Source organism: Hypomesus transpacificus, chromosome 22, assembly GCF_021917145.1.
Source record: "Hypomesus transpacificus isolate Combined female chromosome 22, fHypTra1, whole genome shotgun sequence".
NCBI lineage: Eukaryota > Metazoa > Chordata > Actinopteri > Osmeriformes > Osmeridae > Hypomesus > Hypomesus transpacificus.
In genome coordinates, this window is record NC_061081.1 from 5,547,636 (window position 1) to 5,669,531 (window position 121,896).

At 41.5% G+C, this 121,896-nt stretch overlaps 2 protein-coding genes across 4 annotated transcripts; both read right to left on the reverse strand.

The window, feature by feature from the left end:
• Nucleotides 1–2,026: 2,026 nt before the first annotated feature.
• Nucleotides 2,027–5,024, reverse strand: LOC124484345. The gene is made up of 5 exons (XM_047045231.1): nt 3,531–5,024; nt 3,317–3,391; nt 3,056–3,193; nt 2,599–2,912; nt 2,027–2,502 (listed from the first exon to the last, which is right to left on the reverse strand). Exons 1-5 carry the CDS (start codon nt 3,702–3,704, stop codon nt 2,400–2,402), a joined length of 804 nt encoding a protein of 267 aa, XP_046901187.1. The 5' UTR covers nt 3,705–5,024; the 3' UTR covers nt 2,027–2,399.
• A 28,918-nt stretch (nt 5,025–33,942) lies between these two features.
• LOC124483975 (3'-5' RNA helicase YTHDC2) lies at nt 33,943–117,424 on the reverse strand. 3 transcript variants are annotated; one of them, XM_047044600.1, is made up of 31 exons: nt 117,348–117,423; nt 116,718–116,886; nt 116,540–116,630; nt 116,079–116,275; nt 115,750–115,952; nt 115,181–115,347; nt 113,869–113,971; nt 113,517–113,673; nt 113,240–113,347; nt 90,503–90,654; nt 90,114–90,249; nt 89,638–89,764; nt 89,481–89,546; nt 89,052–89,230; nt 88,142–88,238; nt 86,150–86,237; nt 85,945–86,025; nt 84,555–84,637; nt 82,414–82,519; nt 82,164–82,283; nt 70,799–71,071; nt 70,521–70,647; nt 61,796–62,001; nt 50,739–50,934; nt 50,354–50,460; nt 49,798–49,917; nt 48,797–48,993; nt 38,698–38,875; nt 38,387–38,593; nt 37,257–37,439; nt 33,943–35,388 (listed from the first exon to the last, which is right to left on the reverse strand). In XM_047044600.1, exons 2-31 carry the CDS (start codon nt 116,878–116,880, stop codon nt 35,254–35,256), a joined length of 4,353 nt encoding a protein of 1,450 aa, XP_046900556.1. In that variant the 5' UTR covers nt 116,881–116,886; nt 117,348–117,423; the 3' UTR covers nt 33,943–35,253. The 3 variants fall into 3 exon arrangements, with proteins under 3 accessions (XP_046900556.1, XP_046900555.1, XP_046900554.1); XM_047044599.1 differs by having other exon boundaries at nt 33,944–35,388; nt 90,503–90,657; nt 116,718–116,898; nt 117,348–117,424; XM_047044598.1 differs by having other exon boundaries at nt 33,944–35,388; nt 90,503–90,657.
• Between the last annotated feature and the right edge of the window lie 4,472 nt (nt 117,425–121,896).

The window sequence follows — 121,896 nt, forward strand, 5'->3', positions numbered from 1 at the left end:
CTTTTTGCTGCTCGAATACTCTTGTAGACTTGCCATATTTGGTTACAAAGAGTAGTGATTGGGAAATAAAGACGGACTGACCAACAAATAGTTGATAAATAGAAACATTTATCAACAAGTGCAAAAATAGAAAAATGAACAACAACAACAAATTAAAACTATATATACAGGACAATGATATGCTTAATTACAATATTTACACAATGAAAACTATATAAACATGAAAAATATAAGCATTTCCTATATCTAAACAATGAAAACTATATACAAAGGCCCAAATAATTAACATTTCTTTTGCTCCTCCAGCCAATACTCTCTGGAAAGAGTCTCTGCTGAGGGGCAGTAAACAGTCCCCTTGTACTGGCTGTGGCCAGTCCGTGCCGTTCTGTTCTGGACACATTTAAGTTTTAAGTTTAAATATGCTGCCTTCTATTCTCATGCTTTTATTTCAATTTCGAGTGTAAACTAGCGACAGTGTGTTATCTATAACTAGTGACAGCTGGGAATGGATTGAAGATAACTAGCTAGCGCTAGCTCGCTAGCCAGAGATAATCTTACACGTTTGCAAAAATAACAGCAGCCTAACTCAACTCACTCACAAATCCTCAATGTCGACACATTCTTACACATTAAATTGAGTGTGAAGATAACTTTATGATCTTATCATTTCAATGATCCTTTCAAGTATCACCAACTTACTCACCTGTTAGTTCCAGTGGTTAGCTGCTACTGCGCTGTAAGAATGTAGGCACGTTGGTTTGTGTGTTGCGCAGTTGATGGGGGCTGCCGCGAGGCAACAGCCCCGGTGGATGTAGGTGGTATTGCATTCTCAAATCTGGCTCATACTACTAGCTTTTTCATTGAATAATTTTTCTAAAACGAAAAATTATTCAAATTTTGAATTTTGCTCAATTTGAAACCAATTCCAAATGGGTAAACTAGAAACCCAATTATGTGCTTCGTCAAAAAAAAGTCGCCTGGAAACGTGCTCGCCAATACGAACAGGGGACGAGCACAAAAGGGAACATAAGCAAATCGCTGATTTAGCCTACCTCAGCAGAATGAGAACAAGGAGAAAGGGCTTAATAATCTACAGTTGCCTGCTTTATTGTAGCAAGTTTTACAAATGGTTGCACACACACGACGGTTGTTTGTAGCGTTTATTTCCGTTATTTTAAAGCAGATTTAACCATTTTGTAATGATTGTTATTATGCTCATGGCATGACAAACGTAATTATAGCCTAATATAATTTGTTATAATATCTGGCGATATTAAAAAGACGAACATGAGGTAGATGAGGAAGATGTGGTTATCAATATTGTCTGATCACAATATTGTTATGGTCGTTATGTTGTTACAACTTTCGCTTGCCTTACTGCGCTGCAACTGAGCACTTTTCATAGAAATGAATGGGGACGCCATCTTGTAAGACAAAAGTAGCCGTGTCTACTAATATATAAGTCTATGTTGTAGCGTGACAAAAGTGACAAATGACAATATAAGACGACTTGATAAAAAAATACTAATGCATTTATTTAAGTTTTATTCTGTTTCTGTTCAGGAGGGTGTTTCTTTTTTGTATTTATTATTATTTTGCCGTGAGGTTGGGGGGGGCCGGCAGGGTGGCCATTCTCTGGCCAGGGGGGGCCCTGGCCCCCACGTGGCCACGCCCCTGTTAAGGAGAAATGTACCCTTAAGTGTCATAATTAAGGAAAAGACTTAAGGTGTTTTGTGCAACCGGCCCCATATGTCCAGCCTTATCTTTAGGTCTGGCTACCCACAAAACCTGGCCAAAAACTTAGTTTCCTCCCCTCCTCCGAGCAGCAGCCACAGTCCACATAGAGCAGGACCGGGGAGCTGCACCTGCCTGGGTGTACCTCCCAATGAAACCTGAGACCATCAGGTCCAGCCCCTGTCCCCCCTGGGCAGTCAGGACACTGACGAGGACCTGGCCAATCTCATTCACCACCGAGGTCACCCAGAATGCCATGCCATGTCGTCATCTGAAATTACAACAAAAAACTTAATGACAGCTTTCAAAAGAAAGTCTGTAAACTAAACACAGAAGTGTATTTATTACTGCAGTCTTAATCAAAGGCATGGGTGTGTGTGTATGCATGCTTCCAAGAATACAAGTCAGTGAGGATTCATGTTTTCATTGTGTTTCGTATTACATTCTTGGTGGAGTCAATCTTTAAAATGGACCCAAAGGTTGACGTGATGGACGTCTTTATATGGTCCATCCGTCTGATGATGTCCCTTCCATACACTGACAGCACCCACCGGCTGGTTGGGACATCGACTGGCTGTGGAGGCTCCTGGCAGGTCACTGGGAAGAAGCTGGGCTTGGCAACAAAGACCGCACAAGGCCAAGTAGTCGGCCAGGAGGTCCAACCACTATTCCCCAGGGTTCTCCCGCAGCTGGTTCACCAAGCACGCCCGGCTGTTGCCAAGGGTCTGTTCCCACAACATGTGGATCAACCGTATGTCGCAAGCATATCTTTGAAGAAAAGAGAGATTTGTTTCAAGAACTTGTTCAATCATGTTTGGACCTGCAGCAGGTATTATCAGATAATGATTGTAGACTTCAACTCACAAGCGTGTCAGGATCATCCTGAACTTCCTCCTGTGAGGCAGGTCCAGCTGGTCCAGGACAGCCTGACTGGTTGCCAGATGGGTCAGGCAACACACAGTGCACCTTAGTGTCTCCGTCACCATCAGGTAGTAGCGGTCCACGTCCAGGACCTTCCGCACCCTATTGTGCACACCATACCCCGTCAGCTGCTTCCCACAGGTTTGGCAGAATACCCTCACTTTCCACAAGTGATAGGGTATCCATACCAAGAGCCTGTGGGCAAAAAAGCGGTCCGGTGTTGGAGCCTGATGGTATATCAGGGCAGAGCCTGGTGGCTGATACCAGAGCTTAAAGTTCAAACACAGCTTGCCAGACAAACAAATATGCAGCATTTACAAAAACAAACAGAGTACCCCAATCATATGAGAACATCCTCATCTTATAAAACAAAAAACAGTTCAAAGAACACAACACTTACAGCAGCAATTGCAGGACCGGTGCTGGCCTCGGAGACAACAGTGCTGAGGCTTGAAGCTGTGCTGGGCCTCACAGAGGCAATAGATGAGCTGGCATTGGCCTGGGTGTCTCCTGATATGGTGGGAGGACTGGACAGAGGCTGGGAGAAGGGGGGGGGGAAGCATTTGTAAAAAGTAGAGCTCGATGGAATCAAATCAAGCTCTTAAGGTTAGGTTTGCTCATGTTAACCTATAAATATATATTTACATATAATCATATTTACCTTCGCTTTCCTAACCACATTCACATTGGGCTTTGCAGCAGCGCCATGTGAGCTTCCAAATCGTGGTTTAGAAAACTGTGGTGACAATTAGAGCATTTATCAAAGGAATACATTGTAAACCTGCAATGCGCTTCCATTTTGCCATCATCATGTGTAATCAGTGGTTGTCCATAATTTATGGCTTGTATGACAATAATAATATGGAAATAGTAACCATGGACAAATTCAGTGTGGGCCGTGCAGGTACTGGGACAGCGGCCGAGACAGAGGCAGAGGCCATTCCCAGTGGAGGAGGGGCATAGGTAGAAGTCTGTGCCTCCGTTTGTCCAGTGGTTGGCCGGATTAGGGACAGAGAGATCCATGTCAGACATCCCATGACTGAGCACATCACAAAGTGATTATTTTAGTGTTTTGGTGTCAAAAAGTCTCATGCACATTACCTTTGAGTTGTGAAAGCCACAAGTACACTGCTGTGTCCCACCAAACAGCATTTAAAACAATTAAAACATATTTTTTACAGAAAACAATCCAATAGAAATGGAACGTTTTGACATAATCTTTTATTGGTGACTAAACATGACACTGAAGTTGCTGTTCATTATCCTTATTAAGGTCCCATACTGTGACTGGTATTTCTGGCAATTCATCATCTTTCATAGGCCATCAGAATACATAAATGTTTTTCAGTGATGTTTGGTCATTTTACATACCTTTTGAAAGAGGTTGTACCACCTCTTCTGTCTTGGGGATGGCCTGTCGCCTGCATTAGCAGGCCAAACCCCAGAGCTGGCAAACTTCTTCAAACAGGACATCCATTCCCCATCCCCCATACCTTTGTGGCTTTTTAAACTCGACATTTAAAGGTAAAAGGAGCAATGTTTCACACTAATAAAATAACATGTATTTATTGTTACAGCTAGTTACTTAACAGATAATATTTATAAAGTAATATTTTTCAATAAATGTTCTTTATTTTCATTCTTTATTACCACAAATTAAAAAGTTTGTTTTTTAATTTTATTTGGACCCCAGTGATATCGATAATATATAGCAGGATAAATATTGCGGTTGCTAGTCCGAATAACATCTGTTGCTACAGTAGCCCACTAGTAATTCCTTTAATAAGTAAATGCCAGCTACTACTGTAGCTAATTAATGCAGTCTACAGTACTTACTCTAGATACGGTACCTGAGGAAATCTAGCTACATGACAAACTCTAAAATGTGTGATATTACTTGTCATTTACCTAATGAATGATAACATGTATTGAAATGTCAACCAGATTCTTTTTTAACTAGCTATGTATGTATTTCGTTGTACGGTACTGCAAACCGCTGGAAATTGTGTATTCTGCAATGACTCGCAAAGACGATACTAACTGACGCGACTTTCTGTCACTTCACATCTTCGGAGGTCTCTGGGGTTGTAAACGCCGTTGCTATGGCTCAGTGCCGTGTGACGTAATTGGAGATGGACCTGTGCCGATTGGCTAAACCGGCCTAGGGTGTGACGCAATTATGGACAGGGTGAGATCCGATTGGACACAGTAGAAGATTTCGCGACTACTGATTGTCTCTCGAACCTCAAACCGAGGTGAGTGATTGGTCGCGATAGCCAGTCAAATGTGCCTCAGGTGCCACTATTCTCAGTGTTGAGAATTAGTGCGGTCAGTTACTATAAAAAAAAACGTAAGCTGTTTCTCCTGTGGCAAGCATTGTTTTTTTTGTTTTTTTTCTAAATGTGTTTATTGGATTTTTCTTTTCTTTTTTTTTTCCTTTCAGGGAAGAACAAGTTACAAATACAGTAAACATAAGAAACAAGCTATCTAACAAACAAAAAAATAATAATAATACAAATAAAATAAATTATATACAATGGCACACTCAAAACCAGATGGCACATTCATTGGTACATTGGCAAGAGGTATTTAGACAGTGGGTTGCCCATCGATTTTACAGGCGTAATGTCTGTATGGTCACTTTATAGCCCTAAGAAATTGAGGGCCCATAACAAAGTCCAAGAAGGAAGTCCACATTTCTTCAAACTGTGCATATTTTCCTTTCAGTGAATATGTTATTTTTTCCATGGCTATAACTTGTACAATGTCCTCTAGCCAGCCTTTGGTAGTCAGCCCCTGTAAAGATTTCCAACATTTTGCAATAGTCCGTCTGGCTTGTAGTAGGCTTAGGTTAACCATCTTTCTGTTAGCTCTGTTGAGATCAATGTCCTTTGGTATGAGTCCCAAAACGCACATTCTTGGGCACATAGGAAGAGTCGTCCCTGATGTATTTGAGAGTGTCTCAACAACCTCCCTCCAAAATTCTTGTACTTTTGAACAGGACCATAAGCAATGGAAAAGCGTCCCTTTATGCGTTTCACATTTAATACATACATCATGAATATTCTCATTGAAACGATTCAAAAGCTCAGGAGTGATATACTAGCCTGGCTGCCAGCCCAACTTCTCCCCGCCCAAAAAGAAATTTGGTCGGGAAGTTGGGTCTGGAGGGTCTCGTATTGGGGACCAACTACAGAAAACCAGAATCTGGGCGAACCAATTAAATTGCCGGGCGGGCTTTATAGGATGATGGACAGATGATCAACAGTAACGTAATCACCCACGTCACAAAAGAGCGTTTAAGTTGAATTCGTTTTGAACAAACATGGCTACCGCTGGAGATCTGGGATGTTATGATTCTGCCATCGAGTCTGTTTTAGAAGACATCGACAGCGCATTAATTTTGAAAGAGGAACAGAGAGACGCAATCAAGGCATTTGTCAATGGAAAATATGTTTTTGCCGTCCTTCCTGCGGGATTCGGTAAAAGTTTAATTTATCAGCTGGCCCCGATGGAGTTGTAATCCTAAACGGAGAACTTGTTCGTATATCAGTGCCCTTTATTGTTTCGCTCAAAAAGGTTGACCGTGTGAACAAGTACTCTCCCTACCCTTAAATTAATTTTACAACACCGGCAAAAATCGTTTGTATTCATTCTTCAAGCATACTTCAAGTCTGCTTGTAGTTTAGTTCTGTTGACAACAACTATGCGGTGCTTAACATACGTCACATACTCTGTTGCTCTGATTGGTTGTAGATCTATCCAATTGAGCGAAGAGGCATTTGTTTTCCAGGCTCGTTTGAAACACGCCCTGTAGTCAAAGCCCAACGGAGAGTTCTCAGACTCATATTCTGACTAGAATTATGAGTATGACAACGTCAGGCTAGTGATATACAGCCTCATGGACGTTTATACTGCAACAGTCTGAAACCTGAATTTGATGATTGTGTTTGTGACAGGGTACAAATATTTTTGCCATTCAGACCCAGTTATCTCCTCCCCTAAGTCAGCGCACCAAGCAAGTCTCTTGTCCTCTGATGTCTCTTGTGACCCAGATGACAAAATCTTATAAAAGATGGAAATAGGTCTTCTCTGAAGAGGGCTTTTTACAATTTTTTCTACTGCTGAGAGGTCAGGTATCGAGAGCTTTTTTGGGGTCTTATAGATGAAGTCTCTGACTTGTAGGTATTTGAAGAAATGTTTAGCGGGTATGTCAAATTGATTTCTGATATCTTCAAATTGCATTAGAACATCTTCCTGAAAGAGATCAGCTATTTGGCCAACACCTTTGTCTGCCCATAGTTTAAAACCCTTGTCTTTCGCCCCTGGAAGAAAATTGTTGTTTCCCCAAATGGGTGTGAACTGTGATAGCTTAAGGGGAACCTTTAGGTAGCTATGAACGTCATGTCAAACACGAATGGAGTTGGAAACAAACGGGTTACCTGTGAATTTCTTTAGTTTATCCGGTTTATCTGAGTATAGATACATATGAAGAGGTATATTGGCTGAAGTCTCTTTTACCATGGCCACCCACGAGAGGGATGGACTGGGTCTGAACCAGAAGGAGGTTGTCCAAAGCTGGCATGCCCAGTAGTACCAATTGAGGTTGGGGAGTTTCAACCCTCCCCTGTCATATGGCAGATATAGCAGAGAGAGGCGTAATCTTGCTCGTCTGTTACTCCATATGACATTTCTGAAGACTTTAGTCATATTTGAGCACCTCTCCTCAAATCAGATCCATGAACCTCTCCAGTCTGGATTTCGTCTTCACCACAGCACTGAAACTGCATTAGCCAAGGTAGTCAATGATCTATTATTAGCCTCTGACGCGGGCTTTAGCTCTGTCCTGGTTCTTCTAGACTTAAGTGCAGCTTTTGACACTGTGGATCATGAGATTCACCTGGAACATATGGAGAACTATGTTGGGATTTCTGGTACTTCACTTCAGTGGTTTAGATCGTATCTATCTGATAGATCACAATATGTCCACTATGATGGTTGCTCATCCAGGAGCTTCACTGTAAAATACGGAGTACCACAGGGTTCAGTTCTAGGCCCTCTGTTATTTTCACTGTATATGTTGCCTTTAGGAAACATAATTAGAAGTTTTGGGGTAAATTTTCACTGTTATGCAGATGATACTCAGCTATAAATGTCTTAAAGCCTGGAGAATTTCCACATGCTATGGAAAAATGTGTTTCCGGGTTGAAAACTTGGATGACAGCAAATTTCCTTCTTCTTAATTCGGATAAAACCGAGGTTCAAATTTTTGGCCCAAAAAAACACAGAAAGAATTTATCCAACCTGACATTAGACTTAGACAGCGTCAATGTATCTCAAAGCCAGCTGGTAAAAAAATCTAGGAGTCACATTGGACCCAGACCTTTTGTTTGAGTACCATATTAATTAATCACCAGAACCGCATTTTTCCATCTACGTAATATTGCCAAAATACGAAAATTCCTCTCAAAGGATGATGCTGAAAAACTAATACATGCTTTTGTTACGTCCCGATTGGACTACTGCAATGTGTTGTTCTCTGGCCTCCCAATTACCTACCTAAAAAATTTACAGCGGGTGCAAAATGCTGCTGCTAGACTATTGACTAAAACAAGAAAGTTTGATCATATAACATCTACTCTTATCTCTTTACACTGGCTCCCTATCCAAGCCAGAGCTGATTTCAAAGTTTTACTACTAACTTACAAATCTCTGCATGGATTGGCACCACTGTACCTCTCCGGTCTCCTTGCACCCTATTGCCCCGCTAGGACTCGAAGATCTCAAGATGCCGGCTATCTGGTAATACCCAAAGTTAAGAAAAAAACTGCTGGAGGTAGGGCGTTCTCATATAGAGCACCTCTCCTCTGGAACAAATTACCCATCTCAATTAAGGAGGCTGATACTGTTTCGACATTTAAAACTTGATTAAAAACGTTCTTGTTTAGTCAATTCTATGACTGTTAAAAGGAAGTATGTGTGTACTTTATATGTAAACCTGGGGTGTGTGCTTGCCTATGTGTGTATCACATGTCACTTTTAAATTGTAATTATAGCTTATGTTCACATTGCCCATATAGATGTTACAAATAAAGTAAACCTGTTACTGTATCTTGTTACTATAATAGTTTTTATTACTAGTTGGAGACAACGGGGGACTGGTTGTTTTCATCCTTATTCGTATAAGTATAACCTATTTTAGAGTTCTTTCCCCTGGAACAGATTTCATGTTCCAACCGAGGGGGGCTGTCGCTGTTTTGGTGTGTGGGGCTGCATCAAATACCCTTTTTAGCTCTGTTAAATTGCTGCACTAGTCCACACTTGACCGGTGGGGATCTCATTCTATTATGACTGTAACTCTTAGCTGCTCCTGGCATTCTCTAATCCCTGCTCTCCTCTCTCTGTCCCCCCCCACACATTCCCTGTGGTGTGGGGGGTTTGAGCTGTCAGGACCTGCTTGGTCGTCGGTCTGCCAACGTTGGACCAGGTCGTCACCCGGAATCCAGTCTCCATGACGGCCAACAGCGAGTTTCCCGGTCCCATCCAACGTCTATAAAGGCGAACAATGGTTTTTGGTGTTTCAAAACCCATTGACACTGTATGACTATGTTTAGCTTGTGTTCTGCTCCTCTCTCCTACCAACCGTCTCTGGAGGAGGGGATCCCTCTCTGAATTGCTCCTCCCAAGGTTTCTTCAATTTTTTCTCCCGTTGGGAGTTTTTCTGGGAGTTTTTCCTCGTCTTCCTTGAGGGTTTAGGTTGGTTGAGGGGCAGTTCTATGGGCGCATGTGAAGCCCTCTGTGACATGCTTGCGTGTAAAAAGGGCTATACAAATACATTTGATTTGATTTGAGAAGAAGTTTGTTGGAGGTGGAAGTGGTATGCATTAGAATAAGTAAAGAAATTTTGGTAGGACATTTTGAGGATATTAATCCTGCCAATCATTGAAATTGGCATTGTTGTCCATCTGTTAATCAGGTTAGTCACTCCTGATATCACTGGGCTATAGTTAGTGGATACAAGGTCCTCTGTTGAATGAGTAATTTTGATCCCCAAATAAGTAAAACTAGAAGTATTCTTAAATGTGGTTTGTATTGGGGGACAACTTCTCTCTGATTGTTTAAGAAAGCGGATGTTTGACTTGGATTCATTCAGTTAATATCCTGAAATTGATCCAAACGTATTTATTAATCCAAGGAGATTTGGGATAGAGCACTTTAGCTGGGTCAGGAACAAGACTATGTCGTCTGCGAATAATCCTGTTTTATTCTCCACAGTCCCTATTGTGATTCCTGTTATACTGCTGTTTTGTCTAATTGCGATTGCAAGTGGCTCGATTGCTAATGCAAACAGAAGGGGCGAGAGGGGGCACCCCTGTCTGGTCCCTCGTTGGAGTGTGAAGCGTTGGGAGGTTAGAACATTTGTCATGACTGACGCGCTTGGGGAGTGATATAACATTTTCACGCACTTACAGACGTATTCCCCAAACCCAAACCGCTGAAGCACTTCAAAAAGATAATTGTGTTCCACCCTGTCAAATGCTTTTTCAGCGTCCAGGGAGACTATTGCTGTGTCTGGGCTTTCCTTCCTCACATCTATAATGTTTAGTAGTCTTCGAATATTATGGAAATCTTGACGACCCTTTATGAAACCGTTTTGGTCAGAGGTGATCAGAGAGGGAAGATGGTTTTCAAGACGCCTCGCAAACACCTTTGCTATAATCTTAGCATCTGAGTTTATTAGTGAAATAGGACGATATGACCCACATTTTATGTGGGGTTTATCTGGCTTTAGAATCAGTGTTATTAAGGCCTCTGATAAGGAGGGAGGTAAATATTCTGCTTCAATTGATTTGACTAACATATCAAAGAGGGGTGGCACAAGAATCTCCTTAAAGCATTTGTTGTAGATGTCAATGGGTATAGGGATGTAGGGAGTCAGATGGCTAAGCGGTTAGGGAATCGGACTAGTAATCTGAAGGTTGCCAGATTGATTCCCGGCCGTGGCAAATGACGTTGTGTCCTTGGGCAAGGCACTTCACCCTACTTGCCTCGGGGTGAATGTCCCTGTACTTACTGTAAGTCGCTCTGGATAAGAGCGTCTGCTAAATGACTACATGTAAATGTATAACAGAAGGACCTGAAGCTTTCCCTCCGTTTATATGGGACAGCGCTTCCAACGAGATAGTCTGGGACAGTCTCCCATTACAAACAGTCCTTTGTAATCAAGTCAATCAAGCTCCTCTTTAACCCTTTCCTCTAAAGTTGGAATGGTAAGATGATCCAAAAAGGGGTGTAGGTCATTAGTATCCAGGGACTCTGACGTATAAAGGTTCATATAATATTTTTGAAAAGCTCTGTTAATTTCTGCCGGATTAGTTGTTGTCCCACTTTCAGTTTCAATCTCAGTGATAGCCCTTTCATTTTGCAGTGTTTTAATCCTCCAAGCTAGTAATTTACCCGCTGATTCTCCCTGATCATAATACGTCTGCTTTAACCGAGTGATACTGTTTAAGGCCTTACTTGCTGTGACATTATTATATTTAGCCCTTAATTCTGAGAGCCTCTGTAGATTCTCCGGTGTATTATTCACTGAGAGCTCCCTTTCTAGGTCTTTAATACCTTGCTCAAGTTCAGTCATGAGGAGATGGGTCTTATTTGTATTGCTACTAGTATAAGAAATCATTACACCCCTAATATAAGCTTTAAAGGCTTCCCATCTAATAGATGCTGAGGTTTCATCTGTATTTGTAGCAAAGAAAAACTCAATATTTGTTTTCACAAAGTATAGAAAATTCTGATCATGTAGCCATCTTGGGCTAAACCTCCACACTGTTTGGCCCCTGGCATGTGAAGTGAGGCGGTAATGCAAAAACAATAGGGCATGATCTGAAATAACTATTCCTTTGTGCCCACAGTCCTGTACATTGGCCGCAAGAGTCACAGAGATTTAAAAATAATATATGCGGGATTGTGTTTGGTGTGTGTTTGAGTGGCATGAATATCCTAGTGTGGTGGGATTTCTAATTCTCCAGATGTCGCAAAGATGCAGCTCTGACATGAAGTGGCCTATCACCCTTCGGGTATTTGTGTGGGAGGAGTCATTTCTCGATGAACGGTCTAGAAGAGGGTTAGGAGCACAATTAAAATCTCCACGCATAATTATTTCACCTCGAAAAGAGGAAATGGTCATAAAGAAATTCCTAAAGAATGTGACATCGTCATTGTTGGGCCCATAAACATTTACAAGAATAATTTATTGATTCAAAAGAGTTCCCCCAACCACCACAAATCTACCCGCAGGATCCTGAAGAAGTTTGTGAACCCTAAAGGGGACTGATTTATGGATAAGGATTGCTACTCCTCTTGCCTGTGAAGAGCAGCAGGAAGCTAGAATTTGCCCAGGCCATCTCTTCCTTATGCGCACAATCTCATCTGGCAATAAATAGTTTCTTGGAGAAATATGACTTTTGCTTGGAGGTGTTTAAGTCTGGACAGTATTTGTTGAATTTTAACTAATTTTCTCATACCCCTGACATTCCATGAAGTAATATTGAGATAAGGGGCATTACTCATAACCCAGCCTTAGTAGTATTATCATTATAATTTCAACTCCTCTAAAGGAGACCAGTGTGCCATCAAAACATGAAAAAGAAAGAAAAGAAAAAATAGTAACAAACGCCCCCTCTCTAGAACGGAGACGGAGCTCTCCTAAATTCCTGCGCCCCCTATTTGCACAGACCCCACTCACACTCTTGCAATACACTGAAATTCCGGACAACTTGCATTGATCCTTAACTAAGGAGCAAATGCAGAACATTAAACAAATTTGGGTGGAAACCACGTCCGGCCGAATGAATTATGTATAAAAAACTAAAAGTATACCCAAGTATGTGTGATTACTGACCCATGACATTATGTACAATAAAACCAAACGTATTAATACAATCAAACTGAGGGCCAGCTATAATACAGCCAATGTGATACACAATACTCTTATCCAATAAAACTTAGTCGAAGTCGTTCATTATTTTGGATCCAGGCATGCTCGCAAAGTCTAGCTAGACTCACTCACATAATTGTTCCGTTCAGTCTGAGACCATTCTGTCTCAATCTTTTGGATGAAGGCCTCTACATCTAATGGAGTAAGAAACGTGAGCGGTTTACCCTTGTGATAGATTCTCATCTTTGCTGGGAACTGTAATCCAAACTCAATATCCAGATTATGCAGTCGGGTTTTTACGCCATCGAACATTCTCCTCTGCTGCTGGATCTCCGCTGAAAGGTCTGGAAAAAACATCAAGCGATTCTCTTCGAACTGTAGCAATTTCATCACTCGGTCTCTGTCGGCCAGCCAGCGGAATTTCACGAGGATCGCCCGAGGATAAGGTTTTCGGTTTGGCTTGCTAGCCTTAGAAGTTGCTGCCCCTGGAAGCCTGAATGCTTCGTCGATGGAAAGCAGAATCGGGACATTTTCTTGACCAAGGAGGTCGGGTAGCCACATGTTAAGGAAGGACACCAGGTCACCTTTCTCTGTGCCCTCTGGCAAGCCCACCAGTCTCAAATTCAGGCGGCGCTGGCGGTTCTCCATGGCCTCCACCGATCTGGTGAGTGCTAGCATCTTTCTTTGAGTGGTTGCAGAAACGTCAGCTAGGTTGTTCAATTGGTCCTCAGCGGAACTTATACGGGTTTCTGCTCCATTTAGTCTTGCGGAGAAGGAGTCTAAGGCTTCTTTGATCTCGTGGTTTGAGGTGATAACTTCTTTGAGCTGGGCAGAGAAGTCTTTCCGAAGAGCGTTAATAGCTGCTAAAATTCCATCATCCCAGCTTGGATTTCTGGGGCGTCAGCTAGCCCATGAGGTAACTCCGAATCGCCATCACTCTTCTTCTCTTTAACCGGGTTTACTCGACTTCATTTTGGATCCTACTGATATCTTGCACTTATACTACTCGACTACGACTTTTTACAACATCAAACAAGCAGGTTTACTTTTATATATGATATATTTCACCCGAGCACATGGGTTCTGCGACTTCTCACGTCCACGTCATGACCGGAAGTGGCAAGCATTGTTAGATGTAATTCAATCATGTTTTGACATATCAAGGTAAAATTGCGTATTGTACTTCAGAATGTCATCCTGCTTAACTAAACAGATAATAAAAATGATGACAGGTCCAGAGACTGTGGCTGGATTTGAACTTAAGACCTTGCACTTTGGATGACACTCACTGCGTTTACATGATGGTGTCAGTTCGAATCTAGCTTTATTCGGATAATGCTAATTTTTGGGGCAACTGCTATTATCCGAATATATATGGCAGTGAATAAACCGAATCATTGGCCGAATCATGTCATATCCCAGTACGACACGTGGCGCTGTTTTCATTACAACTAGTGGTGATACAGTCCTTTCCGCTTGACCTCTTCACCACTACCAACAACAACAACAACATCAACATTTAGAGAGAGACATCGAACGGAGAGCAAGGTGAAGCTACGTCCCTCTACATTTCGGGCATGATGACAATAGGAGTACTGCGAATGCAAACGGTGCTATTGGCTCGCGTTGTTTGTTTGTTTCTGCCGGGCTGGCTCCCGGCAGCGACAACTTATTAGGGCTGTCACGATAACTACTTTTTCTTGGGCGATATATTGTACCAAAATTAATTGCGATAAACGATATTATTGCACACATGTCAATTGTAATTTTCAGTCACAATTGTATGCCACTGATTACATAATGACCCCCCCCCCCAAAAGGCGAATTTTCACGGCTGTTCGCTCGTCTATGTCGCTTCAATCCATCATCCCTTACAACGTTAACAGGGCTGCTTGGTTGGCGTTGCCTTTTCCGCTTGAGATATACAAGGTGTGGCGTGAGAGCATGTGAAATGGTTGAAATGCGTGTCTCACGGCCAATGCGTGAGAGTTGACAGCCCTGTGTTAGTCAAAAGTTTGCAGCATATTTGTAAATGCTAGTTTTTCGACCATGTTTAATGGCTGCATCTCTTTGGCTAAATAGCGAGTTACGCCATTTCGCGCTGTCACGTTTATATTTGCACTGTCGGGAAAAGGTATCTGTAACAGAACAGACATTAGTTAGTTGCCTCTTTTCGTTTCCACTGTTTTTAAACAAAGTTGACATACCGGCTCGTTTACGTTAATTGGCTCTCATCTCATTCGGCTTAAAGACAAAATGTTCCTACACTGGAGCTGAAGATTGCGGCTTTGAAACTAAGTCCATTTTTACATGTTCTTCCTAACTAGCTGTAGATGTCATGAAACAGAACACTTTATAACAGTGTTCACGCCTTCTCTTCACCTGTCGGTGTCCGCTCTGTGTGTGTGGAGACGCTAGTCCCGCCTACGCTTTCGACACAGAGAGCAGACAAGATGACTGAGGCAGTGGGATCGACTAAAATGTTGGTGACATTCGTTCTTATGTAAAAATTAATTTAATCATTATTTTTATTATAAAAATGATCAGTTGCAATATATCAAAAATTGCAAATATTATTGCGCTCATTTCCATATACCGTGCGATAAGTCAATATATTGACTATCGCGACAGGCCTACAACTTATCGTCTTTTTCGACTTCTAGGTCACGACCTGGGAGGGAGGGCGGTGGGATCTCAAGTATGCGCAAAGACGCAGAGTCCAGTTCATAGTCCAATTCACCGTTTACAAGCATGCAATGTCCAAATTATCAACCAACTCGGATCGAGTTATCTCGGGGTGTCGATCGGATCGTAGTCGGACCGCAATTATTCGAACAAAGGTGTTTACAAGAAACGGATAATTCTATTTCAGTCCAAATAAGACAGTAATTCGAATCCATGTAAATGCAGTGACTGTCTCAACCCATTGAGCTAATCTCAGTGTTGGCAATTCCTTTGTTCAGTTGGGGTACAAAAAAAGTAAGCTGTTTCTCCTAAGGCAAGTGTTGTTAGATTCGGTCAAAGTTTAAACAGTTAAAATTCAATCACATTTTTACACAGCAAGGCAAAATTGTTTATGGTACTTCAGAGTGATGTCATCTTGAACACTTTTAGGTTGAAAATCATCAGTAAAAATTATATTTTATTTATTGACACAAAGATATGGAGGCAATGTGGACATTTACATAAATACACCCCTTTCAGCCATTTTGCATTGCATTTCTTAATCCATTTCATCCTTTATAAAGATATGTATTATACACATCTGTAACAACTTTCAATTTGATTGGATCTATGGTTCATGAGGAAAATTGTTTTGAAGGTTGTACCGAATTTGGACAGTACAGCTAAATATATCATGGTTGACATTATGGGTCATTGAGGCTTTTTTGTTCCCCATGAGAAATAAGGCATTTATAAAAATTTTCAGGCATTTTGGAGAAATGGGGCACAGGGGAAACGTAGACTTTGGGAGTGACGTATAGAGCCACCTATGGGCGTAAGTGAACCAATAGCCGTCTGGGAGCAGTGAGTGACCTGTTGTATCATTGGGCCAAATTTGAAAAAATCAGGTCGAGGACTTTGAGATATTGAGTCATTTCATGGAAAAGAGGAAAAATAATCAATATAACTGCAAGCTGCAATGGCGGATTCCTCCAAAACATTGCAAAACATTAAAAAAAATTATTCTTAAAGAATTGTCACTGTATAGAAAAACCCATGCTTCAGACATTATGGGTTGTATATACTTTTTTGTTCTCCATGAGTAATAAGGCATGCCTACCAACGTTCAGACATTTTGGACTTGTGGGGTGGAAATGCCACCACTTAAAAAATTGACAATGTTTGCGTGGCCTGTAGCGCCATCTAGGGCAATGGTCTGCCATTTTTGGTGTTACTTGTGGCCTGTAGTTTCAGTGTGCCAAAATGTGGACAACTTTGGGGCTAGGGGTGGGGGTTAGGTCAGCCCACCCTTTTCAGAAAGCCTCGGATGTGTGTGTGTCTCCCCAAGCTTGTGTGTGTCCAAGTCCTGGATGAGTCAGTGAAGATTTGGTGCCCGCACGCGTAAGGCAGACTTTAATTGGCAGATGCCATAGCATTTTGCCAAGCATGCATATATCAAACATTCACAATAAATCTACGTTTCATCTTAAATTCAACAATTTCGCAGATTTTTGTTACATTGTCAAGTCTTCATATCAACTAGTGATTGAATCAGGGTAGCGGTTTTTGACTGGGGGATGTGCAAAGCATTATTTTTGCGTTAGCGATAAATCAATTTCCATGAGAGCAATAAGGCATGCATACCAACTTCCAGACATTTTGGACTGATGGGGTCAAAATTCCATCCCTTTGAAATGGACAATTTTGAGGTGTGGTTTATAGAGCCATCTATTCTCTGATCAGGCCCATGCTTTCTCATAAGTGTAAGTCTTTAGTTTCACTATGCCAAAGAAAGGGAACAGGACCAAGCTGTGTTTGGTTAATTAAACTTGACCGGCGGATGTTTAAAAGGCAAAAAGTGATGTTTGGATTGTTAGCGATTAGAAGGTGTATTATCAGGGTGGTTTCATCCCTGTCAATTTGATTCCATTGAGTTTCAGAGGGTCACAGACAACTTTGACATCTAAACGTGCAGTGTTTGATGTATCCAGTGGCTGATGTGTTGATAAAGCTGTGCTAAATTGATTGGGATATTGGCCTGTGTGGAAACATTAAGAGGGAAAACATTACATAAAAATATGTACAAATGTACGCTTCGTACAAGTATTGTGTGCAGTAAAAGGTGTAATAGGTGAACTATGCTTAGCACTAATCTGGGGTGTTTCATGAAGAAAATGCATTGTACAATGCCATAAGAAATGTTCTGTAAAGGATGATTACCGATGATTACCCCCCAGAATGAGCACTTTGTGTTTGTAAATCGGAGTATAAACCGCACTGGAATATAAGCCGCACTTTGAAACAACGTTACCGTTGCACCGGCTAACGTTGAGCGGACCAATGCTCACGATTGATTACTTGCCCAGACACACTGTCGCAGCGGACGGAAATTAGCTGCACTGTCTGTAAAGATCTTGAGACGAAGCCACTTTTTTTGTTCTAAAACTGGACTATAAGCCGCTTCGAAATATAAGCCGCACAAGCACAAGAAAACTTTAAAAACGGAGTACAAGTCGCGGCTTATTTTCCAAAAATTGCGGTATCTTGCTTCCAACTCTTTTTTTAGACAACCCATTCATTTATAGCAGATACACATATAAAACATGCAAGCTAGAAGACCCTACAATTTGGATTGAGGGAGGTTGATGAAGAGGGAGTATAACTTAGTTGACAAAGTTGAATGAGTTTTTCATTTGTTTGATGTGCAAGACAACTAAACACCTCTCTATGGGAAAATGTTTAAGTAAAAACAAACATTATGGAGATCCATAATTACTGAAGAGCTCTGGCAGGAGTGCGATGATTTGAAAATGGTTAACTACATCAGAACTTGATGACTTACTCGTTGTATTAATTAGATTGGAAAAAAAAAAAGAAACGACAAACGGCGAAAGCAAGTTAGCAATGGATAGTAGCTTACCTGTGCTTTCCAATCATTTTCTAGTTTGGATTGCCGTTATCAAGCATCAAACTCTAGACTGCTGTTTTAATTCCTTGGTTATATGAGAAGCCTTTTAAAAACCTGTGAGTCACATTCCCTGTTGACCATTCTCCTTAGAAATTGAGGTAAACTGACTATCCACATTCTCCAACACCTGAATGGCATCCATGGGCTCATAACTGCTTATCTGTAAATGTAACTGTGTTTCCTCCGTATACCACACTGACAATAAGACCTACATTTGTCTAGCATTACTCTTACAATAACTTTGATCAGTGCATTAAGACAAGCATCTTATTGATAGTGTGGAAAATACCGTTTACATGTACACAGGGTGTAATGTATTGTGCTATAACATGTATACTACATAATGATGTAATTGGTATGTGGATACAAGAAAGGATGTATGTGGTATGTAATAAGATGGGTCAATAAAATAAGTCAAGTTCTGTGACCATCCTTGTCGTCTGGCTCATAGAAACAACAAGAAGACAGGCGATTGCATGGGAGTTGAAGAGCAGGAGGGTGTAGGAGACGTCAATCAAATTTGTCCAAGTAAATCACAAGGTCGCCGGCTCGATTCCCACTTCTAGGTTTTTGTATTGAACTTCATAAGGTTGAATTTGATCATCTAGCAAAGTATCATCACAATGGCCAGTAAACACATCCTCTATCGGTCCACCAAAAAGGGACTGAGTGACGCGACCCTGCACTGGGTGACGAAGTCAATGCAGGCTAACGTGACACTCACTTGGCAAACAAATTACTTTTGAGTTTGACAGCAACCTAGATTAAAATATGACAATCTGGCTGTCTTCACCATCCTCATATACGTTTAGCGTTTTCAGCGTTTTTTTTCTTTTTCATATGTCCGTTTTAGCCTACATCCACGGACTACATAGGATAAATAGGTTAATCTCAGGCATTCCATTGAACACAGGATTCATTTGTGTTTGTTTGACCTGGTAAACCGTGAATAGGCTACATCTTTCAGGCTGTTTTTGGAAGATGTGATTTGCACCAATAACTTAACACATAACTTTAAAAGTTTAAAAGCTTACAATCTGCACTTACACAATCTGTAAAAACGGAGGAATGACTTTGCCGACAACGTCCCCTTTTGACTGGACCGTGTCACAATTGTAGGCCACATAATCATTTGCATGAATGTACCATTCGCAATTTGCTCCAAAATCTTTAATTTGTTTTTAATGGTGTGCATAAGTGACAAGATGAAGTGGATGTTGAACAAGTAATTTTTTGAATTTCAATTGTGAGACCAGCTGTATCATGGGCACAGCACCAGAAATGTACATATAGCAGACGCTCTTATCCAGAGCGACTTACAGTAAGTACAGGGACATTCCCCCCGAGGCAAGTAGGGTGCCCAAGGACACAATGTCATTTCGCACGGCCAGGAATCGAACCGGCAACCTTCTGATTACTAGCCCAATTCCCTAACCGCTCAGCCACCTGACCCCTAGTTAAGTGATGACTGAATCAACTAACCAACATATCGTGATTACCAGCTGTATCACGGGCACAAGCATTGTACTAGAACTATTTATATAATTGGGTTAGGATTTGCTTGTTGGTACAGATTCATTGATTTCATTAGCACTGATGAAGTGCAGTGTAGAGTAATTGACATTATTACAAATCAGAATTGACCTAGGTCTAAAGAATATCCTGATGCTTTCCTGGGTTTTATACTGACCCCTTTTTTGCTTTTAACATTCCCAGTCCTACATATTTTAGATGTTCAAATGAAAGAATTTAATAATTGACCAGGCAGTTTGTGTCTCCAGAATATGTAGGATTCTCCACTCCTATAGGCTACTGTATTTGTAATGTAAAGATCATGTACTTAACATAAATATGGTCTGTTAATTTTACATAGGCTACAAGAAAATATTTGTTTTATGTAAGGAATCCATGACTCACTTCCAAATCGTCATAATTTACTGAATACTGAATTTACTGAATTGGTTGTCTGACATCAATTTAGATTCTTTTCTTTTGGGTGGCTTTTCATGACCTGCAATGTTTTGCAACCTTTGTTTGCGGCCTAGCATTTGAGTAGCTGATTTAGTGTAAGATTCATAAATATTCAGACAGATTAGTGTTGGGAGCAGAGGTGTAAAGAAGGGACATCAGTTCCAGCTTCCGTTCACAGGGCCTGCTTGATTGAAACACAATTTTGTATTTTTATGCAGCCCCTAACTCTGAACATAATCTTCCCACCCCCTTCACGTATTTGTTGCTTTATTTTAGATTTCTTTTCTTTTGCCAGACATTATCCAAATGTTGTCCAGTAAGCAGGGGCGGACTAGGGGAAAAAAGTGGCCCAGGAGTTATACTATCAGAACGGTCCACTCAGTAAACGGCGTGCGGCCCACTCAATGCATCGCACTTATCGACCAGTCATTGGCTTACTTGGAAAAATACCCATACACTTAACATTGTTTTGGATGATTACAAAGAAATGACAATCATTTATGCTTCATTTCTTACGTAGAAATGTTCAAGTCCGTAAGAACACATTTTAGACATTTTCGAAAAATAGGCACCATGAGAATCATTGGCGATTTCTTTAAGACTGCAAGGGAAGCTCAGCTTCCCCTATCATTTAAAAAAAATCATAGTCAAATATATTGTGTTCATATTTTAAATGCGTTACAACACGTTCATATCGAAGACGAGTTCGTTCAGAATCAACTACATATATTAGCAGGTCGACTGACTGATTTCCTTCTCATACATTCCCGTAGCGCCACAGTGCATTTCCCTGTTGAAGCTAAGCTTCCATGGACTTCAATGGGGCTGCTTTGAACAGTTTTTTTCAGTGCTTCGAAACTATACGGTCATTGGATAAATGCTGCGATTATGTCCCGCCCTGGACGCTCAACGTCTCTGGGGGTGAATGGAGGAGTGGAATGGTCTGGACGCTGGGCTTATGCATGATGATTGGAGGGTCTGTCGAAAGACTGCATCTCCTTTTGATTGACAGTAATTTTGTACTATAAAAAGTCATCAAAGCTATTCAAAGCTTAGTCCCATCGTGGATTTTGCAACTGTGGTTGAAAGACAAACTGCAGCAACCTTTTTCTTGGTATTTGCTCGGCGAAATTGCTAACCAATTTTCATCATACATTTCATGCATGATGAAAAATTTCATCATTCAGTTTTTCAGTTTAACCTAATTTACAAATGTCCTCCTTCGAGATTAATATTGTTTAGTTAGATCGTTCGTTCATTCATTAATTCATTCAGTAGGTTAGGCTAGTGTCGTATGGAGTATTATAAGGGCCAAAACTAAATAAATAACTACTTGGATAAATAAAAAACACAAAGTTTAAATAAATGACTAATTATATAATGAAATGCCCAATTGACATACAAAATATATAAATTACAAATTAAATGAGACACAAATACATGTTACATGTATTTGTGTGTATATATATATATATTTACGTTTTAACGTGTTCACATTTATTTATTTATACTTACATGTATTTATTTATACTTACATTTATTTAACTTGCTGCAGCAAAATAAATCCGTTGTCCGCCGTCACCAAGTCAGGGGGCGGGTTAAAGCCTCTGATTGGTGGTTCAACTTGAATCGACTGCTTTTGACTCATTCAAGATGGCAGCACCTGGTGCGGATTCATGAATGAAATATTGCATGCAACAGTGGTCGAAATTTTTTAGTAGCTGAATCTGAAGAGATGGAGGCAACTGCCAATTCATTTTTGTTTTACATCATATTGAGAGCTTCGCTGAAATTATAGCAATGATATTGGCCCTGACTGACACAGACATCAATGAAAATGTGTTCACGATCCTCGGCGAGATGGTACAGCATAGGGGTGGGCGAATCTATCTCACTAGTATCGATACGAACATTGGTATTAGTAGCTTATTGATCAGTGGGGAACCGTCAGGGCCCTCTAGGCCCTCAGAGAGGGCCTAATATATTCAAAAAATATATATTTTAAAAGTAATCTGATTTTATTTTATCAATTCATAATTTGACAATCTAAAAACAATGTTTCTGAAATAAACCCTTCAATTCTGCCTATTCAGTTTGTGTTGGAATGTGAAGAGTTAAATGAAAAAATCCAGTATTGTCACCCTATCAGAATTTTGCTGCCTCCGTTGTTGGGAGGAAAATGCAGCTCTGTGATTGGTGGTCCCGCTATGAATTTTACAGAGGGCCATTAAATATTGGCAGACGTATTGGCAAACTTATTTAAAAACGTTTCGGTTGCCGTGCCAACTGATTTTATTCAGGCTGCAGGTGCCACTGTTTTGTAGCCCTAGCCTAGATGTTATAGTGTTGTGCCGAATGACCGGTCAATCTGTAGGCTAAATGTACCAACGCAACGTCATTACCGTAAATAGTGCCGCAACGGCTGGCTCAAATAGTGCGTAATGACCAGCCAATTTAATGTAGGCCTATATGCTGTGTGCGCAGTAGGACATAGGCTGCTGTGTGCGCGCTGTATCTTGTTTTTTTCTGACGAGTAATCGGGGTCAGAGGGCCAAAGTTTAAGAGTCACGGTTCGCTACTGCTATTGATAGATACTGACGTGATAAGATGATCGATACTCAAGTTTAAATTTCTGTTCTCTACATTCAGTACACAATTCCCTTTACATCATAGTGGTTGTAACTTGTGCAAACACCGTCTAACTTCGCTCAAGCTCACTTTGCCTCTCCCATGCTATGCTGTGAGTTGTTGCCGGCGTGTACGTGCAGTAACACGACTTAGCAGCACACACTAACCGTGTTTTTATTATGATCATAATCATGAACAAGTAATTAAAGGAAAAATCATTAAATGATCATGACAATTACAATTTTCATATTGATGTTGCATTCACTTCATAAATTATGAGGCATTGCGCCCTCGACGCGAAAGTGGATAAACTGCTTTTCTAAGTAAAAAGTAATATTGAAAATCAGCAATAGTGGTATTGGCAGGGGCGCCATATGGCCCTGTACTCCTTGGTATCGGATCGATACCACAGTATCGCACACCCCTAGCAGCTGCAGATCAGAAGAGATCGAAGAGAGCTTGATCGACTGATTGAGCCTGATTGAGTGTAATACTGTTCATTCACCAGGCTTAAACCCGCCCCCTGACTTGGTGACGGCAGACGACGGATTTATTTTGCTGCAGCAAGTTACACCGTGGATAAATGTAAGGATAAATAAATAAATGTAAGTATAAATAAATAAGTATAAATAAATAAATGTGAACACATTAAAACGTAATTATATATATATATATATATATATATATATATACATATATACACACACAAATACATGTAACATTTATATAATTAATGTCTCATTTAATTTTGTATTTATATATTGTATGTCAATTAGGCATTTCATTATATAATTTGTCATTTATTTAAGAATAAATAAATACTTTATCCAAGTATTTATTTATTTCGTTTTGGCCCCTATAATCCTCCATAGTGTCGTAGGGGTGAACTAGCCAGTGAACTAACCACATTTTAGGATGTAGGACAAAAATGTGCTTCCCCTCTTTGAAAGACTAGCAGGTGTGAATACAGATCGCGAGGAGGAGTATAAATCTCAGTCAGTGATTGGAGCCTACTAAAGGTCTTACAGCAATTTATAAGTTGTCAAGTTGTGTAATATGGAATAGTATGAGATGCTAGCGATGTCAGAGGGAAGGTTGGTGATGGGAGCGGGCCGATATTTTGGACCATCCCAACCCCGTCAGCGAAAAGTAGCCTCAACTCTCTTAGACCTTTAGTTACGCCACTAATGGTGAAGGCTCGCTGATATAGCTGTCGGTCTTACTAGAACGGTGTAGGTATGCATCGTTGCTAACGTGTGCTGACGTAGTGGCTGTGTGCGTACGTGAGAAAGACCCGTGAGTGCAGCTGAACGAATACTCTGCGTGTTTTAACCTAAATATTGTAAAAATAAAAATAAAAGAAATATTACGAAACGGAATATGTGGCGGCCGGTGTTGATTCTATGGCGCACCGCCACAAATTAGTCTATGTGTGGGAAACACTGGATGAGGACTACAATAGTCAAATTGTCCCGTTTCAGATGTTACAGTCTGTATTCCCACATGTTTTATTTTGCATCAGAGTTAACTTACCGCAATGACTGTTTAAGTCAAACAGTCATTTGACTCCCGAAAGAGGGAACGCAACGCCCCACTGCGCACAAGAACCCTCGGACCGGATGGCTGAGATATGGAGTTGTGGTGCAAAGTGAGGGAAGCAAGGCCAACTCTGTCTTCAAACAGTTTATTAACTAAACAGTCTATTAACTGAACAAAAGCAAAAGGTGTTAACGATGGCGAACAGCAATGAACAATGTTCAACAATGTTCCACAATGTTCAACACAGACCAACACAGACCCCCACACACACACAAAAACCACAAACAAATAGACATACGGACACAGAACCACTGGGGACGTAACACGCCCACCCTAAAAAGAGAAAACCAGGGGTTTTCGACCTGGAAAAAGGATGGGCACAGAAGACACAACAACCAACAACAACGAGTTATTGTTGGATCAATAATGGTTGAACAACGATGACACTGAACAGTCTGTGCGGGTCACACACCCACACAGCACTGTGTAGGGAAGCAAAGCCACTGCTCTACCTCCATAAAGGACAGGGCGTCAGCTACCAGGTTGTTAGCCCTTTCGTGCCCGATAACACAGTTGTGCCCCTGAACGAACAGCGCCCAGCGGATAAGGCGCTGGTTGCTGAAGTACACACAAACTGAGGTTCTTACCGCCACACAAAGAACAGGGCGTCAGCAACCAGGTTATCAGCCCTTTCGTGCCCGATAACCCAGTTGTGCCCCTGAACGAACAGCGCCCAGCGGATAAGGCGCTGGTTGCTGAAGTACACACGAATTGAGGTTCTTACCTCCACACAAAGGACAGGGCGTCAGCAACAGGGTTAACAGCACCTCACACAGCACCCGATATCCAAGTTGTACCCCTGAACAAACAGCGCCCAGCGCATAAAGCACTGGTTGCTGCTACACACACAAATTTAAGGAAGGCCCACCAAGCCTCCCAACCCATAGGCACGGAGGACGGTAGTCCTCACGCAGTCCTACTGCAAACCGTCCTGCAATGGTAGGGCCGACATCTCTAGAGCTTCCAAACCCGACCTCTGGCTAGACAGAGTATCAAACCAGGGCAGCGGAATGGGGTTTCCCCTCGCCCTCACTTCCTGGTGGACCACCAGGGTTGTCTGCGCTATCCGGGCAGCTAGGAGACGCTAAACCGGACACGGCCGAGATAGCCATTCCACACACAAAGCTGCAGAGCTAACAACAAAACTGCCAAAACCCCCAAGCTCACAACCACGTCAAACACACCCCAATCACCAGAACCCCCAGGAACTCAGCGCAGCAGGGCTGTGGATCGCTTGGATCCCGGACGAGCCCCCAAACTGTTACGTACGCCTCCCGAAAGAGGGAATGCAACGCCCCACTGCGCACAAGAACCCTCGGACCGGATGGCTGAGATATGGAGTTGGGGTGCAAAGTGAGGGAAGCAAGGCCAACTCTGTCTTCAAACTGTTTATTAACTGCTAAATAAACGAACAGGTGAAAAAGGGGCTGGGCCCGACCAAAACAAAGAAAGCAAAACAGAAGTCTCTATCCCTACCTTGTCACAGCACTTTCCCTAACTAGCACCGTAGCTCTGGCGCTCTACCCAAAAAACAGGGGTTGGTCGGCCCAGGTCTTACCTAGTGTATATAGACAAGGTTATCCTGCGGGTGGTGTAAGCCCCGGGGCCTCTTGCCTAAAGCACGTGGCTTTCCCCTTTCCCCCTGGGAACAAAAGCAAAAGGTGTTAACGATGGCAAACAGCAATGAACAATGTTCAACAATGTTCAACAATGTTCAACAATGTTCAACACAGACCAACACAGACCAACACAGACCAACACAGACCAACACAGACAGCCAAGCTCCCACGCTGGTCAACCACTCGGGCTTAAATGAGGCACATCACAGCTGCAGCCACTGACGAGGGGGGGCGGAGCGGAGTCCTGATCAGGGACTTTGACCAATCAGCCACTGCAACTGACGCCATCCTACCCAGGATGACAAACCTAAAGGAAAATAGACACCCACACACACACAAAAACCACAAACAAATAGACATACGGACACAGAACCACTGGGGACGTAACAGAGCGCTACCATTACAATCGCCGGATCAGGAAGTCGCGCCCATAATTCAGGAAATGGATCATGGGAGCTAGGAATAAGGTGGATACAGAGCCTGTTTAAAGGCCAATATGGCTGGTTAACCACCACTGTCGATTAATGGGTACATAAAGAACTCAAGATACGTAGATTATACAAGAAATCTCCAAATGGTGTCTGAAAATTGTGTTTAAGACCAGTTTTTGTCATTTTTTGTGTTAGCATTAGCATATTGGCGCAATTCGACGATGACGTCACGTTGGGTGGAGCAGAGTAGCCTCAGGCTGTTTATCAATCCACGTTTGTTTCCGTTCTTGTGTTCTTGCGAACTCGTTTGACGTCATCTTTTATTGCCCAAGTACGGTTCAAATCCAAGGAACACAAGTCACCAAGAACGCCAAAAATACCCGGAAATGTTCCTGATCCGCCCCTTTTATCGAGGATGCATCGGATGGTGTCTTGACCAGCAAGAACGCGTCTGATTTCCCAGAAGTCATTGCAAGATGTCAAGCGAGGCGGACAAACCTCACAACTGTAATTTTTTACTTTTCATATTTCAGCTAAACGGTTTGTGTAAATCAGCATCTGAATTAATATGTGACGAGATATAGGCAGTTCAGTCGCTGAAAATGTTCTTATTTAATTGATGAAACGGCTAATTTGTAAATTTGCTCCCGACTTGTCGATAACCTAGCTATAGCATCTCAGTTAGTGATGTGTCGTTCGTGAACGATTCGTTCATTTTGAACGAATCCTTATAAGGACTCGGGAGTAACGAGTCCTCTCAACGAGTGATTCGTTCATTTCCCGACTCGGTCTTTCTACGAGTCTTTGGATCATTTTTCACGTGACCTGCATAGGCTCTGTAGCTAGAGGAAACGAACGATTCGTTCCTTTCCCGACTCGGTCTTTCTACGAGTCTTTGGATCATTTTTCACGTGACCTGCATAGGCTCTGTAGCTAGAGGAAACGAATGATTAGATCCTTCCCCGACTCGGTCTTTCTACGAGTCTTTGGATCCTTTTTTCACGTGACCCGCATTGTATTTTTTAGTAGAGGAAACAGTTTCCTTATTCCCTTTCGCGTGGCCGCTGTTTTAGTAAGACGTGAATGAATGATATTCGCTCAAGTCATCATACTGACTGGTTTTGTTATTTTCACTTTACATTTACACGTTTAGTTTAGTGCAGTGTAATTGTTTGACGTGATAATTAAATGCTAGTGTGATAATACATGACCAAATCATACAAACTCATGATACATTATTTTAATGCAGGAATTTATTTTGAAATAGTATTTGCTGGTGCACATGTCATGCACTAACCTACAGTGGACGTATAGGGGCTATACGTCCTTTGCAGTGGACGTATAGCCCCCAACCCCCCCCCCCCCCCTGAAATGAACAAATGACTCGAAAAAAGATTCGTTCATTTTACTGAACGAGATTCAAAGAACCGAATCAGTAAAAAGAACCGAACTTCCCATCACTAATCTCAGTGCAGTGCAGACACTAGTTAACAGGTACTGTAAGTTAGCAAGAGCGACAGAAAACGTAAAATTACAGGTTGACGGACCATTTTTCAGCTTTGTTATCTAGTTTTTGTAATTAGTCAGTGTTATAATAATGCTGCGAGTCCAGGAAAACCCTAACCATCTCAATTCATTCTCCATCCTTGCATCCTTACAAGTCCATTCTCGCAAGGAGGCTTGCCAGAACGTTCTTCAAAAGAATGTACTTGCGTTCTCAGCGTTCTTCGGATTGATAAACAGCCAATGTCTAGTAGCCTACTACAACTATGGCGACTGACCGGGATGAAGAAGAGGTGACAAGAACACCTAATATGTATATGATGGCCCACAGCCGGCTGTCAAAGCCAAATAAATGATTCATATTTCATTTATTAAATGATTCATTTATTAAACGGTTCATTGTACCGAGGAGAATGAGTGGAGCCTGGGTTGATGAAGTGTCTTCCTGGTGAGTTGCTATCATTTAGCAACGCAGCAACAACCTCTGGAGCTCGTCTACGAACAGCAGTGCACATATACAATTTATTTTTACTGTCAGTGAATAGCATCGAGTGGAAGTCAACGTTTTCTTTATATCTAAATCATTCAGTGCCTGACATTACTTTTTGAGGCACTACACTAGCCAACATTTACATTCACTTTTCCATGCACAAAAGTCACGTCCGGGTAAACATTGTGCCTTTGACCAACGAAGATGAGCTGTAATATTATACAAATGATAACAATTGAGGTGTTATAAAAAACGGTATTTGTTACATTAAACATGTACACAATTTCTGCAGAATGAAACACTTTCTGTTATGCAGAAAGTATTGCAAGGTATTGCAGCTTCATCCCATTATCTATACAGACCGTGCAGCTAATTTGACTTGAACGGGGGCTTATTACTTGAAAGAGGAATCATTTACTGAGTCTTCTCAGTTACATTATCAGGGCTTGGAAATACTGTGACTTGATGAAGTAGGCAAATGGCTAGTAGTCGAACATAACATTTGATAATAATTGCAGTCAATCAAACAGCTGCAAGACCCAGTGAAATGTTATATACAGCTAGCAAACTAACGTTGGCTAGCATCGCTAACGACATTGGCAAACGACTTAAAAAACTTCGGTAGGCTATCCTCAGTATTTGCAAGCTCGCCAGTGCAAGTAACATGCCATTTTATTTTGTTTGAGTTTAAACTTGTCCAGTGGGGCAAGTACATTCTCTTCCACTTGCCCTACAAATCCACTTGTCCTGGACAATCATGACGTTGTAGTTCAGATAGACTACCGGGTAAACCTAGCTTTATCTAGATCTAGAAGACATCATGCTAGCTATGGGTGAATTTGCTAGTCCCACCTGTAAAATCCCCCCAAGATCATCCCAATTAAATATTTTCCCGTCAATGTAAAAACCTTTCCAATCAGATGTCCCACGTTTTGATGGTAGCCTACTAGCAGAGGGGCAATTCCATGCAAAGGTCACCCTTACCATAGAAAAGTTGTGCCCACACAAATATAACTGTTGTTAAAATGTTCACTTAGGTATATATTTTGTTGCATGCAACCACTCTGATCTAAATTTATAGACAATTGCACTCTTTTACACAATATACAAGTTGTGCACTCATGCAAAAAAACATTTGTCAAATGGCCGTTGTGTACCATTTCAAGAACGGGGTAAATGGACTCCAGTTTTCAATAAAATGTTACAATTTAGCATTTTCCTGATTGACAAGGGAATGATAGAGCATTGTGTATGCTCAGCTTGAGTTAAAAGCACAACTCCTTAAATGCATTAAAACTCTTAGTCAGTGAGTTCCATGGTCAAGTCACGTCCATAACGTTTTGTAAAATAAGTTCATGCCTATCAAACAGTGCCGACGCTACAACATCCAAAGTTTCTGTGCAAAGTTTATTTATACCAATGGTTAGTTTAATAAAAAAATCTTGCCCCTTTGTTACTTTTAAAAACTTTAATGATGCGTTATGGACGTGACGTTACGGACGCTACACAATGTAAATCTTCACAATACACTGTTCACAACACAATGAAAATGTTCTCAAATGAAACGGCAAAGCTAACAATCATGTTTTCGGCTGTTATAACCCCTTTCACCGACGTGTTTCAGTGAAACAGACATTCCAGTCATGATTATAGTCGGAATCATGGGTAACATGATATAGCCTAAACATCTTCAACAATCGACATCTTCTCCAGTGATACTGAAATTTCTAGTAGCCTAATTGTCTTGCCGTAACTGTCTTTGCTATAACCTCGATTCCCGCTCCATGTTTGTAATATTTACTTCCTACTAGAGAGGTAACTCGAAAGTGCTCGAGGGACTCGATTGGTTAAGGCATTTAAGGCGGCGCTCTGTAATTTGCTTGCGCTACCTGTCGGATCAAGCTGAGGTAGAGTTGACAGCTTCGATCAAAGATGTCTTAAAGGGGTCATTGACTGTGTTTTGGGGGTATTTCACACAGTTTATTTGTAACTCAATGTTTTAATTTCAGTGCTTAATCAATAGTTTAATGTTGAAAATCACTATTTATGTAGGGGTTTCATGTAATTTGCAAAAGACTGGTCCAGCGAGTCACATCCATGACGTTCAAACGTCATATCCGAAATGCTGGTTTCCCAAAAAAGCCAAATATAAAAAAAAAAAAACTTTTTTTGTGTTCATTACTCAAAATAATTTGTAAGACTGTGTGAGAGTATTCACAGCTAAAGATGATTGTGACCATTCTGAACTTTTATAATAGTAATTTGACAACAACTCTAGATAAGGGGTCCTTTTTTTGTACCCAGCGCAATTGACTTTGTACACTGACGCAAGTATCATTCCTATTTTGCACTCAACGGAAAGCAGACTTTTCCCTTCACAGACGCACGTCGGTAAATTAGGGAAGGAACTTGCGCTCCCAGGGCAGTTCAGCGAAAAGAGGGGGCGTTCCTTGGCGTTATTTTGCAGTTTGCATAAAACAATTCCGCCACAGACCAGAAAAAAGTTAGTCTAAAGTCAATGGCGCATGATTCAGATGCTATTTTAAGGGTGCATGCTTGGCCCGTGCGCACTACTGGAGAGGCCAGGCTCCTTTTCCTGCAAGCTACGTTACATTTCTTCCATGTCAATGATTGAAAAGAGTTTCATGAGTCTCTGTATGTGAACTTGATTTTTAACAATTGTGGCAAATTCCATTATAATAGCAATCCGCAAGATAACAAGCGCGCCTGCTCTTATAGGAAATGTGAGATGTTGCTCTGATTGGTTTATTGCACGTTACGCCCAAACCATACCTATGAGTAATGTACCTACTTCAGCCCAACCCATTTTAGATTTGCGCCAGGCGCAGAGTCATTTATCCCGCCGGTATAATAGCAACAACGCCGGAGTCCCGCCCACAAAGTCACTTGAGTTTCAGATTGTTAAAATAGGCCCCAAAATGTCATTATCAATGCTATTTTGGTGGCCATCTTGAAAATCTCCAGTGACATTTCAGATGGTTTTCTTAATGTTAAAACTATTTCACAAGTTATTTTAGATGTTGAGAAAAGCGCTGTGAAAGTTTGATTCTTGATTTCCCAACAGATTCTGTGTGTATTTCAGACACGTCACATCCATAACAGAATAATGTCACATCCATAACGCAGGTTTTTCCTCATAAAATTCTGCATAAAAGACTACATGTTTTAAAAATTGCTATTTTTATGTTCACCTAAAACTCCATGATCATGTCAATATCAAACTTTCTACATTAGACTTAAGGGTTCACAGAGTTACAGAAAAAAGTACAGTCTCCAGAAAATGACTGTCGTTTCTCGTCACATCCATAACGCAGGTGTTTTTGTAATAATTTTGTGTCTGAAAAATAATTTTTGCAAAAAATAGTTTTCCTCTTCTATTCTACCCATTGAGTACTTTCAGAATATGCATGACTAATTTAAATATTGTAAGAACCTTTGTTTTACTGATAAATTCTTATTGTCATTTTGAGTACAAATGTCACATCCATAACGCTGGAATTGCCCAGAGCCCATATTAGACATTCTCTGGGACTAGCCTAGTGTTTTTTCTAATCGATTTCAATGGTCTCAAAGCAGACTTTTGTCTGTTGTCTCCCCAACGTAACGTCATGCAATGCATTGTGGGGGAAAGAAAAATCATTGCAAAAAGTAGCTACTTTTTCGTATTATATTGCGTTTTGTGACACCCAACAACATCAAATACAATGGATAACAGTTTAAATGTTTATTACCAACAAGCAAATTGCGCAAATTCATTTGAAAAATTAAGCTGCCATATGGACTTTAAGTAAGGGATAATGCCCGACGAGGTGTCCAATATCACCTGATAATGGACGATGCGGAGGCGTGAACACTCCGACGCGCAGGTGATATTGGACACCTCGAAGGGCATTATCCCGCTTATATCATGGTCACTTGCCAACTATTTTTTTTACAAACATTAATTTATGTTTTAAGGCGTTTTGCAATAGAAATCTAACGTTTTTCAACGTTAGCCAACTCTGATATTTCTAGTCAACTCAGAACCAACACCGGCTTTCCTTTGGCTGAGCTATTAGCCCAAAAGCTAACGTTATGCTAGCAGGATTCAAAGGCAATAACATTGTGTACGGTTGACAAACAGTAAATATTATTTTACAGTATGTTTGACAAGGAGATTTGCTAGCTAACCAGCCATGTAACTGTCCCAAAATCAATAAAGATTTTCACGAAAGTATCGTCTGTATACTGTATAGGCTACAGTACGACTGGAGCCTGTGGAGCGAGTTGAATTGCAAATGGATGTGAGATGACCGCATCAAAGTTGACATATTCTCCAAACAGTAATTATAATTTGACAGTATGTTTAACTACATGACTAGCCAGCTATCGAGCCATGTCATTGTCCCCAAATAAAATCTCGATTTTTTTAAACAAAATAATCGGCCATGTGTAGAGTTGGCCGCAGCCTGTCTGAAGTAGATTGACTAGTGTGGAGAATAGCGAATGGGATGTGAGATGAGCGGTTACGTGAAACTGACACAGTACATTCAGAAAGGTAACATTTTCAAATAGGTTAAAATAAATATTGAAGTCACTCATTGTTGTAAATTACAAGTTAGCTTCTTGTTAAAGCCTTTCAAAGTTGAAAATGGAGGCTTTGACTCTGTCACTGTTGTTATGGTTACTTATTTCAAACACTTTGTACAAGCTCATATACTATGTTGCCAGCGGAATAATTTAGAACGGTGAAAAGACAGTTTTGCTGCAATGACGCAGTAGGTGTCCGTTATCAGAGGGAGGGAGTCAGATGGCTGAGCGGTGAGGGAGTCGGTCTAGTAATCCGAAGGTTGCCGGATCGATTCCCCGCCGTGCCAAATGACGCTGTGTCCTTGGGCAAGGCACTTCACCCTACTTGCCTCGGGGGAATGTCCCTGTACTTACTGTAAGTCGCTCTGGATAAGAGCGACCCAGACCATGGTATAAGGATATATATCAGACATTCTCTGGTGGATATGCGCTGCGTCATCTATAATAAACGTAGCCTACTGCGCAGATTTTGATGATGTAAAGCATCGGCAATACAGGTAATACAGCAATGGTTGATAGCCACTCAACTTATAAACATGGGGAAATTAAAGTTAAATTACAAATGGTTTGAAAAGAAAGAGTATCCTTGGTTAAAGTTGGTGCCTGGAAATGCTTATAAAGCAAACTGCGTGTCGGAAGAATTTCAAACTTGGGACATGGGGATCAGAGCAATGGAATCGCACGTTCACAGAAACAGCACAGAGACTACGTAAAGGCACGCCAGCAGCCTGCAATTGCTAGTTTCTGCTCCACCATTTCCACCGCTAGTAATGATGTCAACGCTACAACGCTAGTTACGATAGGAAATCCAGAGCCAACAATGCCATCTGACCTCTGAGCAATTACACACATTTAGTCAATGTTCTTAAACTCAACTGATTATTGTCATTTTACTATACTGTTCATTTTGAACAGACATCAGTGTGTTTATTTAGAAAGATTACTGTATATTTCCACTTTTGATTTGTATTTCCATTGTAAGTTTGGTCTTAAATTTAATTTGGAAGTGGTAATAAAAGGTCTTAAAAAGTCTTAAATTTAACTTGTTTATACCTTTAGACACCCTATAAATGTGTTATTCTCAGACGGCTGTGTGCTGGACCCAGACTGTCTCGATGAAAGCAAACGTCTTCCGGTCAGCGAGCAGAACGTGACACTGATGGGTAGCCCCGCAGACTTGCTACTGCTGGCACCTGCCGGCACCAGCAGGCGGCAAACTTAGTAACAGACATGTAATCCCAAGCCATATTTGTCAACACAAGTACTGCAAAATTAAATGTACTCTTAACCCTATCACAAGACTGCAAAAGAGAGCTTGCTACATGAAGTGAAATGAGCCCTACATTGTTTACTTTTTCGCAGTTTTAATATGTAATTTATAATGCTTCAATTCAAATATGCATTGTACAACCCAGACGTGGAAGTAAAATAGAAATTAAGCAATCAAATGTTTTCTAGTTAAGGTGTGTATCATTTGGCTTTCCAAGTTACCAAATGAGTTTTTAATGATAAGCCAGCACAAAGCCATTGATTCCAGAATTAAAAGAAAATAATTTCTTTAACAATACAACCTTGAAACTGGCTATGAAAAACAGATTTAAGTCAATCAGGTAAAATAGAATTTCTCCTTCAGTGAAGATAAACAAAATGCATGTATGATTGGTAAAACAACAAAACCACCCTAAAGCAAAACATCTCATGTAGTGACAGATTATGTAGTCATTCTCACTGACATGCTTGAACATGAACATCAGATTCTACACAATAACCAAACGCACATTCTTTTTTTCCCCTCAAAATGAAGGGTTGTGGACAAAAAGAAGATTGGCTGCTATTAGTACATTCTGAAACAAATCTGACCCTCAAACTGTTACTTATATTTTGCATTGACATATTGTGAATTTGCCATTTTGGATTGACAACCACATTTTAAATAGTTCAGCCTTTCTTCTGGTGTAATGCTAAATAGACATGTTAAGTTAGGAGATCCTCAATGTCTCGGTCGGGCATGTTATAGTTAAAGAAAGAGGATACGTGGACTTACTACACAACCCACTATTCCTAGTCAAAGCATTGCTTGTACAAATCAATCAATAGCAAAGTGTAAGTGAACATTAACGTTTTGGTTCTGTAAAACAAATGTGGTTAATCACTTTCTCTCTCAGGAGGGAAACACCACTACACGAGTAAGGGACTCAGTTTAGGTGTAATGCCGTCATGTCTGGTGATGAGGCCTGTAGTTGTACCTCGTGTTGCAGATACTGTTGTGGTTTCCCTGAGAGTCTCTCCCATAGGTGCAGTAGCTGGCCACCGGACTGGGGCTCCAACTCCTGCAAAATAGAGTTTGAATAGAGACAGAGGAGCAGAAAAAGCCATTAGATTTGCCATATGGCAAATAGTATGAGTATACTTGTCAGTATATGGACTAGTGTTTTAGCAAAAATGGTACTCAATAAGTACTCAAGGTACTCAAAAAGTCGGTACTCAAACCCAAACATTTTTACAATACCTAAATATTAGAAGTTAAGGTAGTACCAAGTACAGCCGGTACCCATGCAGAGTCAGGAACCAAAAAGATCTCACCACAAGTCGCTAGTGGCTTTCTGAAATATTGGGTTAGGGTTAGGGTTACTATATACTTGACTAAGTCACTATATACTTGTCGCTAGTCATTAGATTATATTTTTTGTCACTAAGGAAGGCAAAAAGTCAATAAATCTGGCAGCTTTTGCGAGGGCTCCACTAAAACCTGTCGACAAGAGAAGTGGAAAGAGCCAAGTATGTAAATACTTCGGCAGATGACAATGGGAATATCATGGATCACAAAAAAACAATATGCAAACATCACCGTTCATGTACTTTATGGTTTGCAGCAAACTGCAAATGAAATACCTAATTCTGGGGCATACGAAAGGAGAGGACACAGTAGGATTAACACATTTTTACAGAAGCTTTTAGATAATATGGTTTGCCGAAATATCTGTGTTAGGATTTGGGATGTATATTTACATTTAAATGCGTTTTGCCATTCAAATTTTTTGCCAAAACCCATTGACACTGTATGACTATGTTTAGCTTGTGTTCTGCTCTTCTCTCCTACCAACCGTCTCTGGAGGAGGGGATCCCTCTCTGAATTGCTCCTCCCAAGGTTTCTTCCATTTTTTCTCCCGTTGGGAGTTTTTCCTTGTCTTCCTTGAGGGTTTAGGTTGGTTGAGGGGCAGTTCTATGGGCGCATGTGAAGCCCTCTGTGACATGCTTGCGTGTAAAAAGGGCTATACAACTACATTTGATTTTATTTGATTCTTTAGGACTCTCTAGAGCCCCATAAAGCGAGTTTTCTTAATGTCAACACATAGTCCACACACACATTTTTTTACTTTAGGCCTACATGCATTGTGATTGTATTAATGTTCTTTTGTTGTCATAAGTACAGCCATAGATATTGTAGGTGACTGTTAATGGCCGGGTTTCCCAGATTCGTTAAGAAGCTCTTAACGCTATGAGCTTCTTAAGAGCGTTCTAAGAACGCTCTAGAACGCTCTTAGAACGCTCTTAACGTTAAGAGCTTCTTAACGAATCTGGGAAACCCGGCCAATGTCAACAAATAAGTATTGTTCAGGATCAGTTACATTTTTTAGCTTTGGTATTGAAAATGGTATTGAGTACCGTGAAATTTCACTGGTATTGGTACCAACTACAGAAATGTTGGTAGCGTGACAACCCTAATACGGACATCTGCTTGTTAAAACCTCTCATTCTAAATTCATGGGTGTGGAGTTAGTTGATTAGACCTGGCTTGCGATGGCATTGATCCCAAAAATGTTAGATGGTATTTAGGTCAGTGATCTGTGCAGGCCAGTCAAGTTTTTCTAGACCAAACTTGCCAACAGATTTGTGTATGGAGCCAACTTTGTGCATGGGGACATTTTCATACAGAATTTTTTTGTCATGTTTGGTGTGGAAAAACATAAATTCCCACATTGATTCCGTTGGTTTTGGAATGAGACGCTCAACAGGTGTCTGTATACTGAGCGATGTGCACATACTGACCGATGTTCACATACTATTGGCCATTTAATGTAGGCACGGTTTCCAGCACACATATAGATATTAACATACCTATGACTATCTTTGCGTGTATTTCATCTGTTGTGTGTACTTTATCAAGGTTGTTACAACTTGTTGGTGACTCTTTTACCTGTCCGTCCCTGCTGATCTGGACCTTCTTGTTGTCATTCCAGGGGTTGAGGATCTGGTGGGCACACTGGAATGGCAGGCTCTCCTTGCAGATCCACTCCACACTAAAGACCCCACCAAGCCCTGTAGACCCCCAGTCCTGACAGCACTCCTGGCCTATGACCGATGTCATCCGTGCATAACCCTGATAAAAGTAAAAATGTTAAGACAGCAAAAGAGAGTTGTCCATACCCATGTCAACTTCTGAAACGTACATGCGTACATATTCAGACAACGGAAATCTCATGACCAATTTCGATTACATTTTGTAAAACAATATTGTGTCTTTATTTGCCTTGTGTACAACTAATAGCTCCAGTGTTTCCCACACATGGACTAATTCGTGGCGGTGCGCCACAGAATCAACACCAACCGCCACATATTGCGTTTCGTATTTTTTTTTAAATCACTGTTTAGGCTAAAACACAAAGCGTATTCGTTCAGCTGCATTTCCTGTCCTTACTCTCCCTCCGTCTCTCTGTCACTCATGCGTCTCTCTCACATACACACACAGTCACAACGTCAGCACACATTAGCAACAATGCATACATACGCCGTTCTAGTAAGACAGACAGCTATATCAGAGAGCCTTCAGCATTAGTACCGTAGCTAAAGGTCTAGGAAAGTTGAGGCTACTTTTCGCTAGGTACCTACGGACATGTCTTAATCTGCTAGACAAGTGGGTTCCCCTTCGTTCTTTTGGTGAGCAGTCTCAGGAGCTGTAGCTACTTACCCGGCGTTATGGAGCCGACCAGTTAAATAGTTATTTAGCACTAGCATTGCTACCTGCATATCCCCCCCGCCACAAATTGCTTTCTAATGTGGGAAACACTGAGCTCTTTTGCTTTTGGAATAAATACTGTAAAAACAGTGCAACAAACCTCTAAATAATGATTATAAAACGAAAGCTACAGTCCCAACTTTAGCAATAAAAAATCCCCCTGGACTTTGCACCCCTAGTCAGGACCCACTGGTTAACCAACATATCAAAATACTTCTTGATCATAAAATGTATTTGCTTCCATTTTTACTGTTTTCATTTCTGATACAGAAAAGCAGTAACTGTGACTATATATGTATTAACTATTCTACCTGGAAGTGTCCTGAGCCCTGGACAGAGAAGATGAGGAAGACCTGACTAGAGTCCATGAAGGCTTTGTTGAGTTTCAGCTCATTGCTCGGTGTGGTGGACCAGATGCCTCTCTGCTGGGAGATCTCAATGTTGCGAAGATTGCTGCTCTTCATTATAAAGTAGTGCAGCGACGCACTGCCTGGCCGTGGAGAGGGGGACTTGGAACACTGAGGGGAAAAGGGAAAGAGTGAGAGTCAATGGTGCCTTAGTCCGGCAGCAAAATAAATAAAACTAATGCTGAGCTTTAAAAAAGAACAATCCTTGTGGGTACCTTTCCTGATGATGTAGACGAGGGGCTGTTGCAGGGGCTGGGGGGGCTTATGGAGTCAGTAGACTTAGTGGAGGAGTGGTCCTCTGAGGAGCGTTTGGAATATAGGGAGGGGCCCTTTTCTCTGGTGTGGGGCTTGGTCTGAAGGAGGACAGGGGCAGGGGATAACCTGGATGAAGACCTGAAAGATGGTTGGTGTCAAAAGTGAGCTTACATGTGTTAATATACTATTCTTATAGTTGAGTTTGTTCATTGTCACATAAACTGGCATGCATGGCAAACACAGAACAATTATAGTATAAGTATTTAAGTATTCCTTGCAAGTAGGCTCTCAATGTAAAAATCTACCATAAATAGATACACATTATATAAAGTTATAATACTTCTGATAAAACAAAGATAACATAATAAAACAAGTATTGTTTTCCATTTCATCTAATACAGAAAAAATACAACAGAATAGCTTGATGATGTCCATAGATACAGTTAAGGTCCCAATTATTACCCCCCTTTATATATAATTCTTTTGTTATTTTTTAAACGTAGCTTTTTACTTCCAAAAGAACAAAGGCAAAATCTCTACTAATGATGTGGACACACCAAAAGATCCTAGATTTAGCCGTTTTGCTCCTACAGTGTGGTCACTCTTAACACACCTCACACCAAGGGAACATCTGATCAAATCTGCGGAACCATCAAGATAATCGGGACATATGTTACCTAGGATTGTCAGAAGGGCCGAAATCGGCCCGATTATCCTGTGGTGTGTCCCCAGCATAAGATTGATAAGATATTTTACTGATGCATTGGGTTGAAACAAGAAAACACGAAATGACAAGGACAAAACGATTAACCCTCTGACAATAAATAGTCAATAGTTTAACCTTTCTGACTCACAACTAAAAGTAACTTCTTACTGTAGGTCCTAACTAGGTTGGTATGTCTCTGAAGGGATCTTGGCCCATTCCTTTTTGGCAAATTGTTCCAGCTCATCCACATTACATGGTTTTCGCGCATGGACCTTAACACTAGAAGTGCAGAGCAGTAAAGTGAAGAGAAAGAAAATTGTACTTTGTACTCAAATTTCAGAACCCTGCTTTCTTGACTTTTCCTATATGTATTTTATCACCCAGTGATTTTACATTTACTAAATCACACCAGGAAAAGCTAATTTATGGCTATTTTGCTAATGTTTTGGTTTGGTAGGGCTGTATTGACAGAGACCTGAATAATACAGTCCCTTTGTCACTGGTCACCCAGACACTCGTCTGGGACAGTCGTTGATGTGCATGAATGCTAAAATGACAATCACACTTTAATGACACACCTCTGGAAAGGTGGTCTCAACAGTTGAAGAGGAAGGTGGACCAAGGAAGACTGAAATTATCATGAAAAGTTGTAGTTCTTAACAGCTTTTAATGTCATGTTTGATATGATTTTGTTTCTTATTTTATGTTTTACATTCTAGTAATACTTTTAATGTTGGAACATGTATATTTACAGGGTTTACAGAGATTGTGCACGCAGTGGTCCAACACGTTAAAGGAGACATGAAATGCTGTTTTTGGATGCTTTTATATAGGCCTTAGTGGTCCCCTAATACTGTATCTGAAGTCCGAGGCAAGTAGGGTGAAGTGCCTTGCCCAAGGACACAACGTCATTTGGCACGGCGGGGAATCTATCCAGCAACCTTCTGATTACTGGCTCCCTCACCGCTCAGCCATCTGACTCCCCAGATGGCTGAGCCATATAACAAGACGTAGGAAAATCCCAAATCAAACAAGACGAATCTGGAGCAGACGCCATGTTGTTAACATCTCCAAGGCAACCGCTTGCTAGGTCCATAAATCGTTTGCGGACCTCTCCAAAGGTCTTGCGGATTTATTACAACGTTTCTGGACATATAAGAACAGCGTTTTGGTCCAATTATAATACTAATATATAAGAAACCTTTTTAACCACCTGAAGCAAAATCACTCGTTGGAACACGCAGCAATTGTGAGTTTGCGCAAAAGGTATTGATAAGTAGGCTATTGATAAAAAGCAAGGTTTTAAAAAGCTTAAGTTACTTGACCCCAGGTACGTGCTCCCTGGCCGCAAACATTTCTCTCACACCGCTCTGCCTAAACCTTATGCCGAGTGTAGGAAAAAAGTTGAGGAGGAAACTTATTTGGCTACTACTACAGATCTGTGGTCTATCGTTTAATTATAGTTATCGAATGTAAATATAAATATCTATATCGATAATTTTTTACCCATATCGCCCAGCCTTAGCTTCCGGCCACTTCCCCTTTTAGTCACATGACACAATCTTTGGAGGACATCCTCAGGATAAAGTTCCGAGGCAACGTACCAAATTTAGTTTCACCGCCTCAAACAGCTGAGATATGAATTCACTTCCTGTTGGCTTTTCTGCTGATTTCTGCTGTTATGGACAAACGGTTTTGGGGATCAAAATGCTCTACCATAAATTTTGTGCGGCTTGGTCTGAAGAGCATATCTGGTAATTTTGAAGAAGATTTGACAAAGATTGTAGGAGGAGTAGGCTTTCAAAGGTTTTTGATAAAACCGGAAATAGCGAGAATCTATATAACCGGAAATTTACCCCATATGTTGTGTTGAACTCGGCTTTATCCAGGGAATCCAATGGTACCTCATTTAAAAAAATGGGTCATACGGTTCAAAAGTTGTGTGTGTAAACACAAGTCCAACTTGGACCCACTGGTGGCGCTAGAGTGCCCAAGTATGGGACATGAAACTTTGTGAATTGGACCAGGGGTCTGTCCCCAATGAGTCTGCCAAATGTCACAACTTTCGACCAAGCGCTTCTAGGGCCTGGCCTAGGACCCCATGGCGGAATAATAATAATAATAAATAAAGCTGCAAGCAGCAATGCGGGTTCCTCCGCAAAATGGCAAAATATTATAAAAATGTACATTGTAGAAGGTCAAGAGTTGGATAACAAGAGAGCAAAACTACTTGGGCCAACTACAATAAGCTGAATGGGGATTTGAACTCATGAGCATAAGGTTACAAGGCAGCCTCTCTATCCTTTCTACTACACACCAACTGTTGAAAATGTATGAGTAAAAAGGTCAGAGTATTAGCTTTGGTCAGCTTTTGGACAAAGACTAAGAAGCGGTTGACATTTCAAAGTGGAATTGCGTGAAATTGCGCATGGTATTTCATAATGATGTCATCCTGTTTAACTAAACAGATATTCCAATTTAAGACAGGCTAAAAGACTGTGGCTGGATTCAAACCTAGCGTCATCTTGAACCCAATAAGGTTTGAAAACCATCAGTCAAAATGATATTTGATTTATTAACACAAAGATATTGAGGTAATGTGGACATTTACATAAATACACCCCTTTCAGACATTTTGTATTACATTTCTCATTCCATTTCACCCTATATAAAAATATACCTGCCCGCACACTATCCCCCAATCCATGCCGTTTACCTCCCTCCCAGCACAAGTCAAGCCAAAGCAGAAATGCTGTAGCGGACGCATGAAGTTTAGACGTCGACCAAAAATTGCCTCCCACAATCAAAACACATTGCTTGCAACACTGTTTCCAGAATTTCTCAAAGATGGCTTGAAGACCGCTTTCCAAAACCACAGTCATCTTACAATCAAGAAGAGCCTCATTGAGATGGGTATGGCTGCAGCCTGCAGCCTCCCGTCTCATGCCCTCCCGTCTCATGCCCAAGCTGTCCAACGGTAAATGCAGAGGGTCAAAAATACCAAATCGCAAATTATTGTATGGATGGAGTTAAAGGTAAATTCGTGAGCACGTTTGTTGCAATAAATTGAAAAACTTAAAATTTAACTGTTTTTATCCATATAGTTTGCTGATTTCTGGATGTTTTCCCTGATGTCAACGTATATTTAATGAAACCTGCCATGACTGCATCAGCGTTTTATGCTGACATTTGTTAGCGAATATTAGCTAACGTTACTTAGAGCAATTTAAGGTTGCAGACTTTGATGGTTTCTTTTTGTGATTTTCCTTAAGGTACATATGAGTGTCTTTAAAAAAAAGAACACACCGCAGATGACAAAATGCACGGCGTGCTGTACCGACCATCATTGTCCCCCAACCGTCGTGGTTGTGCCTAACCTTAACCTCGACCTCTGCTACGACTCCTGGCCTTAAACTAATCCTAACCTCAACCGGCGTTGTGACGTCTAAACTCAACCGGGCCTCCCAGGCTGCTAGAATGGATTTTTAGTTTGTAGTTTAGCTAAAAAAAAACACGTACACAAAAGTAGAAAGGAGAAATAGCGGACCAGACAAGCTTTTATTTTGAAAAGTAGAAGCATGAGACGGTAGGGCATGAGGCGGGAGGCTGCAGCCATACACTCTTGGCCTCATTGGCAAAAGGTCTATAGCACAGCCCATGATTAGCTCCTTCCCAACATAAATGAATAAAGGCCGACTCTCACTTCCGATTAAACCACACAACATGCACTCTCAGGGTGACCAACAAGATTATTTTAACTAACAAACAACAATATTACAAACATCTAACTGAACGAACGCAACAACTGAAATCCCTTGCATCGCTGTTGTAACCTAACTATTTTCCACAAGTCTTGGCGTTTTTTGACATGCCGCACTGCATGCTGGGTACCCAAGAGCGCTGACGCTGATGATCTAGCTGTGCTCCGACTGCGTGATATGACGAGATGCTAGTGGCGCGCTAAGGTCTCGGCGTCTCCTGAAATGTAACGCGTCTTTCTGCCTTGAAGCTGCCTGCGCATCATCATCAAGACCCCGTGTGTATGTCAAGATAACATCGAAGCTAACAATTTAGCCAAATCTGACTGCAGCTTTGTATACCATATGTACTGTGATATGGTTGTTTGAGTTAAACAACTTGCTTAATGAATTCAATGGCTGATAAATGTCAAATCCAACTATAAATTTATAAAAGAGAGAGTTCCAATCAAATCTGAATTATTTTTAAACCTAGAGGTTTAAAAGACAACATTTGCCTAAACTGACATGCACCAACTCAGAGAACTGAGTTTCAACATCCATTTACACATTTAGTCTCTATTTTTTACCCTTCTCTTAAGGCATAACTATGTTTAACTTAATGTCTGCGCCTCTTTGTCACCAACTGTCTCTGGAGTGGGGGGTGGGGGCTTCACACGGTTTCTACAGGTGTAAACAAGTTAATTTTAAGACTTTAAGACCTTTTAATACCCCTACTAAATTTACGGTGGAAATACAGATCAAAAGTGGAAATATACAGTAATCTTCCCAAACACTTATGTCTGTTCAATATGAACAGTATGGTAAAATGACAACGATCGGTTGAGTTTAAGTACATTGACTAAATGCGAAAGGATAACACAAAAATGGAATTGCTGTCCTAAATTATATTTTTTATGACACAATGGTGGAGCAGAAACTAGCAATTCCATGAATCCCATGGAAACAAAGGCAAATATGTGATATGTACTGATGTAAAGCACAAATCATCCAAGAAGCAGTACTTCTCGAGTGGTTTTTATTCAGATGACTAATCATTGGATTCAGGTCAAAAGTCTATAACTTGAACTGGTTTCATTACTTAAGACACAAAGTCAGCAGCTTGGCATGCTGGGACATGGAAAGGATTACAAATTTAGAATTTCATCAAAGTAAAAAATGCTGGTTTGTCCTTTTTCATCAATATCCTCAAAAAAGCAGTCTGCAGAGCTACTGTGTCTGTGGGGTGACTTTCTGTCTCTGGAGGGGCAAGCAGGGCCTGCAGGCATGGGCAAGCAGGGCCTGCAGGCAGGGGCAAGCAGGGCCTGCAGGCAGGGGCAAGCAGGGCCTGCAGGCAGGGGCAAGCAGGGCCTGCAGGCAGGTGCAAGCAGGGCCTGCAGGCAGGGGCAAGCAGGGCCTGCAGGCAGGGGCAAGCAGGGCCTGCAGGCAGGGGCAAGCAGGGCCTGCAGGCAGGGGCAAGCAGGGCCTGCAGGCAGGCAGGCAGGGCAGGCCAGCTGGATGAAGGTGTCCTGGGGTCAGGGCTGAAGAGAAGCTGTCCTGATTCTGATTCTGTCCAGCTAGAGGGGGGTAGTCCAGCAAGGGATCAGTTTTTCTCACAGCATCCTCTGTTGAGCAGGCCTCTGCATGACCCTCCAGACCTGTAAAAGTGAAAAAAGGATCCATGTTAGTTGTGAAAAATGAAGCTTTTTACATCTACACTTGACATAAACTACAGTTTTGACTGTGAAATGCAGTGGCATTACTTGAGCTTGAATCCAAATGTGTTGAACTGATGGAGACCCGGCCATGCAAAGTCACTCAAAACATTTGGCTCGATTCCAGGCTCTGGCAAGAGTATTTAGCTCTAAACTGGTCAATATACACATCTGACCAAAAAACCAGCTCGAACTTTGCCTGTAAACAGTGATTCTGACTGTCAGAGACCTTTCAATAGGCTGACCGAGTGAAACTAGCCTGGCTAACGTAGGTTGCTTTCTCAGGAAATGACAAATGAAATAGGCTTGTTTTGAAATATACTATATACTGGCTATCTTCAGTAGACTCTTGTCTACAAAAAGCAGCCCTCCCTGACATTTTAAGACTAGAATTTAGTGAATTACGATATCGTTTACACACTGCCAGTGAGTGAGCGAGCCGAGTCTGTCACTGAGGCTTTGTCAAAACAATGTACCCCCGGGACGCAATCTCACTCCACTTGCAAGTTTTCCACAAATCACAAGAATAATCGGAGCATCTGGCTACAGGCACAATTCCTACATCTCCTAAATGCTTCCCTCCTCAAGGTTTGGTAACAAACACATTTTTGGTGTCAACCGAACTGTAAAATGGTGAACTTATGAACATGACGCGACCAAAACATGACTGCCGCCTAAGCCTATGCGGTCTCCCTGGCGCATAGGCTAATTACAAAGACTTTCTCGACCCAAATCTAAATTCTGAGCCGACAGGTCTGTGGGGAATTGCTTGTCCTCCTAAAAGCTGCCCTCCTCTAGATTTTTTGATGAATTCGCCGAGATGCTACATGATTCAGTAATTACACAGAGGGAAAAAGCTAGCTACTTTTTGAGTTCGGTTTTCCGTCACTTCAAACTCACAATCTAAAGGTCTCAAAGTGCTCAAACCTTCACCATAATTCAAGAGTAGTGTACTTTCACAAACCCAATCATTGATTCTAGCTTAATATGTGTAAAAATAGGACTTACCGAACGTGGCTGCCTCCGATACATCTTTCATCCAGTTGAAAACAACAATGGCCGCCAAAAAATAATTTATATTCCTAACGGCGAGCTGCGATTGGAAGCGAAATGAGGGTGAGGGTGGGGCTTGGTCAGCACACCATTTCCAGAAAGGATGTGTGTGCGTCTCGCCAAGCTCGCGCGTGTCAGTAGGTTGACCACCTGTTCCTCTTTGCGCTGTATAGCACAGCATTTTCAATATGCGACGTGCGGAACAAGGGGTGAAAATGCGGTGCGACACAACGCAAAGCGGGACAGGTGGTCACCCTAGTGTCAAGGGGCAGGATGAGTCTGAGAATTTGGAGCGCGCGCACTGTGGAGCAATTCAATTGAATTCAATCATATATTGACAGACCAAGGTGAAATTGTTTATGTTACTAGAGATTGATGTCGTCTTGAACCCTATTAGGTTTGAAAAACAATCAGTCAAAATTATATTTGATTTATTAACAAAAAAAGTATTGAGGCAATTTGGACATTTACATAAATACACTTCTTTCAGCCATTTTGTATTGCATTTCTTATTCCATGTCACCCTATGTAAAGACATGTATTCTACACATCTGTAACTAATTTCAAGTTGATTGGGTCTATGGTTTATGAGTAGAAGGGTTTTGAAGGTTGTACCAAATTTGGACAGTACAAGAAAATTCATAAGTCTGACAATATGGGTCCTTGAGGCTTTTTTGTTCCCCATGAGAAATAGGGTATTTATACCAATTTTCAGGCATTTTGGAGTAATGGGGCGCTGGGGAAATCACGTAGACTTTGGGCGTGTTTTATAGAGCAACCTATGGACGCACATGGGCCACTAGCCGTCTGGGAAAAATGAGTGACCTGTTGAATCATTGGGCCAAATTGGAAAAAATCGGATCCAGGACTTTTTGAGCTATTGGGCCATTTAGCTGAGAAATATAATAATAAGAATACTAACAAAAACAATAGGTTTTCACCTACCGGAGGAACCCTAATAGAACTAACAATAACAATAGGTGCCTCACAGCATCGCTACTTGGCCCCTAACAATAATAAAACTAACAATAACAAAAGGGTGCCTCGCAGCTTCGCTGCTTGGCCCCTAATAATAATAATAATACATATAGCTGCAAGCAGCAATGAAGGGGCCAAGTATCATTCGATATGGAAATTCAGTAGCTAAAGAAGCAAAGCAAAACTTTTCATTAAACACATTCATGTCATTTTGAGACAAAATGTGCTGGCTAGATGTAGCAGCGTTATATCTACAAAGGGATCTATCTAACTATCTAACTATCTAAGCTAGCTATCTAACAACAACCTTCTTGATAGCTACTTACTCTCTGGGTGGTGATATGTCTCTTATTTTTGCGTGGCATTTTCCTAACTATAAAGCACACAAGGGTCAAAAATATCAATGCTGAGACCAAATGAAATACTAATATGAGGCTTTATTACTTCCTGGCGTACTGCCAGCTCTCTTTCTGCAAGTCACGATTCACTAAGTGTTTCTGACTCTGCCTGCCACTTCAGCCAATTAAATGACATAATCTTGTCTCGCAGGCTCGAGGGCGCAGTGCTTAAGTTGGACATTTATTTTTCACTTTTCTGGGTGACGAATATAGTAAAGATAATAATCTAAATGAGTTTTGCAAATATATTTAGCAAAATATATTTTTTGAAAATTAACAAAATATTTGTTGGGACTTTCCCAAACTTTGGTTGTGACTAATCCCTATGGACCCTATACAAACCTACGCCCTTGGCCTGTAAAGGTAACGTTTCTGATTTTCATTGCCAGTCAAAGCTTGAGCAAAGCGCCAGGGTTGTTGTCTTGTTAAAAGCTTGTGTGTAGTCTAGAGTGACATTGAAATGTATGAAGTGGTCTTAGCCGCATTTTGCCGATCAACTAAACATTTATTGGTTTTATAAAATAATTGTATAAAAGGTTTTAGTTTTATAAAAAATAATAATACAGATTTTATTTTGTGTGCGGTCTGGAAAATCTAGTGCGCGGGTCCTTCAACTGGTCTGCGCGGTCGTGCAGGCGCGCAGCTTAGAGGGAACATTGGTCTTAAGGTATTTATGATCTGAGGGGAAGTTCTACAAAAGGTCAATGAAGCTGCTGCTTTGAACTTTTGGCTATAGAAATCTTGTCCTGTTTCATAGTTTTTAATGTAATTAATTCTTGTTTGAAGATGATCACACAAAGGACAGTTGACCATTTGAATGGCCAACTGCTGTAGCTTTAGTGGGGAGAAATGTAACCATCAAAGAAGCTTGGGACACTAGGTCCTGAAACGGTTGCTGTAACTGACACTGTATTGTGTTGATTGTATTATTTAAGGGACTGAGCCAATCACAAAGACTAGCTACATTAATTGATTGATGTATAGAATATAAGTTTATATAAGGCCGTATGTATATGATGTTCATCACCACTGTCTCGAACAACTATTGTAGTTGTCCTTCGTTATGACATGGTCACAGAGTGTTCTGTTTGGTAATGTACTGTACTAACTAAATAAATTGTATTAATACGGCATCTTGACTATTGAAATTACACAGTACCATCAGAAATTTCCTTCACAAGAGTTCAGTGCTGCTTGATTAGTTGAGTCATTCAAGTCAGATGGGGTTCAGGTGTAGTTTGAAAGCTAAAAATTTAAATTAGCTAAATTTTCGATATACAGCAATCTTAAAAAGAAAAATATATATGCACCAAATAAGGGTCTTTTAATTGACATGTTTTATTCTGTAAAGTTTTTTTGTCCAATTTTGTGTCTGTCCAATGTTAACAGTTACAATTTTAAGAAAATATTCCATATCTCCTTAGGGGCTAATAATTTAGACCTTAACTGTAGCAAGATGGTCCCCTCTGCACCTGTCATTGCTAGCGTGTGGGGGGAGATGGAGGTCGTTGAGGAGGTTAGGGTTGTCCCCTGCTGCAAGGTTCCTCCTGCTGTTGAGGTTTTTCCAGGAGGGGATCTGGGGTGGCTCATCTGAGGACATGGGCCGGGGCCTCTGGCCGATACCTGTGGGCTGCTGCAGGCCTGCAGACTGCTCCTCCGAGCTAAGCACCTAAAATAAGAAGGTACGATTAGTCAATAAATAAAGAAAACGTGCCATTCAAAGTCTAGTAATTAAGTTACCGATTCTAGGTACTGTGAATCTGTGTGTGGACTAGGGGTGCACCGATCCGATACTAAGATCGGATATCGGCCCCGATATTGACAAAATAGCTGGATCGGGGATCAGAAAGTGTAACCGATCCACTGGCCGATCCATCCTTTTTTTTCACAGCACATTCTATGTCATTTTTCAGCAGCATGAGTTAACCGAACCTTTAGATGCGTGAGTTCTAAACATTTCCGACGGTGCCCACAGCAAGCATTATACTCGAAGCAATGCTACTAGCATGCTAGTGTTACCTGTTAGCCTTCTCATTAGTACATATTGAAGCCATACAGCGTTTGTCGCATAGTTTTTGTCTATCAGAAAATATTCAGTTGGAATTTTCGAAATTGTATATGCAAGCTGTGAGACCCGCATTCGAACGATCACATATGTTACACGCTACTCGTTCTACACTGTAGATTCTACAGTATAGTAGAGTCGTTGAGCTGCAGGAATTCGGCGTGCTCCTAGCATTGTGCTTTTGGATGTGCTTGATTAAATTGGTACTATTGTACTACCACCACCCCTCAAAACATTTACTTTGCAGACATTGCAAACAGCCGACGAATTAGTTGGCGTTGCAAGCGTAAAATATCTCCACACAGCCAACTCTTTGGCTCGCTCCATGTTGCTTTTAAGTTACTGTTACTGGTTGGACACGAGCTGTATATCTTTGGCCAATATTTAACCCCTACAGTATGAACCCACCGACACCAGGGCTCGTATGGTCGCCTCATCCAGCTGGGACCATGGTTTGGAGGGGGAGCGGATTCTCCTGAGGAACAGCCCATGCCACTTCTGTCTCAGCTGGAACACCAGGCCTGCTGCCTGAGGGAGAGAGGGGAGTAAGTGTAATACCTAGTGTTATTTCTAGGTGTTCTTAAAAAGATGTGAATATTGGATGGCCGATTTTTGTTTTGCTCCAATGTAAATTGAATAATTACTTATTTTCATTTCCAACAAAAGAAATGGTGCATGATTTGAAAATACACAGCCATGACTGTATAATTATTTCTAGGTGTTCTTAAAAATATGTGAATATTGCATGGCCGATTATTGTTTTGCTCCAATATAAATTGAAGAATTACTTATATTCATTTCCAACAAAAGAAATGGTGCATGATTTGAAAATACACAGCCATGACTGTATAAATGAGGCTACTAAAGAAGATCAAACTTCAAAAAGACAAATCAAGAAAAGCCTGATCAAGCAAGACAGTTACACAGTGTCACAGCTGACAAGCCTATGGCCTAACGTCCCTACCTCTTGGTCCAGTTTAAAGTTCAGCCACTCGTCAATCTTCATTTGGGCCAGGTAGGTGATAGAGTGGTCTTCCATCTCACTATCACTGCTCTCATTCACAACTTCATCTACAGCAAGCAGATGAGATAATTAATTCTCATCAACCACACTTGCTACCACACAATACAAAGAGTAGAGATATTTGAGTCGTTACAGAAGCTGAGGCAACAGCAAAATACACACAAAATTGTGTAGGCTTCAGAAACCCTTTTTAACGTAAACAGTGTTAAAATATAAAATAAAGAGCACCACACTTTACAATTTTTTAAGAAAGGCCAATGAATATAAACAAGGGACCCTTTCACCTGAAAGCATAATCTTACTGTAAAAAATTGCTAAAGCTTACCTTTTTGTTCAGTGGGCCCTTGCAAGGCGGTGCTGGGTAGCTTGGCGCAGCCTCCAAAAATGGATACTGTGACAGCTGACACTACAGAACAGCAGCGGATACTGGCGATCCTGTGCGCTCTTGTCATCTCGTCAAAAATGAGCCAATCAGTGGGGAGTGCCTGGATGGCGGCCACCTGACCATTGGCCGGGGGGATCTGGATAGACCAAAATAAATATTTAAGAACTTTATAATGCGCTTTTAAGTAGGGGTGCTCCGATCAGGATTTTTGGGGCCGATCACTAGGAGCAGTATCAGTTTCAACTTTCATGGCGATTAAACCCCTTTCTGATTCTGACTAAGGGGTCTATTTGAAGCCTTCTATTTATCATGTAGCATTAACTGCTCTGTGTACTTCCACGGGAATTACAAAGAATAACGTTTGTACGTTTTTCAAGGATATTGAAAATGGACCACGGTCATAAATGCAGTGTTCCAGACTGTACATGGAATGCTGACACTTTTCATAGTCTCCCCAAGGAACCAAACACTCGACGGGCATGGCTGATGTTTGTCTATACCGTAGAAGATCCATGTGCAGTTTGACCCCCAATAACACATTTGCTCGAACAATTTCAAGGATTTGCTAAGCTGCTGTTGCTGAAAAGAGGTGCTGTTCTGATCGTACGCTCATCACAACCGCAAGCTGTAAGTATGATTTTGTTGCTAACAGTTATTAGCAATGCTAACGTATCCTGTATCTAGCATAGGCAGAAGGTGTGATGATTTAGTTTATAGGCAATGGGGTATTGTCATGTAAATCTACAATTCACGATGCATGTTTGGCTATGTTGCGTCTTTGCTCCACAGCTTCGCTTGTTGTAAACCAACCAATCAGCGTGCAGCTCATCTAAATATTCATGAGCATACCATAAAAAGGAGAAAACGTCTTGTTTTATTCCAGGGCTATTTCACAGGGTTGCATTAGGGCACATAGAACAGCACCCGGGCAATTTTCATACCAACCAATGTTACATACCCTAGAGATCTCGATGCACTGCCAACGATCCGATACATTAAAGATACATTAAAGCAACTACTAATACGATACGATTCACCCCTATTGCGATGCAGCGCGATTTGACACGATGCGATTCAATGAGATGTAATTCAAAGGGAATATTATGCTATGCAATTTAATATTGTTCATAATGATTTATGCTATGATTTATTTCTTTGTCAAACTGCAAATCATCAATTAACTAAACAAGTGAAAGTTTTATTTTACATATTAAAGTCTCTGACAAAATAAGATAAAATAACATCAGGCCTGGACCTTGCCTTAAACCAGTTCTTCTTTCCTGTTGTATGTGTTCTCTGGATGTGAAAATGGGTAAACTATTACTGGCAGTCACAAGCTGCTGTAAACACTGTCATTTAACACCACATGATTGGACTCATACGTCATACTTTTCCTACTCATACGTCCTACTTAAGATTTTTCTCAATGACTCAGCTATCTCTCGTCTTACTTTGTCGTACACAACAGGGATTTGTTTTGTCGGAGAATAGCTTCCTATTCTTGCTAAGGGTACCGGTGGAGCTAGCCACTGACTGTAGCCATAGCTGAATCCGAGGGGGAGGCAGACGTCTCCACACAAACACCATGTAGCCTCTTCAGGTGACAACCTAAATTAGCCGTGCTGCCTGTGTACTTTATAGCAGTACGATATATCTTGCCAATTGCATGTGTCTTGTCAAATTGCCTATCTTTCTTGTAAAATCCGAAGTGTTGCCAAACCTTGGATATATTGCAATTTGTAGTAACGTGTAACCCTTCCTCAGCCATAACACTAACACTCGCCCGAACACGCCTCCAACTCGCGCGAAACTTTGTCGAGAGACTTCGCGAGAATCGGCCACTGACAGCAGTGGAGATAAGTGCGTGCCCAAGAAACTATCTAAATATAAAATTATTGGTCACAAATCATTGGTCAAATTTCTAAATACTAAAGGTGTGCGCATACACATAATTCTATATAAATACATCGGATTATACCGATGCAAAGATGTTAGAAACGATGCATCGCGATTTCATCCCACATTGTATCCGGTGCACACTTTTTGATCCAGGCCATCGCATCGTGAGCTTTTATGCCGATGCACCGATGCGAATCTGTGAATCTTCCCATCCCTACTAGAGATCTTAAGGAACAGTGTGAAATACCCTATAAAATCAGTCAATGACCCCTTTAAAATTCTAAAGGGTGCAAAATCTTTATAACCGGAAATTGACGCCATAGAATGCGTTGAACTCGTTTTGATCCAGGGAATCCAACGGTACCACATATTTTCAAAACCACCATACAAAAGTGGTTCAAAAGTGTAGTAACCCCTAACTCATGTGTAAACACACCTCCAAATTTGACCCATTGGTGGAGCTAGAGTGCTCTAATAGGAGACATGAAACTTTGTGAAAATGATGAGGGGCTTGTCCCAAAGGAGTGTGCCAAATTTCTCAACCTTTTACCATGCGCTTCTTGGGGCTGCCATAGACTCCAATGGGAGAAGATGACGCATTATAATCATAAATATAGCTGCAGTCAGCAATGGTGGGTTCCTCCTCAACATTGCAAACTAGGGCTGGGTGATATGGGTAAAAAACTATCGATATAGACAAACCCTTTTTATCAATATTCTTCATTGGAAGTTGCTCCCTCGCCATGGCTATCGCTGCCACTGTTTTCGGCAATAAAACTAATTTTCCGCGATTACCTACTCCAGTCGAGGTGCTCAGTATATTTTAGTGAGCGTAGGCTAACATTTCTCCGCCACTTCCTGCTGCATCACAGAAATTAAATGGACTGCTGTTCCTAATTATTCTCTATCGACATTATCGATATTATTGAAAATGAATAATATTACAATATCTTTATCGAGGGGAAGTCTTTACTTCGATAGTTTTTTTTATCGATTCATCAGCCCTACTGCAAACTATATCAAAATTGACATGATACAGACATGTATTTCATACATGTACAAAACGTTTCAAGACGATTGGAGCAATGGCTGATTTTAGGTAATTTTTTGAAATTCTTTACAAATTGTTACTGTAGAGAAATATCCATGCAGCAGACATTATGGGTATTGAGACTTTTTTGTTGCCCATGAGCAATAAGGCACCGAGTGCTCAAAACCAGCCCAAAATGCCTGAAAACCAGCCCAATATTTTTGGTGTTTACAAGGGAGGAGTTACCACAACAGATGCCTCCATCGTTGTAAATGTAAAAAGGACTGGTGTTTTTCTGCTATTCTCACGTTTCATTGGTTCATTACAACAAATTATTTAATCATGCCGCTTCCTATCACCACCGAACAGAGACACAGAGCAACAATTACTTAATGAAAGTAAGGAGACACATAACCAAAGGAAGTGTGTGTAGGTTGTGAACTCTTACTGCTTGCTCTCCCCACACACTTTCTCCATCCATGCTGTTTCAGAAATGCGGCGGCTGCATGAGGTTTAGAAGCAGGCCAAAAACCTGCCACCCGTGACACTGTTTTCTAGGGCTGTCCCCACTCAGTCGACTAGTCGGCGATTCTGGTCGATATTGCTGTTGGTCGACTAAGAATTTTTTAGTCAAGTTGCCGTATGGCAGTGTGAGATCTGATTCCCGCTTGTGTCACCATTGCAGAATTAAAGAAATGTTCTACAGAAATTGTAGATCAGGGGCGACAACAGGTGGCCCGCGGGCCAATTGTGGCCCGCCAGCGATTTTATTTGGCCCGTCAAAATATTTTCGTTTTTTTTTGTATAGTTGTTTTCCCCGTCGACTTTTATTTTGAAACCGGAACCTGGGTATGGTGTCATTAGATGTTGTCGACTTTATGCAGCGCCGGCGTCGTCTGCAGCCGCCTGCAGCCCGGCTGACTTGAAGTAACCAATGACATTCTCAGCTTCAAGGCAGCCGGCTGTCGGCGCCGCCGTCGCTGCATGAAGTCGAACACACTTATTGACTTTTCTGAAGTATTTTTTCGCTATGTCATCGCTACCATATGATCGCTACACCTCACGGCTGAGATCACCAGAGGAGAAAGCACAGTTATGGCTAGTAATCGTGGGCAGCGCTCTCTATGGCGGCACTAGGGAGGACCAAAGCACCCCGATAGCACCCCCCACGACATTGCTTATTAATTATTGGTTTTCAGGCCCGGAGTGGCCATCGGGAGAATAGGGAGAATTCACGGTGGGCCGCTTTGCCCGCTTATAAATTGGGCCAGAAGATCGCCTGCTTTCTCTTTGTTTTTTCACACACAAATATGGATATGCCTTAAGTTTGTTAAGTTACTGTGTGACTGATAAGTAATCTAATAGGCTACATTATATTTTAATCTAATAAAGCGCATGATCAGACCGTGCATTAAAAAGCGTGCATATTTTCAGTTGTCGCGCATGTTCTCTTTCTCAAACACAAGTACGTGTACCAAGATGTTGCTATGGAGACAACTGTAAACCATCATTTATTGTTGTGGAGGAAGTTAGCTAGCTAGATTAAGCTGATGCGAAAATAATAAAATGGAAGGGAAAAAGATCCCAGGAGGAACTGAAAAAGCCAGGTAAAAAAAGAAATTAATGCCAAAATGTTTGCTCTCGCGCTGTGCGCGCTCGCATTTATGTGAAGTTCCGATTTCACCTCACATCAAAACCTTGACTAGGTCCTAGTAATCCTATTCTCACTTGATGAGACAGTATTTATGTGCACCAACGATGACGACCCACCACGTTGGGATGACAGTGACGACCATGTTGATAGAGTTCGTTAAAATAATGAAATTATTCAAACAGACCACCAATGGGCTCACATGGTTTATTATCATTAGGTATTTGTAGTAGACCTACCCATTCTCCACGTAGGCCTAGTTGTTGCGAGTGCACGTATCGCAAGGGCACCTATCGCAGCGTCTAAATAGGCAGTAACCCAGACTCTGGCCCGCCGTCTAGTGGCGAGGAAAAATACTGGCCCGCGGCCCAAGTTACTTGCCGACCCCTGTTGTAGATGATATTATCTAAAACAAAGATAGCAACTAAAAAATATATATGGTTAAAAGAAAATATGTTGTTTTCCCTTTCGTTAATCTGTGCTTTTTGTTTGTTTTTTGCACACGGCACAAGCACAATTGGCTGCCGAACTACAAACTCCATCATAGCCTACTTTGTCGGTGTTATTAGGCAAAATGGCAAATAAATCTGTGGTATGGCAGTATTTAATTTACAGTACATTTACAAAGTACCGGGTGACTCAAATGTTGAATGCAAACTCTGCCAACAACAGTTTATTTTTTATAGTTCGACGTTGAATATGATGTAGCCTACCACCTGAAAACCATAAGTTGTCCTACTTCGCTCATGCTAACACGCGCTGGGTTGAAAAATGAATATGCCTATTACAAGAATCACATCCAAATCAAATGACATTATCTTCTCCAGCCAAGACAACAATCTTTCTCTGTTGCACCGTTCCCCACTCGGCTTCTACGCAAGTTCGCATGCTGCACTTTTTCAGGCAGTAAATGGCGCGCTGATTTGAATGTTAAACAAACAATATTTTTAATTTGTAGTACATTGTAAGAGATACTAAATACCATCGGCATTCGGTTACAACAGGACTGGTGATACGAGTCTTATTATTAGTAGGCTATTAGCGGCTGAATCTGCAATGTCCAGCAGCCATTGAGTCAGATCGGGATGCCATCTAATCTTTTCTGCCCATTCTACACAATTTTGGGGGGCTTTCCACACCAGCACCTTTTGCCCAGTTCCTCTACTCTGCCCTAATAATTTTTTTCAACACCAGTTACAATCAACCCTGGGTTATAGCCAGGCCCAAATGGAATACATGGGCGCAGAATTCCGTCGAAAACCCGCAGATTTTCAAGTAGAACACATTGGTCTGAGACAAACTGTAAATACACTTTTCAACTCATATTACGTCTCTATTATTAAAACGTTAGCCAACAATGCTAAGAATTGAAAAGGAAACATTTATCGACCCAAATTACAGCAAGAGACAGGGCCAGGGAGTTTTCAACCGATCTTTAAGAGGATGGATAAATACTTTTAAGGCTTGTAAGACTTGTAAGGCTAGCGGAATTCCGCAGATTTCCGCAGATTTTCAGTGAATTGTGAACTGAATAATTGCAGAAAATTTTAAAAAAATCTGCGTATTCCGTTTGGGCCTGGTTGTAGCCCTTTACCATTGCATGGTGCCATTTTTTCTTCACAGATTACACCCATTAAGTCAAAGTGAATAGTCATCACACTTGTCAAAGCCTCCCCACACAAGTCCAAAGACTTTATAACTTTCGTGTAGGACCATACTATTGCAGTTTGCAGACATACAACACAGATGAGACTCAGGAGAGTGAATTAGAGATAATGGTTGTGGGAGGGTGTTGCACTTTTGTGCTTCTCTTTTTCGCCCCAGAAACATTTCTGGGGCGCCACTGCTTTTGGCTGTTAGAGCCTTCAATGCTGGGAAGAAAACTACATGACAACAATAATGTTACATGTAACTGGCCTTTCTAACAGTACAACTGTCAGGTGGCTGAGCGGTGAGGGAATCGGGCTAGTAATCAGAAGGTTGCCAGTTCGATTCCTGGCTGTGCCAAAGGACGTTGTGTCCTTGGGCAAAGCAAGTTCAAGTTCAAGTCTTTTATTTGTCAGGTGCACAGAACAACACAAGCTTAGGCTGGGCACTGAAATTCTTAAGACAAGACAACGCAAGCACCTGGCATAACATAACATATAAGTACACAGAACAAATTTACATCTATGCTGAGCTTAGATAAGTGAACTTCCTAAATATACAGATAGCAATAAATAAACGACTGTACTAACCCTAACACTAAAACTTCCCAAATTACAGAACAACCTAGAGCTTAATGCTCTTAAGACAGTGGAGATGGTTGTGGACTTCAGGAAGAACACAGCCCCACTCACCCCCATCACCCTGTGTGACTCCCCAGTCAACACTGTGGAGTCCTTCCGCTTCCTGGGCACTATCCTCTCCCAGGACCTCAAGTGGGAACTGAACATCGGCTCCCTCATCAAGAAAGCACAACAGAGGATGTACTTCCTGCGGCAACTGAAGAAATTCAACCTGCCAAAGACAATGATGGTGCACTTCTACTCTGCCATCATTGAGTCCATCCCCACCTCCTCCATCACCGTCTGGTACGCTGCTGCCACTGCCAAGGACAAGAGATGGCTGCAGCGTATCATCCGCACTGCTGAGAAGGTGATTGGCTGCAATCTGCCTTCTCTCGAGGACCTGCACACCTCGAGGACCCTGAGGCGAGTGAGGAAAATTGTGGCCGACTCCTCCCACCCTGGCCACTCCCTGTTTCAGTCACTCCCCTCCGGCAGAAGGCTGCGGTCCATCAGGACCAATACTTCACGCCACAAAAACAGTTTATTCCCTTCCGCTGTTGGCTTCTTCAACAAGGCCATGGGTCCACACTGACTCTAAATGACTTCCTGCTAAAAACACATTACATCTATACATATTCTACCTTGTACATTTGTTTCTTTTGTAATATTTGTATTTTTTGTATTTTCATATTGTAATTTAGCAACTTATATTTTATTTCTGGCAACTTATATTTTATGTTATTGTAAATTGTAGTTTATTCTAATTCCACTTAGTACTGCTAGTTTATGTACCCTTAGTATAGATAGCCCACATATTTGAATTTTAGGTTCCTATATGTTTATTGTATGCACCTTCCTGCCAAAGTAAATTCCTTGTCTGTGCAAACTTTCATGGCGAATAAATCCCTTTCTGATTCTGAATGTGAATACTTTTGACACCTCTGGGAGTGAAATACAACATTGTGCACACTGCCAGTGAGCGAGTCTGACTGAGGCAAAAGTCAAAACTGTGTAATGGAGACGCAGTCTCACTCAGATTGCCAGTTTAAACAAATCAGAAAAATAATCGGACCAGCTGGTTAAAAGCAGAATTCCCATATCTCTTGAAAGCTGCACTGCTCGACTTATTAGACGTACAATTGACTGTTAAACTGTAAAATTATGAACTTAGTGACATGACGTGCGTGAAGACATGGTTGCCGCTCGACTATGCGGTCTGTACCGGGCGACATTCTCACTCAAATTTCAAGACTTTTGTGACCCAAATCAAAATTCTGATGCGAGAAATCAATGGATACTCGCTTTCTCTCTTAAAGGCTGTCCTCTTCGGCCTTTTTGGTCTTTTTAAATCAACTTTTTGCATTATCCGTGTGGTCCTTTTGCCATTTTAAATGCTATCTTTTCCCGGTTTTCTGCAACCACGTTGCGCACGCATCCCGAATGTTTACAAACATAATTGGTCTATAGCTGTGGCATTGAAGACAGTACTGTAGCCTACTACTACACACTGCCACACTGTGGGCGAGCCGAGTCTGTGACTCTGAGGCTAACGTCAAAACAAGACACGGTCTCACTCAAATTCCAGGTTTTACACAAATCACAAAAATATGCTGACCCGCTGGCTGTCTTTGCAATTGCCATATCTTTAAAACACTGCTCTCCATTTTGATGTAGAATTGACCCTGGTACGAAATTAAGAAAATACTCAACAGACGCACAACAGCTGCCTTAATCGTCCATGAGGGCTGACGGGGCTCTCGCGTAGCTAACAAATCAAAGTTTTTACAGCAACCCACATTAAAATCTCACCTCCTGGCTGTCTTCACAATAGTCATATTGTCACAACATTTCCCTCTTTCTGGGTTTTCGTGTAAAATTGAACTATAAAATTAAGAAAATACTACTATGACGCTTTCTAGCATGGCTGCCGCCTTAAAGACTAGCCGGTCTCACGGGCGACCCACACTCGCTCAAATTACAAAGATTTTCACGACCTAAATCAAAAATCTGAGACTACAGTTCCACTCGAAATCGCTTTCTCAACTAAGTCCAGTGGTTGTGAATTTTTTGGGGGTGGTATTTTTCATTCATAATCCAAGCTCCAACTTGCGTGATATAACGTCTCTATCACCTTGTATCCATGCATTGTAGCTAACGTGTGCTGACGTAGTGACGTAGGCCAGGTTTTTTCCTGGGTCAAAATGGGTCTTCGGTGCTCCAAAGAAATATATACATATGTATATATATTCTTTTTTTTCTTTTTTCTAATCAATGTATTTATTCCCAAGTGTTTTGCACCCCCCCCCCCCCCCCCCCCCCCCCACACACACACACACACATATTTTCGTCCTATTTCCCCTAAAGCAATAAAGTTATAAAGTATGTTTTAAATGTCATAAATGCTGCCAATTAATAATTGACGTAACAACTTATTGTAAATGGTCAGTAGCCTAGCCTATCGATTAAGGTAGGCCACTCTGAAGCATGTACACTGCCTGCTTCATTTGATCTTGATAGGCTAAGCATTCTGTGGCAAATATTAACAATATACCCACTTTTTTTTTTATTAAAACTACTTCAGCATAATAATGCACCTAAAATACAAACCTGAGAAAGGGCAGCAATCGCTATCAAATCAACAGACATGTGCAATTTAGCTAGCAGGGGAAGAATACAAACAACGAAAATCACCAGTTAACTTGATTTAAATTTGCAAGAACTATAGACTTATACATTAACGATCTTAAGAACTGACAACATAAGTTATACGTTCTCAAGGACGCACACGCGCAATCTCAACTGCGGTGTGAAGCGCGTGTCTGTGCTTTTCTCCGACATGCACTCACTGCTGATATACGGACTTAACTTTTGTACAGCCTGATTTCTAATACCGTGACTGCAGAAATGTAGCCATAGAGGAAACACTGCACTATATGTTATCATTCCAGGTTAAGAATACCAATGGAGGCTACGTTTGAAAACGTAAATCAAACTTTTGTCAGCATTTTGAGTGGAAATGTAATTAACATTTGTAGGCTACAGGTGTACTATTCGTGCACGTCGGGCTGGCCCTCGCAGTGGATCGACAGTTTAGTGGCCGCTCTGTCCATTCGCGCACCTCACAGTTGCGTATTGATCAGACAAGAACACACGCTTATCAACTTGATTATTATTGATCAAAACAGAACGAGGGTTCGGCTTCTGCAGGATACAATCTGCGGGAATCAAAACACACAAGCCCGGTCTTTGAGGTATCTCGAGCCTTAGTCTTTGGAGTATCTCAAGCCACAGTCTTTGTGGTTTCCCAATATAATTAAAACATAACTCAACAAAATAAAGAAAATGTAACACATAAGCAGTAGTGCAAGTCAAAACACAAGCCGCAATCTTTGCGGTAATCCAAAGCAAATCTATAAAAACAATAATATAACTACAAAAAGTTGTAAAACCCTTCAGAGATAAAATTTGTTAAATGCTCTGGTAAAAAGGTAGGTTTTAATATGTCTTTAAAAAAAATCTTTTTGCTAAGTTTGCAGAGAGCCTCGTACCTGGAGCTGGGTACTGCTTGTAACCAACAGCGGAAATCGCTGTGATCTAGCCATCTCTTGTTGAAAGTACACTGTCTCATTTTCCACACGTGGCCGAACAAACTAAGGAGACACAGATGTATTTCGCGGGCAGGTATTGCATTTATCACAGGATTTGTAGTTTTGTCACCGCGTACGTACCAACACCAAAATCCCCCAGAAAGAACTACAACACACCGAACCAACGTTCTGAGCGCAACGTTCTGCTGGTTTTGTTTGTAGCAACAACTCTAGAGCTCCGCTTTGTAGGCTACGACTCAATACTTTTTTGCTGCTTTGTAATAACTTTCTGCGGCCAGCATTTCTGGAAATGAACAAGGGTAAAATCTTTTTTAGACCTGAAATTAAATTTCTGACCTCGGATGAAAATCTGGCTGTTTTTAAGAGGTTATAAGGCGAGAAGCGAGTTGCAGTACTCCAACTCGGAGAGGACAAGTGCTTGGACTAGCAGCTGGGTGGAATGCTGTATGTGGGTAATATGTGGCTTTGCAGCTTTTCTGCTTGGCCCCCAACTAGTTAGGAAGTAACTAACACAGTAAATACAAAGTTCCACCCCTTACCTTCTTGTACTGTGGTTGGCTGAGAACAGAGGTTGGGTGGAAGCGGACTTTCTTTTCCTTAACCCCAGAGATGGAGCAGGTATCCCGGTCCACGTGGATCACATTGGGGTACATCCCAGCCACCAGGGCCGCCTTTACCACTGCCCAGTTTTCAGAGTTCAGATTTACATCCCGGATGTCTCCGCCACCACGCGCTCGCACAAACCCTGGGAACCAATGTAATGTATTTGCTTTACTATCCCGTAGGGATGTATCAACATAACGAGGTACAATATATTATGATGCAAACATTTTACAATACAGTGCTGCTTTAAAGTTTGTGAACCCTCCATACATACATGTATACATACAGTAAGTAAGTAAGTAAATTGGATTTTTAAAGCACAATAACACAACAAGGCTGACCGAGGTGCCGAAGCACAACAGAGGATGTACTTCCTTCAGCAGCTGAAGAAATTCAACCTGCCAAAGACAATGATGGTGCACTTCTACTCTGCCATCATTGAATCCATCCTCACTTCCTCCATCCCCATCTGGTACGCTGCTGCCACTGCCAAGGACAAGAGAAGGCTGCAGCGTATCATCCGCACTGCTGAGAAGGTGATCGGCTGCAATCTGCCTACCCTCGAGGACCTGCACACCTCGAGGATCCTGAGGCATGCGAGGAAGATTGTGGCCGACTCCTCCCACCTTGGACACTCCCTGTTCAAGTCACTCCCCTCCGGCAGAAGGCTGCGGTCCATCAGGACCAATACCTCACGCCACAAAAACAGTTTCTTTCCTTCCGCTGTTGGCCTCCTTAACAAGGCCAAAGGACCACACTGACTTTAAGGACTTCCTGCTTAAAACACATTTTATTTTGCACTGCACTACAAGTGCAGTACAATTGTATCCTGTACATTTGTATTTTTTGTAATATTTGTATTTTTTTTATTTTATATTGTAAATTACAGGCAACTTATGTTTTATTTTATGTTATTGTATATTTTATTTTAATTCAAATTCCACTTAGTAATGCTAGTTTATGTACCCTTAGCATAGATAGTCCACATATTTAAATATAAGGCTCCTATATATTTATTGTATCCACCTTCCTGCAAAGCAAATTCCTTGACTGTGCCAACTTTCATGGCGAATAAATCCCGTTCTGATTCTGATTAAAAGCACAGAAAGGACATCATAATCGCTAGTGCATATAAGAGCGTTGTACGTTTGGATTTAAAAAGAGACAATGAAGGAGCCTGCCTGATAGAAAGGGGAAGTTGAATCCACAGCATAGGACCTGCAACTGCAAAGGCTTGTCCATTAAGAGCTTAAAAAACAAACAATAAAATTTTAAAACGTATTCTATACTGGACATGAAGCCAGTGCAGAGGCCAAAACTGGGGAAATGTGATCAAACCTCCTAGTGGATGATACAATTCTGGTAGCAGCATTCTGCACCATCTGAAGACAGGAGTGAGGACTGGGGGAGACCTAGCTTGGCTCTGCCCTCCTACGTACTTCCGCTCAATTTGGATTTTGCTTCTGTACTAGGTCTGGGAGTTTGACTTTGAAGTCGGTTTTCAGAAACACATTTTTTGTAGGTCCAATCAGCAAACAGAGGGAGTGGCTGAGAACGATGAAGTTAATGTTGTGCACTAGTTTGAGTAGTTCAGTAATGGTGGCGGAGAAAGATGCAAGCGAAGCTATTCTGCGGTTGTGGCAACGCTGCCAAATATCCATATGTTAAAGCCGGAGCAAGAACATTCCTTGCTGAGTTTTGTTGGTGGCCATGATGTTATGGCCCTCCTACCCACGGGGTTCGGGAAAAGTTCGATTTTCCAGCTACGGCAGCTAGCTCCGTTACAGTAGTGGTGAAGGAGTTGGCTAAGGCGAACGCTTGCGATTGGTTATGGCAGATCAGAGTGGCTCTGGGCAGATCAAATCGTTTTAAACTTCAACAGAGGACCCGCCTTAAAGGAAGTTAACGCTTGTCAATGGAGCGATCCCAGACCCTCTGTGCAAATGAAATGTACGAGGGTCTGGTTAGGACCAGGCTAGGGGAGACCATCATAAAGGGACTTGCAATAATCTAAACGTGTGGTGATAAAAGCATGAATAACAGTTTCAAGGTCTTGAAAAGAGAATGAAGATTTAAACTTAAAAATCAGTCATAACTGATGAAGTGTTTCAGTGTCGCAACCTATGAAACCGAGTCTATGATGAAACCGAGTCTATGATGAAACCGAGATACTTAACATGAGTACTGACATTACTCATGGTAAGACATGGTCATTGTATTTGTACAAAAATGTAAAATAGCCTTATTAAATTTACATCCAAACACCAATTTGTACAGCAGACTTTCCAAATGATGGACACAAACAAAGACAAATGGTGTATTTTCATTATTTATTCAACAAAAGTGGTTTCTTACAAAAATTTGCAAAAATATGTTAACAATTTTTGTTAGTAGCTTGTGGCACCTTCTTTTGCAGCCATTACTTCAACCAAACATCTTCTGTAACCACTGACCAGTCTCTCGCATCTGATGTTTGGGATTTTTGCCCACTCCTCCTTGCAGAACTCAGCCAGTTGAGAGGTTGGAGGGATATCTGGCATGTACGGCCCGCTTCAAGTCTAGCCACAACATTTCTATTGGATTGAGCCACAACATTTCTATTGGATTGAGCTCCGGATTTTGACTAGGTCAATCCAGAGTACAAATCTTCTTTTAAGAAATTCCTTGGTAGTTTTAGTAGGGTTAGGGTTAGCTTTGGGTCGTTGTCTTGTTGCAGAACCCGTTTTCGGCTTAGCTTCAACTCCCTGACTGATGGCCGGAGATTCAGATCAAGTATTTGTGGATAGGCCTGAGATTAAATGTTTCCCTGGATAATAAGGAGTCTTCCAGGTCCAGAAGCAGAAAAGCAGCCCCAGACCGTCACATTTCCACCACCATGCTTCACTGTTGGGAGGAGGTTCTTTACTTGGTATGCAGTGTTGGCTTTTCTCTGAACAAAGCGGTTTTGATTGGGACCAAATAATGACTCTTATCTTGGACTCATCTGTCCGGAAAATTGACTTCCAGAAGGCCTCCTTCTAGCAACCCTCCTGAAGGGATGGATCTGTCAGCAGGCAGGCCAGAAAGAGTCACGACAATTACAAATAGGGTTGACTTGGTTTTATGAGATCGATGTCGGATCAGGCCACCAATCCACAACAGAGTGGCTAGCATGAATGAAAATCTCTCTCAAGAGTGCTTAAATACAGTACTGGACAGTATGTTCAAACTGCAATGTTCAAATGTGCAAATAGAATGCACATAATCGCTTCCTTGACGGGTCTTCAGTGGTCAGTACACTGATACACTAGAACGTACAAGACAGGTGAAGTGGTCGTTAATCACATAAGCCCTATTTGTACATGATTAGCCTTACTGTCTCCTAACTGTGTGGACCGTGTGCTTTCTGTCTATATTCTACTCAGAGTGGGGCCTCGGTGTATGACCTCTTGCCTTCACAGACTCAATCTTCTATGTACACAGAAAATCTGCATGTCAATTCCTTCCTATATTTGTTAATTGATTTGCAACATGTGAAATCTCTATACATTTACATTTATTCATTTAGCAGACGCTTTTATCCAAAGCGACTTCCAAGAGAGAGCTTTACAAAGTGCATAGGTCACTGATAATAACAACAAGATAGCCCCAAAGCATTGCAGGTAGCCAAAAACAGAAGTACACATTGTGAACAACCAAAAATAAGTGCTAAAGGGAAGAAAACATAAGAGCGTGTAGTTAAGCAAATTACAATTACACAACATGAATCTCTAAGTGCAAGTGTACCTGTAGGAAAGCAATAAAAATAGGATTAAATATAATACAACAGTTTAAATCAGCTACCACTAACCAACAAGAGCAACCGTCTAAGCAAGAGTCAATGTGATCCTTGAGGAAACTAGCGTTGGGTTCAACAAACCATTCCTAAGTACCGTTGTACTCCCGGAACAAGTGCGTCTTGAGCCTTCTCTTGAAGGTGGAGAGACAGTCTGTGTCTCTGATGGAGGTGGGGAGGTGATTCCACCACTGGGGGGCCAGGCAGGAGAAGAGCTTGTGTTGGGACCGGGCGGTCTTGAGCGGTGGGACCACCAGGCGGTTATCTGAAGAAGACCGTAGGTGGCGGGTGGGGGTGTAAGGCTGCAGGAGAGACTTGATGTAGTCGGGTGCAGTCCCGTTCACTGCTCGGAAGGTCAGTACCAGGGTCTTGAATCTGATGCGGGCCGTTATGGGTAGCCAGTGGAGGGAGATGAGGAGCGGGGTAACGTGGGAGCATCTGGGTAGATTGTAGACCAGGCGGGCCGCTGCGTTCTGAATCCTCTGAAGAGGGCGGGTTGCGCATGCTGGGAGACCGGCGAGCAGCGAGTTGCAGTAGTCCAACTTGGAGAGGACCATTGCTTGGACAAGCAGCTGGGTGGAGTGCTCAGACAGGTATCTCCTGATCTTCCGGATGTTGTAGAGGGTGAATCTACACGACCGGGAGACCACAGCAATGTGGGCCGTGAGGGAGAGCTCGTCATCCATGGTAACCCCAAGGTTCCTGGCAGAGGATGAGGGGGTCACCGTCGCAGATCCCAGGGTGATTGAGAGGTCGTGTGAGATGGAGGGTTTGGCCCGGGATGATGAGAAGTTCCTTTTTGGCAAGGTTCAGCTGGAGGTGGTGCTCGGTCATCCTGGCGGAGATGTCTGCGAGGCAGGCCTCAATCCTAGCTGAGATCCCCGGATCGGTCGGGGGGAACGACAGGTACAGCTGCATGTCGTCAGCATATCAGTGGTAGGAGAAGCCATGGGAGGTGATGATATACAAATGTCTAATAAGCCTGCACCCTCTGAATCAATCTGGAATCAAGGTGAATTCCCATCACAATTATCAATGGTGCATGAGTTATCAGCCACTTGTAACTAGGGGTGGAACGGTACATGTATTCGTACCGAACCGTACGGTACGGGCGTCACGGTTCGGCTCGTGAAATTGCACGGAGAATACACGGTATAAAGATTAATGAAACTCGTGTGCAAATTAATTAATGTAATGCAGAACTACTGTAAGATATTCGTGTTCTTTAGGGACAATCTGTAGCCCCGCCTTAGCTCTGAAACTGATTGGCGCCGCCACCTGTGTAGCCGAGCTGTGCCTGAGTGAGTCAGAGATAGCTAGCAGCAGCACTAATTAGTAGCCTATGCAACGCTAGTGCTAAATATGAATGTTCGTAGTGTAAGTATAGCGAAAAATAGCCTAAACTTTCCTAGACTTTTAGCTGCGGTACTAATGCTGAGGACTCGCTGATATTGCTGTCTTACTAGAATGTGCATTTAGTAGCAGACGCCTTTATCCAGAGCGTAGTATCTATGAGTTGTTGCTAACGTGTGCTGATGTTGTACACACCCAATAAATTCCAAATTTCCAGGCCTCTCTAGTTTCTACTCTGCCACGACCTTCTGTAGCTTCTCAGCTAGGTGAGTGCTTGTGTGCTGCTCATACAGGGGCCGTGTCTGTAGAATTGACGCTTTCATTTCCCACTCAGTCAATAAAATGAGCAGTCACCGTGAGGTAGCTTTCGGTAGCACGAGAAGTCCAACCATCAGTCGTTAGTGAAACGGAGGGTGCAGCTGACAACTCGCGCTCCATCAACGTCCGTGTTTTGTTGTATATGTAAGAGACCAGGGCCGGCGTTGCTGCTACTGTATCCCTGCCTGTGTTTGCGCTGTTGCTCAGCTAGTAGCCTGTCGTGGTGTAGGAGGACTGATCGACAAGCGCATCATACATTTAGCTAAGACTTGCATGTACAGTAGTTAGTCTGGAGCCCGCCACGGTAAAATTTCTGCCGCCACGGTATCAGAATTAGAGCTGTACAAAATTTTAGGCCGTCTATCAGCCGTGATTGTTAGAGCGCATGTCGGAGAATAGCACGGATGCGCTTCACAGCGGAGTTGAGATTGCGCGTGTGCATCCTTGAGAACTGAAAGTCGTATAACTTATGTTGTCAGTTAATTTAAGCATGTTATTGTATTTGTCTATAGTTCTTGCAAATTTAAATTAAGTTAACTGGTGATTTTCGTTGTTTGTATTCTTCCCCTGCTAGCGAAATTGCACGTCTGTTGATTCGATAGCGATTGCTGCCCTTGCTCACGTTTGTATTTTAGGTGCATTATTATGCTTAAGTAGCCTAGTTTTAATGAATAATTAGTGGGTATATTGTTATTATTTGCTACAGAATGCTAAGCCTATCAAGATCAAATGAAGCAGATAGTGTACATGCTTCTGAGTGGCCTACCTTAATCTGTAGGCTAGGCCACTGCATTTACAATAACTTGTTACGTCAATTATTAATTGACAGCATTCATGCCATTTAGAACATACTGTAAGGTGTCTTTAAGTATGCTAATTTTAATTATTTGGGGGAAATAGGACGAAAATATGTGCAATATTACATTAGCTATTAGACTACTACATTAAGGTGCTCCGAAATATAGGGTTAGCACTTTGTTTTGGCCAGGGGGGGGGGGTCGACCTGACCTGCCCCCACTGCTAAAAAAATCCTAGGGGAAACACTGTACTTGTAACCTATACTCGCATAACCAAAATTCTCACTCCACAATTGACAAAGAATGAGTTAAAGATCATGCGACTTATCTACTCTACACTTCACACTTAGACAATGACTTGGTCAAAACTCCTTTCCGGGTAAGGATAAAATCCCAAGTGTCATCTTTTAGTGTGACAAAACTAAATTGACAACACTCACATGCTAAATATACATAACTCTATGAATGTCATGTCTATGAACATTTTTGTCTGATTGTAGACGCATGTGTTACATTAACCCCAGATGCTGCCAGAGAGGTCTGCAACTCTTTGGTGCTTCTTGGTGAGTCTTGATGGGCGTCCACCTCTAATCAAATCAAATGTATTTGTATAGCCCTTTTTACACGCAAGCATGTCACAGAGGGCTTCTCTAGGCAGTTGCAGTCATGTTGAATGCCCTCCATTTGTAAATGATTTGTCTTACAGTGGATGGAGACAGCACTCAAGCAGCACTGTATGTCTCGTAGAATTATGGCAATTTTTGCATTTTCCTATTGATTGATAGCCTGGCTGTCAGCCCAACTTAGCCCCGCCCGACACATTTGGTCAGGAAGTTGTGTCTGGGGAAGCTCTGATGGGGAAAAAGTATGTCCGAACAGGAGCTGTTCGGACGGAGCTGTTCGGACCAATCAAATTGTCAGGGCGGGCTTTATACGATGATGGACAGATGATCAACAGTAACGTTATCAACCACGTCACCAAAGAGCGCTTGGGTTGAATTTGTTTTCAACAAACAACATACTACATTGCTCTGATTGGTTGTAAGTATATCCAATTGAGCGAAGAGGCTTTTTTAGGGTTAGGGTTACCCTAACCCTAACCCCTTCGGTTGAAACACGCCCCATACTCACAGCCCAACGGAGCGGTTTCAGACTCATATTCTGACTAGAATTATGAGTATGACAACATCAGGCTAATTGGTTGAGCTACCAACATGCAACCTACGTATAGGTCAGTGGCGGCTGCTGGTCTTTCAAATAGGGGAAGCTCATTTTCGGCCTACATCATATACATTTTCCATGTATTTTGCTAGTTCTGTCAGGGTTGTGATCCTTTGTTGGCCACCAGAGGCCCTCGCTGTGTTCTTGTTTTTGGTTCTGTTAATCTGTTCTCATTACGACATATTGTTTTTACCTGTGCCTTGTTTGTTTTGTGCTTTTTAAGTGGCTTGGATTTTTAGTTCTGTGCTTAGTTTTTCTCTGACCTGCCACAGAGTGAGTCATGCTTTTTGATTTTCTGCTTCCAATAAAAGGAGGAAAGACACATCTTTTGGAGTCTGCTTTTGGGTCCACGCTTACATTCCTGACAAGTTCACTGGCTATTTCACCCCTACGACACTAGCCTAGACTACTGAATGAATGAATGAACGATTTAACTAAACAATATTTAACTTGAAGGAAATATGAGAATTAAGTTAAACTGAAACAAGGAATGTGGTGTATAATTGTATGAAATGTATGATGAAAATTGGCTAGCAAATTTCACCAAGCAAATACCAAGAAATAGGTTGCAGCAGTTTCGACTAGACTTGCAAAATCCGCGATGGGACTGAGTTCGAATAGCTTCTGCGACTTTTTATAGTACAAAATCGCTGTCAATCAAAATGAGATACAGTCTTTCGACAGACCCTCCAATAATCACGCCGAAGCCCAGCGTCCAGGCCAGCCCACTCCTCCATTCATCCCCAGAGAAGCTGAGCGTCCGTGGGCAGGACATAATCTCAGCATAGGGTTAAGGTTAGCTGAGCTTCCCTTGCAGTCTTAAAGAAATCGCCACTGGTATAGGTTAAAGGTACATATAAACGAAGTTACATGTACAACAAAGCAATTTATTGAAATTTGGTAATGTTTTGGAAATAAATCTGTTATTTGAATTTCTGTTTCATTTTTTAATTTTGTTCAAAATATTGTGATGCGTATCATATCGTGAATCCAGTATCGTGATGTGTATCGAATCATAAGCTGAGTGTATTGTATATGTCTTTCCTTACAAATTGCATTTGTTGGATAAAAAACTATGTAAAACAATTAAGTGTGAACGTTGGAACGAGTTAAGTCGGAGGATTAAACAACACACTAAGAGTTAACCAGGAAACCCACCTATTGCTCTGAGCTGTCCCAGCAGCTGGGTCCTCATCCCTATGATGATTTCCATGGTGGCCTGGGACAGGAAGTTTTTCTCACAGAAGGATCTCTCCCAGCCATCACTGCGGGCCTTCTGCCACGCCTGCAAACAAAATGACAAACACATCAGGCCATTCATTCATTATTAATGTGTTATAGGAAATTATCAAAAACAACAACACATTGTCAAAAAGGAATTCTACAATGTTCTGACCAGTCACACATATATTCAACTCCCATCCTACTTCTGATACCTGGAAGGCTCGCAGCAGAGCCATGTGGTCGCTTAAGGTTGCTGCAGTGAAGCGCTTGCGGCACAGCATGGCTGTCCTCTTCTGGGATGCCTGTGAAGGCAGCACAAAGGGGTCGCGGTGTGCTAGAGTGCAGGCGATGGTCAGGATGGGGTCCAAGCACTTAAGCACCACGGCACACAGCACCATCTTGCCCAGGTGGGGTTCCACGGGCAGGTCGGCCAGGTGGTATCCCAGCTCCGTCAGGTCCTCCCAGGGGTCCATGGCATCGATGGTCTTGAGGAGGAACAACAAAGGAAGGACATCATTAGAGATGCATGGCATGCAAGTGTACGCGGCACTCTAACCCATTCTTCTCAATCAGCAACACACTGGATTACAAAGAACTATAACAAAAGATCCCGTCGTGTCAACAGACCATTCAATGACGACGACTGAACTTTGACCCCTCTTCTTCACACGGCAAAAGTAACTAGTAAGTAAGTAAGACTTTTTATAGCACATTTCATGAAAGAATTGTAGCTCAAGGTGCTTTACATAAAATCAATAAAAACCATAATACAAGTGACAACAGTAATAATTAAAATAGCAAATCTATAAGAACAATAATATAACTAATAAAAGTAGTAAAACCCTTTTGAGATAACATTAATTAAATGCTTAGGTGAATTGTAGAATTACATTACACAGGTTATTTATTTGAATGAAACAGTCAGGAACATGAAGCAACGTTAGCCCCATTGCCAATAAACTAGGCTAAATTATCACACATTCTACCTATGCTCTTGCGTTAGCAAGCTAAACTTGTTTACATGCCTACAGTCTAGGTGTTACTAGTAACAGTTGCTAGCAATGCTAACGTATCCTGTATCTAGCTCCTGCCTTTCTACAGTTCTTTCAAATAGATTATCTAGACAGGCGTTAGCAATAAGCCAGACTGCTGTTCGTTTTCTGGCAATTTTTTCGGAAGCTTCCCTTCTAATGCCGACTACAGCTAGTCTAGCTAGAGTCATTTGATGTGTGTAGAAACGTATTTAGCATTCTACCTGGTATGCTATATACAGGAAATGTTAGTATTGCTAATAACTGTTAGCACAACATCATGCTGTCCTTATAGCTTGCGGTTAAAATGAGCATACGGTCGGAAAAGCACCTCTTTCCAGGTTCAGCTTCCTAGCAAATCCTTCTTGAAATTGTCCAAGGTTGTCAAAACTGTCTTGGGTGAAATGTTCAGAGCAAATGAATGATTGAGTGTCGGACTTCGCCGGGATGTTGGAATAATAAGAAGAAGCACGATAAACAAAAAACAATAGTGAGAATATTTATCAGCATTCTCAAAATAATAATAAAAATAATAATAATAAGTATTAGGGGTGGGCGTTATGGCCAAATTCTTCTATCACGGTATGAGTAATTTTATATCACGGTTACGGTATATATCACGGTATAGTTATTGTTCTGTAAATTCAATTAAGAAATGGTACAAAATAACCATACCGTACATCATCACACTATTATTTATTTATTACAAACAAAAACAACTGCCTCACATGAGACAAGACGAGTTAAAAACAAAAGACTCAAACTGTATTGTAGCTACAATATCCAACTTATCGATTAAAGATTTTCTGGACTGCGTGAGCTTTCTAGCTATCTGTCTCGATAGACACAAAAATTTGCGTTTGGGGGTTAATAAAGTACCTATCTATCTTATTGACTATGGAAACTTTATCATATGGCTTCAAATTTTACAATGAGGAGGCTAACAAGTAACACTAGCAGGAAGTAGCATTGCTACGAGTGTTATGCTAGGATGCTAGGTAACGGAAGCTAGCTAGCTTTTTTAATGAACGCTCATTATGTATTTGTAGCCTACTTATCATTTTGATAATAGGCTAATATAGCTAATATAGACACTTAGAGCATGTGTTGCCTTCCTTATAAGGCTTATTGGTGGCCAAGCCGCGAAGCGGCGAAGCCACCCTAAGTGTTTCTACGTATTCTTCTTATTATTATTATACATCTTCTTCTCTCTCTTTGGGATCAGTCCCCTCATCAATTTCACCAAGTTTCATGTCTCCCATTCCAACCATCTAGCGCCACCAATGGGTCAAAGTTGAAGGTGTGTTTACACATGTTACTTTGGAACCATATGCCCCATTGTCCAAAATCGTTGGATTCCCTGGATCAAGACGAGTTCAACGCACTCTATGACATCATACCCAGTTCTATAGATTCTCCGAATTTTGAATGTAAAGAAAAAGCGTTTTTTCGCTACTCCTCCTACAATTCTTGTCAGCCACATCAAATTCATGTGGCTGAATTGATGTGGCCGCCATTTTGAATATAACGTTTTTTTGCTACCTCTCCTATAAGGTTTGTCCAATCTTCACCAAATTTGGCACAGATCATCTTCAGACCAAGCCTCACAAAATACATCAAGTTTTTTTGATTATCTAAACCTTTTGACTGGAACAGCCAAACAAAGTTGTCAACCAAGCCACCATAAAAGAAGTGAGGTCATATCTCAGCACCTCTTTACTGCATTGACACCATATTTGGTATAGGGACTAGGGACACTGTTCTAAAGAGTTCCAAAATAGGTCATGCCATTTCACCTCTAGGTGGCGCTGCAATAAGCAAAAATTTGGCACCATTTATCTTCAGATCAAGCCTCACAAAAGACATAGTTTTTTTTTCTTTTCACTTTTTGACTGGAACAGCCAATCAAAGTCGTCAGCCAATCAAAGTCGTCAACCAAGCCGCCATAAAAGAAGTGAGGTCATATTTCAGCACCTCTTTACTGCATTGACAACAAATTTGGTATAGGGACTAGGGACCCTGTTCTAAAGAAGTCCAAAATAGGTCATGCCATTTCACCTCTAGGTGGCGCTGCAATAGGCAAAAACTTGGCATCATTTATATTCAGATCAAGCCTCACAAAAGACATCACGTTTTTTAGATTTTCTACACTCTTTGACTGGAACAGCCAATCAAAGTCGTCAGCCAATCAAAGTCGTCAACCAAGCCGCCATAAAATAAGTGAGGTCATATTTCAGCACCTCTTTACTGCATTGACAACAAATTTGGTATAGGGACTAGGGACCCTGTTCTAAAGAAGTCCAAAATAGGTCATGCCATTTCACCTCTAGGTGGCGCTGCAATAGGCAAAAACTTGGCATCATTTATATTCAGATCAAGCCTCACAAAAGACATCACGTTTTTTAGATTTTCTACACTTTTTGACTGGAACAGCCAATTAAAGTCGTCAGCCAATCAAAGTCGTCAACCAAGCCACCATAAAAGAAGTGAGGTCATATCTCAGGACCTCTTTACTGCATTGACACCAAATTTGGTATAGGGACTAGGGACCCTGTTCTAAAGAAGTCCAAAATAGGTCATGCCATTTCACCTCTAGGTGGTGCTGCAATAGGCAAACATTTATCTTCAGATCAAGCCTCACAAAAGATATCAAGTTTTTTTGATTTTCTACACTTTTTGACTAGAACAGCCAATCAAAGTCGTCAGCCAATCAAAGTCGTCAACCAAGCCGCCATAAAAGAAGTGAGGTCATATTTCAGCACCTCTTTACTGCATTGACAACAAATTTGGTATAGGGACTAGTTATTATTATTATTACACATCTGTCATGGAAGTCAATGGCAGCCCCAACCACATGGTCAGAAGTTGTGAAGTATGGCACACTCTTTGGGACCAGTCCCCTCATCAATTTCACCAAGTTTCATGTCTCCCATTCCAACCATCTAGCGCCACCAATGGGTCAAAGTTGAAGGTGTGTTTACACATGTTACTTTTGAACCATATGCCTTTTTGTCCAAAATGAGGTATTGTTGTTGTTTGAATCCAGCCAAAGAAATAATTTTCATAAAAACATACTTTTTTGAACTCCTCGTTCGCCGTTGCTCCTATTTTCATGGACATGTAATCAAATCATTTTCAGATTACAATCACCTTGATTTGTCAAAATATGACTGAATTACAGCTTTTTATACTTGGGTCAAATCTGACAACGCTTCCCACAGGAAAAACGGCTTACTTTTTTTCATACAGTAACTGAACACAGTAATTCCTAGCACTGACGCATATCACGATACTTGCTTATCTGTTTAGTAAAGCCAGGTATGCCACAGTAGCTGTCTAACAGTATAATCATAATTGTAATGATAATGTTTCAATCTCAGGGGATCTATACTCAAGAAGAGTCAGATTTATTGTGCTTTACAGATATGTGTCCTCTAACCTCTAGGGGGGCGATCCCATGTCTGACACATGTTAACTTGTGAGAACAGCCAAATTGATGCCGCCATTTTGAATTAATTAATAAAACGTTTTTGTCCTACTCCTGCTACAAAATGTATCAAATATTCACCAACTCTAACACAGATTATCTTCAGACCACAATCACATTGACATATCAAAATAGGACTGAATTACAGCTGTTTAAACTTGGGACAAGTCTGACAACCGCTTGCCACAGGAAAAATTCCTTATATTTTTACGCAGTCACTGAAATATGATTTCCAGCACTGAGAATAGCTCACTAGGATAAATTGGTGTCCTGTCAACTTCAGAGGTTCAAATCCAGCCAAAGCTGACAAGCTTGTCATGTCTCTGATTCTCTATTTAGCGAGACTATAAGCCACTGCAAAGAAAGCCAGGTAAACCGCAGTCACTAGATGTCGAAAGTTTCTTCTGGGTCATCTGACCTGCTTGGCCACCACATTGCTGCTTGCAGCTATATTATTAGGCTTTTAAATTTGTTTGCGGCTCCAGACAGAATTGTTTTTGTTTTTTTTGGTCCAATATGGCTCTTTCAACATTTTGGGTTGCCGACCCTGTCCTAGATCAAGAATGCTAGCAACGCCACCAGTGTAATTTTACAACAATAATTTTACAGCGCGAGACATTAAACTTGAACAACAAATCGAATTGGCTACCTGCAGAATGGGACATCAAATATATAAGTAATTAGCATCGGCATGAATGTGGTCCGCTTAGACAAAATAAACTCCACATCGAAAATTCCGTCAGACCAACGCAAATGTGCTTCAGGTCAAACGAAAATAGCAAATCAAATATAAGTTAAACTACAATTCTAAATATCGCAAGAATGCGATTTATATGATGGCTTATATACAATACAACAACCAGACGTTTAATTGACACGTGTAATACAAAAATATAGCATAAAGTATACCGGGGTTGAAACGGTATAGCCAAATCTCTCCCGGTAGACACATTTCTACCGTCGCACGGTATATACCGTCCTACCGCTCAGCCCTAATAAGTATGCAGAATAACAATAGTGTTTTTGCTTGCAGCAAAACACACTAATCATTGCTGATAGACGGCCTAAAATGTTGTACAGCCCTATTCCTGATACCGTGGGGGGAAGAAATGTAGCCAAATCAACATAGAGGAAACATTGTTAAGACCTTGCACTTCAAAGGAGCCCGTCTTATCCCAGTGAGCTATTCTCAGTGCTGGGAATCGCTGTGTTCAGTTGCTGCATTAAAAAAGTAAGCCGTTTCTCCTGTGGCAAGAATTGTCAGCTTTGACCCACATGTAAACAGCTGTAATTCAGTCATATTTTGACATATCAAGGTGATTGTGGTCTATAGATGATTTGATTTAGCCTGACGTTGTCATACTCATAATAATTATAGTCAGAATATGAGTCTGAAAACTCTCCGTTGGGCTGTGACTATGGGGCGTGTTTCAACTGAACTCGTAAAACAAATGCCTCTTCGCTCAATTGGATAGACCTACAACCAATCAAAGCAACCTAACATATTGTTTGTTGAAAACGAATTCAACCCAAGCGCTCTTTCGTGACGTTGTTGATTACGTTACTGTTGATCATCTGTCCATCTTCGTATAAAGCCCGCCCTGGCAATTTCATTGGTCCGTCCCGATTCTGGTTTTCTGTAGTTGTCCCCAATACGAGACCCTCCAGACCCAACTTAATAGTTTTGTGGGCGGGGAGAAGTTGGGCTGGCAGCCAGGCTAGATTTGATTACATGTTCATGAAAACAGGAGCAACAGCAAATGAGGAGTTCAAAAAAGTAGGTTTTCACGAAAATTCCAAATGGCCAACGCCCAAAATGGCGGACACGGGACAATGTGATATCTTTTGACTAGGTATGCCACATAGAATCAGAAAAGTCCATAGAATCAGAAAGTCCAATCTTGTGATTTTGGGTCAAACTGTTCAAATTCAAGTCTTTTATTTGTCAGGTACACAGAACACCACAAGGTTAGACTGGGCACTGAAATTCTTAAGACAAGACAACGCAAGCACCTGGCATAACATAACATAAGTACAGGGAACATAATTTACATCTATGCTGAGCTCAAATAAGTGAAACTTCCTAAATATACAGATTGCAATAAATAATCGACTATACTAACCCTAATACTAAAACTTCCTAAATTACAGATAACAATAAATAGTACACTATACTAACCCTAAATGCACATAAAACCTGTTCCAACCCTATAACCTATTCTAACCTAAGTGGAGTACAGTACAATAGTGCAAATTTGCAGATCAGTGACTAAGTCAATGACCATACAGGAGCCTGGTGGCGAGGTACAGTGAGGTACAGTAGTGCAATGTTACTGATAGTGCAACCAGTAGCTGAAGTGACAGTGTATAAGTGACTAGTGTGCAGTAAATCAATGTCCATATCAGTGTCCATTCAGAAGCCTGATGGCCCTTGGGTAGAAACTGTTGTCCTGTTCAGAAGATATAGGCAAAAAAAGTATTTTTTGGCATTAACTGACCAGTAGGTGGCGCTGTGCCAAAACTGTGCAACTACTGGCAAATCATGCTTGTGATGACATTTCAAAAGTTTTGTCTGCATACCCATATCCTAAGTTTTGATTGAAATTGTGTCAGACCTGAAGATACCTATAAAAATCATTTTGCTCGAAACCAATTCAAAGCTCTTAAATACCCCCTTTCGCACAAATGTAAAGTAATTTGAAAGGCCTTTTTCAATCCACGTTCTAAATCTGTCATCAGTTTTGTTTGGAAGAAAATCAGTATTGTATGTGCACCATCTTAACGTTCTAAGTGAGTTTCCCAAAACACATAATTTCACAGTTTCCTGCCAAATCTTCAAAGCTATAGGAACCCCTTCTACCATTGCACTTTCAATGTCCTTCCATCTTATGGAGTACGATGGAGAACACCAGCATATTAAAGGCCTCCATTGAGCTGCATAGTAATACTTACGTAAACACGGTAGGCCTAAACCTCCACTTTCCTTTCTTAATTGTAGTGTTTTGTATCTAATTCTGGGTTTTTTCCCTTGCCATAAATATCTAGATATTAATTTGTCCCATTCCATAAACTGCTTAGCAGATACCTCCACTGGAAGAGGTACAACAATCTTGGTAAGATGCTTATCTTAACAGAGTCCCCTCTAGAGCTCAGACACAGGAAGGGAATGAGGCTCCATCACAATATGTCCGACTTTATTTTTGCATTCAAGGGGCCGTAATTAAGATTGGATAACTTTGAGATATCTTTAGGTAAGTCAACACCTTGGTATCTTATAGAATCTGCGTCCCATTTCTAATTATATTTCCCTGATACAACTAGGTGGGTCATAATTAAACGACTATAAATTATTTGAGTCTTGAGAATATTTAGTTTATAACCTGAAAGTGTTCCATATTCCTTTAATATATCCATACATTTCGGTAATGTCTGAGTGGGCTGTGCTAAGTATACCAGTACATCATCAGCAAACAAGGCAAGTTTATGCGCATCAGTCGCCATACTTATTCTTATAATGTAAACATTGTCTGATCCATTGGCTCAGTCGCTCAATAAATAGGGCAAAGAGGAGGGGGGAGGCAGGACAACCCTGCCTGGACCCACGCTCCAGGACGAAGGACTCCGATAGGTCACCATTAATTTTGATCCTTGCGGATGGGCAATCATATAGTGCTTGAAATGTTGCAATAATAGACTTGTGGAAACCAAATTTTGATAGTACCTCGTATAAAAAGGTCCATTTAACTGAGTCAAAGGCCTTCTCTGCATCTAAACTTATGAGGGCTGCCTCTATTCCATGCTGTGTGATGTGTCTAATAATGTGTAAGGTCCTTCTAATATTATCTTGCGTTTACCTTTGTCGGATGAAGCCTGTCTGATCTGAGTGAATGTGGTTGGGTACGATCTTGTCTATTCTTCGTGATGATATAGATGTAAACAATTGCTTCCCTCCAAGAGGGCGGAATTTCTCTTTTCTGTAGTACCCAATTACAAGCTCTCAGTAATGTTGGGGCCAACTGCTCTCGCAATGATCTATACCACTCGGCGGTTAAACCATCCACTTTTCAAAACTCTTAAATTTTCTCTAGCCTACACTCAATTGCTCCTGATTCAGAGTTCCTCATCTTGTAATTGGCATTATCAGCTTGTTGTTTTCTTAATTTATATGATAAGAGTTTCAGCGATTTCCCACCTACCTCATAGTATCTTTGTTTTGAAAATAGCAGATGTTTTTGTATTTCTTGTGTACCTATGTCATTTATCTCATTTCTTATTTCTTTAATTTCTTGTTTTATCCTGGTATCTAAAGTGTCAGTGTGATGTATTTGTAGATGCTTTAACCTAATTTCCAGGTCATACAACCTTTGTTTCCTATTGTCATTACAAATATGCCTTTGTCCTTAAACCCTGATACATGCTCATAATTCACTGCACTTGATATCAATATAGCCACCCCCCTCCTACGTGCCGATTTGTAGGAAGATGAATATACGTATTTGAAGCCCATTTTATTCAGTTTGGAATGTTCTATATCAGGGGTTCCCAATCCTGGTCCTCGGGCCTCCCTGCCCTGCATGTTTTAGATGTATCCTTGTTCCAACACACCTGATTCAAATGAATGGTCGTTAGCAGGTTTCTGCATAGCTAGATAACGACCCATTCATTGGAATCAGGTGTGTTGGAGCAGGGAAACATCAAAAACATGCAGGGCAGGGAGGCCCGAGGACCAGGATTGGGAACCCCTGTTCTATTTAATTAAGATGAAATTCTTGCAGGTACGCTATTTGTACTTTATCTTTTTTTAGTTTTGATAGGATCTTCCCTCTCTTAATTGGGGTGAGTATCCCATTAACGTTAAAAAAGAGACTATTCTTATATCTTGCATTAGGTTATATCACATGATATTTCCAACATATATGTGAAAAGCTTCCCCTTTGCTGCTAAAAACGGCAGCGAACAAACAAGAGTTGAACACTCAACATAGAAATACAAATGAAAATGTGCGTGAGTGAAATCCAAGTTAGAGGTTCTATCCTACGACCCTACACAAGCCTGCCACTAACGGCTCCAAGGGAAGTCCCCGCTCTTGAAACCGACAGAGGGCCCTTGAGGATAACAGTGTAAGAAAGGTCAATCTTCCTTTCTTGTCCTGATTCCTGTCCCGATTCTGAACCATATCGTTTTTATATATAAATCAACTAGGTACGTTTCATGACTTCCCAACCAGAAGAACATCTATTTTAATACTAGCAATTAAACTCGCCAAACCAAAGCGTCCGTTTCATTTTCGTTAATAGGTTAGCAGGAAGGCTAATGCCTATCCCTGCTCGTCTCAAGCAGTCTTAGTGAGGTTTCTGACCGGACTCTGCACTTGCTGGTGGTCGAACTCTTCTGTAAGTTTGCAGTTTTTCCTTGTAATTTGCAATGTGTCGAGGATGCACGTCCCCCGACTCGTCGGCTGCCTTTCTGCCAGGTCAATTGTCGTAGCTGCTCCATCAACGTCTCCGGGGCCCTGATGATCTCTACGGGATGACCTCTCTTTGCCATGTCTTGCGTCGCTTCTTCCACTATCTCGTAGATCTTAGTCCCCTCGTCGTATTTCACTTTTAGCCGGGCTGGGTACATGGTTTGAAATTGAATGTCTCGGTCCTTCAAAATCCTGCGTACCTCGGCGTATTCTTTCTGCTTTTGGAGAATGCGTGGGGCATAGTCGTTGTCCAGGTTAACTCTTTTCCCCTGCCATGTAAATCCTTTCTTTTGCCACGCTGCGCAGAGTATCTCTTCTTTGGTTCTAAAGCCGAGGAATTTTACCAGAATGGATCTCGGCTGTGCATCCGGCAGTGGTCCAAGTGCACGATGGGCTCTCTCGATTTGTAAATCACGAGTTCGGGTATGTCGAGGTTTTCCTGGAGCAACTTTTCCACGAACATTATCATCGACGATGAGTCTGTTTCAGCCCCTTCTGGGATTCCATATAGGTCAGATAGTTTCTCGTCTGGAGCGGCCCTCTTGATCAGTTATTTTAGCTTCCAACTGGGTTTGTAGCTTAAGCTTTTTTGATAGGATATCCTCAGTGTTCTGAATCATTTCCTCAGCATTCACAATTCGGCCTTCAGCCTCCTCCAGTCTGGTATTAACTTTCGTTATTTCATTTTTGACGCCCTCAAGTTGAGTCTTATTATCCCGTCGAAAATCTCTTAGCTCTCCAAGAATCAAGGCCAGGTTGACTGTCTTCCTGAGGCGTTAAATCGCCATTGTGGCCGCCATTGTTAGCAGGGGAACAGCTACGACTCTGTTGTTACGTTGTGCATCCTAATTGCTGCATGTTTTTTTTACCTAGTAGACATCGCTCACCCCTTTCACTTATTAGTTTGAAATCACTGTACACTTAAATTCGAAGTTTTCAGGGCTTTCAAAAAAGTTTTCAACCGGCAGAGCTTTCTCTAGCCTGCCACCGTGTTGGTGTCTTAACAGGAAGCCTAGGAGGAGTTCTAAAAAGTAGGTTCTAAAACTGGTTGTTCCCATCCTTGATTGTGATTGGCTATATCGCGTTCCATGCCGTTGTAAAATCCAGCATAACCTCACAGGTTGTCCTCATAACATTCTTTAACATTCCAGATTACTGCGCATCGAATATTTCAAATTGAAAAAGACGGCAAAGGTGTCCATCTGGCTGTTGCGTGGCAACGATTTATGTAGGAACTATACTTTGTTGTGGCGGAAGAATGACGGTTTATTATTAAACTATTTTGTTTCTAATGGTTTTTATTGATGAAACCACATCAAATATTTGTAGTAACAGTTTTAGAAAAGCAATAAGCCCCGCGAGTCCGTGGTTTACGCTGATTTTAGAACAGGTAAGGGGGTTTTCGGCACTCCGCTTCGCGTCGTGCCTAACTACTCCCCTTACCTGTTCTAAAATCAGCGTAAACCACGGCCTCTTGGGGCTTATTGCTTAATTATCCCCTCACGAAAAGCAACCAAACAGATTGTACAAAAACGTAAGTTTGAAGCAGAGGAACATTATAAGCATTTCAAGCCAAAGATTGTAGGTCTTACCTTAAGCATCTGCACAGCATTTTTTACTATGAGAAGAGGGGGAGGTTCGGGTGCTTTGGACAGGAACTCAGCAATGGTACAGGTGATAGGGGCCAGCAGCTTGGTATGCAGACAGAGCTCCTGAAATGAATGTTTAAAGTATGTTTGTGTGTATCTGCTACAGAATGTTTCCAGAAGTTGAAAGCCAGTAACCCTTATCATGTGTATTTTGTATCTTAGTGTGAGAGAGTGCGTTTCTGTCCCTGTTAACCTGCAACGGCATTCTCAGTAGCTGGGGGACCTGATAATCCAGCATGTTGTTAAACCTGAGGCGGCTGAAGAGATGGAAGCAGATTCCTGGTCTGCAACGTCCAGCTCTGAGTAGACAGCATAATTTCATAAAAAATATGGCACGGGATATTAATGTTAAGGTCAATTAGTTAAAACAACTCCACAGTAGGGTTGGGCGATTTAAAACTAATTATTGATATCTCGATATTGTAAAAAATAAATAAGATATTCTATATGTTTTCATTTGCATTTGAATAATAAAGAAACATGATTTTCTTTTGCCCCCATTAGAAAACAACAAAAACAATTTAGTTAGAAATGCTATAGTTACAAAGTACAAAATGTGTATTGCAAATTTAAGCAGTGGCCATAACATGGTGCTTACAACTTGACAAAATGGACCTCACATGGAACAATTCATGCAGAGGTTCTTATGTGACAGGACAAAAAGACAGCAAAAGAGAATGCCTGTGCACGTGCCATTTTCAGTTTGTGCACATGCTCTTTAGCATGTGCACAAACGGTGTCTGTGTGTGTGTTTGTGTGTGTCTGTGTGTGAACACAGAGGAGCCAGACTGTGATCTTAAAATACAAGCAACACAAGGACCAAAATAATAATAATCGTCTTCACGATATTTTCAAATTTTACATTGTCAAAATGATTGCGATATTATTGCTAATATTCAATATATCGCCCAGCCCTACTCCACAGGCCCACCCACGCTATTAATGAGCTAGTTTTTTGGTGGCATAGCTGGTTGAAGCAGTGTTTACAGAGGTAGATGTCACGTTTGGGAGAACCAGGTTTTGCCCTCGAGTATGGGCACATCAGGAGGAAATTCTAATGACACCCGTACATTAACATGAATGGATAAAAAGAGCTCATGGAGTTTGTCAATGTCCATGATGTTGGTTTGATGGCAAAATACAGTACATAGATACACTATGTAGACAAATCTATTGGGACAGCTATACACACCTACCAGAGCTTTTATGAAATCCCATTCCAAATCCATAGGCATTAATATGTGTGTGAGTGACATTATATTCTTCAGCATGAAAAGATCCATTAGTAGAACTAAGGCTCTAGCCCACAACCACAAATTCCTTAATACTCTTGTTGTTGAATGGGCACAAATTCCCAGACAGACTCCAAAATCTCATGGACAGCCTTTCCAGAAGAGAGGCCACTGTTACAGCCATATGGGGAGGCAACTTCATATTATTGTTGAAGCAACAAACGATTATTTTGATAATCAACTAAACGATTAATAGAACGATTAATTGACTGATAATTGACACATTTTCATTCACCCTTTAATTAACTGTACTAACAACTTACTGACTGATACAGCATACTGCCTAATAACTCCTTTTGTATGTCATTGGAAAAAAAAATGGAAAAGTTAAGGTGAGATGAGATTATTTTTCATTTTTTACAAACAATACAAAATTATTCACATTCTCTCTCATACTTTCTAATGTTACGATGATCAAAACAGTCCCTAATGCTAGATCCCTTTCATCAATGCAAACCAAACTATCAGTTTACTGCAATAATGTTGTTTTATTTTGGATTATTTGCATAAATAAAATGGTCATACACACAGTAGCCTACTATCTAACCGCTGCATGTTGGCATGTTCCTATGGTGTTAGTACTAGGTCTATGAGTGAACTATGAGAGGACACATACAACTAGCCTTTTTTTATCCAACTGCTGTCGCTAACAACGGCAATCCTGGCTAGTTGTGTCCTCTCGTGCCGGGATGTTTCCACTATAAATGCTCCAACATGCACGCTCCCATGAAAGGCAAGTTCCGACCAGCATTTATTACACAAAACAGCAATTTTTGTTTAAAGTTTTGTCAAACTTTCCCACACTCTGCTATTTCGGCTTTGTTTGCACTCCGACTCTGGATTGCATATGGGAGCATTACAGTTTAGCACTACAGTGTCGGACTGATCAAATCGCATTATTGCAGGCCCTTAAATAGGTCATTTCAGCCCTAAATATTGTCCATAGTTTTAGAATGGGATGTACAATAAGCTTATATATTAGTATGATAGTCAGGTGTCCACATACTTTTGGCTTGTTAGTGTAGAGAAGTGGATATCTCACCTGCCCTTCCTCTGCAGTGAGCTGGCTTTGGAGATCCACACCATCTTCAGCATGGTCACGTGGTTCAGGGCGTCAAAGGACTTCTGGGATTGCAAGACATAGTAGCGTGTGTGTACTTGTCTGTATGAATGTATGTATGTCATAAAGTACTGTATTTCTTCAATTCAACGCTGCGGCGTTTATAACACAATGTTCATTTTAGTGTAGCGTTTATTTGAGGGTAGCGTTGATTTGGGGCGGCGTTTATAAGAAATACTGTATTCTAGGCTAGCTGCGCTAGCATGCTAACGTGTCTTTAGACAAGCTTGCTAGTTCGCTACATTAAATGTTCTTAGCTTGTTTGAACAGTGCGGTCTTCTAAATCACCGGGCAAATGTCAATGTTAGCTACACTAGCTAGGTATATCGCATCTGCTTTTTATTAATGCCTATTTGCAAGGAATGCAAGAACAGCTAGACAGCGAAAACACCTACTGTAGATGTTGTAGAGTGGGATACTTACATCTGACCACAAGGGGCATTAGTGCCATTGCTGGGTACAGTAACCTATCGCTTTCTATCCTGAGGTTGCCAGTTGATGTTGTCACTATGCAGGAGAGCCACGGTTTTTGGGTTCTCAATAAATGAGTCATGAGCAAAGTCTGTGGCAGTCCCGTTAATAGTTAGTATATCCAATATACTACAGTAGCCATGTATGGATTCCCGCAAAGACTGCGGCCTGTGATTTTGTATTTATATTGGAAACCACAAAGACTGTGGCATGAGATACCGCAAAGCTGTGTTTCGAGATACGGCAAGACTGCAGCTTATGTGTTTTGGATTCCCGCAAAGACTGCGGTTTGAATTTTGTCAATATTATAAATATATATTTTTTTTTTTATTATGACTTTCATCACTTGTATTCTTGATTTTATGTTAAGCACCTTAAGCTGCAATTCTTGTATGAAATGTGCTATATACATAAAGTCTTATTATTATATAAACTAGTTTAGTGTGCTAATGCAAGTGCACCTGCCTCTCTCAGTTCTTTCAATAGATACTCTAGACAGGCATTAGCATAGGCTAGACAGCTATTCGTTTCATGGCAATCTTTTTCTAAGCTTTCCTTCTAATGCCGACCAATTGCTAGTCTCCAGCTAGCTATAGTTATTTGCTAAGGAAGGTATGTTGATGTAAAATCTGAAACATAATTAGCTAGAAGTGGGACCCTAGTGCAACACAAGTGAAAGTTCATTAAAATGACATGCTGCTACTACCGTATTTCTGGGGCAGCGTTTACTACACTATGTCCATTTTTGGTGTAGCGTTTATTCGAGGGCGGCGTTTAATTGAAGAAATACGGTACTGTTTAAATTTTGCCAATGTGGGACAAGAAACTAGTTAATCCTCACCTCCTTCACTTTTCCAGAGTCAATGACAAAGACCACATCATTGACAGTGATACTGGTCTCTGCAATGTTAGTGGACAGAATCTGAGAGGGAAGTTTATTATTTTATTCCAATGAGATTAAGGATGTGTGAATTAATGAAAGGTATCAACATGTTCAAAGTGACCCCATGAACAGCATCATTAATATTCAAACTGTATTTACTCACAATCTTACGAACGCCAACGGGAGTGTTCTTTAACACTTTCTTCTGGTCTGATGTCTGCATGTTAGAATGGAGGGTGAAGACCAGATACCTAGGAAAGACACACCTGTCACATTAATGTCACTCTGAATGTAGTAGTTACTAGTGATTAGGGGTGGGCGATATGGCCAAAATCTCCTATCACGGTATGAGTAATTTTATATCACGGTTACGGTATATATCACGGTATTGTAATTGATATAGTAAATATAGTCAATTTAATTAAGAAATGGTACTATATAACCATACCGTACTTCATCATCACACTTGATCATTTATTACAAACAAAAACAACTGCCTCACATAAGCTAACACTTGAGTTAAAAACAAGACTCAAAGTTAGTAGTACGAGCGTTCCGATTGGCTGATGCACAGTCATGCCATCCGTGTGGTGACCTAGTACTCACAGCGCAATACGGATCCGTAATGCCCTCAGACAAACGGGGGGGGGGGGGGGTTAAAAATAATTTCTTTGTTAATAATTTGTTACACAGAACTTCATTATATTAAATATTCATCGAAAATTATTCACACCTTCACAAAATCAACCACAAACAAATAATTTCTGCATATGCAAGTAGCAACGCTAGTGCTAAATAACAATTTAACTGGTCGGCTCCATGACGCCGGGTAAGTAGCTAAGCTAGCTAGCTCCTGAGACTTCTCACCAAAAGAACGAAGGGGAACCTTCGATTAAGACATGTTCGTAGGTACCTAGCGAAAAGTAGCCTGAACTTTCCTAGATCTTAAGCTAATGCTGAATACTCGCTGATATAGCTGTCTGTCTTACTAGAACGGCGAATGTATTGTATGCATCGTTGCTAACGTGTGCTGACGTTGTGACTATGTATGTGAGAAAGACGCGCAAGTGACAGAGAGACGGAGGGAGAGCAGGGAAAGGAAATGCAGCTGAAAGAATTCGCTGCATGTTTAACCTAAATAGTGTTAAAAAAAAAATGTTTACGAAACGCAATATGTGGCGGCCGGTGTTGATTCTGTGGCGCATCGCCACAAATTAGTTTGTGTGGGAAACACTGAAAAGTGTACCGCGGTTGAAACGGTAGAGCCAAATCTCTCCCGGTAGACACATTTCTACCGTTGCACGGTATATACCGTCATACCGCCCAGCCCTACTAGTGATGTCATAAAACCGGTACCAAGTCGGTACTCAAACAAAAAAGTATACCAGAATTTCTGAACAGTTGTACAGAGTACCGGGTCTATCAGTACCCATGCAGAGTTGGACTCTGACAAGCAGTGTTGCCAAAGACATCTCGCCAGAAGTCACCGGTGGCTCTCTGAAAAGTCACTAAAAGTTGCTAGGTTTGTCGCTTGTTTCTCTTTTGTTGTTAGGGAGGGTGTTAAGTCGCTAAATCTAGCAACAAAGTTGTTAAATTGGCAACACTGGACAATCATAAGACCCCGGCATGGTGACAAGCAGCTAATGCTGCAGGGGCTCCACTAACAGTTGAAAAATGGAATAACCACGTTTAGAAAAATACTTCGGGTGTGAGGCAGATGACAATGAGAACATCGTCAATCACCAGAAACCAATTTGCAAACTCTGTTCATTTACTTTATGGTTTGCAGCTTACTAAAATTGCAATACCTACTACTGGGGCATATGAAATGAGAGGGCACAACAGATTAAGACTGTAGTTTCTGAAAGGTTAGACAATTGAAAATCCGTTTCAAATATTGCATCATGTGTTCTGATGTGTTTATCTACTCATATTAGCAATGTTTTCAAGATCCATGTATAATTTCCTTAAGCGGGAACAAGACACCCTCAGAATAGATGAGCATATGGTAATAGAACAGTATAAACAGGTGAACATGCACAGGGTTTTGACATAAATCGAAAGGGTTGTTTGGAATGTTGCAATTAGCAACTGTTCTCTGAGAGGTAACCTCCCAGGATCAGGATTTGCACACGTTCTCAGTCTTCTCTCATACCTTTGAGAATGATCTACAAATCGTTTATCATCGTAGAGGATGCGGTCCCTCAGTCCAACAATCTCATCATATCCAGGAAGGAAGATTAAAACAGCACCTGAATTGGAACGGCCCATTGTTAACATGAAGTCAAAACAAAGAGGCGGTACAGTCATTTGTATTCATGGCCATCATTTTAAGCCAGAATTAGTTCTAAAATAACCAGGCAAAACACAGATTTCTGAATTTAAAGATTACTATTAACCATTTATATTAATTGGACAAGAATGAAAAACATTTTTATCATCACTAATCATTCTGCATGACAAAGTCAAGTAAGACACTCACTCGCTTACAGGTCACTGACGGAAAAAATGAAGATGTAACACTTTTATTCTGTATAAAATGATACTGTGTTTAGCTTTGTGTGCAAAGAGAGGCCTACCCCCAAATCTGAACTCTGGGTAAACATACAAGACCCTTATCTTGGGGCTGAGGACTAAGAAGAGAGGGGTTTGTTTGTTTATTTTAAGGAGATACTGTTTGACAGAGCTAGAAGGAAGACTGAGGTCTGGTGACCATTTGTTGACACCTATGTGAAGCAGCTTTTATGACATCAGGACCGGAGATTCTGCTGTTGTGTTTTAATCAGGGTTGATGGCATAAATTGACGCACGCTCACACACGCGCCAGGTCTATGCAAGGGAGCCAATGAAAGAAGGGGGACATTTGCATGCCTTTGTTTTAGCCAATAAACTGTCAAGAGCGGTTCTGTTCCAATAGGTAGCTAGCACAACATACTAGCGGAAAACTTTGTAGCACAATGGCGTGTGATGTTTTGTCTCCTTGAGGCCGCAAGCAATAAAGCTTTCTTAACTTGTTCACCTATTGACTGTGCAATGCTTGATAGATTAATATTTCTGACAGTCACCATCATCAGAGCTGGTGCAGATGTTGTGAAGCAGGTGCATGATGATGTCCAGATCCACCCTCTCGTCATCAAAACTGTGGTGGTAGACCTTAAGGAGCTCCTGGTCCTCTGCGCTAAGCTCATTGATGGCTGACTGCACCAGAGATAACTCATCCAGCTTCCCTGACTCCAGGGATGATCTGGAGATAAAAGAAGCGTAAACCAGGGAATATGAGAGATTGGTGGACTATTAAAAGGTGTGGTTCTAGTCCTCAACAAAATGCATGTCTTGACTGTGATAGACGACAGCATGTGCATAAGGCTTATGATTACAGCTTTATGATCTAAGAAAAGAGGTGCCACTGATTGTGTACATCTTAAATTTCAGATTTACAGAAGGTCATCCTCCTTACTCAGAGCCTTATGTAATGTCACAAAGACTCCTCTTACTGGTGAGATTCAAGTAGATCCACAGCCTCGACCTGATCGAAATGCTTGGCCCAGTCCTGTGCAGTCCTGAAATAAAAACACTTCATCTGGTCCAACTCTCATGTAACACTTAACCATTAAAATACCAACGGGTCAAAGTAATCTGTACTAGACTTACCAGCCATTGGAGGACTTGAGGTTGACACTGGCTCCCATACTGAGCAGCTGTTCAACATGACTGATGAAGCCTCGGCTCGCCGCTACCATTAGGGGAGTGGCGCTTTTCTCGCTGTGCATGTAGTCCACTAGGATTGGGGACAGGTGTTTTAGTGTAAAGATCAAAACTGCAGTTTTAGTAGTACCCACAATTCCGTAACAATTAAAGTTCTGTACCAACAAATAGGCAAGATGATCATATTGTTGGCAGAAACTGGATTGTACTTACAAACGGTCCCAGTAACAGTATATAAGGATTGCTTGGCTCTCTATAGCATTACACACTTTAGGTTGATCACAAACTGTTTCATTAACCAATGGAGTGCATTTCATTTCTAACAAAAGTAAAATAATTAATAACAGTTTAATACAACAAGAAAACTGAAACTGGCTGGAGCTTAAAATGAAATAAAAACAGACAGATTATTGTGACCGTACCACTGACGTTCTCGCTGAGGATGAGGTTGAACAACTGAACAAAGGCATCTGCATCCTGGTTCAGAAAGATGTCTGAGATGCAGGCGTCCATCTCCTTCAGCAGCCAGGGGTCCAAAGACCCTGTGTCTTTCTCATTCTGACACAGATTTACAAAGATGTCCATCTGTTATATTATTTAAGGTGAAGTAGCTTTACGACACCAACACTTCTGACAACATTTCTGTTGTCATCTGTGCTGATGAAGAAAATACATAACCCTTTTTTTTTCTTCAGAAGGCAATTTACTGTTGCCTGACAACTGACTGCGCTGCCTATCCACCACTTTATGAAGAAAAACGTTGACGTGCCATATTAAGAACATCCTGGTCACAGAATCGTCTCCATCTTACATGTTGGTTGAAGACTGCGTCCCCTCCATCGTCCAGAAGGTCGTTTTCATGGAGGAGACATGAAGAGCCTGCACTCCTCTCCCTATGGGACTCCTTACGGGACCCCCTTTCTCGGACATTACACCACTCTGTCAGAGATGTCTGCTGTTTTTCTTCTGAGACACACACAAGGGAAAACAGATGACAGACAGAAGGACAAAAGCAAGAAATGTCAACTAATGGAGATGTGACATTTAACACGAGTAGCTCCGAGACAGTTTTCCCTACTTATAGCGCATAGGGTCAAATGACCCGAGTCTTCAGACAGAGACGTTGTTACTGACACGTAATGGTCGCTAAATAAACATTCAATGGTCTAAATACATCCAGTTATCCTTGCAAAACATGTAATGTTCTTCATTTGTTGTTAAGACACGGTCCAAGTATTGCAAAAATGAGAGCCAAGTGTAAATCAGTTTGGAAATCCTAGGCTTTAGGCTTACTTGATGTTGCATGTTTATGCTTAGCCTATTCAATTTGACAAGACTTGCAGTATCTAATAGGCAGTAGAAAAAAATATACTGGAGATTGAGAATGTCTATTGTGGTTTTATGTAGGCTATTACTGTAATTGGGACTCCAGTTGCAAGTGTGGATCGTGGGTTATGCAAGAGCATTAGCGTGTTGTCAAAAACAATGAAAGGTGCATTTGATCAATCAAATAGGCGACCGATCTACTACAACTAGCCCAACAGATTATTTAGAAATAATTGTGTTCCCTTTACATCTACAGACTATGTAAAAAGGTTTTTGGCTAATCTTGGGCATTGCATTGTGCACAGGATTATATATATATTTTTTTTTTTTAAGATCAGTGTTTCCCACACAGACTAATTTGTGGCGGTGCGCCACAGAATCAACATAGGCCGCCACATATTACGTTTCGTTATAAAAAATGTTTTAACGCTATTTAAAACATGCAGCGTATTTAGTTAGTTTAGTTCAGCTGCATTTCCTTTCCCTGCTCTCCTTCCGTCTCTCTGTCACTCACGCGTCTCTCACATACACACACACACACACACACACACAGAGTCACAACGTCACCACAAGTTAGCAACGACGCTATGCGATATCAGCGAGCCTTCAGCATTAGTGCTGTAGCTAAAAGTCTAGGAAAGTTTAGGTTATTTTTCGCTAGGTACCTACGAACATGTCTTAATCTGCTAGACAAGTGGGTTCCCCATCGTTCTTTTGGTGAGCTGTCTCACGAGCCCTACTTACCCGGAGTCATGGAGCCGACCAGCTAAATAGTTATTTAGCACTAGCGTTGATACATGCATATATGCAGAAATTGTTTACAATATTTTCAGGCTTCAACCAGTGCTGCTCAAGCAGAAAGACGGGGTCAGGGAGAGAAAGAGATTCGTCAGGCATTGAAGAAATAATAGGAGAGGAGGACAGCATCCAACATAATACATACATATTTAATAAAAACAAAATAAGTTTTGTGTAACGAATTATTAACGAAGGAATTATGTTAACCCCCCCCCCCGCCACAAATAGATTTCTAATCTATGGGAAACACTGAAGATGCATCTTTTCAGGCTGTTGTATGAAAGGTGCATCCCCTTTTCAAATGATTGATAGCAGCCAGATCTGTAAAATACTCATTTATTTGTGAAGGAGGAAGTTGTGTGCGAAGAGAGTGGAGACAATAAAGTGTGGCCAGCCACATTGAGGAGTCACAGAGCCTTGTAGTCTGTCTGTGTCAAATTATTATTAACTAGTGCACAGTCTGTGATTGTTGGAAAAATTGAAGATGTAACACATTTATCCTGTCTAAGAATGATTCTGTGTTCAGCATTCCTTCTGTGTAGAGAGGCCTACCCTCAAATCTAAACTTTGGGTAACACGAGGCATACGAACAAGATGACCTAGACTGACCATTATCTTACTAGAGGTGCAATAAATAACCTTATCTGTGCTGAGTGAATCATATGGTCAAGCCTAGGGTCAGAGAACTCTGTAAGTTTCCACGCACACAGGTCTACGCTAGGAGCCAATGAAGAAGGGCCATGAAGATTTGCATGCCATTGTCTTAACCAATGACTGTAAAGAGTGGGGCTGCTTAAATAGCTAGCTAGCACAACATGCTAGCAGACAAGTTTGTAGCACAATGGCGTGTGATGTTTCTGTCTCCTTGTGGGCCGGCCGCAAGCAATAAACGTTCTTAAACTTGTTCACCGACTGACTGTGCAATGCTTGATGAATTAATATTTCTGACAGTGATGCAGTCGGTGAAGACCATTCTTCTCAGTGGCTTTGGTACTTACAGTGCCCTCCAAAAGTATTGGAACAGTGAAGCCAATTCCTTTATTTTTGCTGTAGACTGAAAACATTTGGGCTTGACATCAAACGATGAATGTGAAACCAGAGATCAACGTTTCAGCTTTTATTTCCAGGTATTTACATCAGGATCTGATGCACAAATTAGAAAATATCACCTTTTTGTTCGAACCCACCCATTTGTCACGTGAGCAAAAGTATTGGAACATATGACTGACAGGTGTGTTTTGTTGCCCAGGTGTGTCCTATTACATACATTATTCAATCAATAAATACCACTGAATGTCTACACTCAGGTTCAGATTGGGTAAGATAGGTTTTGTCTATGCAGACTGTATTCAGAGGTGAAAACAACATGAAAACCGGAGCGCTGTCTTTGGGTGAAAAACAAGCAATTGTGAGTCTTAGAGAAGATGGAAAATCAATCAGAGCCATTGCAGAAACATTGGCCATAGCCAGTACAACCATTTGGAATGTCCTGAAGAAGAAGAAAACTACTGGTGTACTAAGTAACAGACGTCGAACAGGTAGACCAAGGAAAACATCAGCAGTTGATGACAGAAACATTGTGAGAGCTGTAAAGAAAGACCCTAAAACAACTGTTAGTGAGATCAGCAACAACCTCCAGATGGCAGGAGTGAAGGTATCACTATCTACTGTTCGCAGAAGACTTCATGAACAAAAGTACAAGGGCTACACCAGAAGATGCAAACCACTCATTAGCAAGAAGAATAGGAAGGCCAGGCTGGAATTTGCCAAAAAGTACAGAGATGAACCTCAAAAATTCTGGGACAAAGTTTTATGGACTGATGAGACAAAGATTAACTTTTACCAAAGTGATGGAAAGGCTAAAGTTTGGAGAAAGAAAGGAACTGCTCATGATCCCAAACACACAAGCTCATCTGTGAAACACGGTGGAGGTAATGTCATGGCTTGGGCTTGCATGGCTTCTTCTAGGACGGGCTCATTAATCTTCATTGAGGATGTAACACATGATGGCAGCAGCAAAATGAACTCGGAAGTCTACAGAAACATTTTGTCTGCCAATTTAAGGAAAGATGCAACCAAACTGATTGGCAGAGCCTTCATCATGCAGCAAGATAACGACCCAAAACACACTGCCAAAACAACAAAGGAGTTCATCAGGGGCAAGAAATGGAAGGTATTAGACTGGCCAAGTCAATCTCCAGACTTAAACCCTATAGAGCATGCATTTTACCTGCTTAAGAGGAGACTGAAGGGAGGAACCCCACAAAACAAACAACAACTGAAAGAGGCTGCAGTGAAAGCCTGGGAAAGCATCAAAAAGGAAGAATGCAAAAGTTTGGTGACGTCAATGGGTCACAGACTTGCTGCAGTTATTGAAAGCAAAGGATTTGCAACTAAATATTAAGTCTTATTCACTTAAATATGTTTTAAGTATATCTGTTCCAATACTTTTGCTCACATGACAAATGGGTGGATTCAAACAAAATGTGATATTTTCTTAGTTGTGCATCAGATCCTGATGTAAATACCTGGAAATAAAAGCTGAAACGTTGATCTCTGGTCTCACGTTCATTATTTGATGTCAAGCCCAAATGTTTTCAGTCTACAGCAAAAATAAAGGAATTCGCCTCACTGTTCCAATACTTTTGGAGGGCACTGTATATATATATATATATATATATATATATATACACAAATCTTTTGCGTGGTGGGGGGGCGGGGCCTTGGGGAGGCTTCTGCCCCGGGCCCCAGATGACCTTAACCTGGTCCTGACAACAAAGGATATACTTCAAAATGTTAGCCTTTGTCCAGATTGGATTGCTTCTATTGGGATTTACGTTCCGTTGCACGGTCTAAGAGGTTACAATGTTTTTGGGGCAAAAAGTTCCTTGTGTCCACAAAGGGCAGTGTTTCCCACACATAGACTAATTTGTGGCGGTGCGCCACAGAATCAACACCGGCCGCCACACATTGCGTTTCGTAAAACATTTTTTTTATCGCTATTTAGGTAAAAACACGCAGCATATTCGTTCAGCTGCATTTCCTTTCCCTGCTCTCCCTCCGTCTCTTTCACGCACGCGTCTTTCTCACATACACACACAGTCACTACGTCAGCACACGTTGGCAACAATGCATACGCCGTTCTAGTGAGACCGACAGCTACATCAGCGAGCCTTCAGCATTAGTGCCGTAGCTAAAGGTCTAGGAAAGTTGAGGCTACTTTTCGCTAGGTACCGACGGACATGTCTTAATCGAAGGTTCCCCTTCGTTCTTTTGGTGAGAAGTTTCAAGAGCTAGCTACTTACCCGGCGTCATGGAGCCGACCAGTTAAATAGTTATTTAGCACCCTGTATGCAGCGTCGCTACCTGCATATGCAGAAATTATTTGTTTGTTGTTGTTGATTTTGTGAATTATTTCGATATTTAGTTATTGACAATGATCGCTTCCAACAAACTTCTTTTAAATTAAGCCATTTCCCCGTAAATAAATGTCAAGCTTATTTATGTTTTGGGGGCATATTTTGAGTTAGCAAATGGTACTGCTTGAATCATGATTCCATCTGAAATACTGCCGGTGACAACATTGTTTCAATAGCTTGTTTCAAAAGGGGTTCAGCTGGTTTCAATGGGGGTTCTTAATGAATTAATGCAAGATGAGAAGGCTAAATGCTTGAAAATATCAGTAGAGTAGAAAAACGTTAGGGGACAGACCCATCTGAAACCGACACAAGCAAGCACACCCTACAATTTCCCCAGAAATGGTACCCTCTGTAGTTTATATTTATAACTAAGTCCATCAACAGTCATTTCTTATAACAGTCATTTTGCCCTCTTATTTTATTTCAGATCTTATTTTGTATTTTATATCTTACATTGTATAGTATTGTTTTAGAATTATTTAGACAGCTGTCCTTTTTATATTTAAGATTCTTATGTTTATCATATGCACCTTCCTGCCACAATAAATTCCTTGTTTGTGTGAACTTACATAACGAATAAAGCTAATTCTGTTTCTGATCACAATTGAAATTCTGTCATTTCTGAAGGAGGCTACTTCTTCAACCTCCAAATCATCTATTCTAGTCACTAATGCACATCATTAAGGCCAGGGTTTTCCCCTATGTTGATTTTTCCGTGGCAGCCTGCCACGGTAAAATTTCTGCCGTCACGGTATCAGAATAAGAGCTGTACAAAATTTTAGGCCGTCTATCAGCCGTGATTGTTAGAGCGCATGTCGGAGAATAGCACAGACGCGCTTCACAGCGCAGTTGAGATTGCGCGTGTGCGTCCTTGAGAACTGTAAGTCGTATAACTTATGTTGTCAGTTCATTTAAGCCTGTTATTGTATTAGTCTATAGTTCTTGCAAATTAAAATTTAGTTAACTGGTGATTTTCTTTGTTTGTATTCTTCCCCTGCTAGCGAAATTGCACGTCTATTGATTCGATAGCGATTACTGCCCTTGCTCACGTTTGTATTTTAGGTGCATTATTATGCTTAAGTAGCCTAGTTTTAATGAATAAATAGTGGGTATATTGTTATTATTTGCTACAGAATGCTTAGCCTATCAAGATCAAATGAAGCAGATAGTGTACATGCTTCCGAGTGGCCTGCCTTAATCTATAGGCTAGGCCACTGCATTTACAATAAGTTGTTACGTCAATTATTAATTGGCAGCATTTATGCCATTTAGAACATACTTTATAACTTTATTGCTTTAGGGGAAATAGGACGAAAATATGTGCAATATTACATTAGCTATTAGACTATTACATAAGCTGCTCCGAAATATAGGGTTAGCACTTTGTTTTGACCGGGGGGGGGGGGGTAGACCTAACCTGCCCCCACTGCAACAAAAAAGATCCTAGGGGAAACACTGAAGGCAATTTTTATTATGTATCTGATAATGCCAGGAATCTGTGTTTGTGAGAATGTACCTGTCTGGCTGTGTATTTTGAGAATGGGATTTTAGGTCAGCAAGTTTCTCAATCATCTCGGGAACCGGGTTCTCTGCAAAGTTCATTTTTTGCAGGTGTCCTTTTTATAATTGTTGGAATGCTGCTTCAGCAAATTCATTACATTTTTTACATGGTTTTCCAGGATTGAAAGGTTTTTCAATCCTCTTAAACTTCTTCAACTTTCAAAAACTTATTCTTCCTCAATTCTTCAGCTACAGGCAACATTTAAACTTTAAAATGTTGACAAAACCCTAAACCCTTATATACTTTTTATGTTTCATGACTTTTTCAAACCGTTTCTGAGATTTACATGCGTGTGTACGAGAAAGCCTAGAGTGCAGACTGAATCGCTAAGAGTGGAGGGGAGCTTCAGATGTCGTTGAAAACATATTTCTAGTTTGCCAGCATTGCCACAATTTTCGCTCTTCATGCTTCATTTTTGGATCAATAGATAGCTAATTTTGTGCTGGTCGTAGACAGTTGTCTGTGGAATCCAAAAGACTTACATATTTGTTCAGAGCCCAACGAAAGCGAGACAAAGTCCAACTTTCGCCCCATAGAGTCCAATGCAAATCTAGTGACAAATTCGTCAGAAAAGGCAAAAACAACCAGATTTAGAAAAACTGCCGGTAGAGTCGTATTTCTGACCGCACAGACATACAAAGGACATCCCTGGTTTCGGCAGAGTCTTGGGTCTCGGAAAATATCTTTATTTTTTGGATTGGACGTATAGTTTTGCGTCTAGGTTAACTTGTTTGAGGTGTGGATTCTAGCTATATTTCTGGTATTCTCTGCCCTGAGCGCATTAGCAGCCATAGCTGCACCATCACCGTGGCAACCACACAAACACGCACCAGTCTCTTACACAGGTGATTGGTATTAGCTGATTAGTGGAGACACAAGACAAGCTATTCAGTCAACTCGTCTCATTAAAAGACTAAGAACACCACAACACAACTACTACCACTACCGATACTGCTATATCTTATGCCACACTACAACTACTAATTCTGCAGATGCTGCTAATATCTCTTCTACTAACTACTATGCTAATGGTACTGTTTTGTTCTACTACGCCACTGACTGCTTTCACTTGACCATGAGAAACCCGATAGCAATTGTCGGTTTATGCCAATAATACGATTACTCCGTTTACATGTGTAATTAGTTATGCGACTACTCAAACACGTCTACATGATTCTTTTTATGAATCGTTGTGCTCCACGGACAAAACTTGCACCATCATTCTTCTGCAACAAAGTGTCGCCGTATCTTCCTGTATCAGCCCTACTGCTGTATGTTTCATTCAATCAAAACATTGAATCCTACTAAGAAAGCCGAGTAAACGCACTCAATGATAGGCTACATCTGCAACTGATCTTACTATCCCAACTATAATTTCAACTGTTAAAACTTCTTGTTACAACTAGCTAGTGTAGGGCTGTTTTGGCAGCCCCTTTGTCACTGGTTACCCAGAAACTTGTCTGGGACAGTCGTTGATTTACATGAATGCTAAAATGACAATCACACCTTAATGACACACCTCTGGAGAGGTGGTCTCAACAGTTGAAGAGGAAGATGGACAGAGGAAGACTCTGAAATTATCATTAAAAGTTGTGTTCTTGAAAATAAGGTTCTAAACAGCTTTTAATGTCATGTTTGATATGCTTTTGTTTCTTATTTTATGTATTACATGCTTGTAATAATTTTAATACTGTAACATGTACAGGGTTTACAGAGTTTGTGCCTACAGCAGACCAACATGTGTTTAACATATTCCCCTGTCTTGCAAGGGAACCACTTGGTCTACTGTAGCCTTGATTAATGATCCAATTTGAATTTGTATGCGTTTAGACTACTTTTCAGTCATGTGACCGGTGTCCCCATTTTAGTCAGGTTTGGGTGTATATAGGAAGAAGTGTGACCAATCACTTCGAGTTTGGTTTACGATACAGCTCCGGTGCGTTAGGCGCCTAGTCTTCATTGTGACATACCTTTGTTAACCATTGCTCTGAAGGTATGTTTTGTATTTGATGATATTTCATTATCATTGTATTGATTATCTTGCTATTTAGATAATAAACTATTATTGTGCATTTTGACGTTACTTGTTCTCTTTGAAACGTATCTATCAGGCTACGGCGGTGAAAACTTAGATCTAGTCTGGTTGATGCGGCTAACTGATTATAAACATAGACTTTTGAGTAGGTTTTAACTTAAGGCCTCTGAGTCACTTACAGTGGATCTCCACGCTCCGAAGGAATTTACCGGGGCCTCTGAGTGATCGATTACATATCCTACTAGGTCGACTATGGTTAAATCTATATTATAGTAGAGATAAACGACTGTTTAGTGAACACGCATACTTTAGGGTCGGTGCTCTGATCAAGCAGACGATTTTTACCTACGTCAGAGTTTCATGTCATTAACTGTTTAGCGCTCGAGGTTACAGGTAACGCACTTGTGCACGTGTCTTAAAATTGGAGTCAGATATTAACCAGTCAATTATCTCCCTGAGAATCTAACCTAAGGTGAATTGTGATTCCCAAGCCAGGGACGAACACCAAGCGTCTCTGGCCTTTCAAATCACCGACTACACTAGCCTACTTCTTCTTCTGTCTAACAGTTCAACTTTCAGCTTCTACCACATTGTAGGCTATTTAAGCACTGAGCTTTGTTAGATGATGCAGTTCAGCTTCCACACTCCATCTTTTGTGTGAATCATACATTTTTAAAATTAATTTCAGCTTGCGGGTATTTTCTCATTTCAGTATTTTCAGCCATTTAAAAAAATTAATTTCAGATTTCAGCATTCCAACGCATTTTCAGCAGGAAATGTATGTTCTAGTTCAATGGTGATGTTGTTTGGATAAGCATTTCCACATTTCCCAAAAATAATTTGCTGCTAACATATATTTTTCAGCCATGTTCAGCTTGCACCATATGCTTTACTAGCGCATGCAATAAGAGGCTGTATCGGAGGCTGTATAACTTTAGTGAATTTTGTTTTGTCTACGAACTAATGCAAGTAAGAAAGGAATTATTTCTGAAATTAAACTATGCGCTTAACGCACTAGAGTTTGTAGAAAGGAAAATAGCGAAATACTGTTTGAATATTTAGAAGTAAATTTGCTTTTACAATTTATATGGCCAGGTTAGTGCTGACTGCTGGCATAACATTGAATCAGCTGCTTTCAAAGGAGTTTCTTTATGGATGAAATGCTGGCTAGTTAACTGAACAACAATATAAAGTCAATATACTTTCAGTATACATCAGTGCATTTTGTTACATAAATGTATATGTTTACTGATGTCAAAACTGACTGCACATAGTAAATGTGCACAATACTCAACACAAAATCAACTACAACATTATAATCACCAGCTGCATCACAGACAGGCGCTATTCCTACCACTTTAGCCTCCTTGGTCGGCAGAACTGTACATGCCAGCGTGTATGGTGAATTAGGCCTACAATTATGACAACTGGCTCAACCATGCATGTAATTACTTCTATTATTAACTAAATGTCTAGATGTTTGTTGTAAGACAATTGAACAGAAAACCAATAGAATACATTTTCATTGACACAACATAAGCAATTGATAACGTAGGAAACAGCAGGCAAATGAAGACTACATAATCATTTGCATGACTGTACCACAGCATTGGCAATTTGTTTAAAATCATGAGAATTAAATAAATAAATATAATGCCGCATATATTTCTGTGCTGTATTTATTTCCAATCCTACATGCAAGCGAGGGGGGCGTGATTATCTTCAGACCAAAGCAGCTGCACAAGATTGAAGGCTGGATTCGAGATGATGGAAGACATAAGTGGTGTCAGAGATGGCATGCTGGCCTTACTAGATGAAATAAATCAGCATGGCTTGTCAGGGGACATCATTTTGGCACACAGTGTAGATTTTGTAGAGGTACTTGGGTGGATAAGTGCTCTACAGAACATAGACATTGACCACAAAGTGTAGAGAGCCATGATGGGGCTAAAGAGATTCTTACTTTTGCTGCTGTGTATCAAAGGTTTAAGCGTATTTTGATTGTATTGTCTGGGTTAACAGCGACGATGTAAGTATTAATTTGTAGTGTCATAAGGGGTGGTGATATCGTTGTTAATAGGGCAATTGCCTCGAGACAACCCCAAATACGGGATTAGCCTACATTTGGGTATTGTCTGGTGTGCCCACGGTAACCAGTTGTTTTCAATGAACCCAAAACAAAATGTAGCCTGAATGCCAAGGTAGTTATTAAATACCGTATCTCTTCGATTAAACGCTGAGGCGTTTATCATTTTTGGTGCAGCGTTCAAGGGTGGCGTTTATTCGAGGGCGGCGTTTAATTAGTCAGAGAGCTTTAGTGAATTGTAGCTGCAGTGCAGCCATAGACAAACAAAAAAATTGACAAAGAGGTCAAACACAAAGCCTAGTGTAAAATTGAAACCGCGCGTGTCTACATTGTGTAAAAACCTGAAGCAGCATGCCCTAACATTCTTACACTTTGGCTTTCAAACTGAAAGCTGTGCAGAAAGCATTCCCCATCAGCAACAGATCTGTAGCACGCAAACTTGGGGTTGATAAATGGTGAATTTGCAAGTGGTGAAGTCAGTTACCCCGCTATATTGTACATGTAATTGTGGCAATAACATTATAAAAATGTATCATTTGTTTTCAACCAATGTCATAATTTAGAATTATATGATTGCATTTAGTATTATTAAGTGAATTTATTTGGTAAGAGTACAGTGCCTTTATTTGGAAGGCCTTGGAACGCTTGTGAGTGAGAGTGTCATCAAGCTAACAGCAAGCGAAGCACGGACAATTTAATGCTCCGATAAACCTTTAAGGTTGTTATAGCTGATGCTAGCGATCTAAGAAAACCTCTATTCCCTTGTGTACAGCTTGCAGCCAACAAGGTATGTTTTGTGTCTGTATTTTACTTTGGTGAACGTTATTTACATGCTGTGCATGTCATTGTATGTTTATATTAAGCTGATGAGGTCTTTATTTTCTCGTTACTGTGGGTTTAGTTTTCACCGTGGATTTGGAGAAGAAGCTTAAAATAAACCTGTAGCAAGAAAGCCACTTGTGTCTGCCAGTGCTTCAAGGGAATTATAGTACACTTGTGATTTACTTGTGTAATAAATGCTGTATTTTAATTTAACCAATTAAATAACAGTTTTCAGATTTTTATGGGTGCCGCAGTTCAATCGAGGGCGTTGTTTATTACACAAATTTGTCTTTTGGTGCGGCGTTTATTTAAGGACAGCGTATACCGTATTTTTAGGAAATAAAACCGCGGCCTGTATCCCGATTTTACAGTGGTTGTATGGCTTATATTTCGAAGCGGCGTATATTCCAGTTTTAGAACAAAAAAGCGTCTTAGTCCCAAAATCTCTACAGACAGTGCAGCTAATTTAATGCTCAACACTAGAATGGTATGGAACGCCGGGTTAGTCCAAATTAAATAAATGGATAATTAAATAGATAAATACATACATAAATACTCTTTAAAAAGGGGGACCGGAGGGTGTGCTCCAACTTTAGGGGGATCACACTCCTCAGCCTCCCTGGGAAAGTCTATTCAGGGGTCCTGGAGAGGAGGGTCCGTCGGATTGTCGAACCTCGGATTCAGGAGGAGCAATGTGGTTTTTGTCCTGGCCGTGGAACAGTGGACCAGCTTTATACCCTCCGCGGAGTCCTGGAGGGCACATGGGAGTTCGCCCAACCAGTCTACACATGTTTTGTGGATTTGGAAAAGGCGTTCATGTGGGGGGTGCTCCGAGAGTACGGGGTACCGGATTTCCTGATCGGGGCTGTCCGGTCCCTGTACGACCGGTGCCAGAGTTTGGTCCGCATTGCCGGTAGTAAGTCGAACTCCGGGTCGGGGAGGAGATCCTGAACCAAGCGGAGGAGTTCAAGTATCTCGGGGTCTTGTTCACGAGTGAGGGAAGAATGGAGCGCGAGGTCGACAGGCGGATCGGTGCGGCGTCCGCAGTGATGCGGGCTCTGCATCGGTCCGTCGTGGTGAAGAAGGAGCTGAGTCGAAAGGCGAAGCTCTCTATTTACCAGTCGATCTACGTTCCTACCCTCACCTATGGTCACGAACTATGGGTAGTGACCGAAAGAACGAGATTGCGAATACAAGCGGCCGAAATGAGCTTTCTTCGCAGGGTGTCCGGGCTCTCCCTTAGAGATAGGGTGAGAAACTCGGTCATCCGGGAGGGGCTCAGAGTAGAACCGCTGCTCCTCTGCGTCGAGAGGAGCCAGCTGAGGTGGCTCGGGCATCTGATTAGGATGCCTCCTGGACGCCTCCCTGGTGAGGTGTTCCGGGCACGTCCCACTGGGAAGAGGCCCCGGGGAAGACCCAGGACACGCTGGAGGGACTGTCTCTCGGCTGGCCTGGGAATGCCTCGGGGTCCCCCAGGAAGAGCTGGTGGAAGTGGCCGGGGGGAGGGAAGTCTGGGCCTCCCTGCTTAGGTCGCTGCCCCCGCGACCCGATCCCCGGACAAGCGGCAGATGACGGACGGACATGCATAAATATGGCTATGAAATCAACTCTGAAATAAAACAAAGATGGCAATAAATATATAGCATTATATAATTATATGGCTGAATCCATTTACCGACATCAATAAATACATTTATTTCAAAATGACGTTTTTGTAAAGACAACATTTATTTATTTCATGGGACTTTTATTTCCCAATGCCACATTTTTTTTTTTTTTTTTTGACTTTTAAGCACCACATTTAATTTCCACAACACATTTATGTCTGTGCTGTATTTATTTCCAATCTCACATGCAAACGAGAGGGGCGTGGTTATCTTCAGACCAACGCAGCTGCACACCTAGATTCCTAGATAGCTATGCTACCTGTATGCAGGGTGACAGTGGCATCGCACTGTCGAAAAGCATACAATGTAGACAAGCTTTGCCCATAATGTCTGTGTCGTCTCTGCCTCTTTATCATCGGTTCCCAATGGGAATGATGGCGGTGACTTAGTAGCCTTTGTGTGGGGACTTGGTCTTTGATAGCTACGAGGTAGCACTGAAGTTACCTTTGTAAACATTGCTTTCGCTCGTGTGACGTGTAACTCGTCTGCAAAGTTAACAATCACAGCCACCACTACGTTTTCCGAGGTGGTATGTTGGCTATCACCGGTCTCAAAGTCGGCAATTGTAGGCCAAGTGGCTGGCTAGCCGGCTAGTTAGCTGGCGAAATAATAAAAGGACTCAGTGTAGCCATTTCAGCTAGAGTTAGCTACTGTAGAGCTAGTAGTGTTGTACTGTATTGGCACAGACCTGAACAACCAAACCAGTTTTGTCACTGAATGGTAATTAAAACTAGTCTAGTGGTAGTGGTTTGATTTAATATTTAATAATTCCATGAATTATAATATTTGGGTATTGTGTATCGTGTTGAATGGGTCTTGGTTTGGACACGTCTTGGTTAGTTGCAACTTTTAATTGCCAATAATAACAAAGCGTTAAGAAACTTGACTTCAATTTGAAGCAGTACTGTAAATCCAAAGGTATGGGTAATCTCTGTAATGGTCTGGCTTCACTTAAGGTCTCGTCTCACTTAATGGTAATAATGGCATGGCATAATGGTGAGGCTTGATAGTTATAGCTAGGTGCCTTATCGACCTAGCTATCCACATAATAGCAGGGTGCTAGCGATGGCAGTGATCGTCTTCTTTGTTAGGCGTAGCGGCGGTTGCTAGCTGTGTTAGCGAACATTACCTGGCACTAATCATCCCCCACTACCTGTACGTCTTGCACAAAAACAGTGCTCGATAAGTCTCAAACTATATAAGGCTTCAATATTTATGTTCTGTAGAGAACTTATCCGCCCAAGTACCTCTACAAAATCTACTTTGTGTGCCAAAATAATATATCCTGACAAGCCATGCTGATCCATAAGGCCAGCATGCGATCCCTGACATGGCTAATGTCTTCCATTATCTACCGAATCTATGTGTCCCTATCTGCTTTCGATCTTGGCGCAGCTGCGTTGGTCTGAAGATGACCACGCCCTTCTCGTTTGCATGTGAGATCGGAAATAAATACAGCACAGAAATAAATGTGGTGTGGAAATAGATGTGGTGTGTAAAAGTCTCAAAATAAATAAATGTGGCTTAAGGAAATAAAAGTCCCATGAAATAAATAAATGTTGTCATAAAAAAAACGTAATTTTGAAATAAATAAGTGTATTTATTTATTGATGTCTGTAAATGGATTCAGCTATATAATTATATCATGATATATTTATATATCTATTGCCATCTTTGTTTTATTTCAGAGTTTATTTCATAGCCATATTTATTTATGTATGTATTTATATATTTATTTACCTATTTATTTATTTATTTTTGACTAACTCGGCGTTCCATACAACGGGGGCTTATTGAAAGAGGAATTGAAAGAGATATTATTTACTGTGTTGTCTCAGTTACACTATTAGGGCTTGGAAATACGGTGACTTGTTAAAGTAGGCAAATGGCTAGTAGAACATAACATTTCATAATAATTTCAGTAAATCAAACAGCTGCAAGATCCAGTGAAATGTTATATCCCAAATAAATACATATGCTGGGAACACAAGTATCTGATTCCCAGTCCATCAACACTGGATCTCCCCAGGGCTGCGTCCTTTCTCCTCTTCTCTTCTCCCTGTACATCAACAGCTGCACCTCCATTCATCCGTCCGTCAAACTCCTGAAGTTTGCGGACGACACCACCCTCATTGGGCTCATCTCTGGTGGAGACGAGTCTGATCATAGGTGGGAAGCAGACAACCTGGTGACCTGGTGCAGCCAGAACAACCTAGAGCTCAATGCTCTTAAGACAGTGGAGATGGTTGTGGACTTCAGGAAGAACACAGCCCCACTCACCCCCATCACCCTGTGTGACTCCCCAGTCAACACTGTGGAGTCCTTCCGCTTCCTGGGAACTATCCTCTCCCAGGACGTCAAGTGGGAACTGAACATCAGCTCCCTCACCAAGAAAGCACAACAGAGGATGTATTTCCTGCGGCAGCTGAAGAAATTCAACCTGCCAAAGTCGATGATCACCATCTGGTACGCTGCTAACACTGCCAAGGACAGAGCAGGCTGCAGCATATCATCCGCTCTGCGGAGAAGGTGATTGGCTGCAATCTGCCTTCCCTCGAGGACCCTGAGGCGAGCGAAGAAGATTGTGGCCAACTCCTCCCACCCTAGACACTCCCTGTTTCAGTCACGTCCCTCCGGCAGAAGGCTGCGGTCCATCAGGACCAAAACCTCACGCCACACAAACAGTTTCTTCCCTTCCGCTGTTGGCCTCCTCAACAAGGCCATGAGTTCACACTGACTTTAATGACTTCATGTCTTAAAACAATTGCATTTGCACTACTCACAATTCGTGTAATATTTGTATTTTATATTGTATTTTATACTGTAAATTGGCAACTTATATTTTATTTAATTTTATGGCAACTTATATTTTATTTTGTTGTATATTTTATTTTAAATTGTATTCTGCTTAGTATTGCTAGTTTAGGTATCCTTAGTATAGTTATACCATATATCTAAATTTAAGATTCCTATATGTTTATTGTATGCACCTTCCTGCCAAAGCAAAATCCTTGTCTGTGCAAACTTTCGTGGCGAATAAATCCCTTTCTGATTCTGATAGAGGCAGACGGCAGCTGCTGCTGTTAGGTGAATGCACAGCTGGCATGCTTACGGAAACCAGTTAGTCTGGAAACCAGTTGGGCGATAACACCGGGCGTACAGCACCTGTGCTACATGGAGTAACCTGTATGGTTCTAGAGGCAGCCTCGCCTGGCAGTCTCGGTGCACGAAGACTCAGTCGAACAAAGACAGGTAGTCTACCTGCGGGAGTCCACCGAGGAAGGCCGACGGGGCCGGATCACCTCTTCTGATAAGTATCAACCTATTTATATTTATATTATATCTTACCTAGAAGAAGATATCATAGCTAGCATGTGTTTCTTTAGCATTCCTGTTCATTACACTACCCGTAGACGTAGATATGTCACAAAGTATATACGTTTTACTTCTAACCTTCACTAACTATCCAGATCTTCTCCACCTGCCCTCTCTCTTTCTTTAGGGCTCTGGAACTGCCAGTCTGCTGTGAACAAGGCAGACTTCATCCCAGCGTTTGCATCTCATGCTTCTCTTCATGCCCTTGCGCTGACTGAGACATGGATCCACCCAGAGAACACTGCAACTCCAGCTGCTCTCTCCGTCAACCACTCCTTCACTCACTCACCCTGCTCAACCGGGCGGGGTGGTGGGACAGCGTTGCTTCTATCCCCACATATAAAATACACATCCACACCACTCCCTGTTACTGCCAAATCATTTGAACATCATTATGTTATGCTAACTAATCCTATCAAAGCATGCTTAATTGTTCTTTATCGCCCACCAGGACCGCTAGCCGACTTTGAGGAGGAGCTGGACATGCTCCTCAGCGTCCTCCCGGATGATGGAACCCCCCTGATAGTCCTTGGGGACTTCAACATCCACCTCCAAGGAACGCAGGCCGTCGACTTCTTGTCTCTCCTGACTTCCTTTGACCTGACGCTGTTCAGCACACCAGCGATCCACAAGGCAGGCAAACAGCTAGACCTTGTCCTGACACGTAACTGTATCACTGACTTAACCTCTGTAACCCCACTGCACATTTCTGATCACTACTTTATCCAATTCTCTGTCTCTCTCCCTCCAACCCCTCCTACGTCCCCTCCCCTTGTAACTTTCCGCCGCAACCTCCGCTCCCCATCCCCCTCCCATTTCTCCTCTATTGTAACATCCTCCCTCCCTCCCATGGACGAGTTCTCGTCCCACCCCACTAACACTGCCACCGACTCCTTGTTAACCACTCTAACTGCATCACTTGACTCTCTCTGTCCCCTGTCAACCAGGCCTGCGCGATCTTCTCCCTCCTGCCCGTGGCTTACAGATGTTATTCGTGAAGAGCGGTCCACCCTTAGGGCAGCTGAGAGGAGATGGCGCAAGTCCAAAGACGGTCTGGACCTTGATAAGTATCACTCCCTCCTTAAATCTTTCTCTTCTCACATAACTGGTGCTAAAACCATCTACTTTCTGAATGAAATTAACTCTGCTTCAAACCCCCACAAGCTTTTTTCTACCTTCTCCACCCACCTCCCCCACCCCCTCCCTCCACCCTGACAGCAGACGACTTCTCCTCCTTGTTTGAGAAAAAAGTCGCTGACATTAGCAATCGGTTCCCTAAACCCACCTTTCCTACCCTCTCACCCTCCACGACTGACCCAACTAAATGTCTAAACTCTTTCTCTCCTCTGTCCGAGGCAGAGATCTCTGACCTCATTCTCTCTCATCGCCCCACCTCCTGTCCCCTTGATCCTATCCCCTCCCCTCTCTTTCAAACCATCTCCCCCTCCATCATAACTTTTCTTCTCCATGTCCTAAACTCCTCTCTTACCTCCGGCACCTTTCCCTCTGCCTTCAAACAGGCCAGAGTTACCCCTCTACTCAAAAAACCCTCCCTTAACCCTGCCGTCCTCCAGACCGGTATCACTGCTACCCTTCTTCTCAAAAACAATTGAACGTGCTGTATCTAACCAGCTGTCTTACTTTGTCTCTCAGAACAACCTGCTTGACCCCAACCAATCGGGCTTCAAGACTGGCCACTCCAGAGACTGCCCTTCTTTCAGTCACCACTGCCCTCCAGTCTGCCAGAGCGGCTTCCAGGTCATCCGTCATCATTCTGCTGGACCTTTCTGCAGCGTTTGACACGGTAAACCACCAGATCCTGCTCTCCAGACTTTCTGAAATGGGCATCACTGGCACTGCACTCCAGTGGATCTCATCCTACCTGTCGGGAAGATCATACCAGGTCTCCTGGGGAGGCAAACTGTCAGGCTTGCCAGCTCTCCACTGGTGTCCCACAGGGCTTCGTCCTTGGCCCCCTCCTCTTCTCTCTGTACACCACCTCACTTGGACCAATCATCACCTCCCATGGCTTCTCCTACCACTGCTCGCTGACGACACGCAGCTGTACCTGTCGTTCCCCCCGACTGAACCGGGGATCTCAGATAGGATTGAGGCCTGCCTCACAGACATCTCCGCCTGGATGACCGAGCACCACCTCCAGCTGAACCTCGCCAAAACAGAACTTCTCATCATCCCGGCTAAACCCTCCATCTCCCATGATTTGTCAATCACCCTGGGATCTGCGACGGTGACCCCTTCATCCTCTGCCAGGAACCTTGGGGTTACCATGGATGACGAGCTCTCCCTCACGGCCCACATTCCCGCAGTCTCCCGGTCTTGTAGATTCACCCTCTACAACATCCGGAAGATCAGGAGATACTTTTCTAAGCACTCCACCCAGCTGCTAGTCCCAGCACTGGTCCTCTCCAAGTTGGACTACTGCAACTCGCTGGTCTCCTAGCATTTGCAACCCGCCCTCTTCAAAGGATTCAGAACACAGCGGCCCGCCTGGTCTACAATCTACCCAGACGCTCCCATGTTACCCCGCTCCTCATCTCTCTCCACTGGCTACCCATCAACGGCCGTATCAGATTCAAGACCCTGGTACTGACCTTCCGAGCAGTGAACGGGACAGCACCCGACTACATCAAGTCTCTCCTGCAACCTTACACCCCCACCCGCCACCTACGGTCTTCCTCAGACAACCGCCTGGTGGTCCCACCGCTCAAGACTGCCCGGTCCCAACACAAGCTCTTCTCCTGCCTGGCCCCCCAATGGTGGAACCAGCTCCCCACCTCCATCAGGGACACTGACTGTATCCCCACCTTCAAGAAAAGGCTCAAGACGCACTCTTGTTGCTCTTGTAGGTTAGTTATAACCAAGTTAAGTCTTGTACTCGCTGTGAAATATTTTACTATTGATTGTTCTTCTACAGGTACAGTCCTGCACTTATTGTGGTTCATGTTGTTTTAATTTGTAACTTGTATAACTGCATGCTCTTATGGTTTCTTCCCTTTTGGCACTTGTTTAGTTTTTTCACAATGTATGCTTCATGTTTGGGCTGCTTGCAATGTTTGGGACTACCTCGTTGTTGTGATCAGTGACCTATGCCCTTATGTAAAGCTCTCTCTTGGAAGTCGCTTTGGATAAAAGCGTCTGCTAAATGCATAAATGTAAATGTATGGGGGGGTGACAAGTACCCTCGCACGGCCGAAAAGCATACAACGTAGACAAGCTTTGCCCACAATGCCCGTGTCGTCTTTGCCTTTTTATCACTGGTTCCCAATGGGAGTAATGGCGGCGACGTAGTACGTGTGCCGACTATATTAGTTGTGAGGTAGTGCCAAAGTTACCTTAGTAAACATTGCATTAGCTTGTGTGACGTGTAACCCGTCTGCAAAGCTAACAATCACTGCCACCGCTACGTTGCTACACCTGCAAAGTAGACAATCACTACGTCGCTACGTCTTCCATTGGGTGGTATGTTAGCTATAACCGGTCTCACGTCGACAACTGTAGGTTAAGTGGCTGGCTAGCCATCAATGGGGAAAATAATAAAAGGACATCATCAGTGTGGCTATTTCAGCAAGCTAGTGTTGGGCTGTATTACATTTACATTTAGTCATTTAGCAGACGCTCTTATCCAGAACGAATTACAGTAAGTACAGTAAGTACAGGGGCATTCCCCCAGAGGCAAGTAGGGTGAAGTGCCCTGCCCAAGGACACAACGTCATTTGGCACGGCTGGGAATCAATCTGGCAACCTTCAGATTACTAGCCCGATTCCCTAACCGTTCAGCCATCTGACTCCCTATTGGCAGAGACCTGAACAGCCAAACCCGTTTTGACACTGACTGGTCATTAAAACTAGTCGAGTGGTAGCGGTTTGAATTAATATTAATATCTGGGTTTGGGTATTGTGTACCGTGTTGAATGGGTCTTGGTCTGGAAATGTCTTGGTTAGTTGCAACTTTTAAATGCCAAAATTGACAATGCGTTAAACTTGACTTTAATCAAAGGATTGCCTCACTTTTTAATTTGAAGCAGTAAATCCAAAGGTATGGGTAATGTCTTGAATGGTCTGGCTTCGCTTCCGGTCTCACTAAATGATATTACCGGCATGGCATTATGGTGAGACTAGATAGTTATAGCTAGCTGCCTTCTTGTCGACCTAACTATCCACATATTGGCAGACGTAACGACATAGCGTTGGTAAGTGATTGTCTTCTTTGTTAGGCGTAGCGACGGTTGCTAGCTTTGTTAACATTACCTGGCACTAATCACCCCCATACTACCTGTACATCTTGCACACAAACACAGTGCTCGATAAGTCTTAAACTATTTAAGACTGTGATCAATGTCTATGTTATGTAGAGCACTCATCCGCCCAAGTTCCTCTACAAAATGTTCAAAGTGTACTAAGATGATATCCCCTGACAAGCCATGCTGATCAATTTGATCTAGTAAGGCCAGCGTGCCATCTCTGACACCACTTGTGTTTTTCATCATCTCTCCAATCCAGGTGTCCCCATCTGCCTTCGATCTTGTGCAGCTGCTTTGGTCTGAAGATAACCAGGCCCCTCTGGCTTGCATGTAAGATTGGAAATAAATACAGCACAAAAGAAAATGTGGTGTTCGGAAATATATGTGGCATTCGTTTTTACAAAAACGTCATTTTGAAATAAGCAAATGTATATATTTATGTAGTGAAGTGGAATTATATCACACTGTTGTAATTATGAAGATGAAGAATGAGTATGGATTATATGATGAAGAATGCCATTTAATTACTTTTATACTTTATACTTATATAATTCACATCTTTATATGTTATATCTTATACTTTTATATGTTACACTATTGAAAAAGCCTGATGCAAAGTAGTTGACTGTTTAGTATTTCCCTTAAAATATAGAAGGAAAATTAAGCCCAAGGTGTAAATCTGGATGATTGTGAATGGGTGTGAGATAAATCTGTGAGCAAGCTATCATAAGAACAACTACAAGACCCAGCAGTAAATGAGGCCGGAGCCCAGTGTAACTGGCCGTCAAGGTCAGAGTAGGTCTACAAAAAATAGATGAATTCTCTATGCACCTGCAATCTGAATCTCTCAGAGAGAGAGATCCAATAAGAAGTAAAATGAATTGTGACAAAACAAATATTGTACCAATAGTAAACTTACAAAAACTGATAAAGTTTTGATATAAAAGAGTGTTTGGAGAGGATTTCTCCAGTCTGGTTCTGCAGAATCACACACGTTTTTTTGGAATCACCCTGCTTTTTTGGATTCTAATAAAACTCTTTACATCAAACTCTGTCAGATTTCCTGTGCTGTTTCAAACTTAGAGAATTTTTTGATCCTAGACTTAGTACGTTGAATTTTAACTTCTTCAGTAGGTAAATGGATTCAGCTATATATTTATATGATGCAATATTTATTGCCATCTTTTTTTTATTTCAGGTTTAGGTCACTGCCATATTTATTTATTTACCTACCCATTTATTTATTAAATTTTGAATCAAACAGGGTTCCATATAGATGATGTGGATGTTGAACAAGTACTTCAGAGATGACAGAATTTCAATTGTGAAGAAAAAAAAGTGCACATGAAAAATACATTTTTCAACTACTCACACATGTGCAACCTGCAAATTGGACTTTTCTTATTCTCATGTTAAAAGGCGGGGAGGGAGTGAGTCCTGCCTGAGTTGGCCAATGTGTGTGAGGGGGGAGGGTCCGTGAGTGATTATTCAACTGCGTGGGTAACGTCATCTACACAATAGGTGTCTCGCAAAAGGAGTGATTGACGCCTAATATTGATATCCAAAATCTGCATTAAAGTTAAGAATTTAAAGATGAAGTTTCTGTAACGTTGGATAGAACGGCGGACCGATCACTGTATCAGCTTACAGAAGGCACACACTACTGTGCACTTGCACAAAAGCTCTTGTAAAGAGTTGGAAAGACGGTGCGCAAACTTGTGTGTGCTAAACTTCTCCCTTTTGATACACAGATTTGTGCGTCGTTTATTGAAGTAGGCCTTCAAGGACAATACTTTTTGAACATAATTTTGCAATTGCACTTTCAAGCCCTGCCTCACTACGCTTAGTTTCATTTAATTGCGAATGCCTTTGTTAATCGCATTAGTTCATTTGAAGCTTACTGCACTCTGTTGGATTATAACAGAGACACCTGCAAAATATTCACTTTGTAGAGTGCCCGGTTCTCGAATCGACATTGAAACATTGCAGAATGTGCAGCTGGCAGCAATTAAACTATAACATGATCAAAACAGCCTTAAATGAGCTTTCACAGTGTGATTTTTAACACCAAAAAATACTGGGTGATAAAACACACATCTGGGAAAAGTCAAGAAAGTACGGTCCTGGAATATGATCGAGTGTGAAGATACTATTTGTAGTGTTTATCAGCCAAACACAAATAGTTATTGGTAGTTACCCCTCTGAATTTCTTTCTTGTATTTCATCATTTCTTTGTTTGCATAACCGGTGGTTCTCAAGATGTCCTCCAGGAAGAGTTCCTTGACTTCGAATGGCCGTCCTTTGACTTTACAGAAAAAAAACAGAGCCCCGCGCCCACCTTTTCACACTATATACTTTTCAAATTAACGTAAGAGGTACCTATTGTTTTAGATTAATAATAATTGTACTTAATAGATTTTTTATCATACATTTATCCATGGCAGATCATAGACCCTAGATAAAGTCTGACATACTGTGGATGACGGGGCAGGAGCCAAAGTATCGGAGGAAAAGGTCCACATCCAGGGCAGCGCTGGAAAGGATGAGCTTCAGGGTGGGCATTTTCTGGAGCATGTCCCTCATTTTGGTCAACAGAAAGTCACTTAGGCCATCCCGCTCGTGAACCTCATCCTGATTTGGCAGAAGACAGTAAGTTTAAGCAATAATTTGTAGGAATGTTTTGTTTATAATGGTGTGTCTTTATACATTTACTAACTTTCCATCTTAAGAAACATATTAAAGACCAGATTTCAATTGTGTCTGAGACACTTAATTCTTTCGAATGTCTAGGATAGCTAGATGGCCCCTTTAGCCTTAAACACTCACTACAATGACATGTGTGACTGTGGTAAGTGTGGCATCTCCAGCCATCAGGGTCCTCAGCAGGACCCCACTGGTGCAAAAGGTCAGCAATGTCTTGGGAGAAACCCTGGGAGCAAAACATAGAGGCCCCTTATCAAGGAGCTAAGCTTAAGTACAATAATGTAGTAAAAGACTGTGGAAATAATTGGAAAAATGTAAAAATAAAAATGTAGCGGAATTGCAATAAAAAATATGTATGATTACAATTTTCAAGCAGATAAGAAATAGCTTGTTTGCTTTAACTTCTACTCTATCTTTATATTTTTTTTATGCTGTATGCTATATATTTATATTAGTGCTGTCAAACGATTAAAATGTTTAATCGCGATTAATTGCATTAATGTCATAGTTAACTCGCGATTAATCACAATTAATCGCATATTTTTATCTATTCTAAATGTCCCTTGATTTCTTTTTGTCCCATTCTTTTTTCAAATTGTAATGCTCTTATCAACATGGAAAAGTGGTTCGGATTGCTTCGTGCAAATATTTTTTGTTATTGAAAACAACATTGCAATCGCCTGGCTTTGACGAGGGGGCGGAGAATTCGCATCATCTGTGTCCTTGGCCATCAAGTGGTATTTCAGACTGGACGTGCTGCGATGATAGCTCAGTTTACAACGACAAAACACACAGATCACTTTGGTCTTGTCAATGGAACCATTTGGCAACTTTTTAAAAGTAAACTTTCCATTCAGAATCTTATTGGCATCCATTTCGGCGTCTCGCGCTCGCCATCCACTCAAAACGTAACGTTAACCTACTACCAGAGAACGTCTCATATCCGTAAACGGGCTCTGCTACTACGCTTTAGCCGGATCGCAAGCCAAACAAGTGTGTGGCGTGCCTGTTGTTTTGTTTCTGGTCTAGCTAGATCCGGTGTGGTGTTGTAGTTTTTCTAACTTCGGTAGTTGTTGCAACAGCATGTGAAAAAAAACTACAAAGTTTGCTAGGCCAAAAAGAGCGTTGATCGCGCGATAAAAAAATTGACGCCGTTAATTTGGGTTTGCGTTAACACCGTTAATAACGCGTTAAACTGACAGCACTAATTTATATTGATGCTACATAGATGATGCTTGCCAGGTCACAAGTATGTTACTGTCCTGATGACGCTACGCTATTTGGTGCATGTGACAAATAAACCACTTTGACTATGAAACTGTAGATAGGGGATAGACCTATCAATAAAACTTGAATCTTTAAAGTAAATGCCTTCTTTGGTAAACCGATAATTGATTGTAGATGACATGGTAACATTCTTTCTCTATGACATTACCTGCTTTCAAGGCGGATCTGGTAGCCAATGGTTTGACCAATGCTCTCTCCCCTCTCTGCTGCCACCCTCTCTGCAACAGCAATGGCTGCAAGACGCCTGGGCTGGGTGCAGAATATACGACAGGGGATTCCGTTCTTACTGCAGTCATCCAAAAGGAACTGTGGAATCTTGAACAAAACACAGCCCTTTTCAGTCAGGTTAGAGCTAACAATGGAATTCAATTAAAATAAAAGGCAGGTTGTAAAACATTATTGAATTCTCTGTCAAATCTGTGAGGAATCAATTTAGAACAGTAAACCACAACTATATAGCGTGGTTTAAGATCTTAAATACGGCAACACATACATGATGAACAAGGCTCTATCCCTCAGTTTGACCAAATCCCAAACAATGTTTTAAGCAAAAAATACCTTCCTTTCTCTGTTATTTTTTTATCTAAAGTGACTGGACAGGTTATGAGCACAAAACAGGTTATTCCTACAAAAGAAGAAAGCCTTAACAGATAATCCTTAACAGATCCCAGCATCTGAAGAGCACGCAGTTCAAACATCTCTTGCCTGCCTCCTCACCTGGGTGGTTTTCCCAGAGCCCGTCTCACCGACCACCAAGACCACACGGTTATCTTTAATGACCTGAACGATCTCTTCCTGGCGCTCATACACGGGTAGTGAGCAACGGAAGAAGTCCAGCTCAGAGCGCGCCCTCCTTTGAGGTATCTGGGGGATACCATTGTTGAGGCGTCCGCTCGTCCTGTTTTTGTCACGACTGTTCTCTGAGGAGAGTTGAGATAAAAGGCTGCCTTTAATTTTGGGATTTTCTTAAACAGAAGAAGCAAACCCCGGAGCACCTGTTCCAGGCATTTAGCAAACCTTATAGTATGGCAAATATCCACACTTACCAGTCTCCATTGCCACCGACAAGCCCCTCTCTGTGCGAGGCAGCAGGTCGATGCGCTCTTTATTGGTGATGGGGAACCTCTGCAAGAGGCTACGCACCACATGTTTTGAATTGTGAGAAAAGTTCAAAATCATGATGGACTGGGCTTTTTCCGAGCCCTCCTTTTTCCTGATAGTGAGGGTCCTGCTAGATCCTTTCCTAAAGGGTTTATAAAATATGTTGACAAAATGTTATTCATTTAATAGAAGTGCAACTAACAGTTACATTTACAATGATGCAGTAATAATGTAGGCTAATACAGTTGTAAAGCTTCTATATGTTCATGAAAAGTTAAACTCATTGGCAAAGCAAGAGACCATCTTTTATTCATGAATATCTGAACTCTTGTTACGTCACCTATAACAACGTGACAAAGAATGTACTTTTCTCCAAAACAATAGCCTATTCGATTGTAAAACAAACCCTCGGCTTTTAGAGACGTATCCCAAGGATTGGGCCAAGCGATGAATAAATGCCCGTTCCGTGCTGGACAAGGATGAGGGAAACTCCATTTCTGCAAAATGAAGTCATCATAATGGTGTTCAGTATAGCCTACCTTTGCACTGCCTATCTTATCAAGTGTATGAAAATATTTTCTTACCATTTTGATCACTGCATTGAAACCTCTCCAAAGAAATACTGACAGCAATCTTAACTTCTTCATCAATACGAATGTCTTTCAGCCCTTTACCCCTGCCTGGTGCCCCAGCTTGTTTGGTCTGACACTTAGCTGGTTTGGGGGAGGCAGTACTTGGACGTGACATGGTATTCTACGAGACAAACTGTTATAATTAGCGGGAACTGATCAATTTCATAGGTGTCCGGTAGATTTCAACAAGCATTAAGCCAACTACTTGCAAACCATGACAACACAGCTAACTAGCTGGAAACCATGAAAAATTCACTGCCGTAGTTAAGCTGACTAGGCTAGCTAGGTGACAAGCTTGCATAGCCACACTAACATTAACATCTCACTGACGAAATAACTCTTCTATCTAGCTTAGTAAACATGTACCTAGTTAATAACTAACTAACTAAATACCATAACCAAATACGAGCTAGCTAGCATCCTTGTTATTGGCCATCGTAACCAAATGGCTATATGTAGCTCGCTTAAATTTGCAAGGACAAACAACAATTTGTCAGTATAATTCATCCATTATATATCTAGATAGTAAATTATCTACTTTGTTTGATGATAAAATGTAATTAACAAAACATTTCAATTTACAAGCTTGAGGTAGGTAAGTGAATACAGTAAGAACCCCGCTCGTGCGCCTCTTGCCTCTCGCAAACTCCGACTGCACTGCAATGTAGGGGTGGGGCGTATGGCTTGTGTTAAATTACGATAACCACGTGATTGATTCAACGCTTCCAACGTCACGAACTGGTTCGAAGTTTTGGCGCTCTTCTCACACATTGCCAGAAATTGTTATTTAAGGAGCAGAGATAATAACAGAGCCTGTTATTAGACATTCTCTGATAATAACGATGCTACTGGAGGAAGTAAGTGGTCAAGAGTTTGGGAACATTTTAATAAAAATAATATATATATGTAAAGTGTTTTGTTATTTTATTGAAATTAAACGAAAGCCTACTCTTTAGGTAGCCTGGCTGCCAGCCCAACTTCTCCCCGCCCCCAAAAAAATTTGGTCGGGAAGTTGGGTCTGGAGGGTCTCGTATTGGGGACCAACTACAGAAAACCAGAATCTGGGCGAACCAATGAAATTGCCAGGGCGGGCTTTATACGATGATGGACAGATGATCAACAGTAACGTAATCACCCACGACACAAAAGAGCGCTTAAGTTGAATTCGTTTTGAACAAACATGGCTACCGCTGGAGATCTGGGATGTTATGATTCTGCCATCGAGTCTGTTTTAGATTACATCGACAGCGCATTAATTTTGAAAGAGGAACAGAGAGACGCAATCAAGGCATTTGACGATGGAAAATATGTTTTTGCCGTCCTTCCTACGGGATTCGGTAAAAGTTTAATTTATCATCTTGCCCCGATGGTCGCGAAGAAGATGGGACACAATGAAAACCCAGTGGCCATTGTGGTTTCTCCTTTTCTTTTGTGGAGTTGTAATCCTAAACGGAGAACTTGTTCGTATATGCATTACCCTTTATTGTTTCGCTGTAAAAGGTTGACCGTGTGAACAAGTACTCCCCCTACCCTTAAATAAATTTTACAACACCGGCAAAAATCGTTTGTAATCATTCATCAAGCATACTTCAAGTCTGCTTGCAATTTAGTCAGTAAAGATTTAGCTGCCTCTCAGTTTAGTTCTGTTGACAACAACTATGCAGCGCTTAACATACGTCACATACTCTGTTGCTCTGATTGGTTGTAGATCTATCCAATTGAGCGAAGAGGCATTTGTTTTCCAGGCTCGTTTGAAACACGCCCCGTAGTCAAAGCCCAACGGAGAGTTCTCAGACTCATATTCTGACTAGAATTATGAGTATGACAACGTCAGGCTACTCTTTAGGTGCGTTCGACATCATCCCGACTTCATGCGGCGCCGCAGCTGGCTGCAGGCGGCTGGCTTGAAAAAGTGCATTCTGGTTAGACTTTTTCTCCGACTTGAGACGGCGCCGAGGACACGCCACTGTGACGTCGCAATCAAAGTACCGTGAGATCGATTTGAGAACTGCTGGCTGTGTAGCCGAGCGCATTTTCTCAAGAGCAACTGCACGGGTTCAAGTGACGACACAGCAATTTCATGATTGGCCACACTCACACACGACAACTTTGACGCGTGTTTTGGAATATTCTGACACCTTCAGTTTCGCCAACGCTCAAAAAAGTTTAATTGAATAAAAAATTTGTTGAAGAAAGGGTTTTAGTCAGCCTCTTCACTACCGGAAAGACTAAGTTAAATTATAAATAAAGTAAAGTAAGCAAACAGCGCTTGATCGGCCATGACTGACATCAACACAGCAAACCACGAGAAGCTGGAATGTCCGACTTCACAGAACCGTTTTCAACTCCTCCCCGACTGCAAGCGGCTACTCTCGCCGGTCGTTTCATGCAGCCGCAGTCCATGTCGAACGCACCTTTTGATAGCCTGGCTTTGCCCTGCTACGTACTTCCGCTCAATTTTCATTGTGCTGTAACTGTAACTGCGTCTGGGCTTGAGGTATATAGACCAATTATTTGTTGGTAAACATTCGGGATGCACGCGCAATGTGGTTGCAGAAAACCGTGAAAGGATAGCCTTTATTATGGCTAGAGAAGTACACGGATTATACAAATAGTTCAATTTAAAAAGACCAAAAAGGTCGAGGAAGACAGCCTTTAAGAGAGAAAGCGATTCCTCATTGATCTGTCACATCAGAATTTAGATTTAGGTCACATAAGTCTTGAAATTTGAGTGAGAATGTCGCCCGGTAGATCGCATAGTCTTACCCTGCGTTCACACTGCAGCGACGCGAATCGCTTGCCATCGCTTGCCTTCCCACAGTTCACCACGCTCGGGGCCGTTTCAAACAGATAAATGTAGAATGTAGTTCTCTAAAGTCACTGTTGTAGTTGTCATGGCCAAGTGTGCAGACTTGGGTTTACGTAGTTGCAACATCTATCAAAATACAACTTGTAGACAACATACAAAACTGTTCAATAGACATACACGTTGACATGTATAAAAAACATTTTACTATATTCCTCAGTCTCTGCTAATCTGTCGATATGATAGGGAGTTCCAGCCGGGCTAGCTAGCTAGTTACCACAGAACGAAGTTACGTAATGTGACTAAACTGAATTTGAAAGTAGGCCTACAAGCACCCACAACTTCGGCAAACTTTGTGCCATACATTTTTGTATATATATATATATTTTTGTACATAACTGTATTCTGTACGAATACAGTTATGTATTGTTTTGTTTGGGAAAATTGAGGGTATGAGGGTATGAGATGAGGGTAAAATGGATTTATCAACTTTTAATACTTTTTAAGACCCCGCGGATACCCTGCTGAAGTCTTGTGTTCTCTCGTTCACATAGACATACAAATAATTTTATATGCTTCAATACTGACAAATTTAACTTTTGACTGTGTTATGACCAGGGGCGGAGCCAATGGTGGCACGTGCCCCCCCTGGAATCTGATTTGTTCTCAGGTGCCCCCCCTATTTTCATTGGCTCTGAATGATGTCAATCTCAATAATAAATAATTGCCTGGACAGAACATGACAAAAGTCATTATCCCGCTTTCCCTAAAGGTTACACTCTGTGGACAGCGTAAACTGAGGTAGGTTTTGATGGTGTGTGTATATACGATACATTAATTGTAATTATACAATATTATTTAAATCGCACATTCCCCAGATAGCACAGTTTTTATTGCTGAATTGGCCTTTTGCGGCGACAACATTCTGCAGCATTACTGTAGATTTTTCTCAGGACCCGCGCTCATTCTCAAGACAACCAGTTTGAATGTTACATGAGTCCGTTTTGTAAGTAGCACTTTCTTCCGTTGGTCTAACGGTTAAGATAACAAAGCTATGATATTGATATAGTTAGCTAAATAAAATATAAATATGAGCTATTATTGTAATTCTATTGGCGTAATACAAAACATTTAGGATTTTATGTCGACTTAAATTGCTAACTAAATGCAGGGCTCTCAAGTGTCACGCATTGAGAGTGACAGTCACTCATTTCGGTCTTTAGTCACGCCCTCCCGCCACATATTGTATTTCTCACGCCGAAAAAAAATATTTATAATATATTTAATATGCCGCAGCACCCAACCAAAATTCCTCTGGCCGCCCCACTCTCACTATGGAACCGGCAGTCAAGCGCGTCTCCCCTGGAGTTCTTAGTCGAGCCTGCCACTTATCAGCCAATCAAAAAAAAGAAAGGGTCCATACAATAGCCAAATCGGAAAATAGCACCATTGTATCTGGGTAAGATTTGATGCAACAACCAATGGAAAAAAAGCATATCCTGTAATTTTTCGGGATTCTGCTACGTCTTCCGAAAGTTTTGTTCACCTACAAAGCAAACCGCTGGAGCTCAAGCATCACTTTGAGCACCGTCATGATCTCCTGTTTTAATGTTACAACAAATTCTCAACTTGTTTGACACAAACAATGACAACTTGACTGCTGTTAAAAAAAAAATCCCAGATAATTATCATCAGTTTTTCACGAGTCTCTTAACCAACAGTTTTACAGCCTGTTCACTGACAACACCTGCTCAGAACAAGTAGTTCATAGATATAGCCGTTGTGTATCGGTGAAACTCACTCTTCAGGTAAGTAAAATGCCACCCACATCAATAGTTATCTAGCTTTTCGTTGGCGTAGTTGGTAGTGGCGCCGCTTGGGATGTCAGAGGTGTCAGGATCAAACCCAGTGCAGCATGCAAATAGGCCCGATCCCTTTGACTTTTAAAATAATGTAATATTTAATTATTATACCCTGGCCATGTATGCATTAATCATTGCTGCCTTTAAAAGATGTCAGGTAAAAAGCAATTAATTCATACATTTTGAACCCCTGACGGGGGGGGGGGGGGGGGGGGAGGGAGAGTGTCACTCTTGCCTGTCTTCAAAACTTGAGAGCCCTGTCGTATTGTACATTAAATCTCACAATTGTGTTTTTTTTTATCACGATGTTAAATGAGCAATAAGTTCAGTTTTGCATTTGTTGACGCTTGGAACTCTCCGTTGTGATTACATTGAGAGCAGAACGTTTGTCCTCCCTACTCTGCTATCTGGGTAACATCTTGAGTCAATTGTAGTTAAGTACTGCATTCATTGATTTTCTCAT

What these genes read in the sequence shown, in the direction of transcription:
- LOC124484345 (XM_047045231.1), bottom strand. Translation starts at nt 3,704, where the DNA reads ATGTGCTCAGTCATGGGATGTCTGACATGGATCTCTCTGTCCCTAATC. An exon ending in ATGTGGTTAGGAAAGCGAAG is followed by an intron (nt 3,194 to 3,316) that starts GTAAATATGATT and finishes CCCTTCTCCCAG; the next exon opens with CCTCTGTCCAGTCCTCCCAC. An exon ending in CCGGTCCTGCAATTGCTGCT is followed by an intron (nt 2,913 to 3,055) that starts GTAAGTGTTGTG and finishes CTCTGGTATCAG; the next exon opens with CCACCAGGCTCTGCCCTGAT.
- LOC124483975 (XM_047044599.1), bottom strand. Translation starts at nt 116,880, where the DNA reads ATGTCACGTCCAAGTACTGCCTCCCCCAAACCAGCTAAGTGTCAGACC. An exon ending in ACTCTGGAAAAGTGAAGGAG is followed by an intron (nt 84,638 to 85,944) that starts GTGAGGATTAAC and finishes TTGCAATCCCAG; the next exon opens with AAGTCCTTTGACGCCCTGAA. An exon ending in GCCAACCACAGTACAAGAAG is followed by an intron (nt 50,935 to 61,795) that starts GTAAGGGGTGGA and finishes TGGTCTATCCAG; the next exon opens with ATCCCCCCGGCCAATGGTCA.